The sequence below is a fragment of the Felis catus genome, chromosome F1, assembly GCF_018350175.1.
Source record: "Felis catus isolate Fca126 chromosome F1, F.catus_Fca126_mat1.0, whole genome shotgun sequence".
Lineage (NCBI taxonomy): Eukaryota > Metazoa > Chordata > Mammalia > Carnivora > Felidae > Felis > Felis catus.
This window is the reverse complement of record NC_058384.1, coordinates 61,669,510-61,813,688: the sequence shown is the minus strand read 5'-3', so window position 1 is coordinate 61,813,688 and position 144,179 is coordinate 61,669,510. Positions and strand designations below refer to the sequence as shown.

Genomic DNA, 144,179 nt, shown 5'->3' with positions numbered 1-144,179 from the left:
GCCTAAAGACTGAATTTCCAACCTCAGCACACGGAGATGGTCACGGCGAGACCCCAGGCCTCCTTTGTAGTCTTCTCTTCTGCTTCTGCACACGGTGTGCTAGTCTCTGGCCACGCCCCACACAAGGCAAGCGCTCGACTAGGACTGTTGTGCGTGCCTCACCCTCCATCGAGAACGCGGAATCTTTCTTCCCTACTTGGTAGACGCCCACTCATCCTTCCCATCATGGCGCCCAGGCCCAACCGCCACTGGCTTCCCTGATGTCTAGCATCCCGCCGCTATCAGTCCCCTGGGGACTCTGCTTCTCTCGATTCGACCACACTCAGCGCATCCCCCCCACCCCCGGGATCCTGCTGCTCTCTTTCCCCCGTGGACCCTGAACTCTAAAGGAAGCAAAGGCCACCTTTGAGAATTCCCAGTACTTGGCACACAATGGGTGCTCCCGGAATGTTTGTTGAATTATTAAAAAATGTTTTTTTGTTTTGTCTTTAAATTTTTTTAAAAAATGCATGCACTGCCTAGTGGGGAAAATTCAAACACAGAATGTACAAACTAAAAAGTAAAAAGTTTCCCGTGATCCCCATGCATTTACGTATGTGCACGTATATGTAAGGAGGGGTATATACACGCACGCCAATATTTGTTGTTGCTGGTTATAGAAGGGCTCAGAAAATGCATACTATTTTTATCCGCTTAAGTCATCAGTATATCAGGGACATCCTTCCATGTCCATATTTATAGCTGTGCGTCATTCTTACTAGGTTTATAGTATTTATTTTAATATCAGTAAGGGTCAAAGGATAGATACACTGTGCTTAAAGAGCCAGAGGTCACCATGGGTGGAGAAGAAGAAGAAGGCTCAGTAAAGGAAGCAGACTCCCGTTTGGCCCCGAAGGATGGGCAAGATTTGGATAGTAGAGCGGAGCAGGGAGGGTGTGGGCGCCCTGGTTTGCCTAATGACCACGACGAGGGAAAGGCGTAGGTAGTGTCTCTGAGGGTTGCAAAGAGAGAGGCGGGCTGTGTTCCTTGGTGCTGGGCATCAGTGAGACATTAGAGGCGGGGGAGGGCGCAGAATGCCTGCGGAGGCCCTGGATGGACCCCGCAGAAGACAGGGGAGGAATCGTGATCCAGGATGTCGTCTGGTGGCATTCGGTGTGCGGTGTGGACTAGAGAAGACGAGAGTAGAGACAGGGAAGTGTTACCAGTGGGGAGTGGGAGGGGAAGGAGCAGGCGATTAATGTTTGTTGAGCACCGTCTCTGCCCCCTACACTGCTAGGGACGCCACCTGCGCTCTGTCACCTGCTCTTCCCACCCACACAGGCTGTGATGAGCCACACGGCGAGGCTCGGATCACTACACACGTGGTCCGAAAGCCGTGCGTAGTTCGGACTCCGAATCCACATCCGATTTGCTTGGTAGCTGCTTCCGGCAAGGGGATCTGCATTGGAACGAAGACGGCAAAGGAGAGGCGAGGGGAAGGAGGGCCGCGAAGACAGCGCCCAGGGAATAAGGGGCTGTCACCAGGGCTCACAAAAGGGCGCAGGGTGGCTCGTGGGTTCGTGAGGGGACCCAGCGCGGGTTGGGGGGGGGGGGCACGCTGTCAATTTTGAAGACAAGGCCTTCTGGAAGAGGTTGATTGAGAGAGGCAAGGTCTAATTCCCCAGGACACGGGCTGCAAAATACGTATTTTATGACCCTCGCCCCCTCCCACCCACCGCCAGACGCAGGGACTGTTGCTCTTCCTGCCATCCTTCGTGAGATTTCTCCTGCCACACGCGGACCCTGACATGGGCTCCAACAACACGCCCCGTGTGACTGTCAGAGCGTCTCCTTGCGGCAGTGCCTGGCCACACGTCGGGCTTCCGAGGAAAGTGCGAGGACGGCAGGCTCTCGGGCGCCCATCCGGCAGCGGGAAATGGCTGGGACTGGCCTCGCCACTCCCTTCACCTAGACGCGAAAATCCGAAGCCCAAGGGCCCCCCACCACCGGCGCGGGTTTCCTGCGAACTTCTTTTGTTCAAGTTCGCGGGCATGGCGCACTCCCACCTCTAGAGGGCACTGTTCGCCTGGAAATGAAGTTGGGTTAAGTTTCCATTCCCCTTTCCCTCTGGGGTCTATTGTTTTTGCCAGACAGCACTTGGTTTTCCTCCAGAGCGGGTTTTCTTTGCCTTTTGTGCCTGCGCGTTTGTGTGAGCGCGTGTTTCTCCTTTAACCGTGAATTTAGCACGTGCGAACGTGGCAGATAATTGCTCTGACCAAAGCCTGTCATTGTCTAGGCAGGTCTTTTGAAAGCTCTCCACCATCCCACCGCCCCCCCCCCCCACTCCCTCCCCCCTCATCCCGGCCCTGTATTCTTCCAGTGCCCCTCAGTCTGACCCCCCGTGCACCTCCCCCCAACCCCAATTATTTCAGTCTGGGGGTCACCGTCACAGCTCTGCCAATGCGTCTCAATCCTGCCTCACAGCTGCCGGGCTGATGCAGCCAGGGCTCCCCACTCAGGGCAACTGAGCCTTGATTTATTGCATCCTTTTACTCCGGCCTGGTCTCTCCTCGGGCGAGACTGCTGATCACGCCACATTTTCAAATTGGTTCTGCACTGCAAACCAACGTCTGCAAGGGACGGTAATTTGGCCCCCGAGCCCATTTCGACTGTGACCTCCCTCACTCTTGTGTTGACCTCTGTTCTGTGGACACGAAGGGCACCTGGGTGCCCCCTTCATGTTGAGAAGGTAGGTGGATAAATACTGCTTCCCCTTGCCTCTGCCTGAGATACACACACACACACACACGCACAGGCACACATGCCCTCGGCCATTACGACTGTGTAGGCACAGACTCAGGATGTCTGAGCACAGCCCGGTGCCCGGCCGGTGGGGGCATCCTGATTCGCTCTCCATTCTGTCCCGGGGGCCTGGCATTTCTCATGCTACACACACACACACACACACACATACACACACACGCACGTGGGAGGAAGCCTGGGTCTCAGGCAGGGAAATTCCTGTCTGTGCATCTTGGGAAGGGAGGGACCCAGGAACTACGGAGCTAGATGGGTGAGGGGGTTCTGGGTAACAGGACTGGCCATTCTGTGGGGGAGGCAGAGGGCACCTGTGCGGCGTCTTGAGGAGGGGCTGGGGGTTACCCTTTCCTGATGCTCACCCTCTGAGGGGGCATCTTGGGACCACAGCTTTGTGGAAGGGGCAGACTTGGTCTCCGTGGCTCTTCTCTGTGTTCCCCTGGTTCTTCCTTTCCTCCACACCCTCTCCTCTCTGTTCCTCCAGCCCATTTTGCCAAGAGGACACCCTGTGATCACAGGATGCCGATCTGAAGAACTGAGAGATGGCTTTGTTTTACTATCCCCACTTTGTAGCGGAGGAACCGGGGTTCCTCCTCCCTGAGGGTACAATGACAATAATTACAGTTACCATTTATCTACGTTTTTTTTTATGCACTGGGCACCATTTTATAAACACGTCAATGCATTTGATCCTTAAGTAATATTGGTAATATTAAGTAACCTTGGTAATATTATGGTACCGTTTTATAAACGTGAAACCAAGCTACCTTCTCTGAGGTAACACAGGGAGTGAGTGGCAGGGTCCAGCCTAAGCTGTCGGACTCTAGACTTGACCACTGTTTGCTGACTGTGTACTATGCATTGTCTAAAATCTCTGCCTTAACTGTGCTGTATAGATGACCCTCCTATTATATAGGTAAGGAGTTTAATTCCCAGAACGATAAAATGACGCTATGAGCCACCGAGCCCGTACAAACGTGGTCACGCTGGGATTTGAACTGGGTGTGTCAGGTTCCAAAGCTTGGGACGGTTCCATTTGTTACTTGATCCCCTCAAGTGACTTCCAGTAACTCTACCCCAGGGGGGATTTGCCTCTTCGAAGCAAGCCAGGAGCAAAAGACTGCACTTAACCAGGAACTCACGCTTGGTTGGGGGAGTTGCAGAGATCAGCCAGAGAGGAGTAAGGGAACACGACCCATCCAGTCCTCTGCAAAACATTCGACCTTCTCCTCAGACAAGTGTCCCTCAGCTCTGCTTCGTGAAGGCAGCACAGAGTATTGGAGAGCATCTGAGATGAAGAAGCAGAGAAGCCCGGTTCAAGACGGGGCTCCTCGCCTACTGGTTCTGGGCCACTGTGTGAGTCACTTAGTAACCCCTGCCATCCTGAGCCTCCTCGACTGTAACACGGACAGGACAGCACCAGCTATCCCCCCGCACCCCCTCCCCCCCACATGTTGTAAATCACAGAACGAATACACTTTGTTTATTGTTATTTCTTGTGATTTGGGGGTTGAGCCCCTTATCCCATAAGAGGGTAGTACTCTCTCAATCTGACGTGGTGGCCAGGGTGAGAGTGAGGGGAGTGGGAGAACCCTTTGTAGACACCCATGGGGAGTCAATGGGCTCAGTCTTTACAGGTGAGCTAGTTGATATGAACACCTACTGCCATGCAATCATACCCCCCTCTTTTTTTTTTAAGTTTATTTATTTGAGAGAGAGAGAGAGAGAGCATGAGTAGGCGAGGGGCAGAGAGAGAAGGAGAGAGAGAATCCCAAGTAGGCTCTGCACTGTCAGCTCAGAGCCCAGTGCGGGTTCGAACTCACAAACTGTGAGATCATGAACCAAAGTCAAGAGTCCGGACTGAGCCCCCCAGGCATCCCAAACCACGCCCCTCTTGATTCAGGACAGAAGGGGCAGGGATTGTTGCTTTGAAGTCCATTTTGTCTCCGGACAAGGACGAATGAGGAGGCAATGGCCCATTTGGGGTGATGATAGAAGACTTTGGTTGGGATGCCCTCCACCTTCTCAAAAATAGAACATATTCCTCAGAGAGGAGATGTATCAAAGGTTGCTCTATGTATTGTAACACCCAAGTAGCAATTTTTATTCTGTAAGGGTCCAAAAAGTACATTTTTTTTCCCAATCAAGCTATAAGTAAAACCAACAAAAGTCTCTTCATTGCAATTCAGCGGATGAAGATACGCTCATTGGGTCATTGCCGCACTGCTGTATTATTTGTAAATGAATAACCCGCTGAAAAAAGTTAATCTGAAGTTTTTCATAAAGCTCGTTGCTTGCTTGTGGAAGGGTCTCTAACACACCCCTGGAGGGGGTATCCCGCTGGCAAGTGCTCGCTCATGATACACCTGTGTGGCGCGGGCCAGGTAATGAAGCTGGAACTAAGCTGAATACATACGGGGGCAAATACAGGGATACGTGTGGACGTGCTCTGAAAATTGTAAATCCCTAGTAATGCTATTAAAACCCAGAAACTACTGGATTTGGGGTAAGGCTGGTAGACCCAAACCTTTGCCTAACTGTGAGTCTGTTCCATCAAGGGATGTTTTGGTGCCCTGTGTCCCTATCCATGGCCACCACATTGTGGAGCCCAGCATGGTGTCCATTATCTAGGAGGCTATTAAAGTTTGCAAAACGCATGTACTCTTGGAAAGTTTCTTCTCACCTTTTTCTTAAATACAACACAGAAAAAGGAGCCTTCTCTTCCCTGTACCATTTACAGTGACATCAGGAAATAATAACTAAGAAAAGTGGTTTCACTCAGCCATTACACATTCCGTGTGTGTGTGTGTGTGTGTGTGTGTGTGTGTAGATAAGGCAGACATATTCCCTGGCCCTAAGCCAATCTCTATCTTGGATTTGTGCTGTGTCTTTGGCAACACTTAAAGGTGTTTCCATCTTTAGAAAGAACAGAGATCACATCTCTTGATTTTTTTTTTTATTAACTAGACTTGAATTTGAAGAGGGACATTGAATATGAGTACCTCTTATCATGACTAGTTAGATTTAGTCTCAGATCTTTCCCTAGCAAATCTGTCTCTTTTTTTAAAAATTTTTAAATGTTTATTTATTTTTGAGAGAGAGAGAGAGAGGGAGAGAGAGAGAGAGAGACAGAGCACAAGCAGGGGAAGGGGAGAAAGAGGGAGACCCAGAATCTGAAGCAGGCTCCAGGCTCTGGGCTGTCAGCACACAGCCCGATGCGGGGCTCCAACTCATGAACCGTGAGATCATGACCTGAGCTGAAGTTGGACGCTTAACCGACTGAGCCACCCAGGCGCCCCAACAAACCTGTCTCTCTTGATCCTTATAAGGATGAAAAAGCAAAACAAAGCAAAAAAAAAAAATGATGCACGCGATGGAGGACTGAAGATTCCACAGAGGACAACCAGAGACTCCCTACGTTTCCTCACCTAAACGCTTTTGCTCACCTGCCAGGGATTCCCTCGTTCTTTAAGTGAAATCGTCTTGTACGTTACCTTTGGCAAGTAATTGACTGGACTCGACAGCTCTTCTTCTCCCTAAACTCTTGCTGCATTCAGTTGTGCCTTTTTCAATGAAGTTTAGTGTTTGTGTTCTCCTGGCAGATTGTAATTTTCTTGGGGGGAACTAAACACACTGCCCCAAATAGAAAACATTTTGTTTTTCTCTACCCTCATTTTGTACTTCACACGCTGGAGCTGCTCAAATAACCCCCGTTGAGTAAATAAATCAGCAAAAGAGTAAGGATGCGAAATCAGGTGGCGTATACACACCAGCAGTCTTCTTTCTGATCAGTGAAGTCAAGATTGCACGCTTAGCTGAGCCCCAGGCAGAGTGGAAGCTGGATGCTATCTCCAGCTACTTAGTAGAAGAGGTGGAATTTCCACGGGGACGGTACCCAGCTTGCTACTGAAGGACATCGCTCCGTCAGTTCTCCCCTTTCTCTGCCACATCATCAAACCTTCCTGTTTACCATCGGAGGAGTCTCATTCACGTGTCTACATGCTGTAATTTCCCCATTTTTTTTTTTTTTAAAGAAAACCAAAAATGTCTCCAGATCCCACATCCTTGTCCAGTTATGGTCTCACATCTCTGTTGCCCATTATAATAAAACTTCTTGGAATTTGTGTTCCTCCCCCGCCCCGGTCACCAATATCCACGTTCCTTGGGGACCTACTCCGGTCAGCCTTCCCCTCCACTTCTCTACCAGGCTGCTCTGAGATCACTCATGTCCCCCCTGCTCTGAGGTCCTTCTCTGTCTTTCCTGCCAGCAGCATGTGACATCAGTGAGCACTCCTGAGTTGACTTGGCTTCCAGATGCCACATGCTCCTGGTTCACTTCCTGATTCATTGGCGTTTCCTTGTCTCATCCTTTTCGCTTCTTCTTCCTCACGGTCCTCTAAACTCTAAATATATATATATATATATATATATATTTTAAATTTTTATTGTTTATTTATTATTGAGAGACAGAGTGTGAGCAAGGGAGGGGCAGAGAGAAGGGGAGACACAGAATCTGAACCAGGCTGCAGGCTCCGAGCTGTCAGCACAGAGCCCGACACAGGGCTCGAACTCACAGACCGCGAGATCGTGACCTGAGCCGAAGCTGGACGCTCAACCGACTGAGCCACCCAGGCGCCCCACGGTCCTTTAAACTCTAGAGTAACCCACAGCATAATGCTCAAACCTCTCCTCTTTTCTATCTCTGTTCACTTCTTACATGAAGCCATCCAGCCTCATCGCTTTTAACACACTCCGTAACTATGGATTACCAACTATATAACTGTAGTCCTGACCTTGCTGCTGTGTCTGGCTCCCCATCCAGCACTTAATCGTGGACATCGGCAGGGCATCCCAAACTTGACATGTTTCAAACCTCATGCCTGGTCATCCCTTTACACTTGTTCCCCGACTTCACTTCTTCTCACCTTGGCAAACAGCAATTCCACTCTTATATTTCCTCAGACAAGAACCTTGGTGTTTCTTCTTCTTCCTTTTTTTTTTTTTTCATAATCCATAACCAACTCACCTTCCCATCCTATCTGCTCTACTGGTAAAGCACACCCACCTACCAACCCGTGCTTACCATCTCTTCCAGTCTGAGACGGCCATCACCTATGGCTTCCCTGTTCTCGCTTTGTCTCCCATACTCTAGACTCAAGCTGTCCACCAGAAGAGTCCTTTCATTTTATTTCATTTATCTAAAAAATTTTTTAAAAATCTTTTATTTATTTTTGAGAGACAGAGCATGAGCAGGGGAAGAACAGAGAGAGAGAGGGAGACACAGATATCGAAGCAGGCTCCAGGCTTCGAGCTGTCAGCACAGATCCCGACACGGAGCTCGAATGCACGAACCGCGAGACCGTGACCTGAGCTGAAGTTGAACGCTTAACTGACTGAGCCACCCGAGCGCCCCATTTTAATTTTTAATTTTAGAGAAAGAGTGTGAGTTGGGAGAGGGGCAGCGGGAGAGAGAGAGAGAATCCCAGGCAAAGCTCCACGCTCAGCACAGAACCCAACGTGGGGCTCCATCCCACGACCCTGGGCTCGTGGCCTAAGCTGAAATCAAGAGTCAGATGCTCAACTGACTGAGCCACCCAGGCGCCCCACAAAAATCCTTTTAATAGTACCAATCAGATCATGTGACTCCTTTGTCAATGGCTTTCATCTCAGAATCAAAGTCAAAGTTCTTAAAATAGTGTAGCATGCGGCCAGCCACGCTGGCCCTTCTTATGGTTTCTCCAGAAGGCCAGTGTGGTCTTGCCTCAGGACCTTTGTACGTGCTGTTCCTTCTGCCTGGAATGTCCTTCCTCTGGCTTTCCATGTGGAAAATTCTCTCTTCAAATGTCATTTTATTAAGAATGCTATTCCTATTTAAAAGCATTTCCTCTTCCCCACCTCCTGATTCTTTTTCTCCACCAACATACGTCGCCATCCGACATACTATATATTTGATACATCCAGTGTTTATTGTGTGTTTGCCTATCCCTAGAATTTAAAACTCGTAAGGGTGAAATTGTGTGCTTTTTTTTCACTGCTGAATCCTTAGTGCCTGGATTCAGCATCTGCCACAAGGACAGCACTCAGTAAATAGTTATTGTTGTTCAATAAATAAAACAACAATATTAAGTGATGGCTGTAACCTTTAAGACTCTGATCTTCTTTAGGGGTGTGAGTGGCAGTGGTGATGAAGGGAAAGTGGTTTTTAAAAGCCGAAAATGACCTGGGACAAAGGTGACATAAGTAAAATTCCAAAAAAGAACCAGCAGGCATGGTATTCAAGTAATATAACGCGTTCTTTTTTCTCGACTTGGTATCTCGCTGCTCACGGGTTCCCTGTACGCTCAATATTCCTCATCCTGGGGACCCGTCTTTGCCCTCAAAATGATACAGTTCAGCCAGCGTATGGGATTTGGGAATGAGTGGGGACCAACTTGTTTTCGTAAGAGAAGACGATACGTACAATTAGACATTAAAACAAATACTATTTATTTGTACGTTATGTTAACAAATCTTGAGCTTTTATGGGGGTATCTTGCTTGGCACTCCAGTTCATGGTGTGTTGGGCACAGAAAATACAGATCCTGTCCTGTCTCTCTCTCGGCCTGGGCTAATCTGAGTGAAGGGCAGTGGGAGGAGGTAGCCTCAGGTACATGGGCTTTGGGTTGTGGCTGAGGTAAAAACACGCACGAGGGTGCGGAGAACAACGCTTGTAAGAGAGAAGCTTACAGAAATCCCTTACCTTCCAGGGCCTACGGGGTTTTGCCAAAATTTGGTTTCGTAGGGAGGTAGGCAGCTTCAAACCTAGAGAGACATGTGGTTGAAATTAGAGAAAAAAGACAGAACTGTGAGGAAGGCTACTGGGTGGAAGGCTGGAATGATTTTTGTGGGGAGTGGGGAGCCGCCGTGTACCCACATCCGTGCTGGTTCTCATTTATCAGAGTGAATACTCGCATGGCCACATGGCTAGAATGTTCTAACAAACTCTGCCAGATGTAACCAATAAACGAGAGCCCTTCTTTTTACATACGAGCGTTGGCGCAATATTCTCTACGTTCCCAGCTCTTGTGGAGGCATTGTTGACAGTTTGATGGACGAAGGACTCACTGTGGGCTTGATTGTGTTTCAATCACGAAAACCCCAAACTAAAAGGTAAATAGAGCATTGATAAGCGTTAACTATCTGTCTCGACTGAAAAATGTCATATTGGCACCTCAGGTAAGACATCCCGAGAAAAATGGCTTCATGTACGAAAGGTCCCAGAGGCAGATGCATAAAGCCCCGCTGCTTGGCTGCCTGTCTTGCTTCAGGTTCAGAGGATATGAGATAAAGACCACATTTTCCCTATTGCAGACTGAACCATGAGGGAAGGAGGACAGGCAGGACGGAGGGGTAAGACAATGATGGCTACCTGTGTGGGACTACGGACCGGACCATCTCCAAGAACCCCTGTCACTTGTAAATATGAACTGCCCTTGTGATACTACTGACAGGATAATAATAACCATTTATTTAGAACTCCTCTTTGCTAGGCGCTCTATCAGGCATATAGCGTATACTCCCGAGTACACGTTGATAATTTTTTCAGAGCCTATGAGACAGCTGTCAGTGACGCCTCCATTTTCCCTGCAGCATTCCTGGTTTCCTCTCTCAGTTCCCCTTCCTTCTTTTTTCCCTCTTCAGATATTTTATCTTATTTTTTAATGTTTGTTTATTTCTTTTGAGAGAGAGAGAGAGAGAGAGAGAGCACGTGAGCAGCGGGGGAGGAGCAGAGAGAATCCCAAGCAGGCTCCGGAATGTCAGCGCAGAGCCTGACGTGGGGCTCGAACCCACGAACCGTGAGATCCCGCCCTGAACTGAAATCACGAGTCAGCCCCCCAACGGACTGAGCCGCCGAGACGCCGTGACCCTTCAGCTATTTTAAGCACCCATCCTACAAGGTCATCACTTCTGAGCTCTCGAGGTCAGATCTAGGGGGCCATCGTTTCCGACCTCATCCCGAAGGGTGGCACTTAGGGACTTGCAACCGTTGGATTCTTCTCTGGAGGATGGAGGTTGGGACTTCACAGTCCTCAGAATGGAGCGCTTGCAAAACCCGAACCAAGAGGCCAAAACAAACGCCAAAACAGAAATTGTGTTCCTCCTGCTCCTTTTCAAAAGTTTGCGTCACTCCACTTTGTTTTTACAGAAGACCTACGTGAGTAGCTGTTGTCAGTAACCGAGAGATACAGGAAGAGGCCTTTTGCTTTTTAATGCCGGGAGTGAAAACAGGGTTCGGCCACAAGGCCTTCACCCCCAGCAGTGAGCGGGGCCGCCCGCCTCCTTCCCTGGGACTCCAGCCCAGCAGCTCAGCCAGAGTTTCCAAGTGTGTCTGTGACCACCTGTGCTTGGTCTCCATTTATTTTGTGCGTCCCTTAGCGAGGTGTATCCTGAGGTGTCGGAAAAGCTTAAGGATTTTGGAACGCTCAAAAACGTTTTAACATCTAAATTAATGCCAATTGCCTCTTTGCTTTCTGCCATTTCGGCCTCCAAAAGTCTCCCTAGGAAGGTTCTCCCTTCGGAAAGAGGGACCCGTGTCGGAACCTCTGATGGCATCACTCGCTACTCGAGGGGAGAGGGGAGAAGGAATGAAGGGGGTGGGATGATACGCCTTGCCTCGAGCACGTTAGTTTCTTCATGTTATGAATGAAGAAACTAAGCCTCCGACTAGTTGCACCGGGGGCCCAACTGGGAAGTGGGGGGAAATGAGGTTTGCGTTTGGATCTACTGGACTTAAAGGTTCAGAGATTGTATGCCATGTGGCTTCTCTGTCTAGTTTTCAGTTCGTAGGTCTTTTAAACATTCTGTCTACGCGGACCAGCTCTGACCCTTTTACTACCAGTGTCTCTGCAAGTCCCAGATGCCCAAGTTATTGCTGCGTGGACGTCAGGGGAGGGGACGGGCAGCTCGTGTGTGGCCAGGAGAACCCTTACAGCCCTGGGAGCCACCGGTCGCTCTGGAAAGAAAACCGAGACCTAGAAACTGAGAACGTGGTTGGGTTTTCCAAGCAGAGACCTCACCTTCCGGTTCCTGATATGCAGCGCCACACTGTGTCCCCTTCTTTGCTCTTGGGATGGCTGGGCGCCTGTCACTGTGGTAGTAACCTTCTCACCCCCACCTTGACTCCCTCCCTGACTCTGCCCTTCCCCTCCTCCGAAGTCTCTCTGCCCTGGGGTGGCCATGGAGGAGGGACTCCAAGCTTCTGGGCAAGGAGAGCCATTCCACTCTTCTCCTGCCCCAGCACACCGCCCCCCACCCCCCCAATGTGACCCGCAGGAGGTGGCCTGCCTGTGCCTTGCCACTCTCTAAACCCGAGGAGAATTGTAGGGCGATTTGGAGAGGACGTTGGAAGCCCCAGGTAAAACAGCCTTGAGCCTAAGGGCAAATGTGCAACAATCGTTTTCTTTTCATGGGGACCATATCGTCACCTGTCCTCCCGTGTTTCCTCTTAAATGGCCTTTACTAAGTGAAATTGCCATGACAAGGATACGGGGTGGATTGGATACTTGTAGGCCAGCTACTTGGACAGCGGACGTCCACGCAGAGGCGCGATGCGTCAGTTCCGAGGCGAGATGACCAGAGGATCCAAACAAAGATCCAGAGCAAACCAAGAGGCTTGAGGATTGTCAGGAGGCAGAGGAAGAGGGGGAGCCTGCGTTCCTGTAGCGAAAAAAGAAACGACTCACACACTCCAGTGAGAAGTTCGAGTCCAGCTCGTGGCGTGGGGTAACATGCGGGGCCGCTCTGGATTCACGGTCTTTTATAACCAACTCCATGTGGACGAATGTTACGGGCTACAGTCGATTGTGCTGATCTGGGTGGTGGGTCAAAGGAAGAATTTTTTAAAGCCTGGAGGTTACATTTCTTTACCTCATAAAACACTGAATTGGGGTGGGGGGGGAAGCAGCGAAGAAAATAGAATTAGTAAGGGAGGGCTGGAATATTTGGGAAGAAATTTGAGAGAAAAACATTAGAGGGTGGGTAATAATGGCAGAATAGGTTGCGCTGGAACAGCATGCTGGGAACATGGAAGGACAAAGATAAGCTAAGAGAAGCTTCAGGATGCTGGTTGATAAGCGTCCAGTGTAACTGTCCCTTTGGGGCTTCTTTACGAGCCTTAAGATCATGGCTCTTCAAGATTCTTTTACATTTTTTTTTTTTTTTAGCATTTATTCATCTTTGAGAGACAGAGAGAGACAGAGAATGAGCGGGGAAGGGGCAGATAAAGGGAGACACAGAATCCGAAGCAGACTCGAGGCTCCGAGCAGTCAGCACAGTGCCCGACGCACAAACCTCAAGGTCATGACCTGAGCCGAAGTCGGATGCTCAACCGACTGAGCCACCCGGGCACCCCAAGGTCCTTTTAACAATATTATCATTACTCTCATTGCGTGGCACTGTGTTAGGACTGGTAGGAGGTGGCGATCTTTATTTGGTTTTCTGCACTGAAATAAATCATTTCCCTCGGTTCAAAACCACAAATCTCTGGTTTCATTACCACGTATCTATTTTTTTTCTAGGAAAAAAATCAAATGTATATATTTCAAACTCCTTGTTTCAAAGTCTTCTTTTTAAGTCCTCACAATAGCGATTTTATTAAATTAGTTGCTTTATAAAACATTGCAGATGTCATAATTGTTAACATAACAATTCACCAAACTATTGTTAACTGGTCCAGTTTGCTGAGCACGTTCTTTAAGGGAAAGGAAATGCCAAAACCCTGGTCAAGTCATCCCATCAGAGCGCGGGGAACAAAGGGGATTTTGTTTTCCAGAAACTTCAATCGGGCAAATGAAAGAGATACAGACTTTCTCTACCCCGTCTTAAAGCGTCCATCAGTAAAAGAAGCAAGAAGGCCCCAAATGGAGTCAGTCATTTGCCCCCGAGGACAGTGTCAACGTCTCCCAGAAGTGTGACCCTCTATCAGGCCATCTGAAAAGTCCCATCAGCACAGGTGAGGGCATCCACATCATTAGAACCCTCCAGGTCCCTTCCCCCAAAGGAAGATGCGCCGACACCCCTCTCTCTTCCTTGCTAATAACTTCCTTGCCCCACCCCCCCTGGGAGCCCCCTCTCCCTGCTGCTTGCTTCATGAATCCTATAACAAAGCCAGTTAGATCTTCGAATTTACTCAGTTGAATTTTGTTTTGTTTTAACAAAAAACTAGACAGTCAAGACCCAGTGACGGGAAGAATCTACAATTTGTAATGCAATCCCGGGTGACCTAGTTCAACCTCAAAGTTGGCGGGTTTGGGTTATTTAGTGTTTAAGGATCAAACTAGTGGCTTTTCGAGAGCAGTGTCTCCGCTCTAGAACAAGCACTGTTCTTTATCATGTGTGTGTGTGTGTGTGTGTGTGTGTGTGTGTTTAAATGCTTAAGCTCACTTTTAACATTATGTACACACTGCTTCTCTTGACAAGTTATGAAGCAGTTCAAGGAGGCGTGGTTAAGCCCAGTGGTGGCTCGGCAGGCACTACCCCATCTTTGGTCAGATGGCAACCTTTGTTTCCAATGGAGTGGCACCTGCTGTTATGGAATGGGATGGCAACCATGACAGCCATCATTAGGATTTTATTTCTTTTTTGTACTATGATTTAGTAGCAACTGAGCTTCCAGATCCTAACTCCTTGGTGGCTAGATCCAATTCCCCCCTTCCTCCACTGGCAAGGGGTTAAATAACCAGCATTTCCGATCACAGCATTTGGCACGGCTGCAAGAAATCAGGACGAGGACTGAAGGGACTGTGCACCACACAGAGGGGAGAGGCCAGAGGAAGAGGAAAAGAAATCATGTGAGGTCATCACAAGGTGCTGCATGTATTCTCCGTCGTACCGTCACCCTGGGACCCAGCAGTCTGTCCTGGTGGCCTTTAGTCCTGCCCCGGGAACCTCACCTTTCTTCTGCTTGCCTCTCTCGCCGCAAAGCACAGTCAATGAAGCGGTAATCTTTTTCAAGACATCGATTTCCAAAGAGAAGCACGCATCTCAATCCAGCGATTCCCCAAACTTGCACAATAGGGTGACTTTTCATATTGTGTCTATTGTATCTTTTGCTAACTTTTCAAAATCCATGAAGTCATGTCTTGAAAATGGATTCAGAGCTTTGAGCCCATGAGCTCTGTTATTAACACCAAACATTTCTTTGGCTAATTTGAAATCTGACTCTGGCTGTAATTTCTTTAGCCCCTCATTGGCTTGTCTGGTAATTGTTCTCTGGCATTAGCACTTTATTATTTTTTTTATTTTTTTTAAGTTTATTTATTTTGAGAGACAGGGAGAGAGAGAGAGGGAGGGAGAGAGAGAGAGAGAGGGAGCAGGGAAAGGTGCAGAGAGAGAGAGAAAGAGACACAGAGAGAGAAAATCCCAAGCAGGCTCCGTGCTGTCAGCACAGAAACCAACATGGGGCTTGAACTCACAAACAGTGAGATCACGACCTGAGACAAAACCAAGATCCAGAAGCTTAACCGACCGAGCCAGCCACGCCCCTCTGGTGCTAGCACTTTAGGTTTTAACTCTTTGTTTTTCCCTGTTTTTCTTTTTCTTGGTTTTCTCCTTTTTCTTTTCTGAAACCTTTACTTCTGGGTTTACATCTCTTTCCGCTCGTAGCATCGTCATCCCAATTATTCTTTGTGTATGTGTATAGAGCGTGTGAGCGGGGGAGGGGCAGAGAGAGAGGGAGAGAGAGAATCCCAAGCAGGCTCCACCCTCAGTGCAGAGCCTGATGCGAGGCTCGATCCCACGACTCTGGGATCAGGACGTTAGCTGAAATCAAGAGTCTGATGGTCGACTGACTGAGCCACCCACGCATCCCTCCTTATTCTTGATCGCCACACCCCTTGCCTTCCCAGCTGTCCCTACCAGTGTTCTGTAGGCCTCGCCGGCCACCCAGACAGGGCTCCCCAAAGCTCTGCATCCAAAGTGCTCATTCCAACGACCTCCTTTAGCCCGGGATGCATCACAAGTGCAAGTTGTACCCTGTATTTCTAGTGGACCAGCTATAAATCAGAGGTTCCTATGGCTCCCTCCTTGGGTTTGACTGATTGGCTAGAGAGGCTCACAGGACTGAGGGAACCCCATTATGTACCAGAGTGCCAGGTGATTCCAAAGGATATTAAAAGGATCGGAACCAACAGCCAGATGAAGAAAGACATAGGGTGAAGTACAAAACAAAAGAACTTATGTTCCTGTAGAGTTTGGGGCCTCACACGATGGCACGTGGGAGCGTTCTGGTTCCCTAACCCGGAAGCTCTCCAAACCCGGCCCTTTTGGGTTTTTATGGAGGCCTCCTTACACAGGCGTGATTGATTAAATCATTGGCCGGCAGCGACTGAACCCCATCTTCAACCCCCCCTCTCTCTTTGGCAAAGAGAGAGGACTGGTAAATAGTCTGCTCTCCTACTTGGAAGATCTGTGGGTTCCTGAAGCTAAGAGGGAATGAAAAATGTACAGTAGACTACAGAGCCATTCATCCCAAGCTGTGGGGAGTGCCGCTCTGGGCAAAAACGTGGAGAAAGAAGTCCCATTGAAAAGGAAGTCCCCGGCCAACGCGTCTCCAGTGCGAGGCTGACGGGAAGCATGAACCAGATGGTCTTCTGGTGAGATCCCTACAAGGAGGTGGGTTTGCAGACAGCCGATAGGGGTGAGGGCTGGGAGATGGGGTGGGCAGAAATGGCTGTGACCCGGACCCCAATTTAGAGGCGTTCAGGTCAATGATTGGTGGCTGTGACCAGAAACTTCTTGAAAAGGAAAAGGAGTATCTGTGGGACGTAGGACCCCAAATATGTATGGCCCAGATTTCTTTGTGTGGCTGATATCTGAGTGGATATTTATTCTTCTAGATTACACATTCTGACTCCGAGGAACAAAGGACTGGCAGGAGCTGCTCTCTGGTGCTTAATAATTTGAAGGAATTTACATTTCAATGCAGTCTGGTGCTCCATTTCTCACATAGTCCACACACCTCCCCCAATTTCTTCTGATAGAAAGAACGGACCTGCCCTCTCAGTCTGGGAAAGGAGGTGGGGAGAAGGGAAGAAGGGGAAAAATCATAGAGACCTGATCGGAGGGAGGAGATTTATTGATATTCCACTTAGAATTTATTCCCTCAGAATCCTATTTATTTTATTTATGTTTATAAATCATACATTACCAAGTACAATGAAATCTCCTAAAAACCCAGAAGGTTACTTGGTGTTCTCTGTGATTTGACAGAGGAAACAGAGGAAGAAAACGAATTAGAGGTGAAGGTAGGAAAGGGGGGAGGTTGGAACGGGTAGCTCTGGAGAAAACATTTCCCAAGTAAGAGCCCACGTCTGTTTGGCTTGCTCTGTGAGGGGGTGCGATCCAAAGAATCCTCTCTGTCCTTCTCCCGCTGTTCCTCAGCTTTCCCTCAGGAGAGGGGATTCATTGTCAGGTAATTAACCGGCATCGTTACAGAAAGAATGTCACCAGACAGAAGTGTGAAAACACATTTGCACCTCATGTAAATGGGACAGGAGATTTTCCCCGTTTGAGTGACACCCAAGGAGCCATAAAGTGACAAAGATAAAGTCACTCGTGGTTGGGATTCCAAGATCCTGAGAGCTTGCGTTCTGCTTCCCTTCACGTAGCTGCCACAGAATGTATAGTGACCAGAAGAGCACAGGGGGCCAGGGGTATAACTCAGTGGACGGGGTAGTCCAGCTGAGACCCTACATTAGTAAGTTAAGGGTTTTCTTCCACCAGGGTTAGTGTGGTTCTTGGAGAAACTTGAAAACACACATAACCTGCGCCATGAGATACTGTTTGTGCCCTCGGGATACTGATATACGAGTACACAACTCTACAGCCGCCTCTGCAAGAGGCAGTCCCGGATCGCTTCATGGAGGAAGTAACATGAGCCAAGGTCTAGTGCACGAGGAGAAGCTGGTTAGGTGAAGACCCAGAAGGCTGAGGGTAGTTTTGGTTTGCACAGGGCATGGTTTGGTTGGGTAGAGAGTTGGTAGACGAGGTTAGTTTCGTCAGTAGGACGGGTTTGTGGACGTACCACAAAAATAACTTGGGTTTTATTCAGTAAACGATAAGAGACTTTTATAGGTATAAAGAGAAAGTGCCAATCGATGGATGGAGTAGGTAAGAGGGAAGAAGGGAGGGAAAGGAAAAAGACCTTCGCTCTACACTCACCAGGATGAACGTATGGAGAGCTGGACAAAACCCTCTTTAGCCACAGGATCAGCTGAAGGAGGAGGAGGGACCTACGTGGCTATAACTTTTATACCCATCCAGATATTCTGGTCAGTTATTGTTATCTGCAACCAGAACCTTCTCAGTGAAGGGGAAAGGGCATCTGCAGAACTGGAGGCGGAGCCCTGAGGAGACGCCGTTGTGATGTTTCACATCAGTTGTTACCAGCAAAGCACACCTTCGTATGGGACTGCCTCTCCTTGGACTCCAGATTAATCTCACTTAAATCCTCACGACGGAAGAAGTGATTCACACTTTATACAAGTCTGAGGGGCATTATGAGGTCTGTCCTATCTTTTATAAGTTAGAGCTCTAATTCCAACAAGCTTTGGGCGTCCACAAAAAGATGAGATTCCCCTTTAAAAAAAATTCTCTCTGTCCCTCTCTCTCTGCCCCTCCCCCACTCTGTCTCTCTCTCAAAAATAAAGAAAGAAAAACTTAAAAAAAGGGGGGGGGCACCTGGGCAGCTCCGTAGGTCAAGCGCCTGACCCTTGGTTTCGGCTCAGGTCACGATCTCACAGTTAGTGAGTTCGAGCCCCGCATCGGGCTCTGCACTGACAGTTCAGAGCCTGCTTGGGACTCTCTCTCTGTCCCAGTCTCTCTGCCCCTCCCCCCCTCTGTCTCTCAAAAATAAATAAATTAAAACTTAAAAAAAAGTTGAGATTCCCAGGGTGTATGGGACGGGGCGGGGGGTGGGGGGTCTTGTCCGGGGCCAGAGAACAACGATGTGGGCTCTTTACTAAATGTTATTTGATGTCACAGAATTGGGATATACGCCCTTGTTTTTGGTCTATGCTTTTCCATCGATTACGGAGAAAGAAGTGTTACAGAGGGTCTATTGTAATCGGAGATTTGGGTCCCTGCTCCTCGTTCATGCAGTTAGTTTTTGCTAAGGAGACACAGAACAGGCTTCCTGCGACCTGTTCATGAGAAAGGTTCGGGTGGGGGGTTTGCAAACCATGAGACCATCGCTGTTTCACTGCTAGTGTCGCGTCCTTATTTTGGGTCCAGGAAAGGACACAGGAAGTTCTTCAGTCCAGGCGGCAGGCACTCCTTCTCAATTTTCTTTCTTTAATGTTTGTTTACATTTGAGAGAGCGCATGTGCGTGCAAGCCGGGGAGGGGCAGAGAGAGAGAGAGAGAGAGGACAGAAGATCCGAAGTGAGCTCTGTCCTAACAGCAGAGAGCCAGAAGTGGGGCTCGAACTCGTGAACCACAAGATCATGACCTGAGTCGAAGTCAGATGCTTCACTGACTGAGCCACCCAGGCGCCCCTCCACTTCTGATTTACCTAATTATGGGTCTCCTCACTCAAGAGAAAGGCTATGCTTGGTTAATGAGTTCGTCACCAGTTTAGCAACATGAACCTATAGTTAAAAGTAAAACCAATTTATTTATTTAATGTTTTCGGGGTAGATGAGGTTGACCCCCGTGATTGCCAAACACGTTTTATAAAGATGGAGGATGAAATTGAAGATTCTTGCTTTCCTGTTTGTACGTGAATGTTTTTCATCTTTAAGGGCGTTTTTTTCCCCCAGAGAAAAGATGTGTCTGTGAGTGTGTGTATACACACACATATACATATATGTTATATATAAATATGTTATTTATATTATATATGATATATATACATGCACAGATCCATAAATGATTAGATTCATAATACGTGTGACTTTCTTTGTCTTTCTTTACTCAATTTTCTGTCTTCCTGGGGTTAAACTGTCCTTGCTACTAGAAAAACAATGGTTTCATTCCAAACACTTTTGGGGTTACCTTCCCATGCAAACGTTTAGGTAGTCTTCTCAGCTTGCTGAAACTTCACAAACTGGAGAGGCTTCCGGGGTGAAGGAGAATTAGCAGAGCCTGAGTACTGAGGGGCCACGTTGAGCCCTATATCCCGTCACTAATCCATTACCATGGAACTCGACAAAGGAGGTGGTCATACTGTTTGCAGTTCTTAGATTCATGTCAAATATGACTTATTTCTCAAGTCATTCTTTTAGATTCCCTTATGCATTCATTCACGTAAACAAATGTTTCCTGCCATCTTGCTATGTGTCTGGCGTGTGCTAACCCAAGGTGCTCAGAGCGTGCTTCCGGCCCTGCAGTGTTCGCGTCGCTTGGGAACTTGTTCGAAAGAACATTTCGGGGCCTCACCCTGGACCTATGGAATCAGAGCCCCTGGGGGTGGGGCCAGCCTTCTGTTTTCACCAGCCTTCCCGGTGATTCTGATGCAGCTCTGGCTTGTGGAGTAGAGTCGGTGATGAGTGAGATACAATCTACAGCTCTTGGGTCCAAAGAGCTCAGAATTTATTATGTGAAATGAGGAATCTCAAGTTCCTGTAGATGAAATACCTGACTTGCCCACGATGTCACCAGTAGTTAGGAGAGTCAAGACAGTCTTCCGAAGGCCGATCCAGGGGTCTTTATAGAACACTACATCATTAGCCATCTCTTGGCCTCTTTTTACCCTAGCGCCTAACTTAAAAAAAATTGTCTCTACTGGGTCGATGTAGAATTGACTTCAAGGAACGGACTCTGGGCAACCCATAGGAAGCAAAGGCACCTGGTGGTTCCAAGGACTTGTAAAGAATCCTTTCCTTCCTCTCCCAAGGCACTTGGACGGTCGGGAAGTCAGTCCGGCAGCGTTTGTCACTACCACGTGCACTCTCTCTCCCTCTGTCCACGTGCCCAGTGCATGAGGAGGAAACAGTTCCTGCCCTTGAAAAATTCACACACACACACACACACGTACACACACTCATTTTTGAAAACACAGAGAAGCAAGTCTGCTGTATCACAATACCAAGGGCAAGAGAATATGTAGAGATAAATTGAGCATTGCTGGGGGATTTCAAAACCTAATGTCAGAGCTGAGAGGGTGAGTTCATCACCCCCACTAACTCACTGGGCAATTTCTGCCTCATTTCGTTAGACAGAGGAGATTGTTACCAGAAAGCCAGAAAGGAAGCGCCATCTGGGACCGTTGCACTTCCAGACAGATGGCTGACTCTTCCAGTCCTGTTTTATTTCTGGCTGTGGATCACACACCCCACAGCTATCCTGTAAAAATGGGATGTGACGGGACACGGGATGTTGTCAGGGTGTGTTTTTCTTTTTCTCGTTTTTTTTTTCTCCTGGAAACTTGTAGTAAAAATAAGACTTAATGGCAATCTTTCTGTTTTTATTGTTGTCTTTGCATTAAGCCCTTGGTTGGCAAAGTGAAGGGCCGATGGACCCCCAGCCTTGGAGAAGATGTGTAGGGATGTGGCAGAAAGCCAAACTAACCTTGAGGCTTCTGCTCATGGAAACCCTTTGTTAGAGTCTGTGTGTGTATCATCAACCGTGGGATGGCTGAGAACAGTGACACATTTTGAAAGCACAAAGCAGTCCAGCCAGACTCGGATGCTGTACTCTCTTCCACGTTCCTCCCTGCCTCCCACACCCCCGGCTGCCCGCCTGCCACCGACCCCCTCCTTGCAAGAAAGAGGATAGAGGCCGCCATGAGCAGAGCAGTCCTGGCCAGTCTGCCTCTCGCCTGCTCGGGGCCCTGGGTCGTCAAGTCTGGGATTGGAGGGGTTGGCTGGGAGGTTCATAAAAACGAGAGTCTCCACTGCCTGGCGTTGGGGGAATAAGAACAATTTCTCCATCTGGTTCCGTAGTGTAAGGTTTTAGCTTGCTCAGTAAATATTTTTTGAGTGACTTTTTAAAAAAATTTTTCTAATGTTTATTTACTTTCGAGAGAGACAGAGACAGAATGCGAGTGGGTTGGGGCAGAGAGAGAGGGAGGCACAGAATCTGAAGCGGGCTCCAGGCTCCGAGCTGTCAAAACAGAGCCTGACGCGGGGCTCGAACTCACAAGCTGTGAGATCGTGACCTGAGCCGAAGTCGGACGCTCAACCGACTGAGCCACCCTGGCGCCCCGTTGAGGACTATTAATATACCATGTGGCAGGGATGCAAAGAAGTAAAAGATGAGCCCTAAAGCCAATCAAATGTCCCAGAAGGAGCGCTGGCTGACACCAACTTCTGACTTACCGGCTTTGGGACAGGTGACTTAACTCATCTGGTGGCCAAGTCTTCATCTATAAAAGCATTCAACGTGACTCTCCCTCCTCCTCCACCCTCTCCAAACCTTGTCTCCCATCTATAACCCTTCGGGGATCCTCAGACTTTGGGAGGTACATACCAATCACCTGGGAGGTGTGTTAAAATGTACATTTTTGGACTCAGAAAATGAAATGCAGCCCATGTGGGGTAGGATCCAGGAACCCGCACTTTTAGCAGCTGTCCTGAGACAATTCTGAAACAGGTCTTTTGTGGGCTATACTCTGATAAACTCTGCTTTCACCCTTTTCCAGATTTCTGCACCCACATTTAGTCGGTATTTTTAAGTCTATCTCTGGGCTCCCATGGCGTTTTATATAAGCCTCTAAACAGGACTTCTTTTGGACTCGTTGGCTTTAAGTTAGGGATCAGAAGAAAGGATCAAGACTTCACAACCATCTATTAACTTGTTTATGCAACATCTATTTTTGAAACTATGTGCAGTCAGTGATCAAAACAGCATCATTGTGGACTTTACATTCCAGTGGACTGAGAGAGAGCATTTTTTCTTTTAAAGCTAAAATAATAAGTAAACCATATGCTAGAAAGTGGTAAGAGCCTTGGAAAAAGGAAGCACAAAGCAAAAAAGCGGAGCAGGGTAAGATCAGGAATGCCGAGGTGGGGGGGCGGGTTGCAGGATTAAAGACAATTTAAATATTAATTGTTTTATTTGTCCTGAGCAAGCCTCTTAACCACTTAAAATATCAGTTTCCCATCTGCAAACTGAGAATAAAAAAATCCCAACCGGCAGAATGGTGAGGCTTACAGAGGATGTAATACCAGGCTTTATAATGCAACTAAGAAAAACATTTTGCTTCTCTGTCTCCTCTCTCAGCCTGTAAGTCACTTGAGGGCATATTCGCTTTTGTGCCTCAAGCTCTTAACAGTACCAGGCACCGGCTGGACCCTCAGCAAATAGCAACGGTTGAGTCAACCGAGTATCGGATACTGAGGAAGGAATATACTTGAGGGGCAGCTTACTCTTCAAGTCTCCGAGGTTCAGAGCATGGGTCTTTACGAATACGGTTCCCTCTCTGCAAGGTTAGATATTAGTCCAGTCGTCATCACATTGTGGTTTTGAACTATGGTCAGAGTCAGACCTAAATGGGAAATTCCCATGAGGCCATCAGGTGGCTAGGGAGCTTTCCAGGACGTCTCCACTCTTTCCCTCCACTTCCTCACAGCACGATGTCTAAATACTCAGGCCTACCTGACAAAAGGCCAGCTGTGGGCTTGGCTTTCCTAAACCAGACTGGCACTCGGTCCACAGAGCAGGGCTGAAAAGCCATATTGTCTACCGCAATACCTTATCTTCTGGATTCTACACGTTTCATCAATTCTAGGATGTGTGTCCCATCAATAGAGGATTTCCCTCCTGAGGGGAAAAAAAAAAATGCTTCTCTATTAGACATAGACTTTTGTGGAAAATGCGTCTTGATTTCAGAAACGGTAGGCTGGAGAAAAGATGGGCGGCTTAGAATGAAGAGACTTGAGTGCTAGGAGCCATTTATCCTGAGTCCTTGGGTTCTTGTCGTGCTGGAAGCACGGCGGTGCTCCACTCCTCCCTCCCTGCCCAGCCCTATCCCTCCCGCCTTCCCCCCTGCAGTGTCTCCGCCCTTCGTTTTTGCAGTAGGGCCTGGAATCCCTTCTCAGAGAGAAGGAGTTGAGCGATGCAAAAGGGGCCGGCCGCTGCTTTGATACTTTCAAAATGTCTAAGAAGTCATCATAATGATCGTGGTCACAGTTACTGAGCTCCCGTGAGGCAGGAGCTTTACGTGCATAATATTCCAGTCCCACGAGGTGGGCTATCACTCTCCTGATGGGGAAGTTGGAAAGGTGAAATAACCTACATAAATACAGCTGACAAGTGGGGCTGGAAGTGCCCATGTCTACCTGAATCCAAAGCCCGGGGTGAATTCACTGACCTATGCCGCTACTCTCTAAACTCTCTTCTTTAGAGTAGTTTGAGTAACATCACGCAGCTGATGTGAACAGAGCTGAGTTCTCTCTGAGGGAAATGACCCCCGTGACATTATAGAAAGGTGGAAGAAGCAGGTACGCCCCTCCTCTTAGCCTTCCAAGTGCGGGGCAGGTGGCGTCTTGAGGTTTCCTCATTCAAGGCCACCGAGCTGGCATCTGCTCCCCAGGTGTTGCCCTTGGGATGTGGTCAGTGGCCTTAATAGGCTAACGCAGGGCTGGCATCTAGGACCCTATGATTTCCGTGTCCTTTGATGAGGGTCCACCTACTGATACGGCAAGCTGGAGGGAATCAGAAAACTCAGTCGGGGAAAGATCAAGGCCTGCATTAAGGAGGAAAGAAATGTCAGTCACTCTGATAGGGAAATAGATTTTCGTGTTTCATTGCACAAGCACGCACATATGCACTCAAAGCCTGCCACGTTTCAAAGCAGCCTTCAATGCCCTGGTGTTCGCTCAGAGGGAGAGAGATCTGAAGCCTCTCAAAGGCTGCAGGTACAGAACAATTCACACAGGACACAGCCGGCAGCCCTCCCCCCCTCCCCCCCTCCTCTCTGTGGCTCCCTCCCTCCCTCCCCACCGCCCGTGTTCAGTGGTGGTGCCGAGGAGGTGTGTGTGAGTGTGCATGTGTGCACATTTAAATCCAAACTTAAAAGGAAGGGAAGAAAGAAAGAAAGAAAGAAAAAAAAAAAAAGTGACAGCTTTGGACCAAAGCAGCAGCTATTCATAACGAATGGAGGAGGTCTCATGAAAGAGCCGGGGCACTTTGAGAAAAACAAACCTCCCGGAGGAAGACAGCTCTGTGGATGCTGTTGAGGATGGCAGCTTAAAGGGCCCTTCATTTCAGAGCCAGCGAGAGGGGAAGCAAGGATTTGATCTACAACACAAGCTTTTTTCTCTTTCCTTCCCCACCACCCCCCTTCCCCTTCCCCTTCTTCTTCTTCCTCTGAATCCCATTTTGGCTGAGCCATGGCAAAACTAAATTAGAAAAACCTGCAGAGCATTGAGAGTCCCAATGAAGCACACAGCCAATTTATCACAACAGAGCCCAGTTAGCTAATAAGCCCCGTGTGTAATAAATGTGCTAAGTGCCCACCTTTAACTTCAGCACACACAGCAGCGGCCAATGGCGGGAGAAGGCGGCGTCCCTGACGAGGGGGTGATGTCAGACTCAGCCCGAAGCTCTCGGCATCTGGCTTACATCACTGGCTCTTCGGGGTGCTGAGCCAACGTGGATGATGGCGAGGCCTCCAAAGGCAAGGCAAGCCATCGCCAAATGTGTAGAATGGGAACAGAGAGCCTGAGCAACTAGCCTTCATGAAGCAACTAGACTTCATGAGTATACCAATGTATGTTTCCTAACCAGAGGGGGACATGGGGCCGCTTAGCCATCGTGTGCCCGGTATTAGACTAGTTTTGTGTCTGGCCAATTAGTGGAGGGAAAAGATCTCATTGGATAATGACGAAGAGATGGAGACATAGGAAACGCTATTCTTTGCCCTCAGGCAACCTTGGGACAACAGGGTTACAGACTGGAAATGACCGAAGCGGGGGAGTCTAAACAGGAGAGTCAGGTTGTAGGCCCAGCTCTTGGTCTAGAAGGATAGCTGGGTCTATACGCCTGTCTCTCCAGCCTTCTCGATAACTGAACGATCGTGGTGGGACTCAGCAGGATCTATTTGCAGATCTTTAGGTGACAGCGGATTTGAAACATAGAGGGTAGCTGGTAGTTCCCATAGAACTGTGGTTCTCAGCTACGTCATGTAGGGTTTAGAGTCACCTGGGAAGCTTTCAGAAATATTGATAATTGTGTTCAGTCCTAAGGGATATTTGTTTTTTAAGATAGTGGCTTAATTGTTTGGGGGTAAGCCCCAGGGTTTGGATGTTTAAACCCCCAGAGATGATTCCAACATGCAGCCAAGCTTGAAAACCACACTGGCAGGATCAAAATTAGCTCAGAGTGAACAGAATCAAGACATCCTTGAAATCCCAAAGGCTTTGAAATTAATTCATGGAAAGTGGAAACTGGGCTAAAACACATTGCCATTTTTGTAGGCCTAAAATGGAAGGATTTGGGCAATCTCATACGATTCAAACCAATAGATAAATGTTGTGAGACCCTTCAGTCTAACAAGGTCCCTGAAAGCTGGCACTTGGTTCCCAGTCCTGCCCAATTGCTTTTCCTTATTTCTTTTTATCTAATGTCTGATTTATAGTCTGTCCAAACCCCGAATGGATTTCAGGTAGCTTACAATAAAACACATACATACACTTACACACGTGTGTGTAGACGGTAGCTAAAAGAAATAATAGGAAATGGTCAGAAAAACGTATGGAAAAAGGAAATTCTATTTAAAATTGATAACTAGGGGTAAGATATTGATAAACTGAACACTTCATATAATTTTGAGCTTCTGGAAATCCAAGGCAAGAGTGGAATGTAAGCTCACTGTCTTTAGAGACAATGAATATTCATTTTTAGAGACAGCACCGAATTCTGGATAGAATCTATTGTGTAGATTCTAATACCAAGAGCCTTGAGTGCAAAGTAGATAAATGTTGTTTTTGTGGAAGATGCCGTGATGATTTCGAGGCTATTATATGGAGTCATGGTTCAGTGAAATAATTTTTATGCCAAATAGCCTCCCAGAATTCAGCCACGCCTGCACGCCAGGGAAAAACAGTGGAAGGTGTAGCCCCCGGGAAGTGTGTGCACCTTGAAGTACTAAACCACAAATCAGCATGGTCTCTTTCCTGCCCGTATGGAACTGCTTCTCTGTTAATATTTCATGAGTAGTTCTTGTGTCTCCAATTACTTTTTTTTGGGTGAGAATGGGTTTATGATCGTCTTTGCTTTGCTTTGCTTTGCTTTTTTTTTTTTTTTCAATCAACTGCGTGCATTTGTGAAACTAATTGGTAGGGTTTCGGTGCACTTTGGGTCCTGGAAAGACCTTTTGCCTCCAGTTTGATTGGAATCAATTGGTTCGAATTGATTTATTCATTCGCTCAACTTTTCAACAACAGGTTTCACGCCCCTCACTCTGCTAATCACTGACATCTCAGTCCTTGCCAGCCTGGAACTCAGAACGGTTAGTAGAGACAACAGAAATGTCAACAGATGAGTGGCAATACCCTGTGAGGAATGTAATGGAAGTGTGCAGAAGCAGAGACAAGGCAGAAAGAGAAGTAAACTCCCCAGCAACCTACCTGGACCCCATGGTACCAGGGCAGGGTCTGCAAAGACGAGCCCAGTTTCGCAGATCCACGATGGGGAAAGGCATGTGGACGAAGGCACTGAGTGAGTGATGCGTGGTGGCTTTGGGGAGTAACAGGCAGAAGCATGAAGTGCCCGGGATGGGTGGAAAAGAGAAGGGGGCATAGATCTCCAAGGGCCAGAAAAACACACGAGATGTGCTCTAGTGCCATTTTGCATATCGTCTTTATTCATTCCACAAAAATTTGAATGCCAAGTGTGTGTCAAGCCTGGGGCAAGGGAACAACTCTAGCCTTGCGTCTATTTTTATAAGCTTTACACATTTGCAATGCCGTTGTCATTTTTTTCCACCCTGAGCTAAGTTTAACTCCGTGTCATTCTGCCGGCTGTTTCAAGCAGAGCCGAAATGGAGGGAGGCTGCTCTCTGCCATCAGAAATCCTCTCCACCCCCATGAGTTGTTATGAACCACCAGAAAGATCAAGAACGGGAAGGCGGCGTTGACTCTTTTCGGTTAAGTTCTGGGTCTGATTTTTCTTTTGGGGGCCTCCCAGGGCTGTGCTAATTTGTATGGTTTGTATGTTGTGTTGGGGTCAGTTAAATCCCTGCAAATCTAGGTACTGTTCAAATCGGTGAAGACCATGGTTTGTCACTCAAATTCTGGCAGGATGATAGGAAAAGGGAAGAGGGAAGGAGACAGATAGGCCTGGCATCACATTCACACTGCAAGAACTGAATGTAGACCCAAAGGAAGCTCTGGAGCAGAAGCTGTTGGTAACCGCTGGTCCTGCCCCAGCTGGTGCCCCAGTCCTCCCACTGTGGCTGACGTACCACCTCACCGGGGCTCGGCCTGACATCCGCTGTGAGGCTGGGATCATCCCCTGCACCCCGTGGGGACGGGTTCCTACTGCCTGTTGCCTACCCTTCTCTCTCCACAACTCCCCGAGTAGATGGCATTGTAATCATGGTCAAAAGCGTTATTAATGAAAGCAGCTATGACAAGGAACCGAGGCCAGGTCTCTGGCTTTGATGTCAACAAGAGAAAAGGAAGGTTTTCATTTGTTTCAAATGGAAACAGATGCATACGGGCAGAGCCAGCCAGACGTGGAACAGTGGGGATGGTGGTTTTAGTTTCTGGGGTTCCCTCACTCTCTGCAAATTTTCTGTGAGACCAGCCTTCCCCCAGTTATTCTCCCATAGGATGAGCAGGGAGCCTGCTCTCCACTGTAGGTCTCTCCCTCCTCACCGCCCAGGCTCTTCTTGCTTTTATTTGAGAATGGCTTTGTCTATGCGAGAATGTTGAGGGAGGGTGTCACATGAGTTTTGAAACCTGCCCTCTTAGACGTGTCTGTGTCTTTGTCCAAACCAAAGGTGATTTTAGAAGGGAGAGAATCTGCTCACTCCCTCACCAACGTCTCTCTACCTTCGACTAGAAACTTCCAGCAAGAGAATCGCCAATCCATTCCGCTTCAACCCATTTTGATGCCAAATGCTGAGTGTCCGTGGTGGGTGTGCCAAGCATTGTTGGATCGGCCATTTTGCATCCAGCCGAGGGGGCACTAATTACATACACGGTGCAGTTTCCTTTCTGCCCGGCTTGGGTCTTGAAAAATGTGGTATATGTGAAGGATTCAAGATGAACTAGAAACAGTTGTTGCTTTTAAGAAGTCTGTCAAGGGGCAGAGGTTGTGAATGAGGTGGTGGCTGCCCGAGTGGGACAGGAGGGTGACTAGAAGCGCCACCCACCCCAGGCTCACCTGTCTCCTCTGCCTCCTGTTCTGCTTCTCGGCTGGCCTCCCTGAGCTTTGTCTTGGCCAGCTCCACTGGCTCTCATTCCCCCCAGGGATGCTTCTTTCAGTTCTCAGTGCCTCGGCCTTTCCTCTTTCCCAGGTTTTCCCCATTGCAGCTGTGCCCCTCCCTACTCGTTCCTCCCTACTCTTGTGTTTTTAGATTAGAGTATGGATCTACAGATTGGAGCGTCTCAACGTATGGCATCCGGCCCCCACCTCTTCTGTCCCCATCTCTCCTCCTTGATCGCTTTTGAGAATGGCGAACCTTCCCAGGTGAGAGGTCCACATTCTTCCATTTTTGTGCTCTTACTAACTCTGGTTGTTCTTACAATGGCTACTTTTGGTTTTTTTTAGATCTGATTCCTGAGTCACTCGACTAAATTATATCTGCGTTGCTTTTCTAGGGGTCTCATTCCCTCTGGGCTCTGGAGTCAGGCTGCCTGGGTTGAATCCAGCATGACTTGGGACAAGATCTTTTATCTTTGTGCCCTGATTTCTTCTTTACAATAGAGGGGCGCCTGGGTGGCTCAGTCGGTTGAGCGTTGACACTTGCTTTCGGCTCACATCATGATCTCAGGGGTGTGGGATTGAGCACTGATTCTTAAGTGCTGCAGATTCTTAAGAATTCTTTAAGATTGTTTCATTCTGTCCTTCTCCCCTGCTCACACGCTGTCTCTCTAAAAAGAAATTTTCTTTAATTAAAATAGAATAATAGCACCCACTGTAGAGTGTCCTCACGAGGATTCAATGAGATAATATGTATGAAGCACTTGAACAATGTTGGCCACAAACACTCTTGCTCATTGTTATTATTCACTGCCCCTGTGGGAGATATTGGTAAGCCAGGAGAGATGCTAGGACCCTGTGGGTCTCATGGCTCCAGATCTTAGTCCCTGTGTCTGTGATGAAGATCATAAAAATTGAGGTGATAAATGCAGTGTTGGCCTCCTGTGGTTTCAGACTTTTTTCCTGGAGGTTTATGGCCATGCCAGAGCTGGTTGGGGAGATATTAGAGAACTCTATTGTCACTTATCGTTTATCACTTCTATGTAAATTCTTGTGAGATAAAAAATGCTTGGAAATTATACTTGGTTGGTTTGAGAGAACAATTTTCCTCATAACAAGGTAATACCCCGGCCCTGAAGAAAGAAGTTACTAGACGTTTACCCTCAGAAATGGTGACCAATTTTATCTACACAGGCAGTAACAGATTAAAGTATTAAAGGCCATACGGATCGAGAGATAGAAGGTTCTGTGTTTAAAATATTATTTAAACTTGGGGCACTTGGGTGGCTCAGTCGGTTAAGCGGCCGACTTCGGCTCAGATCATGATCTCGCGGTCCATGAGTTTGAGCCCCGGATCCGGCTCTGTGCCGACAGCTCAGAGACTGGAGCCTGTTTCAGATTCTGTGTCTCCCTCTCTCTGACCCTCCCCCGTTCATGCTCTGTCTCTCTCTGTCTCAAAAATAAATAAACAAAAAAAAATATTATTTAAACTTAATGTTGTGTTTATGCATTTAATTCATTTTTATTAGCTGCTGAGATATTTAACAGAAAATAATTAGTATCTTAAGATGGAAGTCAATGGCCACAGTTTGAATTAAACCACCTGGCAGGGAATGAGGCCGCATGATGAGAGGCAGCCCGGGGTAGTAGTGAGACTCCAGGATGGGACTGGAGGTACTGCCACCAACCTGTGGGTCCTCGGGGAAGTCACTGTCTCCACAGGCCAACACCAAGGACTTCATCAGTAAACAGAGGTGGTTGACAACCCTCTCCTACTTAAAAAAAAAAAAAGCATAACATAGGGGCACCTGGGTGGCTCATTTGGTTGAGAGTCTGCCTCTTGATTTCGGCTCAGGTCGTGATCTCACTGTTGGTGAGATCGAGCCCTGCATCGGGCTCTGCACTGAGCATAGAGCCTGCTTGGGATTCTCTATCTCTCCCCTTCTCTCTGCCCCTTCTCTGCTCTTTCTCTCTCTCAAAATAAATTAATTAATTTAAAAAAAAGTAATAGAATTCCTCTGTTTTTTTATTTTTCCTCTAAAGGAAATCTTATAAAGAATCTTAGTATAGAAAAGACAGTAAAATTAGCCTTTGCCTACTCCCTCTCCTCTGTACAGCCAAACCCCTCGCTGGCCACCCCCAAGCCCCACTTAAGCCCCAAGGTACCACAGAACACAGAATTCCACAGAACATACTGTAAAAATGCCTAGGGACTCCCCATGTGTCTTTCCAGCTATAAAATTCCATGATTCTGATGGTAATACGTCCCTACCCTACACTTCAAAATCTAGTGCCCCTTTTGTATTTTATTCAAGGATATTAAAAAATACCCATGGGGATGGACTTAGTGAACAGAAGAAAAGAGAACAAGAAAGACGCTGGGTACCTGAATCGAGAGCCTCCCGCACCCCATCCCTCCTCTCTCGTTTCATTTTTGCTTTCGATGTTCAAAGCTCTGCATGGGACTTGTGACCCCAGACTTCTCTGAGGCCACTATTCATTATTCTGAGTTTGACAAAATTGACAAAACTCTTCTTCCTTTACTGCCCTACTCAAACTCTGCCTCCCACTCTAGATTTCCCATCCTTGGTGAACAGCCTGGAAGTTCCTAGGTGACCCAGACCCTGCTTCCTGTAGGCAATTGGTCAAGGCTCCAGAAGCAGGGGAATGTGATAACTTCTTTCCTGTATCCCTGAATGCTGGGCCTGGCCAAGATCTAACATTGGCATTACATGTTGAAGAATCATCAATGATCATTTAATGAGATTGCAAATAGGTGACGTAGTATATGAGGAGGACTTAGCATGCTACTTTCCCATAGTAGATAATCAGGAATGCTCTCTTTCCCTCCTTTTCCACATTTTTCCTCTTTCTGGGTCTCTCCAAGGTAACTATAACCATAGATAGGGCCTATAGGATGTCAGTCAATGGGTTGGGTGGCTGGACTCCATTTTAAGACTATGTTTAGCTGCTGGCTAAACCCATATGATAACCTCTGTAAATCCTTTTTTTTTTAAGTTCATTTATTTATTTTGAGAGAGAGAGAGAGAGAGAGAGAGAGAGAGAGAGAGAGCACAAGCAGGGGAGGAGAGAGAGAGAGAGAGAGAGAAAGAAAGAATCCCAAGCAGACTTTACACTGCCAGCACGGAGCCCTAAGTGGGGCTTGAACCCACAAGCCATGAGATCATGACCTGAGCTGCAAGCAAGAGTTGGACACTTACCGAACTGAGCTACCCAGGTGCCCCTGTAAATCCCTTTTAAGAGCAAGATGAGATGTACTCATCACAGGTATTCATGCAATAAGATTTGCCAAATGCTTAAATATACCCAACCGGTTTTCTTTCTTAATTGTCATGTTCTCCAGTTAATGTCAAATCTGCTCTTTTTAAAAAACCATCTTTTAAGGTGATAATTCCTTCTTCAGTTCATATAAAGGAGGGAACGTTCTTAGTGGCAAATAATAGAATTGTTGCTTCACAATTGTATCCCATTATAAACTCTTATTTCAATTGCCTTTAACAATCTGCAAATTTGCCCCCTGGGACTGCTTAACTACTGTGCTCAATTGCCCAAAGGTGGATTTGGCAGAGGAAGAGATGGGGCTTTGAGATGCACACATGAAAATATTCTCATGCCTGCATTCAGCAGCATTTAAATATTAAGAATGTTGATAGAAAGCCATGTCTGCATTGTAAAATATCTAATCTTAAAATAGAGCTATTCCCTCGTTCACATTGTGCTGGCCTGAGCAGTGCTATTAGGTAATGGGAAAAAGTGCCTCTTCCTGGGGGAAGTTCTACCCATGACCAGACATGAGATGTGGCAAATGGAGACGGGACAGGATTTCAGCTCCCACACACTCGGCTGGAGGCTCTTGTGCAGTGTGCAATTCATACACCCAAACATGTATTCTGGCTCTTGGGCGAGACTGTTCTGATCAAGAGTCCAAAGAAGGGAGGAGGTGACAACCGACCGAAGCCTTCAGGGTTGAATGGTTTCAGCTTTCCTGTTGTGTCCAAAGCGGCTGCTCTACCCCGTCCCCTCAGTGACCAGGATGTTTCAGCCATTCTAGGGTGGTCAGGCGCCTTTTGTGGCTGCTGTCTCTTGACCTCAGCTTTGCACTTTTTGCTGCGTTCCCCTGGGTCTCTTCCTTTGTGTTGTCCCAGGTTCTTCCTCTTGGTCTGTCTCATGGTATTAAAAACATTTCTGGGGATGCCTGGCTGGCTCTGTCGGTTGAGTGACCACCTCTTGACTTTGGCTCAGGTCACGATCCCACAGTTGTGGGATCGAGCCTGGGTGTGGAGCCTACTTGAGATTCTCCTTCTCCCTCTCCCTCTCTCTCTCTCTCTCTCTCTCTCTCTCTCTCTGTCCCTCTGCCCTTCTCCTGCACTCTCTCTTTCTCCAAAAAAATAATAAAATAATTAAAAAACCACATTTCTGGATAGTTGTTTATTTGTTTTCATTTTTCGATAAGCAATACGTAGCAATTGCAGAAAATACATATTATAAACACAAAGAAGGTACCAGTCACCTATAATCTTTCTAATAGGAGATAACCTATCAATGTGAATATTTTGGTGTCTTCCTTCCTAGACCTTCTTATATTCATATCTGTGTATAGGAATCATCCTGTAAATATGTTTTCAACAGAAACGTGTGTCATCTTTTTTACTCAGCTTCCCCTCAGAAGGATTTCTTTCAAATGAAAAGGGACTACAGAATAGTTTTCGACTATGGAACATTGTAAAAGAACAACTCATTCTTTTTCATAGTTTTGGCGAATCTTACTGTATTTCCAAACCCGTGATCTATATCCACCATACTGAATCCAAAGTATGGCCCATGATTGAAAAAAACAGCACAGTAATTCCTACAACTTTTTGAACCGGGATCTGTTGTCCCCAAGCTGGACCGGATCCCTGGGGCCAGGGGTACAAATAGGGAAGCATAACCCAGGCATGCAAATAAAAATAGGACCCTTGTTATGTTTCCTTCAGGTGTGTTTTGGCCACAGGTGCACTCATTGACTTTTATTTCACGTCAGCAAGATCAATACCCAGCTTTTGCCTGCATCATATTAATTGAGTCTTATGATTAGAATCCTACCATATTGATTTCAAGAGCGGCTTCCGTGAAAATTTTGGAAGCACTTAGTTAAGGCTGAAAAATAAGAAAGAAGGACATTGCATCATTGAAGTGGCTTCATTTCCAGTGTTTTATGTTTTAATAGTTACATACATTCAGTCTGCTTCCATGATCAGTAGTTCCTAAAAAGGTCATGCCAGGAATGCGTATCCATTGGATTACTGGAGTGCCTTTGGATAGTAGCCTCAGAATGCTTCATATTAGGGACTTTATCTTAACAACTGCGACACGGTTTTCTCGCTCAAATTTTTAACTAAATACATTGTGTGAAAAACAAAACCCCCAAATACCAGTTGATTCAAGAACATACATTTTTTATTATGCTTCAATAATTCTTATTAAAGCCCGCTGCTAAATTAAGAATATACATACGTGTGCGCATGCACGTTTACAGAATGGTTTTCTAGAGAATTAAAGACAGGGGCACCTGGGTGGCTCAGTCAGTTGAGTTTCCGACCTGGGCTCAGGTCATGATCTCGCGGGTTGTGAGTTTGAGCCCCGCATCGGGCTCTGTACTGACATGACAGTTCACAGCCTGGAGCCTGCTTCAGATTCTGTGTCTCCCTCTCTCTCTGCCCCTCCCCTGTTCACACTCGATCTCTCTCAAAATAAATAAATAAACATTTAGAAATATTTAAAAAAGAATTAAAGACAGAACGAGGGAGGGGGGAAGACAGAGAAGAAAGGAGATAGAAGAAAAAAACGAGCCATCATGATGATTTAAGTTTACAAGGATTGTTTTTTTTTTTTAATTGCAAATCAGTTTCTTCGGCCACGCGATTACATTAGACAAATATATTTTGTCAACTGTCTTTACAGTTTCCAGAGAAGACCGTGTGTGTGTGTGCATGCACGTGAGTGTGATGAAGAAATGGGAGAATGTCGGTCTTCCCAACCCAATTAAAATGTAACACTTGTCTCTTTTTTATCTGACATCCTCATTTTAGGGGAAAGAGTAAGGAAAGACAAAGTGCAGATGCTCCCTACGAAATAAAGATATCTCTTTCCTTCTCTAACTTGGGTTTGTTGCGGCTACAAATAGTTCACACAAAAGCACTTGGGATGCACTTTTAGGCGGCAGTGTTCTGAAATCCCCAGGAAAAACCTCCTTACCCATTTATTTATATTTATTTATTTATTTTTTCTAAGAATATGTTCCCCATGCTGGCAAATTGGTCTGCTTCTTAGGATTCATGTCGGTGCCTCTCTGATGGCCTCTATTATCCAATTTAAATACACAATAGTAAGAAGGCTTGAGCTCACTATGTTAATCCAGCATCAGAGACCTCTGCTTGGCTGTTTGTTAAAAGAAAATTGTACCTGTGATGAACTGGAAGGGGGTTACACGGTTGCTGTTAACTGCTTTGCCAAAGGGATTCTGACTCACTCGTTTCAAAATGAAAATTGAAACGCTTTTGCCTTTTTCTTTCTCCCTTCCTTCCTTCCTTTCTTTCTTTCTTTCTTTTTTTTTTTTTTTGGTGCGAATTTGCTTTACTTAGCACTAAGTGGGTATCATTTCTTGTGATTACAGAAAAATGCATCATAACTTTTGATTATACTGCTATTAAGGATGCACAGTGGCAATTGCTAACACTCGTAAAGGACTGCGGGTAGGTTCTTTGTGACTCATTTTTGTTTGGAACGCCACTGTCTTTGGGTGGAGGGGGAAGGTATGGATGAGGTCACTTGAAACTTGACTTGCATAATGAACTCAGTCACCTGGGAACAGAAGCAACTAGAGGGGGAGAGGTTCTCTCAATGGATATTCTCTCCCTTTCAACCCCAGCCCTGGCTGCCACCCAATTATACACAAAACCCAAGTTAAACTCTCAGCCATTCCCACATGCATTCATCTCTTTAATAAATAGGGAAAGACCTACGACGGACAATATGCTGGCTAGAGGTGGTAGGGTCAAAATGAAGGCATTTGCATTTCGGGAATACCCATTTTGATGGAGTTTATAATGCAGTATAAAAGACATCTACATCATGATTTCTGCACCTAAGTTTACAGCAGAAGTTAAAGATGAATTGGATTCAAGCTGGAAAAGATGAAGGAAGCCTGGATCCCCGGAGAGTTAGCTTCTGTCCTCCACCGGGTCATGGACATCATGAGAGCAGGTGTCTTGTCTCTCTTGTTTCCTGTGGTATCTAGATCGCACAACCTAGACTATAGTAAACACTTATTTAATAGCCACTCAGGAAAGGAACAGCACATGGCAATGTGTTGGCACCAGCCCACCGGGGCCCGCAAGAGGCGATTGTGTGCATCTCTTTTCAAGTTTTTGTTTATTGGCATCATGTTGGCAGCTTGAAATTGGCCGTGGTGGGATATGTACACGGCAGAAATCGGCAAACACAGTAAATGCTTTCCCCTCCAATGGCTGGTTGTTCAGCTCTGACCAGGGCACCAAAACCGCAGAGCCTCTCTTCTTCACACACATCTTGAGAGAGAGAGAGAGAGAGAGAGACAGAGAGATAGCGAGAGAGAATGAAACAGACTTAAATGCATATTTGTTCTTACCAATGAGGCTTTTGTCCCAATGCAAGTAGAAACGCCTTGTGAGCTGGGCTGGCCACTAGAGAGCCTCGTTTGATCATGGCTCAAGGCCAGCTGAAACAGCTCATCTTTTGTCCTAGACCTGCAATGCTAACCTCTTCAGTGGAAGCCAGCAAACCTATAAAATTGTTCTCTGAAGAGGAGTAAGCTGGACCGTATCTCTCTATCCTATGCCTGCCTATCCTGTGTGTCTCATGTCATTCCAGGAGACAGCCTCTGGATGCTTCCAGTCCTACTGTGAGAGAATAAAACCTAACAGAAAGGGGAGGGGTCTCAGTGGGCCGAGTGTTGGAATATGGTGACTTACCACAGTGAGTTTCTTGACTTCAGCCTGGTGGCTTAATAAAAAGCCTTTGCCCTCAACCCTAAAGTAACCATCACACGGGAAGCGGTTAAAAAAGGCAAAGAAAGAAAAAGAGAAAAAGCACAGCCTGGACAGAGGACAGGGCGTCAGCAGTGGCACAGGGTGGAAAGTGCTTAACCTGGATCCTCTAATTTCTACAGAAAATTAGGAGATCAATCATGAGAAACACTGGGATGGAAACATGAGGGCAGTTTTGAAATAGTTTGTGAAGAACACGGGAGAGATGGCTATCCAAGAACATATGGAAAGCTTTCTAGGAACCAGTGGAAGCTGGAACAAAGAATCCTTGGAACCATTATGAGTGACTGGCAATTTCTTTACTAGGGCTTGAAGATCTAGTTTTAGGGTCAGGGAAGGCAAACAAAGTTGACCCTTGAACAGCACAGGAGTTAGGGACACTGATCCTTGCATGGTCAAAAATCTGCCTATCAACTTTGATTCCCCTAAACTTGACTGCTAAGAGCCTACTGTGGATGGGAAGCCTTACTGAGTACATAAACAGTCAATGAGCACATATTTTGTGTGTTATATGTATTATATATTGTACTCTTCCAATAGAGTAAGCTAGAAGAAAGGAAATGTTTAGAAGAGAAAATGCATCGACAACTCTGTACTGTATTTACTGTAACAAACCCACGTCTCAGTGGACCCAAGCAGTTCAACCCCGTGTTGTTCAAGGGTCAGCTGTGGTTGGATTGATTTAGCGCGGGCTGATTGAGCATAGAGGCAAGACAAGAGGGGAGCTTATTGAAGGTGTTAACAAGGGAGAGTTTGATGATGTAGATTGTTTTATGGGCCGGCTAAGTAAAAAAATAAATAAAATCAAGAGGAGGCAAATGCATTGGGGAGACGACTGGGAGAAGTGGTTCTGTGGATGAAATCTGAACATGGGTATTGTACATGTTGGGCATGGAGGAGCCAGCAGATGAAGAGGCTGTGACTGGTGTAAGTGTGGCGTGCCAGAGTTCTTGAAGAGGCACCGAGTAGAGCAGTTCCTGTGATAACAAGGTTCAGGGTGTGACCACTCATGTGAATGATTCCAAGGAGTTAACAACGGTTGGAAATGGGATGCCTGGGTGGCTCAGTCAGTTGAGCATCCAACTCCTGATTTCAGCTCAGGTCACGATCTCACAGTTTGTGGGATTGAGTCCTTCATCGGGCTCCATGCTGACACCATGGAGCCTGCTTGGGATTCTCTCTCTGCCCCTCCCACACCGCTCTCTCTCTCCCTCAAAATAAAGAAATAAGTTTAAAAAAAAATGGCTGGAATTGAAGAGGGAAGAACGGAGACGAAATTGGTGGATCGTTTTCTTTACAGGGAAACTGAAGCCACCCCGGGTAACAATGAAATCTAGATTAGAGCAGTTGACTCAACCAAATTCCAAAGGCTTCAGTCAATATGAGAAGCTGACTGGGAGGCAGGCTGGTGATAGATAATGAGGTGCAGAGCAAAAGAATTAGCCAGATGTTTTCAGTCTCTACTGAGAAGAAATTTACACAAGAGTAGGAAGAAAATGTCTGGAAAAGGACTGAAATAGAAGGGGAGGAGAGAACGAGAAAGAGAAAATACATAGGAATTTGAAATGAGTATGATCCATGTTAGACTTGTTGTCAAGGGGTTTTAGGGCCAAAAGGACATGAAGGGTTCCCTGGTCAAAGTTTTTGTTTCAAATGGAGAGCAGAGACTCAGAGAGGGCCAGCGGTTCTCAAACTCACACCACTACTTAGCAGAATCTGGACTGATTCATCTACTCAATATCAGCTATTAAGACATCAAATATTCATTGTGCAACTAGTGTCAAGATCTAGGGATATCGAGGTGAATAAATCTCAGAACACATCTTCAGGGAACTCACAGCACTTTAGGGGAGGGGAGCAAAGTCCCCCAAGTAATTATAATATAGTGTTATGAAGGGTAGGACAGGGCGTTGCAAAGGATGGGAGTATGGGAATGAGCCTCATACCGGGGGCGGGAGTAGGGTTGGGTGATTGTGGTATGGGTCTGGTGGAATGGGAGCAACGTAGTTAGCACGTACTATGGAACCGAGCAAGTAGACAAAGGTGTTTCAGGCCAGTGGAACACCCAGACAAAATACAGGGCTTGATAAATTGGTTCTAACCTAGATTTCCTCCAGCTCTACACTTCACAATTGTGAGAGCAGTCCTGGGCAAGGGGTGGGGGTGAAAGGGAGAATGTCAGGAGCAGGGAAGCCTGACCTAAGGAGGTGGGTAACATTTGCACCAATCTCTGCCTCCAAGTCCAAAGCTCCATCTGACTTTTCTTTTTGTCTTTTCACTTTCTTATTTATTTATTTATTTATTTATTTATTTATTTATTTATTTATTTATTTAAAATTTACATTGAAATCAGTTAGCATATAGTGCAACAATGATTTCAGGAGTAGATTCCTTAGTGCCCCTTACCCATTTAGCCCATCCTCCCTCCCACAATCCCTCCCGTAACCCTCAGTTTGTTCTCCAGATTTGTGAGTCTCTTCTGTTTTGTCCCCCCTCCTGTTTTTATATTATTTTATATTTATATTTATATTTTATATTATATATAAATATATATTATATATTTTACATTATATAATATATATATTATTTTATATTATTTTATATAATATATTATATTATTTTTGTTTCCCTTCCCTTATGTTCATCTGTTTTGTCTCTTAAAGTCCTCATATGAGTGAAGTCATATGATTTTTGTCCTTCTCTGACTGACTAATTTCACTTAGCATAATACCCTCCAGTTCCATCCACGTAGTTGCAAATGGCAAGATTTCATTCTTTTTGATTGCACAGTAATACTCCATTGTATACATATATACCACTTCTTCTTCATTCATCCACTGATGGACATTTGGGCTCTTTCCATACTTTGGCTATCGTTGGTAGTGCTGCTATAAACATGGGGGTGCATGTGTCCCTTCGAAGCAGCACACCTGTATCCTGTGGATAAACGCCTACTAGTGCAATTGCTGGTGGTAGGGTAGTTCTATTTTTAGTTTTTTGAGGAAGCTCCATACTGTTTTCCAGAATGGCTACACCAGCTTGCATTCCCACCAACAGTGCAAAAGAGATCCTCTTTCTCCACATCCTTGCTAACATCTGTTGTTGCCTGAGTTGTTAATGTTAGCCATTATGACAGGTGTCAGGTGGTATCTCATTGTGGTTTTGATTTATATTTCCCTGATGATGAGTAATGTTGAGCATTTTTTCATGTGTCGGTTGGCCATCTGGATGTCTTCTTTGGAGAAGTGTCTATTCATGTCTTTCACCCACTTCTTCACTGGATTATTTGTTTTTTGGGTGTTGAGTTTGGTAAGTTCTTTATAGATTTTGGATACTAACCCTTTATCTGATGTGTCATTTGCAAATATCTTCTCCCATTCTGTCGGTTGCCTTTTAGTTTTGCTGAATGTTTCCTTCGCTGTGCAGAAGATTTTTATTTTGATGAGGTCCCAGTAGATCATTTTTGCTTTTGTTTCCCTTGCCTCCGGAGATGTGTTGAGTAAGAAGTTGCTGCAGCCAAGATCAAAGAGGTTTTTGCCTGCTGTCTCCTCCAGGATTTTGATGGCCTCCTGTCTTACATTTAGGTCTTTCATCCATTTTGAGTTTATTTTTTTGTCTGGTGTAAGAAAGTGGTCCAGGTTCATTCTGCTGCATGTCGCTGTCCAGTTTTCCCAGCACCACTTGCTGAAGAGACTGTCTTTATTCCATTGGATATTCTTTTCCTGCTTTGTCAAAGATTAGTTGGCCATACGTTTGTGGGTCCATTTCTGGGTTCTCTATTCTGTTCCATTGATCTGAGTGTCTGTTCTTGTGCCAGTACCATACTGTCTTGATGATTACAACTTTGTAGTATAGCTTGAAGTCTGGGATTGTGATGCCTCCTGCTTTGGTTTTCTTTTTCAAGATCGCTTTGGCTATTCAGGGTGTTTTCTGATCCATACAAATTTTAGGATTATTTGTTCTAGCTCTGTGAAGAATGCTGGTGTTACTTTGATAGGGATTGCATTGAATACGTAGATTGCTTTGGGTAGTATCAACATTTTAACAATATTTGTTCTTTCTATTCAGGAGCATGGAATCTTTTTCCCTTTTGTGTGTGTGTGTGTGTGTGTGTGTGTGTGTGTGTGTGTGTCTTCTTCAATTTCTTTCATAAGCTTTCTATAGTTTTCAGTGTATAGATTTTTCACCTCTTTGGTTAGATTTATTCTTAGGTATTTTATTGTTTTTGGTGTAACTGTAAATGGGATCAATTCCTTGATTTCTTTCTGTTGCTTCCTTGTTGGTGTATAGGAATGCAACTTATTTCTGTGTGTTGATTTTATATCCTGAAATTTTGGTGAATTCATGAATCAATTCTAGCAGTTTTTTTTGTGGAATCTTTTGGGTTTTCCATATAGAGTATCATGTCATCTGCAAAGAGTGAAAGTTTGACCTCCTTCTGGCCAGTTTGGGTGCCTTTTATTTCTTATGTTGTCTGATTGCAGAGGCTAAGACTTCCAATACTATGTTGAATAATAGTGGCGAGAGTGGACATCTCCGTCTTGTTCCTGACCTTAGGGGGAAAGCTGTCAGGTTTTTCGCGTTGAGGATATTAGCGTTGGATCGTTCATATATGGCTTTTATGATCTCAAGGTATGCTCCTTCTATCTCTACTTTCTTGAGGGTTTTTATCAAGAAAGGATGCTGTATTTTGTCCAATGCTTTCTCTGCATCTATTGAGAGGATCATATGGTTCTTGTCCTTTCTTTTATTAATGTGTTGAATCAGTTAATTGTTTTGCAGATATTGAACCAGCCCTGCATCCCAGGTATAAATCCCACTTGGTCGTGGTGCATACTTTTTTTAATGTATTGTTGGATCCGGTTGGCTAATATCTTGTTGACGATTTTTGCATCCATGGTCATCAGGGAAATTGGTCTATAGTTCTCCTTTTTAGTGTGGTCTCTGTCTGGTTTTGGAATCAAGGTAATGCTGCCTTCATAGAAAGAGTTTGGAAGTTTTCCTTCCATTTCTATTTTTTGGAACAGCTTCATGAGAATAGGTGTTAACTCTTCCTTAAATGTTTGGTAGAATTCCCCTGGGAAGCCATATGGCCCTGGATTCCTTTTTTTTGGCAGATTTTTGATTACTAATTCGATTTCCTTACTGGTTATGGGTCTGTTCAAACTTTCTATTTCTTCCTGTTTCAGTTTTGGTAGTGTATATGTTTCTAGGAATAGTGTATATGTTTCTAGGAATTTGTCCACTTCTTCCAGATTGCCCATTTTATTGGCATATAATTGCTCATAATATTCTCCTATTATTGTTTTTATTTCTGCTGTGTTGGTTGTGATCTCTCCTCTTTCATTCTTGATTTTATTTATTTGGGTCCTTTCCTTTCTCCTTTTGATCAAACTGGCTAGTGGTTTATCAATTTTGTTAATTCTTTCAAAGAACCAGCTTCTGGTTTCATTGATCTGTTCTACTGGGTTTTTTTGGTTTTGATAGCATTAATTTCTGCTCTAACCTTTATTATTTCCGGTCTTCTGCTGGTTTTGGGTTTTATTTGCTGTTCTTTTTCCAGTTCCTTAAGGCGTAAGGTTAAGTTGTGTATCTGAGATCTTTCTTCTTTCTTTAGGAAGGCCTGGATTGCTGTAAACTTTCTTCTTATGACCGCCTTTGCTGTGTCCCAGGGCTTTGGGTTGTGGTGTTATCATTTTCATTGGCTTCTATATACTCTTTAATTTCCCCTTTAACTGCTTGGTTAGCCATTCATTCTTTAGTAGGATGTTCTTCAGTCTCCAAGTATTTGTTACCTTTCCAAATTTTTTCTTGTGGTTGATTTTGAGTTTCATAGCATTGTGGTCTGAAAATATGCACGGTATGATCTTGATCTTTTTGTACTTACTTAGGGCTGATTTGTGTCCCAGTATATGGTCTATTCTGGAGAATGTTCCATGTGCACTGGGAAGAATGTATATTCTGCTGCTTTAGGATGAAATGTTCGAATATATCTGTTAAGTCCATCTGGTCCAGTATGTCATTCAAAGCCATTGTTTCCTTGTTGATTTTTTGATTAGATGGTCTATCCATTTCTGTGAGTGGGATGGTGAAGTCTCCTACTATTATGGTATTACTATTGATGAGTTTCTTTATGTTTGTGATTAATTGATTTATATATTTGGGTGTTCCACATTTGGCGCATAAATGTTTACAATTGTTAGGACTTCTTGGTGGATAGACTCCTTGATTATGATATAATGCCCTTCTGCATCTCTTGATAGAGTCTTTATTTTAAAGTCTAGATTGTCTGATATAAGTATGGCTACTCCAGCTTTCTTTTGTTGACCATTAGCACGATAGATTGTTCTTCATTCCCTTATTTTCAGTCTGAAGGTGTCTTTAGGTCTAAAGTGGGTTTCTTGTAAACAGCATATAGATGGATCTTGTTTTCTTATCCATTCTGTTACTCTATGTCTTTTGATTGGAGCATTGAGTCCATTGATGTTTAGAGTGAGTACTGAGAGATATGAATTTATTGCCGTTGTGATGTTTGTAGAGTTGGAGTTTCTGGTGGTGTTCTCCGGTCCTTTCTAATTTTTGTTGCATATATATATATATATATATATATATATGCATATATATATATATATATATATATATATATATATATATTCATCTTTTCTCCCCTCAGAGAGTCCCCCTTAAAATTTCTTGCAGGGCTGGTTTAGTGGTCACAAACTCTTTTAGTTTTTGTTGGTTTGGGAAACTTTTTATCTCTCCTTCTATTTTGAATGACAGCCTTTCTGGATAGAGAATTCTTGGCTGCATATTTTTCTGATTCAGCACACTGAATATATCCTGTCACTCCTTTCTGGCCTGCCAAATTTCTGTGGATGGGTCTGCTGCAGACCTGATCTGTCTTCCCTTGTAGGTTAGGGACTTTTTTTCCCTTGCTGCTTTCATGATTCTCTCCTTGCCTGAGTATTTTGTGAATTTGACTATGACATGCCTTGTTGATGGTCGGTTTTTGTTGAATCTAATGGGGGTCCTCTGTGCTTCCTGGATTTTGATGTCTGTGTCTTTCCCCAGGTTAGGAAAGTTTTCTGTTATGCTTTGCTCACATAATCCTTCTACCCCTATTTCTCTCTTCCTCTTCTGGGATCCTTATGATTCTGATGTTCCTTTTTAATGAGTCACTGATTTCTCTAATTCTTAAATCGTGTTCTTTTGCATAATATCCCTCTTTTTTCTGCTTCATTATTCTCTGTAAGTTTGTCCTCTATATCGCTGATTCTCTGTTCTGCCTCATCCATCCATCCTTGCCACGGCTGCATCCATCCATGATTGCAGCTCAGTTATAGCATTTTTAATTTCATTCTGGCTGTTTTTTACTTCTTTTATCTCTGCAGAAAGGGATTCTAATCTATTTTCGACTCCAGCTAGTATTTTTATTATCATGATTCTGATTCAGACCAGAATCTGTGTTGCTTGTATCTGCGTTGGTTAAATCCCTGGCTGTTGTTTCTTCGTGCTTTCTTTTGGGGTGAATTCCTTCTTTTTGTCATTTTGAAGGGAGAAAAGGAATTAATGAAGTAGAAAAATTGAAATTAAAAAATTAAAATTAAAAAAATATTAAAGTTAAAAATTAAACACACACACACACACACACACATCGAATAGATGATGCTAGATCCTAGGTGTGTTTTGGTCTGGGTGTTGAAAGCGGTTTGATAGATTAGAGAAAAAAAAAGGCGGGGAATAAAAAAAGAGAAAAGAAAAAGGAAATCGTTTGAGAATTTGAAAAAATGAATACACTGAAGTAGACTAAAGTGAGATAATGGGAGTAAAATAGAATTTGAAAAAAATTTACACAAAAGTAAAGAATATAGTAGAAAAATTAAAGAAAAGTATTTTTAAGAAAAATTAAAAATAAAAATGAATTTTTCTCTTTCTGTATTCAAGAAAAAGAAAAGAAACGAAAAAAAGGGAAAAGAGAAAAAAAGAGATTGAAAATTTGAAAAAGTGAATACACTCTAGTAGACTAAAAGAAAATGATGGAAGTAAAATAGAATTTGAAAAAATTTATACAAAAGAAAAAATATAGTAGAAAAATTGAAGAAAATATTTTTAATAGAAATTGAAAGTAAAAATGAAGTTTTTCTCTTTCTGCATTCAAGAAAAAGAAAAGAAATGAAAAAGAGAAAAAAGAAAAAAAAGGAAATCGTTTGAAAATTTGAAAACATGAGTACAGTGAGGTAGACTAAAATAAAATGATGGAAGTAGGATGGAGTTTAAAAAAATTTACACAAAAGTAAAAAATATGGTAAAAAAATTAACGAAAAATATTTTAATAAAACTTGAAAATAAAAATGATTTTTTCTCCTTCTGTATTCAAGAAAAAGAAAAGTAGTGTAAAAGAGAGAAAAAAAAGAAAATTGAATAGATGGACCTGCTAACAGACTGAAATACGACTGAAATTACTTCGTTTTCCCCTAGAAGTCAGATCATGAAGCTCTTTATAGTCCATAAACTAAGCCGGCGGTAAGATTTGTGTCCTTGAAGAGTGAGGTTGACCTGGTTGGGCGGGGCTCAGTGTAATGGCTCCTGTCTCCACTAGATGGCGCTGCTAGCCTACTGGGGCGGAGTGTTGCGGTGCTAATAGGTGCGTATGCGCCTGCGCGGGAATGGTAAAAATGGCGTCACCTGGCTACCTGGTCTCTTCTCCCAAATCGGCAGTCGCGCACCCGCCCTCCGTCTTCAGCTCTCGTCCACTCCCCGCTTCTTCACTCACCGTGACCAGGTCCCAGGCAGCAGCTCTCTCCCGAGTTTTGTCTCAGACGCGGCTGTTTTCCCCGGCCCCTTACTTCTGAAGGACTGCGGCCTTGACCCGCTCCGCCCCTCCGCGGGAGGGTCTCACCAGCAATGGCCGAATGTCGGCTGCACCCAGGGACGCCCCTGGACCCTGCTGCTGCTGGTGCCCGAGACTGCGCCGAGGTGCCAGCCCGGCCCAGAAAAACTTCGCGAGCTAGTGCAGCAGCAGCGTTTCAGGGATGATGGGAAATCACAACACATCTGGCACCTGGGCCCACCCCCAACGACCCTGTTCCAGCACCAGCGAATGTGGCTGTTCTCTAGGGTCTGCCGGGACCAGGTGGCTTCAACAGTCACCACCGAATGTCCTTCCGGCAGTGGAACCGCCTTTCCCCGTGTGGCCCGAGGACCTCCCGGCCTCCACTCTGCTCCTGGGGATTCGCCCTTCCCACCAGAGCACCACCAGGTAGGGAGCTGCGGAGTTGCAGCCTTTGCGCTCCCCTTGTTACAGTCTTAGTGGAATTGAAACCCTCTCCTTTCTCCCTTTTTAGTTTAGTCCCTGCGGCCGTTTGCAATTTTCCACTTTCTCTCCAGCTGCTTTTGGGGAGCGGTGCTTTTCCCATATTCTCCCCCCCTCCCCAGTCTCCGTCCTCTCTCCACCCGCAAAAGCGGTTCCCTATCCCCAGCGGCTTCTCGCTCCCCAAATTCACCTCTCTGCGCCGCGTACCCGCTGAATGCAGTGGTTCAGGTTGTGCAGATTTTTGTCTTCATCCTCCGATCAGTTGTCTAGGTGTCTAGGATGGTTTCGTGTCGGTCTGGCCGCATTTCACGGACGCGAGACACACAAAAAACTTCCGTGCTGTTCTGCCATCTTGGCTTCTCCTCCTCCATCTGACTTCAGATGTTCGAGGGAGCTAAGCAGCCTCTTCCTACAAAGGAGGAGACTGGCCATCTTTTGAGAGTCAGGCCGTTAGCCAGTGTAGGAGAATTGGAAATGAACCATTGTGGAAGACCCTAGAAACAGCCCCCTCGGAGTGGTGAAATGAGACGACCAAGGATGGAATGTACCGTTATTACATTTACATCAGAAGCGATGTTTAGTCTTTCAGTTCGTTGAGCCTGTGGTAGAGTCCCAGGCCGCTCCTTCACAGCCTACAGGAAGGTGGAGGCCCCGGTGACTGTACATTGTAAAGTGGTTTAGTGCCAAAGAAGACTTACTTTTCCTGGATGTGTAGGTATGGCTACAGAGTAGTTTTCCTTAAAGGAAAAAAAAAAAAAAATATATATATATATATATATATACGCACACACACACACTCACACATACATATATACACACACACACATACATATATATATATGTATATACATATACATACATACATATATATGTATATACATATACATACATACATATACATATATGTATATGTATTTTTTTCCTTAAAGGAAAAAAAATATATATATATACACACACACACACACAAATATATATATATATACACACACACATACATATATATATATGTATATACATATACATACATACATATATATGTATATACATATACATACATATATATGTATATGTATACATATACACACATACATATACATATATGTATATGTATTTTTTTCCTTAAAGGAAAAAAAAATATATATATATACACACACACACACAAATATATATATATATATATACACACACACATACATATATATATGTATATACATATACATACATACATATATATGTATATACATATACATACATATATATGTATATGTATACATATACATACATACATATACATATATGTATATGTATTTTTTTCCTTAAAGGAAAAAAAAATATATATATATACGCACACACACACACTCACACATACATATATACACACACACACATACATATATATATATGTATATACATATACATACATACATATATATGTATATACATATACATACATATATATGTATATGTATACATATACATACATATATATACATATATATGTATATATATGTATGTATATATATGTATACATATATACGTATGTATATATATCATGGGACATGAGAGGAAAGTGTTTACTGGCCAAAGCAGAGCCAAATTAGAGGCAAGGTATCCGTGAGAATAGGTTGGGTAATGTTCAAAATCTTTAGCCCTACACGGCAGAGCCATTACCATCAATCGCCATTCTGTTTTTTCCAGTGACCTGGGATGCCTTTCTTTACTCCCCACCACTGCTCACCTCCCCTCACCCCCATCTTCATCATTAGGTTTTCATTGATTTTTCCAACATTAGTTTAAAGGTCACCATCCTTACAAAACAAAGCGTTTTTCAATTCTTGCAGTCGGCATCAGGGCGTTGTCAGTGTTTCCCAAGCAGCGTTGCGTATGTGGCTGCTCTACAGGATGGAAGTTTACACCCATGCCTCTTCCCCGTCAGATAATAGGTTCTTTGGGGATGGAAACAATATCTTCTCCATTGTGATGTGCTTCCCTTCCTGCCTCTGTCAAAGTGCTTAATGCGTGGCAGGTATTCGTTCATTGAAGACTCTCATGTTGCCCTCCTTGATTTGATCTGATTGAAACTTAATCTGCCTCTCCTTCTAGATCCTTTGCTTGTCGTCCCCAAGGACCTTCATGGTTAAAGTAGAGGTTCCCTGCTTACGCTCACTGTTAACACCCTGGGTCAAATAGTTTATATTCAGCACCAAATTAGTGTTAACTGTTGTGGGAAAAAAAATGGTGTTCTAAATATTGATAGGAAATGTAATTGTTTGGGAAGTTTTTTTAGGTAAGAGGGAGAAGGAAAAAGAGATAAAACTGTATATTCTTTTTAAAGAAAATCAGAATGATAGCTATCCTCAGATTACTTTTTATAGATAATTGCAATTTAAATGTTGCTTTCCTCACTAGACTGTGGTTATTTGGAGAAGATGGGGCTCATTTAGCCTTCTCTTCTATGTACAATACACACACCGTGCTCAATACAACTGAGTTTCTTGCCCCTTCTCTCTGAAGTCATGGGTTTTCTCTGGTTATGTGTGTAGGTTATGTGGACACGGGGCTAAATCAAGACCATCATTTGATCCTATGAGAGGTGCCAGAGAGCTAAGAGATGGTCTGGCGGACTCTTTTTATTTTAGATGAAGAAAGTGCAATGCAGAGAGAAGTGACTATTTCCTTCCAAGCATGCTATCTGGGCCTACATGGGCCCACCAGTCTTTTCCTCCTCGAACGCCTAAAATGCAAAATGATAATGCTGACTAATGATTGGGTTCATTAATGGGATCAGACTAATTAATTTCATGAGTTGGCGAGCAGATATTGTCAGCTACCTTGTAAACCACTAGGAATTCAAAGAAAAAGCACACCAGTTCCTCTGTACAATAGCTCTGAGTCTACTCAGAACGTATGGTCCCTTGCAGGTGCTGAGTGGGAGGGCTGTGTGCCACCCAGGGCTGCAGAGCAATGTTTTATATGAACTTATTCACTAATGTTGGTGAAGTACTTTTTAGTTGTGTATTTGATTCGATTCGATCATTATTTTTTAAATGTTTATTTTTGAGAGAGCAAGAGACAGAGTACAAGTGGGGGAGGGGCAGAGAGAGAGGGGGACACAGAATCTGAAGGAAGCAGGCTCCAGACTCTGAGCTGTCAGCACAGAGCCCAAAGTGGGGCTCGAACCCGCGAGATCATGACCTGGGGTGAAGTCGGACGCTTAACCAACTGAGCCACCCAGGTGCCCCTTTAGTTTTGTACTTTAAAGTTATGTTTATTCACAGAATTTTCTAGTTGTTGGTTTAAGTGCTTCAAGATATATTAGTTTTTCAAGATTAACGAGGGAGCCCGATGATGACAAAATGTGTAAGTAGACTGGACCTTCGTCTTAACTGTAATTTCAAGACCGAATGAACTTACCATGGGGACCCAGGCTGAGACCAGGTGCTTCTGACCGACGATCTCTGCTTTCTGGGTTGGAAAGTGTAGGCTGGGGAACACACAACTATTGGTGAACTGCAGGGTAGAAGAAGCCGCGTCAGAAATAACAACAATAACATCAACAAGACCTCAGAAAATTTAAAACAACCTCCCGAAAGAGTCCTCTACTAACCTATGTGTTTTCTATTGGACGTGAAGAGAGGAAGAGCTGTATCATGATTAGTATATTCATTTAGAATCCGAGAGGGACAGAGGACCAAGAAAACACTCAGAGGAATCTCATGTCAGCACTGATCTCAATCCCAGAGAAAATGCAAATGTGAGTCTCAGGGTTATGTTCCACAGAGAGCGAAGGGGGGTTGCTGCTCAGAGGGAGAGGTGATGGAGGCAAAACCATGAGATGGCGGGACTACTCGGGAAATTAAAACTTTAATTAGGCTCCAGCGGGTTGTGTTTCTGTCCCTGTGCAATAACAGAATGTGAACAAAAGGGTCAGAGGGCAAAGGCTGAAGTTCAGCTTAGAAAATGAGGGCTGTCATGGGGCTTCAGGCTGTGCATATGGCAGGTGGAACCAGGCTGACAAATTAGACAGCTCAGGACAACCTTCACGGTTGAAAATCGGGTCTCTTCCCTTTGCTACAAAAGACTGAGTCTAGCATCCGTAGGAAAAATAGTACCATTTCACAAAGGTTTTCAAATGGGCAATATGCTGGCTCAGCTTGGAGGAGGGCAGAACAGGAGAAGGAACTAGGAGAGCGGGTGTTTGGTGTGAGATTCGGAGCACGGAAGGCAAAAAAGAGAAGGTGAGAGCAAGAGAGGGATGAGAGAGAGAGAAAGAAAATGTGAGGAGTAGACATAAAAACGAGAGCCCAGGTGAGCAAGACGGGCTGTGGGAGGAGAAACGAAAGAGGAAGAAAAACGTGTTGGGAGGAGAGCCACCAACAGAGAGTGAGGGTCGCAGGAAAGAAGACAGGGGAAAACCCAAAAGGAAAATAACCTCAGACATGCCACAGTCAGGTCAGGCCAGTTTCCGTGAGTAGTTGCAGGGAGGTGCGGGGGCTCTGGTGCGGCCAGTGCCAGGGCACTGGCGGCGATGGAGGGACAGCCAGGCAGAGGTGAACGTGGGCTTCCGGCCAACAGGTAGCTCTGGGTGACTTACGATGACACAGGCAGAGCTGTCTCCTCTCCTCGTCTACTGCATGCTAAAACTCGAAGGTTGCTCTTTATTTTTTACTTACAACCTGTCTTTGCTTCACATGCTCTCTGAAGCCATTTAAATGCTTGTCGCAAAGCTTTGTCATTGCTATGTGTACAGGTCATAATATTCAGGCCGTGGGGTTATTATAAGGAAGGGAGATAACAGGTTTTCCCAAGTGGAGATTTAAGTAATACCTAACAGTGTGGGCCATCTGGTGAATTCCATGGAAAACAAATTGCCTTTCATAAGCATTTTTACTATCTCTACCCCATGCTAATTTCAGTGGACAAACTATTCCTTAAGGGGTTTTGTGCAGACAAAGAACAGAGGACAGCTTCTCTGTCCTTTCTCTCATTTCTCAAGGCTCCAAAGTGTCTTGGTTTTCTAGCCTGTCAGAGCCACATGGTTAGAATCATTTGTTTGCTGTGTCTTCTCAAAGGTCCGGGTAACATCCACTAATAGACTGAAAGGTGTTGGCTAAGCACGTACTATGTGATTAGATCAGGTCTTAGATGTCACGAGAGGCACAGAATTATAAGAAATTGTCTTATGGACTGTTGGTGAGTATAAATTTATGCCCATGAACGTATTACATCTTTATAAGAGTTTGGCATACACATAGGTGCATGCATTTGTCAAAAGCAGCAAATGTACGCTTAAGATTGCGTGTTTTATTGTATTCAAGTTTCACTTCGTAAGAAAAATAATTGTAAATAAGTACCAAAACCTATTTACTACTATGCATATTTGCATACTGGAATATTTAGGGTGAACACTGGAATATTTACATCTGCAATTTACTTAGAGATACATAAGAGATAAGATGGATGGATGAATGGAGAGGGGTGGATCGATGAACAGATAGATGTATGAAAAGGTGAGAGCAGTAAATATTAAAATCTATGTGGTAGTATAGAGGTAGTCACTGTAAAATTCAATTTGGCTGTGTTTGAAATATTTATATTTATTTCATGAAATAATCAGCAAACAATTAGAAACTATTGATGTAGCACCAATTTTAGTAGTTAAGAGAGTGATGGAGTGAAGAAAGGAGGGGGTGTGGACAGAAGGAAGATAATCAAGTATAGTTGTAGCAATCAGTTACTGCTGTGTGACAACCCACATCAAAACGTACTGGTTTAAAATATCATACATTTACTATTTCAGTGTTTCTGTGTCAGGAATCCAGGAATGGTTTAGTTGGGTGGTTCTGGGTGTTTCACGAGTTTGCAGTCAGGGCGTGTTCAGGGATCCAGTCATCGAAAGCCTTGCTTAGGACTGGAAAAACCGCTTCCAGAATGGCTCACTCACAGGGCGATTGGCGGGAAGCCTCAGTTCCTCACCAAGAAGACCTCGCCATTAGTTGCTTGAGTGTCCTCACCACATGGCAGCTGGCTTCCCCCAGAGTGAGTGATCCGAGACAGATGACAGGAAGGAGACGCCTTGCCTTTTGTAACCCAGTCACACACCATCACTTCTGCCATATTCTGTTCATTACGAGCAAGTCACCAAGTCCAGTCCACACGTAGGAAGAAGGGAATTAGGGCCTACCTTTTGTGGAGTGGAATGTCAAAAACTTTGTGGACATGTTTGAAAACCACCATAAAAATCTTAGGTGGGATTTTCGTAGAATTGCTTGATTTCATAAACTGATGGTTGAGGTGCCCTCAGTCTCAAGGTTGCTGAGACCCATGACTGAGGGATAAGGCAACACAGAACAAGTCAAAACAACAGCAAAGGCATTTGACTTGACTTCTATGAAGCCATGTAAAAAGTCGAGGTTGAAAAATCCTTATTCTGGCAAAACCTCAACAAGATGGCTGTAGAATTCCTACTGGGGCCTGTTGAGTCTGGGCTGGGTGAGATTGTGAACAATGCTGGTTTTGATCTTTTTTTTTTTTTAATGAGCTGAAATTCACATAACATAAAATTCACCATTTTAACCATTTGAAAGCATACAGTTCAGTGATTTTTAGTATATTAGCAGTGTTGGGAGGCTATCACCACGATCTCATTCCAGACAGTCACCCCAAAGGAAACCCTGTACCCAGTAAGCATTCATTGCCAATTTTCTGCCTTCCTGCTGGCAGCCACTAATTCTATTTTCTGTCAGGATTTGCCAGGACTCTAAGGTTTTGAATCAAGAATCGAAGGGAACCAAGGCCGGACTACATGCAGAGGACAGTCTGACATGGGGAGGCAGGTGGGGATTGACAAGTTCAAGAGAGCTAGCTGGAAAGAAATGATAGAAGCCAAAGTAACAGAGAAGAGAATATTATGGATCCTCTTTCATAAGTAGTTTGGGGCATCTTATGAACTTGAACACAGTAAATCTGAATGATCATTTGCATGAGTGTTACTCGAAAAGTAAAGGTGGTTCTAGAACTTCGTCGGACTCTACTTTAAAGTTTACCCTAAAAGAACATCCACACATCGTCTTTGGCACATGATGGTAGATATGGTCATTCAATATCCCAAATTGGCTGCGTTCCAACGAGAAATATCATCTAGATGTTTTAGAAGCATAGATAAGAATCTGGTGATAAACACTGACTAGTGAGATTGAGAATGAAAATCTAGATGTAATTTTAAGGGACAGTTTAGGGAGTCAGCGCAACATATTGGTCAAGCCACACCTTTAGGCCTGGACATCCTAGCTTTGAATTCCAGCTCTGGGACCTTGGGCAGGTGCCTGAACCTCCCTGCCTTAGTTTCCCCTTTTGTAACATAGGAAACTAAGTAAAAGTAAAGTAAATTAATGCCCATGACTTTTCAGGAAATGTTAAGTGGACTAAAGAGGTTAACACATTCCAGAATTGCCAACAGTACCCAACACACAGTGAGGACTCACGGACGTTCACCCTGATAACCTTACCGTTAAAGGAAGCACACTCTTTAGGGGAAACTAAAAGATGTGGTGTTTCTTTCATCCAATTACTTTACCATATAAAATCCTACATATTTATACTGGGTCCCCAGGCAGATGGAGCTTTAACTGTTCACAGAGTAAGACAGTGTGAAAAGCACGACCGCAAATTCAGTCACAGCGTCAATCCGCTGACAGGAACTGTTTCCCTTTGACATTTCTCAAAACCAGGGCACCATCTTGGATGCTTCAAGTGTGAGAAAGAACTCCTCAAAGAGACTCTAAGCTTTAAAAATATTAATCTGCATCTGGAATCACTCCTGGGCACTTCACATCTTATGATACAAATATCTCCTGGGATCTCTGCCTCATCAACTCTTTTTAAAATAATGGAACTGTATAATGGAGAAAACATTGCTCTGTAAAACATAGAGCTTCACCGTCAAGAAAGGGGAGGAGAAAAGAAAATTGGTGCAATATTTAATAACTGTGGATCCTATGTCTAGAAAAAGATATTCAGCTTTTGAGGGATATTTATACTCGATTTAAGTGGGTTGGCAAGAAGACTGCCAACAGGTCACGTGACCATAGGTAAGCTGCGCTATCAAACTGGATAGAAAATATGTGGGAGAGTAAGCTCCTTTATGCCTAGCTCTGGAATACTGTAGCGTTCAGCCGAAAGCTGCCAACATTCACTGTATGTGGTAGAGAGCACAGTCATTAGTTACAAACAACATTAAAATCATTTTTTAAAAAGTACCGTGAGAACCAAAGATACTCATTTGATAGGACCACCTGCCAACCAGGTTGGACCTAAAGTCAGTCTGTCTCTCAACTGACTGCCAGTCCCCAGGATATGTAAGTTTTAACCAAGCCTACTATTCTGGTCTTCTTGCACTAGACATGATTGCTGATTTATTGACCAAATGTGTGAAGGATTGTTGAATTAATAAAGGAGGTGGAGAGACAGAGAGAGAGAGAGATAATATGAATGTATTCTCAAAACCCCAAGTCTTCCTTTATGACTTGTTCCCAGAATCAGATTGGTGGGTGTAGGTGATGCTTGATGACCTTATAGATGAGTTCTGTGTATGTATGTTGTGATACCTTTGTAGATAGGTGTCAGAATCTCAATACAACTGTCCAAAATTTGATGCTGTTAGGCATTGGCCATCCTACTTCTGGTCTTTCAACAAGGCTGCACCATCACAAACCTGTTGATTAGTAATGGTAAGCTGCATTTGTCAGCCAGGAATCGGTTTTTGCTCAGGCCACCTGATTGCTATCCTACCACTGCTTATGTTTGACCGCACATACTCTGAAGCCATCTCTGAAAAACTCTCAACTTCTGATCTTCTGATGTATGACCCCCTCTTCTCTTGATAATATATCATCTATTTTCATTCCTGTTTCTCTGGGCATAGGGTTCATGTGCAATTTTTCTGACATTTGGACTTCAGTGTTTTTCTTTAGATTTTAGCTGAGTTAATTCATTGGCTTTTACTTGTCCCTGTAATTAAATATGGCGATCTCTGCCCTGCCCCAGCCCACTAAATTCCAGTGTCTGATGGGTGGGTAGGCCAGTCTTGACCTCTTTGGGGAGAAATTAAAAAATGGGCCGCTATTCAGACAGACGTCTAGAAAGTCTGCTCTGTCTTGTACAAGTACAAGTAATGCTAAATTGGACTTTGGTAGAGTTTTAGAGACAAAGGCAAGAATATAAATAGTCTTTGCAGTGGTATCCTTTCTGTGATATGAGGGTTTAGGTACCCATTTATTTGATTGTCTAGCTTACTGACCGAATTGAAGTAATTGCAATCAGAAATAATAGGACTTTTATCACAGCTTAATGATGTAGGGGCAGAGAGATTTATTCTGAGTAGGGTTAATAGAGAACAGAAGCATGAAATATCTACTGAAGTTACTGAGAATTAACCATAGATGTAATATAGCCCCCTTGAATCAGGTTGAATAGACAAACTGACATCTGCAAACAAAATTTAAATACTATGTTGGAAAGGCTGGGATTTGAACTCCGTTTGATCCTGATGCTTAGCAAGGCTGTAGGTGAGGGCCATGGACATTCAGGGCCATGCCATGGAAAAGGGCCACGGACACTATATGTGGTAGTGTCTAAAGAAGCCATACTGCTTTTTGGAACCCTTACTGAGTACATTAAAAATGAGGTTTACTAATGAGAAGTGACTCTGCTCTGTGGTTAATCATGTTGAAGAAATGTTCCACATAATCACTGTGAAATTGAATGTTGGTAAATAAGCTGCTTAATATATATTTAAATAATTCTGTAATGAAGAGGAATAAGAAATAAAACACTGGGTCACGATATAGAGCTTTGCCTCAAGAAGCCGTGCACTTCAAAGGGTTAGTGTCTAATTGCAGATGTACCAGGAGCTGTTCTAAATTCAAGGTATGATTTTGGTTATCTAGATCTTATTATGAATTTGATGTAGATAAATCGGGGCATGCATTTCATGTATAAACGCTATTAATTTTTGCTGGACAGTTTAAAGGGAAGATCAGAGTTCAGACATTTGCATCCTCTTGGACATGTGTCTGCAGAGTCTGTGGCCCATACGGAGCACAGCATTCTGGAAGGTGGGGCATTGCCTGCCCTCTTTCCTTTAAAGTCATCCCCTTGACTTTTGGAGAGGAATCAGAAGCACCACACACCTTACTCTGTCTAGAAATCAAAGGTTTAGATGATGACTTTGAAGGCACTAGTTAAGGGGAATTTTGTCTATCACCTGATCATGAGCTAGGAATTGTGCAACCCAGTACCAACTGGGAAACGTCTCCTGGCCGGGGGTCTGTGTAAACAACTAAAATTTTGAGGATGACCTATCCCACTATCACTTTTTATCAGTTGGAAAGCATCGATGATAAATATAAATAACACATATTATAATTTCTTGAATATGTATGCTTTGTAGAGATCTGTAATGGAAATGTGTTATAAACATTCATTCCATGGTGGAAAATGTATTATATATGAGAAAGCCCAATGTACATAAGCATGAAATTGCCAAGAGAGTTTTGACTACTGTTATTCAAAATGTAATATTTAAGGAGTAGCCACAGATAGAAGGCCCATAGATTTATAAACAGTCTTTGAAAACAATGGAGACTGCAAGTGCTTCTTTTCTAGGCAAAAAGGCATTAAAAAGCAGTAAAGATGAGGTCATCATATTTGCAGTTGATTGGGGGACTAGAATGTGACTGTAGCTTTATTGCTATTATCTTAATACTTGAAATTACCCTGCAAAGAGGTTCTTATTTCATATCATACATGAGGAAACTAAGAATCAGGAAGGTTAGGTGATTTGTCTGAGTTTACAGAACAAGTAAATGGCAGAGCTGGGATTTACACCCAGGTCCATCTGACTCACAGCCCATAATCTTTCTAGTGTGCAAAAGAAAATGATATTGGTTAGGTAAGTGAATAGTGCTGGTCGTGTTTCCTCCTGCTAACATGTGTGAACAGGGGATTTCTAAGGATACTCAGGAGATGGCCGAGTTGCGTCGGCCTCTTGCATTAAGTGGGTGTGCTGGGCCTGAGTGTAATTAGAAATACAACCATTCATCACAAGTTTTGAGGCCTTTCCATGTTCATAATATTCTGTGAAGTTCTGACAGGTGATGCAAGGATGCTTCCATCTGTAATTCAAACAGTGCATGCAGGACTAATCATTAAAATGTAAAAATGACCCAAGAAAGTAACGGTAAAGACCCAGGAAAGATGGGTCACGTTCATAGTGAGTCTGAAAATACAAAGACTGGGAGAGGCATAGGGGCACCAAATTAGGACTCTTTAGTTTTATAATCCTGAGTAAAGAGTTTAAAACATTTGAGAGTAATGTCTACTTTGCCTGTCTTACATCATTTTTTTTTAAATATTTTTTTAATGTTTATTTATTTTTGTGAGACAGAGACAGAGAATGAGTGGAGGAGGGGCAGAGAGAGAGAGGGAGACACAGAATCTGAAACAGGCTCCAGGCTCCGAGCCGTCAGCACAGAGCCCGATATGGGGCTCGAACTCTTGAACCGCGAGATCATGACCTGAGCTGAAGTTGGATGCTTAACCGACTGAGCCACCCAGGCACCCCATCTTACATCATTTTTTTTTAAAGGACTGATTTGAGGAATTCAAAGTGTTTTAAGTTCTAAACAATGAAAGGCATCATTCACTTTATGAAATTAGAAGTAGTCTCTGCGGACCTGCATATCTGATTGAGATGATAATGGAAGTACACAAATGTATCCTATGACCCGACAGCCCTTAATCATCATGGGGCCATGGTGGTTCCGGTGGGAACTCATACCCAGCTGGAAACGGAGGGCGATCATTTGCTTAGAATTAACTATAACTATACTCTCTAAAACCCAAAGGCTTGGTAGTGTGTCACGCATAGGTAAGTGTTCATGAGATTTGAAATGTCTGTAGAGTGATAATAGCATTGTAGGTTCATGACTGATGCCGAATCATTTCATCTGGATATAAAGTGGCAAATGTACTATAGGGTTTGTGAAAAAGAAAGCCAGGTTTAAATGATTACTTGATTGAGCCTTTCTTCCGTTCTTTTTTTGTTATCGGCAAGCAAAAGCCTTGGGAAGTGAAAGTGACCAGTTGTTTTAGGAAGGAGGTGGTACATAGTAAAGGAATATCAGTGCTGCCTTTGACATTTAACCCCTAAAGAGACAACAGATGGATGTACACTCTGATTACTTTCTTTTCTCTACTTTCTGGAGGCTATTTATCTAGCAGTGTCTACTATAAGGTACCCTCTACTACCCAGAACCCTATTAACTGGACATTCTCTGTTGACAAACGCTTTTCACTCACAGAGATGAGTCCATGTTAACTGATGCTCAGAAAGATGATGCGTCAGCTTCGTTATATGATTCCAAAGCCACTCCTGCATCATTAAAGTATGATGAATTATGTTCAGAATACATTTCATGCCAAAAGTTTTTTGTTGTTGTTGTTGTTATGTTCTATATATCTCATCACAGGTAGTTTATATTATTTCAGTTGGGAGTTTCTAATTATGAGAACTTCTGATTAATGATAATACCTTCTTTATCTGTGCTGAATAAAGGAAGTGACTATATTACGGACCTAAAGATATCATAGATTGGTGGAAATTCAGATTGGATCACATTACTGAGATCAATTTTCAGTTTTACAAATTTGATTACAAATTTTCAAATGTAAATGCCGTCCACAAGAGGAGACTCAGGATATGAAGGAAAAAGAGAGATGATTCAAAGAGTTGGAATAGATAACGGGCAGTTCATATTCACGCATGTACTATTATGCATACAGCTTCATTGTTAAGCATCCTGAGGACTCAGTTACACACTGGAGGGCGAAGAATCTAGGCTCGTAACATATAGGGCCGAGAGCAGGGGAATAAACTTGGCTGGGGGGCTTGTCTCTTGGGGATGGTCATTAGTCCAAATTTCAATACCCAAGTGGCCATGGCAATGCTCCATAAGGAAGTCCAATTACTGCAGCAATGGTAGCAGAAATCTCGGTAGAGTTTTTTTGGGGGTGGGAAATAGCATTGTGGTTCTATGGAGAAGAGCAATAGGCAGAATTTGTGGCATAGAGATCAAAGCCAGGCAGAGGTTCAGAGCCCTTAGGAAGATGCCCGGGAGTTCAGAGTGTCGGTCTCTAAGGGCAACGGTCGTACATCAGTGGACCTAAACTCTAAAGATGGGTCTAGATTGGAGAAGGTAGGAGGGAAAGCTGCAGCTTAAAAAGCATGATGGGGTCCAGGCCATCTCTGGCATACTAGACAACAATTTTGAGGCAGAAATGTCGATTTTATGTACCTCAAAGTATCAGATTTAGCCCTACATTTGGGGGCTGGCGTGTGCAGCCTGAAGACCTTTGTACCTGCAGGCAAGTGGAGCTTTGGTTTTCAGGATGACGCTGACATTTCTCCAGAGCTATTCTGCTGTCTACCGACTCTGTTCTGACAAAGTTCTCTCAGAGAAAAAGGACGTGAGGTGGGCAGGCATTCAAGGCGCTGCCACATTTTGGGTTCTTTAAAAGAACTTGTCCTAACTCTGTTTTAGCTGAACCCCACCATTCTGAATCTTAAGGGATGTTACAGAGGGGATGGATGGGTTAGAGCAGCTCTGGTAGGCTTTTGTTGTTGAGTGTAAACATAGCATACATGTGGTCAAATTAGGTCCCTAAGATAAAAAAGAAATGAGTGCCTCCTACCTACACATATATATGTGTGTGTGTGTGTATATATATATATATATATATATATATATATATATATATTTTTTTTTTTTTTTTTTTTTTTTTTTTGCTTCTCTTTTACAACTAATATTTTCAGCCTATTCCGATTGTAGGCTGACTTTTTCCATTTCCATCTAGGAACTTGGACGGATAGAGATTTAATTTGAACATTGGTCTTTTGCAAGATGAGCAGTTTAAAAGCTTTTCAAGTCTGTCGTGTCTTTTTAGAACCACGAGGTGTTTATCTCCTCCCCTTGAACCTGGCCTGTTTTACTGGGGGACTTTGTGACTGCCTCCAGCAGCATGTGGCAGAAGTGATACCACCTGACTTGTGAGGCTTGGTTGGAAAGGGCTATGCATATCCTGCTGGTTCTTTTGGGAAATTCTCTCCAAGAGCCTGTGGCTGCCATGGAAGAAGCCCAGCCATGGAGACACCAGTGGGCGAGAGAGCGCATGGAAAGACCACGCATAAGGGGAGATAAACAAAGGGTCGTAACTGGCCCGGTCACACAGTTTTGAGTCTTTCCTGTGCAAGTGGTTCATGTGTGAGTAAAGAAGCCTGCGGGTCAACCGAAGCCGCTGCTTTGTTGCAACCTCTGTAGAGAATGTGGACAAGAACTGCCTCACTGCCTGAGCCCATTTGAGCCACCTTAACAAAAATGCCATAAACAGGGTGGCCATAAACGACAAACATTTCTGTCTTATGATTCTGGAGGCTGGGAGATCTGCGATCATGGCACCAGCAGGCTCAGTGTCTGGTGAGAGCCTGCTTCCACATGGAAGGCTGTCTTCCCACCATGACCTCATGGGATAGAGGGACAAGGTGGGGGCTTTCTTGGGCCTCTTTTATATGGGTACTGATTCCACTCATGGGGGCTCTGCCCCTATAACCTAATCACCCACTCCCAAAAGCCCCACCTCCCAGTACCATCATATTGGGGGTTAAGCTTCCAACATATGAATTTGGGGGTTGGGAGACACCAACATTCATTCTAGAACACTGACGGAGTGTGGTGAACTCCCAGATTCATTTGCAAAATTAGTAGTTGCGTTGTTTCCAGTAACTCTTCTGGAGAAGTCATAGCTGGAACACAGTTTAGTAACCATTTCTGTGGACTCTCTGCTTTCTGTTGGAAGGCAGGGATTGGTGGCAGCGTGGTGGGAGGTATGGTGACTGTATTTGATAGCATGGCTAAACAGGAGAAGGCAGGAGTTGAGCAATGTTTTCTCTCTTCCTAGCACTAATTTCATACTGTCCCTCTACCTCACCCTTCCCTCCCTCTCCTGCTTCTATGACAAAAAAAAAAAAGTTTTCTGTGTTCACTGCATGTCTTTTCAGAGCACGTACATGACTCCTAGAAGATTCTCAGCCAGGGTGCAGTTAGGTCGAGGCAGAGGGACTGAGCCCTGGGCAGTGGAATGTCAGCAGAAAAGATGGAAGCCTCTGCCACATCAAGCCCTAGAAACTTCCTATATCATACCTGGTTGCTTGCTTTTTCCTTTAGCAGTGACTTTGGGAGCCATACGTTCCAGAAGGTGTGGGAGGGCAGCCTGTCCCATGTGGGCTGTGACACGAATGACAAACTTCTATTCTGTTAAGCCACGGACATGTTGAGTACTGAGGGTATTTGTTCAGTGGCCAGTGAGCATCACCCAGACTTCCATGGCACCCTCGGGCCCGACTTGCTTGTTGCTGGCATGGATAGCACACAGGAGAGGCCTCCAGGGAGATCTGTGGGAGCTGCTCAAAGAGTCAGAACCCCTGTTGGGACTTTAAGCCCGACTCCCTTTGTTAGATCCACCTCAATCATATAAAAGCACACATTTCTAACCTGTGCGAAAAGAACTTAACGGTCAAGGCTTCCCTGCCGTTGGGGCCAATGACTTAACATGGTTAGAGCTCAAACTACTGGACAATATTGCATAGCTGCATTTTCTCTCCCAGAGAAATCCCACTAATCAACTTCCAAAGCAGAGGGCGTCAGAGCCGGAGGAAGCATAGAGAAAACTATCAGGATCTCCCGAATAAGACTGATCCTTCTCAAAGATAAAGCCTTCTGTGAGTCAAATCAGAATATACTTTCCACAGACCAGCCAACTTTCGAAATTGAAGGCCAATTCAAGGGAGAGTGAGCCAGGCCAGAAAATAAAAGAGTGGGGTGTGAAAGTTAAGCTCTAATCCGGTTTCTCCGCCGGAGCGTTCTCAAGAGAGTTGCGTATTTTCTAACTCTGCCCCTTCTTGCCAGTGGAAAGCGAAAAATATCAAATCCCCTCCAACAGGCCCTTCTAATTCTCCTAGTCGTTATCTCTTTCCCTCCTGCTTTTTATTTCTCTCTCCCACATCCAAACACGGGCACATTACGGCGTCTAATGGTCCCCGGCACGCACGATAGTGACCACCTTGGCCCTCGGAAGGAGCTGGAAGGTGGGGCAGGGGGTGGGGACGGCCACCCTCTGCCCCAGGAAGAGGCTCCTCTGGCCTGGAGGTAATAGCCCAACAGTGCCCCACGGGTCATCCGACCCCACAGTTAAGAAAAAACGCGGGCACCGGAGAGAAAAGGGATATAATGAAAATGTAAACGAAAAACTTTATACCAGGCCTGGCCTGACAGAGGGAAGATTGATACCCCATGATGCTTTGTCTTGATGAGACAATGAAAAATAACCACCACAGCAGCTGTGTCAATATCAGACTTGGTAATGCACCACTGGCTGTGGGTTTTTATTTAATCCGCTTTGCTTTAAGATGATAACGGTTGTTACTTTTCAGTGCCTGTCTGTCAGCGCCCAGCATTGCAATATTCCTCCGCAGCTCTGCGAGCGGGTTTCATTTATTTTAAAATACCATTTCACACACTGCTGACTTTTAACAGTGTTCTGTGTGAGTTTGTGAGATTGAATAGTGACAGAAACAACACTTTTTATGAGAATACAGAATATTAAAAACGGGGCACAATATACAGATGGCAGTTTTCACTACAGCTTGTTTTTTTCCCCCTTGCTTCTGCTACTGAGCCTTTCCCGCTGAATGCATTTGTAGTAACACCATAAATGTCACTTTCGCTGACTGCCTTTTGGCATTTTATTTAAATGGAATTCAACTCTGGCTTCCTGCCGCCACCACCGAGGTGCTTCGGGGTGGCTCCGTGGTGCAGAAGCAGCCCCCTGGCCCCCTCGTGGCCCCACGTGGGGAACTCGGTGGAAAGGGTTCGAACCCTGATGGCAGAGAGTCCAGACCCGAGGGCTCTCGAGGAAGGACGTCGCCGGGGAGCTCCCTGTAGCCACGGGCGCTTGGCCTCTGCAGCCACGACTCAGTGGGAGACACTGCTGAACGCTGGGGACTCTTTCCCCGGGACCTAGGTTGCTTCAACGCGCACACACTGTCTTCGGCAGATCGCCACAGGAAAACACTCTCGGAGACAGGCCTCTGAGTGACTTATCTAGGCCTTGCGTCTATTATTACTGACTAGAAATACTTTGGCTGGGACGCTTTCCCTGGGCCCTGGCTTCTCTCCATCGATCCTTATCTTGGCAGGTACATGCTTAGGCTGCTGGGCCTCGAGACATAGAGGAGGGTGGCATTTCGCTGCCAACACGATGTTGACACGTGCAAATTCCCTTCCTCTCCTTTTGCTCCCGCACGACACATCCGTTGCTCCATCCATTCTGGAGACAAAACAGAACAGACAGGGGGCGGCGAAGCCTTTTCCTGGGAGAACCTGCAGTTTGGGGGAAAGCTAGCTTCTCGTCGAGGCCAAAGGAGGCTAGAAATGACCGGCTTAATCCAGCCTTGGAAATGTGTTCGCATCTCACAGGCTCCGGCCAGAATCAGAGGGCCTAAGAGATTTCCAGCGGAAAGCTCGAATTTTCAGGAAATTGGGAGTCTTTAGAGAAAAATAAATAAGTAAACAGAAAATAACAAATCAGAGCCTCAGCTCTGGCCTCTAGACTGTGGCGGCCACGGGCCCCTTGCCCATCACCCCTTAGAAACAAATAAAAATGGGAGTCTTTGTATAGAGCTGACTAGTTTCTGAAGGCATTTGAAAGTCTTGTCTCAAGCTCTTTATATCGTTTTAATGGAAGAGTGGGAAGAGGTAAGTGGTGGAGGTGCCAAAGAGAGACCCACAATTGGGGCAGCCTGGGTGGCTCAGCCGGTTAAGCGTTCAACTCACGGTGTTGGCTCAGGTCGTGATCTCGGGAGTTCGAGCCCCGAGCTGGGTGGGCTCTGTGCTGATAGCAAGGAACCCACTTGGGATTCTCTGTCTCTCCCTCTCTTCCCCTCGCTCACTCGCTCTCTCGCTCTCTCTCAAAATAAATAAATCATACATTAAAGAGAGAGAGAGAGAGAGAGAGAGAGAGGCCCCCATCACTTCTACACTCCTTTGCTCACTGGCAGTATCTCTTGTTTGAGTTGGCCTGTACCTGCTGTCCTGTTTCTCTCTTCTCGTACGCACACATTTTCTCCTGTCTTAGAATGTAGGGCGTCCCGTTTACGCATTTTGGTATCCTCAATATACCTGGTTGGCTCTTGGCCCAGTGCCCTCCCCCCAATAAATGACCAGTAAATATACACAGGTTTTGCTGAAAACTTGTGCACGTCTAGAATGAGCACAGTGCCTGATCTGGTTACACTGAGAGTCATTTTAATACGTAAGGGCCTAGTAATGATGCTGTCCATTGTGTGGCGGTCACCAGGATGACCTTCAGCCAAGCTTGTGAGTGGAAGAAATCCCCTGTATGAGGACAGACATCCCAGGGTTTGCCTAGAGCCAAATTTCTGAATCTCTAGTTATATCAGATTTGCTAAGAATCTTAAGTCTCTTAGGCTAACATTCTTTGCTTTTTCTCAAGATGTTATAGGTGACTGGAGACTTCCTGTCCTTTTATCATCTTCAAAGAGTACTTTGGTGTCTGGCTAAAGCCTTCTTGGTAACCCCCCAAAACAGCTAAAATACTAGGGAGATTCAGTGTCCTTGCTGACATCGCATACAGTGCCCCTAAATCACAATTCTATCACGGCCCTTCCAGGGCCCCTGGGTATCAATTTTCTATCCTAATCTTTGACCTTATACAGGTTTTTCTGTTACTTACGCTGCAGGTCTATGCTCTGCTCTCATTGTGATCTCCAATTTCTTTTTTTTTTTTTTAATTAATTTATTTATTTTGTCAGAGAGAGAGACAGAGCGCAAGAGGGAGAGGGGCAGAGAAAGAAGAAGAGAGAATCCTGAACAGTCTCCATACGGGGCTCAAAGTCACTAACCATGAGATAATAACCTGAGCCGAGATCAAGAGTTGGCCGCTTAACCGACAGAACCACCCAGATTGCCCTGTGACCTCCAATTTCTTGACTCCTCTTGTTGTCCGAGTCTGTCAGGACCCCCACTCATGGCTGGCCTCTCTTCATTCACGATCCAAGATAGTCATCATCGTAGTACATCATAGCATCTTTTGGTTGGGACACTGAACCTCCTCGTTTCCTTGTTCTCTTGCCCCCTTCTCTCAGTGCTGCTCAGAGACCGTGTCACACGTGGCTTGTTCAATCCTTTCTCATTTTCCAAAGTGGCTCTTTTAAGCTTTCACTCCTCCCTGCAATTCCTGCCTCTGCAGCCAACCTTCCTTCCCATGGGGAAATAGAAGGGCATTAGGCTTCTAACTCTGGTCCACTGCTCGGTGCCCATACTCGTGTGAATGTAAATACCAAGGGCTCTGAAATCTGTACTTCCATCTCCAGCTTGCCCCCTTCATTGATATTGAAGCCCACAGATCTAATTGCCTGATGAGAATTTTCTTTTGCTCATTTGCCTTAAAAATCAACATGCCCCTAACTGAGCTTATGATATGGCTACTTCTTAAATCTGAGGTGGAATATAAGCTTCATCTTGTATTAATATTATTCCGACTTATGTCTGAAAGAGAGTAAATAAATGATTTGGGGACTCTTGAGAAATAGGGTCAATAGGGCTATCGGCCAATTGGACATTCAGGAAAATTGACAAGTTTTTGACAATCTCTAGCTTCAGTTTGGTGACTTGGTGTATGTGGTTTCCCAATAAGAGAGAGAATACAAGAGGAAGAATACATCTGGGAGTTTAAAAAATGAGGTAAATTCTGGACAAGCATCATTTGAAAGTCTTTGATATCCAGAAGGTAGGCAGGGAAGTGAGTATTGAGTTCAGGTGAAAGAACTGAAGATATAAGGCCTATTTTGAAGTTCTCAACATAGAGGCAGTAGAAGCTGTTGGACTGAAAAATCTTACACAGGAAGTTTATTCCGTAAGAAAAGACAGAGCGAAAGCCCAAAGAATTATTTAAAGGTAAGTTGGAAAAGGAACCTGAACATGAAACTAAGGAGAATGTTGATAGCATACGAGTAAGTTGTTTAGGTAGTTTGAGGAATGAGATGTGTTTCAGATGCTAAAAAGGAGCCAACGAGGGTAAGAACTATTCAGTGGTCATTGGACTTGGAAATTGGTGGGTTATTACTGACTTTAGGAAAAAATCGTTTTGGTGGAGAGGTTCAGGTGCAAGACAGATTTCTGTGGGTTAAGGAGGGGAGTAAATTCAAATGGTTGAGAGACACTCACCATCATCTGTGGTGAAAACAGACTTGTGGAGAGCTGTAATAGGGTCTGGGTGGTGGGCAGTGGGAGGTGCAGGGAGGAAGCATTCCCTAACGAATGGGGAGACTGGGAAAGGTTTCATTTAAAAGGTAGCATTCAAAGTGGGATTTAAAGGATAAGAAGGATTTGGGGCATCTGGGTAGCTCAGTCTGTTAAGTGACTTCAGCTCAGGTCATGATCTCACGGTTCGTGGGTTCGAGCCCCGAGTTGAGCTCTGTGCCGACAGCCCGGAGCCTGGAGCTGCTTCGGATTCTGTGTCTCCCTCTCTCTCTGCCCCTCCTCTGCTCACACTCTGTCTGTCTCTCTCTCAAAAGTAATAAACATTTAAAAAAAATTTTTTTAAAAAGGGTAAGAAGGATTTTTAATGAACATTTTGAAGTCTAATTTACATGTTATAAAATGTACCCATTTTAAGTGTCCAAGTCAAGGACTTTGAGTATATATTCCCATGTAACTACCGCCCCGGTCTATATAATGTTTCCATCCTCCCAGAATATTCTGTCATGCCCCTTTTCAGTTGATATTTACTCTCCTCCTTCCCCCAGGCAACTGCTGCATTGTTTTTAGTCACTATAGTTTTTCCTGGTGTTTAATTCCATAAAAATAAGATCACAGATGGGCACTTTTAATATTGGCATACTTTTCTCTTTTTTTCTATTCACCTATGTGGTTGCGTATTTATTTAAAAAAATTTTTTTTAACATTTATTTATTTTTGAGAGACAGAGAGAGACAGAGCATGAACCGGGGAGGGGTAGAGAAAGAGAAGGAGACACAGAATCTGAAGCAGGGTGCAGGCTCTGAAGCAGGGTGCACAGAGTCAGCACAGAGCCTGATGCGGGGCTCAAACCCACAAACTGTAAGATCATGACCTGAGCCGAAATCAGATGCTCAACCGACTGAGCCACCCAGGCACCCCGAGTGGTTGCATATTTAAACAGTCATTTAATGCTGAGTAGTATTCCATTGTATACAACAATATGTTTATCCATTCCCCTGTTGATGGACATTTGGGTTGTTTCCAGTTCATAGATACTGAATAAAATTGCTTATAAACATTAATGCATAAGTCTTTCTGTGGACATGTTGTATGTATGTATGTATGTATGTATGTATGTATGTATGTATTTATTTATTTATTTATTTATGTTTATGTTTTATTTATTTATTTATTTTGAGAAAGAGGGAGAGACAGAGAGAGCCAGGGAGGGGCAGGGAGGAAGGGAGAGAGAATCTCAAGCAGGTTCCATGCTGTCAGTGCAGAGCCTGATGTGAGGCTAGATCTAATGAACTGAGATCATGACCTGAGCTGAAATCAAGAGTTCGATGCTTAGCCAACTCAGGCAACCAGACACCCCTGTGGGCATATATTTTTACTTTTCTTGGCTACACACCTACAGAGGAACTTCTGTGTCATATGGTAAGTGTAACTTAACTTCACAAGAAACTGATGAACTGCTTTCCAAAGCTTTACATCCCAATCAGTGGTATATAAGAGTTCTAGTTGCTCCACATTCTCATCAACACCTGATATTGTCAGATTTTTAAATTTAGCCATTTTAGTGTGTGTGTATCATTATGTTGGGTAAATGCTTTTTCTGAAGACTGAGAGAACTGTGTGGGTTTTTTTTGTTTGTTTGTTTGTTTGTTTTAGTTTGTTTTATTGCGGTGTCTCTTTGGTATCAGCTTAATGTTGGCCTCATGCAGTGGGTTGGGAACTATATCCTCTTCTCCATTTTCTGAAAGTGTTTGCATAGGTTTGGCAATATTTCTTTCTTAATTGTTTGATAGAACTCAGAGTGAAGCCATCTGGACCTGGAGATAGGTCTTTAGGGAGATAGAGCTTTAGGGAGATAGAGCTTTGTTTTAATAACAAATTTAATTTCTTTAATACATTCAAGGCTATTCAGGTTTGTATGTAAGTAAATTTTGTTAATTTTTTCAAGGAATTTGTGTGTTTTATATAAACTGTCAAGTTTATAGGCATGGAGATGTTTTTCATATTCTTTTATAAGTATATTTGGTAAAAATTTCATTTGCAAATATTTTCAAATTTTCAAATTTACAAAAACATTGTTAAGAGCTAAAATCATTCAAGGAAAACTCACATGCCCTTTGCTCAGATTTACCTATAGTTAGCATTTACTCCACTTGCATAATCATTTGCTCTATTATCTCTTTGCTCTCTCTCTCTAATGATTTTTCTGGATCGTTTGAGGGTAAGTTACATACATCATGACCTTTTACCACTACATACGTCATGAGTTTCTAAAAATGTGAATATTCCTTTACATGACAGTTATCAACCTCATGTATTCCCATTGACTTGGTGTTTTTAGCCAACCTACCGTCTGTATATTCCAATCTTGCCTGTTGATTTTGTATTGTCCTTTATAGCAAGCTTTTTCTCTCTCTGTTAGAGGACTCAGTCTATATCGGGCATTGCATTTAGCTGTCATGTCTCTTTAGCCTGATTAATCTGGAACACTTCTGTAGCCATTCTTTGGCTTTTATGATAATTTTAAAAGAATACAGCCCCCCTTTTTAACTAGACTATTCCCACTTTTATGTTTATCTTATGTTTCCTTGCAGATTGAAGTAACATATTCTCGGCAGGAATATTATGTGGGTGATGCTGTGTCCTCCTCAGGGTATCACACAATATTCTGGAAGTGCACAATATTCATCTATCCCTCAGAGGTGCTATTATTTTAATCGCCTGGTCATGGTGCTGAGTTTTTCCCTTTGCATAATTACTGTTTTGTAATCTTCTGCAATGTAAAGCAGTTTATGGACATTTTAAGACTATGTAAATATTCTATTCTTCATCACAAATATCTCTTAGATTTAGCATCCATCGATGATTCTTGCTGAATCCAGTATTTACCATGATGGTTGGAAAATGATAGTTTACCAACTCCAGTACTCCCTGTATATTTACCTGCTAGCCCTTAGCATTCTGCTCTAAATAAGAGACCCCTGTTCCCATCCCATATCTCCCTCTCTCTTTCTTATCTATCTCTGTATGTATGTATGTATTTATGTATGTATGTATCTATCTACCACCTTTCTCACTGTCTTTCACTTTCTCTCTCTCCATCTCTCATTGGTATGGACTCTTTAATTCTTATTTTTTAATGACTTCTAATTTGATATTTTATTGTTTTGTGCTAAAATGTCCCAGATTTGGCCAGGTGACTAGATAAAGTTTGTCTTGTACTAGATTTCCTCAGGAAGGGCACATGTATATGGTATACGTGCATATACCATATGAGTTCAAGCCTATGCAGAACTGTTTTTCTATAACCTTAAATCCTGAAGGACAGATTGGCTATAATATCCCTGGTTCGTACTTTCTTTCCTTGTTTCTTGAAAATGCTGCTTCACTGTTACCATGTTTTTCTATGTTGCTTTTGAGCAGTCTATCTATTTCTCTTGCCTCTGCAATTTATTTCATCTTTTTTTCTTCCAGAGTCCTTGCATATTTTTATTTTATGTCTCAGAGTATATATCGTTCTAGGTTGGTTTTCTCTAGTAACTCCTGAGCCCTTTCAATGGATGGATTCTTTTATTTCTGGAAAGTCTAAAAGTCTCTCTCTCTCTTTCTCTCTTTTGTGTTATAGTTTAAACTTTAGGTCTCTTACATTGTTTTGATATTTTTCTTCAGTGACACCAGTCATCTGTGTTCCAGTTACCCATTTTAATCACTTTACCAGCTTTCTTTAAAAAAAAAAAAAGTTTATTTTTGTGAGAGAGAGAGAGAGAGAGAGAGAGTGCAGGGGAGCATGAGCGGGGGAGGGGTTGGGGACAGAGGATCCAAAGCAGGCTCTGTAATGACAGATGCAAGGCTCAGACTCTCAATGGTGAGATCATGACCTGGAGTCGGATGCTTAACCCGCTGAGCCACCCAGGCGCCCCTCACTTTACCAGCTTTCATTTATTCTTTTATTTCATTTTTATTCCCTTTGTTGCTTTCCTGATTTTCTTCAATTCTATTTACGTTTGCATTCAAATCTAATCTCACTTGGACACCCAGTGACTTAGCTTCTTTTTTGATATGATCCTGTCTTTTTCTTCTATTTCTTTCAGCAGGAAAATTTATTTTGTTTCTACCCTGTTTGGGGTACATTTCTTTGTTTTAGCTTTCATATTTCTGATTCAAGGTGCTTATAAGTATTCTCCTGGGCTTGCTTAAAATGCTGTGTTGCTGTTTTCTTCAGCTTTGCTTTTATTTATTTTTTCAGAGATGTATCAGAAAATCTTCTGTTCACAGCTTCTGACATTTGCAACAGTTTTGCATGGATGTGGTCTTTTTCTATCCATACTCTTTTCATGGGTCTGGTTCCAAGTTTGATAATGCCCTTTTACCAGCATTTTTGCTCTCTCCCACTCACAGGCTGTGTTTCTTTACACCTGGTATGTAGCAGTTTGATTGTGATGTCGCTGGTGTGATTTTCCATATGTTGACTCAGCTTGGAGTTTATTGAGATTCATGGATAAATGAATGATGACCATCATCAGATTAGAAAAATTTCAGTCATGATTTTTTCAAATAGTTTTGTTTTTCTACTCTTTTCTGGGACCAGAATTTGTTATTTTCCCATAAGACACTGAGTCTTTTTGTTTTTTAGTCTTTTTTCCTTCTGTGTTTTAGTTTGGATATTTTCTGTTACTATGTCATCAAGTTCACTGACCTTTTCTTCTTCAATGTCTAATCTGTTTTAAAACCCATCCATGTAATTTTCAGTTCAGATCTTTCATCTCTGGAAACTCTACTCTGTTTTGTTAAGCACCTTTTATTTCTTTCCCCATTTGGTTCGTGTGTGTGTTTAACCCTTAAACATATTTGTAATATTTAAAATACTGTTTTTAAGTCTTGCTAATTTAATTTTTCTTTTTCTTTATGGATAGATTTCTACTGACAGGTTCCTTCTTTATCCCTCCCATCCTCCACCCGAACCCTTGATTATAGACCACATTTCTTTCTATTTCACATTAGTGTTTTTTAAATTTAATGCTGGACATTTTGAATATTCCATAATTCTTTGCTGGATTCTATTGTATTCTTTAAAAAAAAAATTAAGTTTATTTATTTATTTTGAGAGATGGAGTCAGCAGGGAAGGGGCAGAGAGAGAGAGAATCTCAAGGGCTCCTCAATGTCAGCATGGAGCCCAACACAGGGCTTGAATTCATGAACTTTTAGATCATGATCTGAGCCAAAACCAAGAGTCAGAAGCTTAACTGCTGAGTCACCCAGGCACCCCTCTGTTGTATTCTTTTACACAGTGTTGAAATTTATTCTTTCAGGCAATATAATTACTCGTGGATCAAGTGATTCTTTTGAGGCATGGTTTTAAACTTAGGGCAGGAGTAGAGTAGCCTTTGCTCTTCACCCTAATAATGTGTGACCCTTCTAGTGTTCTAGTGAGTGTCCTATGTGTTAGATAGCCTCTCCTCTCTGGATGGTAAGGGCCTAAAGGATTTCCAACCCTGTGTGAAGTTCTGGGAATTGTTCAACTTAAGGTTCTTTAGTACTTGCTCTTTCCCTGGCATTGATTGTGGAATTTCCTAATGGATACATAGATTGGTAGTCGGCCAGAGACCTTAGGCACCCATGCAGATTTCTGAAACGATTTCTCTGTATGAGTTCCTTCTCTCTGGGACTCTGCCCTGCAAATTCTAGTCATGTTGGCATCTCTGAACTCCACACCCCATCTCCCCAAGTCTGTGAGACTGCCAGTTTTTGTTTGGATTCCTCCTTCTTGAATTATGTAGTCCAGAAATGTATTGCCAGTGGAAATGCAGCGTATTCATAGAGTTCACTATATTTATTTCCCTTCTCTCAAGAATCATAACTGCTTTTCATTTATTGCCTGAAAAAGAGTTGTTTCCTATATATTGTCCAGTTTTCTAGTCATTTATGGTGGAAAAGAATGCCCTAAAAAATTGTCCTTTTATTAGTAGAAGTTAAGCAGGATTTCTCATAGTGGAAATGGGGTGAATGAGCAACTCAGGAAAAGAGAAAATAATAAGCAAAGACAGGTGGCAAAATTCTGTGTTCAAAGGATGACGGACATTTGGGTCACTGGAGAGAACCAGTTGAAGAGGAGGGAACGGATAGCAGATATGGCCTAAAGAGGCTGACTCCTTGCAGGCTTCAGATATTTCTCTAGGTACCATTATGATTGATTTTTCAGATGTGATTGTAATCTCCGATCAGTTGACCATAAAATATAGAGATTGTCAAGATGGGCCTGACCTAATCACATGAACCCCTTCAAGTCAAACAGTTGTCCCTGAGTGGGTGTAGAAGAAGAAATCAGAGAGATAGAAAATATGAGAGGGATTTTTCATGAAGGAAGTTGTGTGTTGCCGATTTTATGGGGGGGTGGATGTGGGAAAGGAACAGCTCTTAGAGCTGAGATCTGTCCCTGGTTGACAGCAGCATGTTCGTGGGGATTTCAGTTCTATAACCACAGGGAGTTGATTTCTTCCAATAATAAGAAGGGTTGGGAGAGAGTCTTCAGCTCCAGATGAGAACGCAGCCTCCGGACATCTTGACTTCAACCTCAGCAGAGGACCCAGGCATGCTCTATCAAGCTTCTGAGCAAAAGAACTATGAGCTAATAAGTGAGTGTGCTTTTAACCTGTTAGATTTGTAGTAACTTTTTATATACCGACAGAAAACTGATACAAAGGCCATTACAATGTTTTATAATATAGTTTATCAAAGTTAATTATAGAAACCTAGATTTTGACATTAAGAGGCTATTAAGGATTTAATTGTATGACTTTAAACTTACTTGCTGGAGATTTTTTTATGTTGAATATTTGCTCACAAGGAGATTTTTGGTTAAAAAAGCTGGAACAATTGGTTAAAAAAAATGGAACAATTTTCATCCTACCTATTGACCTCTTAGGAATGTTTATTAATATACATAGGATCAGGTGTGTGATTTTCTGGGATTTGGGCCAGGAGCTACATGTATACCTGGCTCTTGTCCTTTAAATCAGCATATCCCACATTTACAACAAGATGTCCTTATAGTCACCTAGATTTTTACCACAACTGGGGTTCAAGGTATTAACCTTGCCGTACTCCATACCTTGATAATGTTTATCCAGTTTTTAATCTATGAGTTCTTAATTCTTTCACCCAACCTTGGTCTTTGCCCCCTAATTCCTCAGTTGTGGGATCTGAATGTGTTCTACCTTGTAAATATATCTTTCTTTTCTTTTCTTTTTAATGTTTGTTTACTTTTGAGAGAGAGACAGAGAGACAGAGCATGAGTGGGGGAGGGGCAGAGAGAGAGGAAGACGTGGAATCTGAAGCAGGCTCCAGGCTCTGAGCTGTCAGCACAGAGCCTGACATGGGGCTCGAATTCATGACTTGTGAGATCATGACCTGAGCCGAAGTCAGACAGTTAACCTACCGTCACCCAGGCGCCCCTATCTTGCTTTCCTTTTATAGATCTGGATTTAGTCACTCATCCATTTCCTTGATTTCACCATTTCTTATAATTTGGAATCTTAACCCCAGTCCCATCCTCACAGTGGACATAGCTATTACCACTCAGGCCTGCCAGGTCTCTCTGGTAATGGTGGGAATTATTCTACATAAAATCTTGAGTTCTAGGCATCCTTTTCGATCTAGGAAATAGGAATGGAATTACTAGTAAGCATTTGGGGAAGAACTCCATATACAGGTGATCGTGATGGAGATACAATGAAGACATGAGAAGACAATGTCTGGACAATAAATATGACAACAGCTTTCACTTATGGCTCTAGATCTTGCTATTGCTCTATTGAAAACGGATTGCAATCCATCCTGCAAAGTGGGTACTCGTTGCTTCATATGCTCACATGCTGATCTTCATGCTGTTGCTGAAGTGTCCCTTCCTCTCTTTGGTAACTGCAGGAATCCTGCTGATCCTTCACTAATGTGTCTCTACCAGACAGTAGGTTCATTGGAGTTAGCTGTGATTGTGTCTGGGTCATACATGAATCTTTGACTTCTAGCTGTGGGAAAGACCAACATGGGGAATTTAATATGGGAAGGGACACCTTCCCAACAGCCTAGAGAATGGAGTCAAATCTGCTAACCGGTATTGACCTATGTCCTGCCAGAGCCTACTCATGGTGCTCTGAATTTCAGATGTGCAGAGGAAGATCAAGGATTTCTATAAGGGTAGGATAATTGAGACAGAGAAAGGTGGGGTGTGGGTGTACAAGGGAGACTTGGCTTGGAGCTGGATCGCAGAAAAAGCACCCTTCTTAACACTTGGATTAAGTAATTATGAGAGTAGCTTTGGTAGCCACTGATGGACACCATAAGGTAGAGAAGATATAAAGCTTTTAGTAGACCTGAGATACCCTAAGTGGATACTACTGGAATGATTTTAATAGAGCTGAAAAGTAGAAACCTTGATTGATTTCATCCCATGTGGCTGAATGTGCTTGCCTGGGCACTTCCTGTAAGCTACTGGGATCAACAAACAGTCTTCCTTGTGCAAAAATTAGGCTTGAAGGCCTAAGTGATCTTATGTGATTCAGAACATAGCGGGGAGCAGGACTGCAGGAATAGTCATACCTTATATAATTGACCATAGCTTATGTCCTAGATTCTAAGAATGAGGGACATGAAAATCTACTTCCCATTTGAAATCGAGGGATGTCTCAGAGTCAAGGAAGAGCGGGCATACCATTTTTTTTAAATGAACTTAAGGAAACATTAATGCAAGGAGGATTGTGCACAAATACGTGAAGGCAGAGTTTGGTTCTGAACACAGACTTTCCTATCCAAGTTATGCCTGGGTCAAATCCCTCTGGGGAATAGGCACTATGCATTATACAGTCTATTTTGCCTAATCTCATAACTTAAAAGCTGCTGAGCAAACGCAGTTAAATAAAACCTCTCCCTCTTAAAACATTGCCAAAGCTGTATAGTAGCAGCATATAAAGGGAATTTCAATCTAAAATGAAGTTTATATTCTTTTCATTTGTCTAAAAGTTCTTAAGAAAATGAGGGTAAAATGTATATATTAAGTGAATATCACTATAATATACATATTTAACATTCCTCTGAGAAACAAAAAAATTATAAGATCTTGGGGGACTATGCTATTACACAGTTGAAGGTGCCTACATGTAAGAGGGCAGAGGATGGTCAAAAAGGAAACCTTATGGGGCGCCTGGGTGGTGCAGTTGTTAAGCATCCAACTTTGGCTCAGGTTATGATTTTGTGGTTCGTGAGTTCAAGCCCTGCCTCCAGCTCTGTGCTGTCAGCTCAGAGCCTGGAGCCTGCTTCAGATCCTGTGTCTTCCTTTATCTCTGCCCCTCCCTCACTTGTGCTCTGTCTCTCTTTCTCAAAAATAAATAAACATTAAAAAAAAAAAAAGGAAACCTTAAAGACTTGGCTATCAAGGGAGGCGTCTGACATTAATTCAGAGCAAGTCTAGTGGAGACATCATTTTTTTTCTGAGTGGGGAAAAGTTTTCAGTTTCAGACCCATTCGGAAAATTGCTCTCTTCACCCAAACCTGGCAAGGCTAAATTCCTTTCCACTAGCACATCACAGGCAGATCGCAGAGTTTCTGGGAGACAGAAGAGAGAGCCAGAGGGTTGGACAAACAAGGTGAAGCCATTACCAGGGTGAACCAGGCAACAGGCATTGCCAACACTACAAGTGGAGGGAAACTGCTCAAGTTCTGTGCAGTAAGATCTAAAATTGTGGCCACTATAAAACAGCAGTAAATGAAATTCAGTACTCACGTCTCGAATTCTGAGCAATTTCAGAGAACAAGTATTCTCTGATGGTCGTCCAAATGCTCCAATGGAAGGAAACAGGGTCTACACTGCAGACCAGTGTGGAGTGGAGCACAAGCCCCCTATTTTCTTGATGTCTTCTCTCTGAACCTGTTCTTCCACTGCCTGTAAGCCACCCTGTCTCAGGATCACAGCCTGAGTCTTGCCATCACCAGAAACCGTCTGTTTCAGACACTTCACTCTCTAACCCAGCATCTTCTATGTTCTTCAAAAATTTTCCTCTAGGGGTATCCTAGCATTTGAAACTTACTGCCTTATTTTTGCAGAAATTAAATCATATTATGTATATTATTCTTCCACTCTTTGTTTTTCATCGGGTAACATATTATCGGGGCACCTGAGGGCTCAGTCAGTTAGCATTTGACTCTTGGTTTTGGCTCACGTCATGATCTCACAGTTCGTGAGTTCGAGCCCCACGTCGGGCTCTGTGCTGGCAGCACAGAGCCTGCTTGGAATCCTCTCCCTCCCTCTCTCTGTCCCTACCTTCTCCTGCTCTCTCCCTCTTTCTCTCAAAATAAATAAATAAAATTTTAAAAACTCAATATATTATCAATACTGTTCTGCGTCAGAATCTGCCTTACCTAAATCTTAAAATGAAATTCTGATTTTCATTACAAGCAAATAAATTAGTACTAAAAGGCAGCCACCTCTAAATTTTTTTTGTCTATTCTTATTTGTTTATTTATTTACTTAAATTTACATCCAAGTTAATTAGCATATAGTGCTATAATTATTTCAGAAGTAGATTCCAGTGATTCATCCCCTATGTATAACACCCAGTGCTCATCCCAACAAGTGTCCTCCTTAATGCCCCTTACCCATTTAGCCCACTCACAACCCCTCCAGCAGCCTTCAGTTTGTTCTATGTATTTAAGAGTCTCTTATGTTTTGTCCCCCTCCTTGATTTTATATTACATTTGCTTCCCTTCCCTTATGTTCATCTGTTTTGTATCTTAAATTCCTCAGTCATATGATATTTGTCTTTCTCTGGCTAATTTCACTTAGTCTAATACCCTCTAGTTCCATCCACATAGTTGCAAATGGCAAGATTTCATTCTTTTTAATTGTTTTGGCTATTTATTCTTAACATTCTATATCTTGACTTACAAATATTATTCATTGAATTTAATTCTTCCTCATGCTTTTTATATGATTGTTATTTTCCTTTGCAATATTTTAATTTTCCTTTGGTTATCTTCTAATCTTTCTGTAAATTAACAATTTTTGCTGCAGATTTTCATTTCCAAAAGCTTTCTTGTTCTCTAATTGTTCCTTTTTCATGGCATACAGTTCTTTTTTACTGGATGCAAAATATTCTATTAATCCTTGAAGACTTCAATCCTACTTTTTATGAGGTTTTGTTCTGAGCTTTATATGGCTGGCAGTTTTCTAAGTGGACTCCCAAGTCCTACCCAATGGTGTACATGCACCTGATCTCAGTTTTTCAATCGAATAGTAATCTGGGTGCTGCTGCTGTGGCTGGATTTTGAGATGTAACTAAAGTTTCAAATAAGCTGACTTTAAAGAAAGATTATCCTGGGTGAGCTTGACCTAATTAGGTGAGTCTTTAAATGGGATTGAGCTCTTCTTGGTGAAAGAGATTTGAAGAGTGAATGAGGGTTGATTCAAGGAAGATTCTCCATTGCTGGCTTTGAAGATGGAAGGAGGCCAGGTGGCAGAGACCCCAGTGAGAGTGGCCTCGAGGAGCTAATAGCAATCCCTGGCAGATAGCTGGAAAGAAAACAGCAGCTTCGGTCCAAAACTGCAATCACTGAATTCTGCCAACAATCCAAATGATCCTGGAAGTAGATCCTTTCCCCAAACCCCAGACGGGAACTCAGGGAGGACAACACCTTGATCTCAGCCTTGTGGAGCACTAAGCAGAGAAGCCAGCCCAGCCACACCTGGACTTCTGATCTATAAAGCTGCAAGTTGATAAATGAGAGTGATTTTAAGCCTGTTTGTGCTAATTTCTTACGCAGCAATAGAAAGTGAATATATTCTCCATTATTTCTTTCTTCCACATTATTTTGTTTTGACTTCCATATTTGATGTTGCATGTTTTCTTTACTTATCTCATAATCCGTGATGGCATATCTGTATGAAAGCTCAAGGGGCTGGAAAGCTGTCCAAAGGATCTGCACACATGCATATGGCGGACTTCAATGTCTACACACAGCAACTGAGTATTTTCTAGGAAGCCTGGTAGGGCATCCCTTGTTCACAGATGTCTCCTCTTTCATTTTCTTTGTTCTCATGTGTCTGTTATCTTTGAAAATACTTGTACTGTCATTTAAATGGCCTCAGTAGATGGGGCACCTGGGGGGCTCAGTTGGTAAAGCTTCTGACTTCGGCTCAGGTCGTGATCTTGTGGTTCACAAGTTCGAGCCTTGTGTCAGACTCTGTGCTGACAGCTCAGAGCCTAGAGCCTGCCCCTTCCTTGCTCATGCTCTGTTTGTCTCGCTCTCTCTCTTAAGAATAAACAAACATTAAAAAAAAAATTAAAGGAGGGAGACTGGGTGGCTCTGTTTGTTAAGCATCTGACTTCAGCTCAGGTCATGATCTCACTGCTTGTGAGTTCAAGCCCTGTATCAGGCTCTGTGCTGACAACTCAGAGCTTGGAGCCTGCTTCAGATTCTATCTCCGTCTCTCTGCCCCTCCCCTGCTCATGCTCATGCTCTGTCTCTCTCTGTCAAATATAAAATAAAACATAAAAAAAAATTTTAAACAAATTAAAGGACCTCAATAGAAAGAACACACTAACGAATTGCACTCAGTCTTGTTTAAATAGAAATTCTTTTCATTTAATTTTTTTTTCCCATTTTGGCAATAAAAAGGAATTGGAGTATCCCAGTGAACCCAAGAGTGAGAAAGACAGGCCTTTTAGGGAATGTGACTAAGGACCAAAGATCCTCAGAAACCAGAGTAAGCCAGTATTTTTTGTACCTCTTTCCCTGTCATTTATTGGAGCCTCCTGGTCTTTCTCTGATGCTCTTTGCCTTGTTATTGGTCTATGCTCTACGGAAACACAATTGATTGTTATTTTTGTCCTTGTATTGAGTGATCTCACTAAACTATCTTCCTTAATCTAAGAGTTTAGATTTTTTTTTTTTTTGGCCTATCTACATAGTCTGGTTCCCTGTGGATAGGGAAGTTTTATTTCCGGTTTTCCAATCCTTATACCTTTTACTTACATTTTTTTATTTCCGGTTTTCCAATGCTTATACCTTTTACTTATTTTTATTATCTTATTGCACCGTCTACCACCTTCTGAATAATGTTGAGCAGAAGGTGATGGTAAGTACCCTTGTCTCATTATCTATTTTAGGAAGAAAGCTTTTCAATATTTTACTACTACATATATTTGCTGAAGGATTTAGATGTCAAGTAAAGCAGTGTGTCCCTAGTCCCGGTTTTCTAAGGGTGTTTTTCAGAATGCTTCCTTGATTGAATTTTGTTAAGTTTTTTTTTTTTTCTGCATACCTTGAGATGATCATGATTTTCTCATTTGTTCATTAGAATGGTGAATTACATTCATTTTCAAAAACAAGCCTTGTGTTCTTGAAATACACTCAAACCAGGGTATGTGCTATGTATACAAAATAAATAATATATGTAATCACTTATATATATATATTATATGTATAAGATCACTTATGTATATAAAATCATTAATAAATATATATTAGTGATATATATAAAAATCACAAATTCCTTGCTCATCACACCCTAGTGGCACAATCTTCTGGGACCACTCTGTAAAAATCAAGGCGAATTTATTAAGGCCCCTCATAGCACATCTTTGTTCCATTTGTATTTGAACTCAGGCAGTCTCTTTCAGGAACCTCTACTCTTCATGACTGGGCTGAACCGCTCACCACTCAATAAACTGTACACAGTTCTTATCTCATGATACTAGCTCATTTGTTTTCAAATCATTATATGTGTGGATTGCCAAATTAAAGCACCATTCTACATGTTCAATTTAACTCTATGGAACAGTCGAATACCAGATGATAACCTCAGCCATATTTCCAGTGCCTACAAGTCAAAGACCAGGATCTCTGGGGCACCTGGGTGGCTCAGTCGGTTAAGCATCTGACTTCGGCTGAGGTGATCTCGTGGTCTGTGAGTTCAAGCCCCGCGTCAGGCTCTGTGCTGGCAGCTTGGAGCCTGGAGCCTGCTTCGGATTCTGTGTCTCCCTCTCTCTCAGCCCCTCCCCCACTTTCTCTCTCTCTCTCTCTCTCTCTCTCTCTCTCTCTGTCTCTCTCTCAAAAATAGATAAAAACATTAAAAAAATTTTTTTAAAAAGACCGGGACCTCATTCAGAATATAGCTGTATGCTATTGTTGTAAGCACCGCGTATTTGCTTTCTAGAGTTTGACTTCACATTCGACACTGAAGAGTCCACTAATGTTTACTCTTCATTATCAAGCTTATTCCTGGCCCTCTAGTTCAAGTGGTCACTGGGCCTGCGTACTAGGAAGAAATACAGCATTTAATTTGCAATTAAATGCGGTCACTTAAGCCAAGATGTCAGAGGATTGCCTTATTAAGGAACTCAAGGCACAGAAAGTAGGTCTGTTGTTGTAACATAAAAGAAGCTTAAAAACTGGGGGGTGGAGTAGAAGATACACATAGGAATAGAACTTTTTATTGGTACGGTTTTAACTTTTAAATATGGTCTTAAACTGCTATGTTGTCTCATTTTCAGTAGTTATGGATGACATTATTGCTATTTGCAACTCATGATGGCTAACCGGCCTGTGCAGGATCATATATCTAGTGGAGAAGTCAAGTTAGAACAAAGGTCTGGGCACCCAGTCGGGCATTAAAAACAACAGCGAAAGCCTTCGATTTGCTTCGGAGACAACAAACTCCCAATGAAGCGTGTTCACTTCTTTTCCTTCCATCTTCCTTGTGGATCTTCTCATTCTAGCATTTCTGTAGGAAACCAGAGGCCCAGAAAGCAGGCATGCATATAAAGAATTCTAGCACGTCTGTTCTCTCCTTGGAGTCAGGCACTTCCCAGAGCGAAGGGAAGAGCTGCGTGTTTCCTATCCCAAGCAACCGGGCTCTGTTTTTGGGAAGGGTGCAAATATGGCATTGGTACAAGAGGCTCTGGGCCCCCGGAGTCCCGCGGTGGGTCCCAGGGCCCTTTGCATTTTGTCAGAGTGCTTGCCATCAGCGCCTCCTCTCCTCTGCAGAGCAGGGGGGGATGACGGTGATGGGGGAGCCAATTATGGCAGCTTCCCGCTGAAGTGCACAGAGTGGCCGGGTTGTCATTCATTACCGCCTAATGTTGAGCTGCAGTATGCCAGCCACCGGGGCCGGGAGGAATCACAGCTGAGAACGCCTGACAGAGGCAATAAAGCACCTTCTTCTTCAAGAGGGGCCACTGCAGGGCCATCGCATTTGCATGCTGCTCTTGTTGCTCTGGAACTCGGGTTATTAATTATTACCCAAATCACCCCCCTCGTCACCTCCAAGCTCTCATTATGGCTGCAAATACGGGTACGTTCAACTCCCGCCCCACTGCCCCCATATATTATGCCACCACTTTGTTATATAACTACTGAGAGCGGGCGCCCATCAGAGGGACTTTAAACAAAATCAAAGCTCTACAGAGAAGCGCTTTCTTCTTTGTTTGGCACGAAGGGGCCAGTGGTAACATAAGACGCCTTCACACCGAAACCCAACATCCGTACTCATCAAGTGGACTGAGATTTGGAGATTATCTTCTGTCATTTTGTCACCACGCATTCGCTTTGTGAAGGGCAGGATCCTCGGGGGCAGAGGGGTGGGGGGGATGCTGTTAGCCACGTTCATAGTCTGGTCCTACCGCAAATGGAAAGCCAGGAGCATCTCGGAAGCAAGAGGTTAACTGATCATTGTTGTTTATTGAGGCCCATATAGTACCTTTCACAAACCGCCGAAGCTTTATGGAATTCAGACTGACCCCATAATTCTGCCTGCTGGTGAAACATGGCTGCCCCAGCTGCAGAACTCATCTGTTTTGTAAAATCACCAGCAATCCAACAATAAATGATTTGCTTTGGAAGAGCGGGCTCTCTCCTTGCCCTCACGACCTCTCTTCCTCCCTCCGGCATCCAAGAAAAGTCTCCACCTTGTTGGCCTATCTATTCCCCGACTTCAGAGGATGTGCCAGGAAATCCAAACTGCTCGCGTACCCTTTGGAAGGTGACGTCTGTTACTTGCGAATTGATACGTCTCTCTAATCTGTGTTTGTACCTACGAGACTTCATTCTTGAAAATGTGGCTAGAGGTTACTAACTTTTGGACTAAACAAAGCAAATATGATAATGTGGCTATAGCATTTAGTACAGTGCTTAGTAGCTCCATAAACAGTACGATTTTATTTCAATTAGTTTTAATAAGTATATCCAGTTGCTGACAGAATTTCTCCAATGAAGGCTGTTACCATGGGAAACTATGCTTCTGTATATTTTTTCATTATTATTCCCACTGTCTCAAACCAGGGTTTCCAGACTGGGTGTGTATTCATTTCTCTGTCTCTGTGTAGTGTGTGTGTGTGTGTGTGTGTGTGTGTGTGTGTGTGTGTGTAAGAATATATTGTATGAAATAAAATTTCAGTTCAGTAAATACTCGTATAGTTTGCTCTGGATTCTGTTATCGTGCCAGCTCAGCCTGGATGCCCCACCAATCGGGCAGCAAAGTAGTAAACAAAACTCCATTTTATCAGGCATTGGGCTAGTAGGACAGTCCCAACAGAGTCACCACTTACGAATATTTGAATTTTACAAAATTATATCTTATCCATGCAATTTATTTGCCTCATGAGCACTCAGAATTAACTCTTCTCTTCCCGTGTGCAGTGACACTTGGAAGCAGCAAATTAAGAATGTTTTAACAAGGACGTGATCCTTTTTTGAATGGCTCTAAAATATCCACCTCAAGGCTGGCTGCAAGCAAGGGCTTCCAAGCGTCTTAGGCTTTGCCCGCCGACATAGTGAAAGTGGAAGAAGTCTTTCGTCCACAGTGGCCCACTCACCTGGCACGATAGCCCTCGCAACAATTTCCAGGAAGATATTATTCGCTTATTAAAGCAGAGGAACAGCAAATGAAAAATGGCCATGAGATGTTTCCACGTTGACAGAGCGAGTGGTAGAGTGTCGCGTTAGCCCTGGATCTGACCAACAAAGGCTGTGTTCGGGTCCCGACACCATGTTTCTCTGGTGGGTGCTGTGCTTCAAAATGATTCTGCCGTTGCTCAAACATCTTTGTAAACTCCTCTTTGGGAATATCCTTAACAGCTATTTCCCCCGTTACAGAAAACATCACTATCATTGCAACACTGTCACATCTGGTTTTTGACTCTAAGACCCATTACTCACCTTAATTGTCAGACTTAGTTCCAAATACCTTTTGCCTGCTTTTAGAAATTAAAATCACCATGAAAGCATGGGAGTTTGCTCCCTTGAAGGCATTTAGTTCCCACATAAAACAAAAACCCTTCGAAAAAGAGAACACTACAAACGTTTCAAAGAAAGGCAGCATCTCTGGAAACAATACACGACTCATTTGCGTGGCTGGACACCTGCCTCTTATGCCCGCCTTGCTCTTATGATTGGTCATATATCCATCCTGTCTCCTCTTGGTCCAACTTCCTTCCGGAGAGAGCGTGGGCTTGGGTGTGTACACAGAGGAACCGCGTGGCCGTGGGGTCCCCCAGAAAGAACAGGGTCTGGCCAGCCCTAACCCCAGGTCTGAGAGGTGAAATAAAGGGATTGGCAACACAGGGGTCTCCTGCCCTTCTCCTCATGCCCTAGTAGCCCTGTCGTATTTCAGATTGCTGAGGTGGACCCAGGACCCTTTCACTGTGTCAGGTCAAGTAGTAAATCCGGTTTATTGACTGTTAGAGCTTAGAGTCAGCTCTGCTTGGGAAGTAAAAAGAGGAAGGGCTCAAACCTTGGAGTGTGGAAGTGAGGGGAGACCATAGTGGTCTGGAGAAGCATCTTGAAAAAGCCGAGAGGAGCTGTTCTCAGTGGTGAGGAGTGACAACAGGATTAAGCAGACTCTCCTTGAAATCCCCGCGGCTTGAGAAAGGCACTGGGCTTCTGGAGGTCAGTGGGAACAGGGGCTTGAGTGATGAGCTTTAGGATATCACAGATGAATTGTGACTCGGCAGGCAGGAGAATATGAGGACACCTGACTTTTGTAGGAAAATGGACAACAAATTCTATCATGTCGATGTAAAAATGTTAAAAATTAGCATTTTATGTTCGCACGTGTGACACTAAGGCTTGGTCCATTAACCTTGACATACAGGGGATGATGCTTGTAAGAGTTCTCAGCACACTGATTGATACCTAATAAGCCTTTAATATCTGGCAACTTTTAATGCAACGTGTGATCTTTGCAGAATCATGGCAGATCAGAGAGATGCCAGAAGTCTAAATGGGCAAGTGCTATTTTGATTCTCAAACAGGAGAAGATGAATTTCATAGATCCTGACAAGGCTGGCATGGATCCTTGGGTGCTATGGTTTGCGGCCATTTAGAAGTGGTAGTGATCATGATTAATAAGAGGCCAGGCTCACGGTGCCTGGGTGCCTCAGTCGGTTAAGTGTCTGGCTTCAGCTCACGTCATGATCTCACGGTTCGTGAGTTCGAGCCCTGTCCGGCTCTCTACTGTCAGCGCAGAGCCTGCTTCGGATCTTCTGTCCACCCCCTCTCTGCCCCTCCCCAGCTCACGTGCTTGCTCTCTCAAAAATAAACAAACATTTTTTTAAAAGTAAGAATTCAGGCTCTATTGAGTTCACAAAGAACAAGCCATGCCAGATTAGCCCCATTTATTTTTTTGCTACTATTATTAGATGGTGATATTAGGGAAATGGGACAGACCCAGTAGAGCTGGGTTTCGGCAACTTGTGTGTGACAGACTGAAACCTTGCGTCTCCCTCCAAAATTCCATATGTGGGAATCCTGACCGCCAACGGGAGGTATTTGGAAGAGAGGCCTTCGATTGTGATGACAGTGGCACCTTCCATGAGTGGGATCAGTGCCCTTACGAAGGGAACACCAGAGAGGTGTTCCTGCCACCATGTGAGGACCCGGTGAGAAGATGGCCATTTATGAACCAGAAGATGGACTCTCACCAGAGGCTGAATCTGCCAACACCTTGATCTTGAACCTCCAGAACTGTGAGACATCAGCTTCTGTTGTCCCTAAGCAGCCTGAATGGACCAAGGCAGGGTGTGACGAACTCTTTCTGGTGCTCTGCGGACAAGGAGAAATAGGAACTGGGAACAAAGTCAGCAGATGAGAAACTTGATGAATGACCCCAAAGGCGATGCCTGATGAATTGGCACAATTTCAAACGGATTACTAGTGGCACCTAGTAGGGTACTGTCCCGATCAAAGTTTTTATCAATCATCAAATTTAAAGATATATTTCTTGACACGTTTCCAACAATTGCTCTATTTCCAGGATATTTTTAACCCATGTAGCTGGATATATAGTCCTATATCTGGCTCCTTTTCTTTCCTCCTCTGTTTTCCCTCCTCACGTTCCGGGAGGGATAACAAAAGTAATTGTGACAGAATCCACATCCAAAAAGATAACGTGCTACCCAATTTCTGGTCCTGCTGTATACGTAAGGGATGGTTTCACATATGGGAAACTCCTTCTGGGCATATTCCAGCCCTCACAAGCCCCAAAATAACACTGTAGAGAAATAAAGGACGCGGTAATTCATAATTGCCAAATGATGATGCATAGATAAGGCTCTACTAAGACATGTGAAAATCCATGGAAGGCCAGTGAATTTGGCCCCACCTTCAACTGATATTTAAACTGCTTACCTATTTGTTCAGTGTTTATTTTTTTTTAACGTTTATTTATTATTGAGAGACAGAACGTGAACAGGGGAGGGGCAGAGAGAGAGGGAGACACAGAATCGGAAGCAGGCTCCAGGCTCTGAGCTGTCAGCACAGAGCCCGACACGGGGCTCGAACTCACAAACCGCGAGATCATGACCTGAGCCAAAGTTGGACGCTTAACCGACTGAGCCACCCAGGCGCCCCTGTTCAGTGTTTATTTAGCACTGAATTCTGCACAGAAGAGTGAAGAGTCAGCTATCCTTCACACTTCCTTCTATTCCCCTGATCTGTTCAAACTGGCTAACCTATGTGTAGGGTGAAGGCCCTCCATTTACCTGAGGTTACTGTCCTGAGAAAGCAATACTGATACCATCTGTGACCTCTCTAGATCCTAACTGGTGCCTGGAACTAGTCCTATTGCCCTATTGCCATGTAGACACTTTCCCTCAAAAGTGATACTGGTAAGAATCTTCCCAGCAATGTGCTAGGGCCCTCATTGATTAGGGAACTGCCAGCTGACGATTCAGTGCTGTGTCTTAGTCCCTCATTACCAAGTGACCCTATAATTGATTATCCACAGTGGGACACCTTTGAGAATGGAAGGTGGACCTGTCATAGAGCTTCTGGAATGCTGGGGCAGCCTTGGTTTGTGGGATGGCCCCAGGCCAAGCAGGATATAAGGTCACATGACTCATAGGGACCCCAGCGATGCAGAAATAAGGAGAGAGTGCAAGTTAGGGAGAATCCCCAGTCTCCTTAATTCAAATCCACTTTCAAACAAACCCAGAGTGTTTCTCTTCTAGGGGGTCCAACACCTAAGACTCAAAAAGCTTACGTTTCTGCCCAGCTCTTGGGGGAAGAACATCTCAATCTGGAGGCAGTCACCTCCTTTACTCTGCCCTCGGGCCATGGCTGAACATGGCTTCCTGTCTTCAGTCTTTCCCTGGAACGGGATTCCAGTCCCTGAGTTCCTCAGCCTCCAGGGAGCACAAATCAAGGCGTCAGGTGGTTCTCTGGCAGCCTCGTTGTCTGACTTGACGTGAGGGGAATATCTCCATCCTTTCGTGTCCGCTGGAGGTGTGTGCTCAGCTAATATGAGGAGGACCAGTTAATTCCTGTAGCAAATCCTATACAGAATGCCCCTAATCTCACCTGACGAATACAGGTGTGCTTTCACCCTTGGCCCTCAGGACCAGTGCTGAAGAAATGTTCCTCCCCACACCCCCAACTTTAACATTCTGATGTGCCTTTGTAGAGAGCCATCAATTGAAAATGAAGGTTCTTAGAAATTAGACCTTGAAATTTCTTTTACAAACATCTTCGGTGACTTTTTTTTTTTTTTTTTTTTTTGTATCTCAAACGCTGTTCTTTTGGGAGACACCACTAATTACCTATCCAGTCACTATCCAGCCTCTCCCTCTTTGGTGACAAAAGTCTGATTTTATTTGGAACTGTAGTCAGCGTGGTGAAGAAAGATTCATCTTCGTCAGACTTCCTTGAAAATGGAGATTCACACGCGGCCCTGTTCTGTTCGGCGAGATGTAAGCGGCAGTTGCTGGGTGGGCTTTCTGGGAAGGTTTTTCAAAGGACAGAGTTAGTCACACATCTTTTTGCTCTTTTCCCCGTCTCTTGGTCTGGGGCGCACACGCGGTGGTTGGTGCAGCCGCTGTCTTGTGACCATAAAGCTGAAGCCACGCGGTCAGGATGGCAAAGCCCGAAGACAGAGGAGGGGACTGCGTCACTGAACCATCACCGAGCCGCTAACCAGCCCTATGCTGCCCACACCTGAACTTCTTGTTCCGTGCAGCTGCTAAATCCTTCCTTTGTCCAAGCCGCCCTCCGAGGGATTCTCTGTTACTGGCAACCGAATGTCCTGTTACTGACTGACAGTCCTCCGAGAACCCAGCGCCTTTCTACCTGGAACAAGGAGGAGATCAATACACAAAATACGCACGGGCACCTTCACTGTGTTGAGGACAACAGGACGTTCCCTCAATTATTCTCCAGCTCTCCTAAGACTTGCCTGGGAGGAAACAGCGATAGAGGGTAAAAATAAAATGTTTCACTAGCATCTCCCTGATGTGCTAATATCATGGGGCTGCCCTGTTGAGTAGCCTAAGTCATAAGATGGGCCATTACGTACCTCCTCCTGGAGCTGTGGTTGGAGGAGGTAAGGATAAGAAATGGGTGCATCAGACAGAGCAATCGCTCATTCACATATTCGCTGCCGCACCTCCTACTTCTGTGCCGAGGACAGCTGGAAGGGGGAAGCAGGGGAGGGCGCCATGCTGGGTGGCCCCCTGGGTCTGGTGGCGGTTTGATGCTCTCGGCATGTGTCACTAGCTTTTGCAATCAGTGAACCTATGGGAAGGGGTAATTGCAAGAAAACAAAAACAACAAAAACTACCCAAAACCAAAAAAAAACCTTTTTAGGGTCCCGGCAAGAAACAAATGTGTGTGAAATGTGAAGTGACAGATGTGAGGCAGAGTCTGTCAAACTAAAGAAGGTGAGCTGGCCTAAGGGATGAAGCCAACGTTGAAAAAAATACTTTGTAGCCCATAAGCATGTGTGTAGGGCCGTCCAAAGACAGATAAAAAGTTTGTCTTCCTGGCTTTACTGGGGACAGCAGACAAAGGGCACAGCAATGGGGTAAACAGGAGTGAAAGAATATGGGGGATATCTCGTGATATCTCCTGTCCACTGAGGGAACTGTTTCATCAGCCCTCAAGACACCACCCAAGAACCCTGCGATTTAATTGGGAAGGAAGGGGTGGATGCCAAGTCAAATGAAGTGATTCTGTTATTACAATTACATCCTTAGTTTTATCCCCAGCCTGGGAGAGTCTGGGCGTTGCTTGTTTCTATGAATAGTTTCACAGTTAGGTTGGTGGGAGATAAAGTACATTGGTTTCAGGTGACACGGTTTCACTCATCTTTGACCACACCCAGCACCCAGCACACGATCAATGCAAGGTAAATTCCTAAAGGGGATTTCAATCAACTCTGGTAGTGATAATGATGATAATGGCTGTGATAGCAATGATAGTGATGATTTTTGAGTGATGACTGTGTAAGATGCTATCGTAGATGATCCCTGCTTTGTAAGTGAGAAAACAGGTGTGTGTAGGAGTTATAAAAATTGGCAAAGCCAGACAGTTACAACTGTAGAGCCTGGAATCAAAGCAAAGCTAGTCTGTGTTAGGAGCAGGGGCTTCCTACCTCTTGGCTGTTCTGCTTAGGTCGAGTTCAAGGGCTTTTATATAAGGAATTCCTGTATTTCCACAAGAGTCACTGGTCCTTCCAGTGAAGCTAAGCAGCTAACTCCGCCCACGCCGGCACAGAATAGCTGCTTCTCAGTTTGTCCGGCCAACCCAGGGACGTGCTGAGTGAAGGGTTGATCAAGGCTTCCCGGGAGGCTGTTTGCCTTGAAAGGTGGCCCCCAAGGGGAGGAGGGTGCTGCCCCGTGTGCTGGCTCTGGTGCGGGTCTCAGAAGGGGGGAGTGGGCGAATAACACACGAGTAGTTGCCTTCGGTGCGGGCCGGCTACCGGGAACAGAAGAGGATTCCAGAAGGAAGCTGCACCCCCTTCCTCACGGCCCCACCCCCAGCACACATCTTCGGTAACCCCCCTTGGATTCCAGGGGAGGCTGAACTGTTTGAGTGCGGGCAGCGGCCAACTTCTAGGAATATAAACATTGCCTGGTTCCCCTGGGAACACAGCCTTTACTCCACGCAGCTGCATTGTAATTTATTAATCGCAATTATTTCAAGAGGAAAATGTGAGCTTGCTATTTGGCCACACACACGTGTTACACATAAAAGGCTTCAAAATATCAAAAGAGCCATTTCCTGAGGGGAAATGGAGCACAGAGGCTACGGCTTTAGATGCTGAAGCTGGGGCCACAGGGCCTGATTACAAGCGCCAGGCTGTGGCTCCTTTTGTGTGTTTGGGTTTTTCCGTTATTCCCATGGCCAAGCCTCCGTCATGTGTCACACAAGCTTCCTGTGTGGCTCGTTTGACACGATGAAAAATGTCTGCAGTACTGAAAGAAGGCGTCAGTGAGTGCCTTCATCACCATCCTTGGCAACATCCATCAGGAAAGACTTTTTACTTCCTCCAAAGCGGCCCTGCGGCTGCCCAGACACCGCCTTGCATCCCTGCCCTCCAGAAGGTTCTAAGGCGGATACCAGAAGGCAAGTGTGCTGACGGCTCGCTGCGGAGTCAAATTAAACATCCAAAGGAAATCGAGGGGCGCCTGGGTGGCTCAGTCGGTTAGGCATCTGACTCTTGATTTCGGCTGGGGTCATGATCTCACAGTTGGTGAGTTCGAGCCCTGCATCAGGCTCCATACTGATAGCCTGGAGCCTGCTTGGGATTCTCTCTCTTCCCCCCCCCTCTCTCTGCCTCTCGTCCACTCATGTTCTCTCTCTTTCAAAATAAAGAGATAAAAACTTAAAAAAATAAAAAGGAAATGGAAATGAACATTACGATGGTTCTATGTTTATTGATAAGCCAAAAATAAGATTTTTTTTAAGCTTTTATGATTAAGTCATCTCTACACCCAACATTGTGCTGGAACTCACAAGCCCTGAGATCAAGAGTCACACCCTCTACGGCCTGAGCCAGCCAGGCGCCCCAAGTTTGGTGGTGAAGCTGGAGAAAGAAAAGGACCGCTGAATGCATCCATGGACACATCCAGCCAGCAGCAAATGACAGTGACGCATGTGCTCGGTGCCAGCAACTAAACTAGGACCTGGAAGCAGGAGTCCCTGGGCGTGGAGTGGAGACGAAACCAGGAGAGTCTGCTCTGTGGACCTCATGCAGCAAAGGGCGCCGGGATTGTCCACAGAACTGATCAGGGACGTTTTTGTGGAGAAGGCTGGGCTTCAGGAATGAATGATAAGGGTAGGGGGTGGGGAAGAGGGGGCAGAGGTGAGAGGTTGGTCCCCCCACCCTGCTGGTCTGTGAAAGCTGATTAGATGCTCTGCTTCCTTTGCTCTAGGAACAGAGACAATGCTCCCAGGGGCTAAGAAAAAATGACAAGTGTGTGGATGGCCTGCATTTCCGGGACAGAGACTGACACACCCTAGCCTCTCTCTCTCTCTGTTTTGTTTTTCCGGATCCCACTGAATGCACATTCAAGGAGATCTGGGAAATTAAAGGCGGGGGGGGGGGGGGGGGCGTCCCCAAAGAGGAGGAGCTAGATCCCACCAGGGAATGAGGCCTTGCGGGGCATTTCTGCGGTGGCCAGGGAGGCCCAGCCCTCCAGCACCCTCAGCAGGACACGCACGCCGAGCGGATCACCGGGAGAGGGAGGCAGGGGCTCTGCTGGGGGGTGCGCCCTGCCCGTGCTCCGGGCTCTCCCCTCCGACATCACCGCGATGTTTATTAAGAGATGACAAGTCTATCAGGCCTCATGAGCAGTCGTTCACAGGGAGGAGATGTTCCCGTACACCCAGGGAGCGTCATCAATCTTGTGGCGGCTCGGGGCTCGGAGCAGCGGAGTGAGCAAGGCCCTTCTGCGCCCCGCCCCGCGCTCTAACCGCGCCCCCCGGGTGCGCCGGCCGCCTCTCCGCGCCGCGCGGCTCAGCGGGCGGTGGCAGCAGGCCGCTGTTTGCATAAAGTGTTTCCTGTAAAGGGGTGGAAACGGAAGGACAGAATAAAAAGGGCCCTCTGCTCCCTTGTTACTGGCCTTATGGAACACATTGCGTCCTGGGAACCGCAGTGGATTGGAGTGAGACTAGAAATGACGGCACCCCTGCGGCCAGCATCATGTAGCAACGTCTTACAGTATACAAATGATTTGTGAATTTCATAGTGTATGTGTGAATATTACACCCCTCTCAGAGAGAATATCTAGAATAATCTATATCTAAAATATCCAGTTTGGATCTTCCACTGCGTGTGAATACGCACTGTGTTGTCTTTCCTAGATGCACGCTTTTTTTTTTCTTTTTCTTCTCTCTCTCTCTCTCTCTCTCTCTCTCTCTCTCTCTCTCTCTCTCTTAATTTCTTTCTGGAAAGAAGATTTAACGCAACTATCAGCATTTGGTACTGGAGGAACAGACTCCGTGGCTCTGTGCAGGACGCAGAATTCATACTACTCACAATTGTCAGTGGACCTCATTGAATATATGTTTTTTGAGTATTGTATATATCCCTGCATTTGTAAGTCAAATGTGCTATGCATTTATTTTTCATTAGAATACCCCTAATCTGGGCCATGCAGCTTCAAGTCCTGAAAGACACTGTCAGATGGGACAATATCATTTTTTAAATTTCATGAAATTTATTGCGGCTTACAAGCCATTTTTTGGCACTGGTTCAATATTTAAACATTCCAATCTAACACATCATAAGGTTGTGTGTTTTTTTTTTTTTTTATTTGGGGTTGGGGGAGAGAGAGGAAATTATTTTTCAGTATCATGACTGCTTCCAAACATTTTTGGGGGAATCTCGCTCTTTAACGCATGCCTTTCGAAGACTTGACACTGGGCTTTGTTCAGAGAAACGAAAAAGGTCATGAAAAATGGCTCTTTTATCCTTTGCGCGGCATCTCTGTGGCTCCAGCAGAATCACATAGGAGTGAAAGATTGGGCTGGCTTCATTTGTGGAAGGCGTACGTAACACTTAGCTGCTGGGACAATGCTTAGATTCTGGGATTTGTTTCAGTGACCTATATTGGTCCAGAAATGCTGTTTTTAGGAAGATAGTAACAGTCAAAAACTGAACGATTGCATATGCCAGCCGAGCCAGGCTCTGCCTCGGTATTGCAGATGAGGTTCCCCGTGCCGATCCACGTCACGGCCTAATGCACGAGAGGTTTGTGCACATGCACACACGTGAGTGTGTGTGGGTGTGGGTGCGCGCCCATGCGTGCATGTGTGTGTAGGGCAGGGATGGCTCAGATCATTAAAGGGGCAATCTAGTACCAACATAAGTGACTCGATGGGGGGGTCTAGTTCTGCTGTGGAAATCAAAGAGAATCTTGTTACACTTAAATGGGAAATTGTATTCTTTTCCTGTTTTGATGAACACCACGAAGACCAGAAGAGACTACTCTCCTATGGGAAAATTCAATAGGGCAGAAAAAACTTCCCCAAGTTCCAAATTAGTTTACGAAAAAGATTTTTTGTTTCGAGAAGATGAGCTTCCAATGTTGGATTGAAATTTTTACTTCTGACATTTTTTGCTAAGATGGGAAGAAGCTTTGGTTTGTATAGGGGGGAGATGGGGACCACTCCTCCCTCAGCATTTCAGACAGGGTTTATTGAGATGTAAATAGCATACATACACTTCGCCCATTGAAAGGACACAATTCAGTGGCTTTTTATATAGTTATAGAGTTGGACAACCAACATCACAATCAATTTGAGAACATTGAGGACCCCCAAAAGAAACCCTGTCTCCCTTGGCCATTACCTCCCACCCCAGCCCCTCCTCCAGCCTTAGGCATAGCATCTGTTTTCTGTTCATTTAATTTGCCTATTCTGAATATTTTATGTCAATGGTCACGCGATATGTGGCTTTCTGACTGGCTTCTTTCACTTTGCATAATGTTTTCAAGGTTCAGCCAAGTAGCCACCCCCACACTGGTGCTCATTCTTTTCTTTGCTGGATAATATTCCATTGTAAGGAGCAGTTGGACGGGCATCTGGGGTGGTTTCCACTTCTCGGCTGCATGAATAATGCTTCTGTGAGCACTCACGTACAAGTTTCTGTGTGGACGTATGTTCACTTCTCTTAGGTGTATATCCAGCAATGGCATTGCTCAGCGACGAGTCTAGGTTTAACCTTGTGACAGATTACCAGACCACTTTGCAAAGCAGCTGCACCATTTTATATTTCCATTAATAGTGCATGAGGGTTCCAGCTTCTCCACATCTTTGCCAATACTTGTTATTAACTGCCTTTTTGATTATAGCCATCCTAGCGCGCGTGAAGTGGTGTCTCATTACGAGTTTGATTTGCATTTCCCTGATGGCTGAGCATTTTTTTCTTTTCTTTTCTTCTCTTTTCTTTTCTTTTCTTTTCTTTTTTTTTTTTGGTCCTTTTGTATATCTTCTTTGGAGAAATGTCTACCCAAATCTTTCACCCATTTTTGGAATTGTACTATTTGTCTTTTTATTACTGAGTTGTAGAAGGCCTTTACATGTTCTGGGTGCACATCTCTCTTTTTTTTTGAAAACCTTGTTTTTTAAAATTTGTATTCATTTTTATTGTTTTAGAGAGAGGAAGGGAGGGGCAGAGGGAGAGAAAGAGAATCTTAAGCAGGCTCTATGTTGTTCAGCACGGAGCCTGATGTGGGGCTCCATCCTGTGACCGGAACCGAAACCGAGAGCAGGACGTTCAACCAACTGAGCCACCCAGGTGCCCCTGGGTACCCATCTCTTATCAGATACGTTATTTGCAGAAGTTTTCCCCCATTCTATTCTTTTATTAATTGTGTCCCTCAAGCACAGGGTTTTAATTTTTGATGATGTACAACTTTTTTTTCTTTTGTCTTTCTTTTTTCTCTTTCTTTCTTGCTTGCTTGCTTGCTTGCTTGTGGTTTTGGTGTCATGATCTGCTTTATTTTTACATGACTCTTTAAAGGAACTCCTAAGCTTTTGGATTGGCCTGTGAGAGGAGTATTGAGGGTGAGTAGTATTGGAGCTGACGTCATTAAAGATAGATACTAGTGAATTCAGAAAACCGCATTACTGCTTCAGGCATCATAACATGCCAAAATGTTACCATATATTGGTTAGAAAACTACGTTGTAACAAATTTATTGTCTAAATCCTTCCAAGTATGGGTAAAATATGAAACATACATAATGTCTATGTAAACATATGTGTAAGATATGAATGTTTATATATGAAACGTGTGTAATATATGAACGTTTATGTTCTTATATATAATATATATGAAACATATATGGAATATATGAATGTTTAGTACTTCATATTCATCACCTCCAAAATATTATACAGTATGCTGCCACCAGGTGGTGGTAACAGCAGCCTGGAATGAGCAGTCTCGTTGTTTGAACTTTGAGAAACATGGTTTATCTGAAATCCAGGTTGTCTAGCCTATTACATTCATAAGAATAACTTTACAAGACGTAAAAATTGAACTTTCTAATGAAATCAGATTCTAAATGGTAATCTTATTAAATGCGTTTAATAAGAAGATAAAGAGAAGAAAAGAGGAAGAATAAACATTTACTGAGCACTTACTATATGAGTCTAGAGCCACTATTTTATTTCACCTTCGTGATACTATTTCAGTTAGTGTCCCCAGTTTAAAGATGTTTAACTTCTTTGTCCAGGGTCACACAACAATCGCACATCAGCGTTTGTGAAGCCTGTACATCTGCTACTGTGCCTATATTTTGCGGTTTCCTATCGATAAATAAAACATACATTCACGTTTGACTGGTATTTAACAAGCATCCACGGTACCGGGCACTACACTAGGGTAGTTATCATAAATGTGGGTATCGTTAAGATTTTAGTCCTAATTATTACCTGACATTGCTTAAAATAAAGTTGACCTCTCCTAGATTTGATAAGGGTTCTCTTCCTCTCTCTCAGTCTCTCTCCGCCTCTCTTCTTCACCCTTCCCTTAAAACCAGAATCCCTCATAGGCACGTGTGTGCTTTGGGGGTTTTCAACTCAGGACATTGTATCAAAAAACCCACGTTCTCCAGAAACAAGTCCACAGCTTTCGGTAGTTTGCAGATTTTGTGTTTCAGCCTCAGAAGCGCTGTTCCTTGGCTTAGTGTGACAGACGCTACTTGGGTGGTGGCCTTGCCCACACAAGTCCCCGGAGCTTCCCGAGGGCGGAAATTCTGTCTGCTTGCCTTCCGCTTTGTCTTTAGTTCCTCAAAGCTTGGCGGCCGCTCCCTACAGGGCCGGGGCCCTAACTCAGGTTATTCTAGTTGCTGGCGCTCCTGGGGCCTGTAGGCGTTTCCTTCCATTTTTGAACTACTTAAGTATTCTCACGATATACCTCCTCTTTCACTTAACTTAGGTGGGGTTACTTAACCAACATGCTTAAGCTGCCAGATTTAACGGACTCCCTCCCTCTCTCCTCCCTTTTCCCCTTCCTTCCTCCCTCCCTCCCTCCCTCCCTTCCTTCCTCCCTCCCTCCCTCCCTCCCTTCCTTCCTCTCTCCCTTCCTCCCTCCCTCCCTTCCTCCCTTCTTCCCTCCCTCCCTTCCTCCCTCCCTCCATCTCTCCTTCCCTCCCTCCCTTCCTCCCTCCCTCCATCTCTCTCTCCCTCCCTCCCTCCCTTCCTCCCTCCCTCCATCTCTCTCTCCCTCCCTCCCTCCCTTCCTCCCTCCATCCCTTCCTTCTTCCCTCCCTCCCTCCCTCCCTTCCTCCCTCCCTCCCTCCCTTCCTTCCTCCATCCCTCCCTCTCTCCCTCCCTCCCTCCCTCCCTTCCTCCCTCCATCCCTTCCTTCTTCCCTCCCTCCCTCCCTCCCTCCCTTCCTCCATCCCTTCCTTCCCTTCCTCCCTTCTTCCCTTCCTCCCTTCCTCCATCCCTCCCTCTCTCCCTCCCTCCCTCCCTTCCTTCCTCCATCCCTTCCTTCCCTTCCTCCCTTCTTCCCTCCCTTCCTTCCTCCCTCCCTCCCTCCTCCTTTCTCCCTTCCTTCCTCTCTCCCTCCCTTTCTCCTTTCCTCTCTCCCTTCTTTCCTCCCTCCCTCCCTCCTTCCCTTCCTCCCTTTCCTCCTCCTCCTCTTAGCCCTCCTTCTTCATGGAGATAGACTCTTTCTCTTCCTTCTCTTTTACCTACACAGTAACTTTAGAGCTTCTTTATTTCCTAAAATGAAAATCTCCAAGGTTCTTCTTGTCCCTTTTCGGGTTAAGTGTTAGGTTCCTTTAAAGACAGGGGTATGTTCTACTGCTTCCATATGCTTCCAGGGGGATCACCTTTGCTCAGAGCTTTTTGACTCTTACATGCATTTCTTCTCTTTACTGTGGCAATTATTATTAGGTTCCAATATTTATAACCTGTCTCTACAAGAGAGATCTTCAAAATCAGTTTTTAAAACCATGAGCATATGCACTAAGGATAAGATTTTTTTCTAACCAAAATTATAAATAGTGTTCTGAACAATAAAGTGGTTTCCTCCAGATTTGGAAAGGCGAAACACACATATGTACCGTATCTGCTGGCCTGAGAGTTAGGAGAGCAATGTTTTTCATGAAATAAGATACAGGAGGGTAGAGTTGGAGGTGATTGGGTTTCAGGACTGATATTTCTCCAGAGTCGTGAAGAAGGTACAGGTGTGACACTGGGGAAGGCTGTGTCTGAGTCATGTTCCTCACGAAACCGCACGCAAAAATCACCACAACTGGCTTTCACCTCTCGAGGTAATATCTATGCATGCAAATATCTTAGCTGTTTTGCCTCCAAGTGCATCGACAACTGATTACAAACAGTAAATGGGTAACTAAAAGCTAGTCATTTCCAACAAGTTGGCCATGGACGGGAAAAAAGAAATCTAGTGTACTTCCTCCTGACTTTTATTACCTTCCCTCCTCCCGTTTGCAAGGTTAAGTTTGTAGTAACAATAAGGAGACAATCCAGGAGAGTCTTTAAAGCTTTTGGGATCCCAGAGCATTTTACGTGGGAGTCGGTGACGATGTGGGGTCGTGACAAGCCGCGAGCCCCATGCTCTTTCCAGATATGCATCAGAAATTTGGATCCCTGATCACGAGAACTGAGTGAAGTCCACAAGTAGGGCCAGTCTGGAGGCAGAGGGGGAGCTCCAAGCAGGGGAGTGACATCAGGAGTGATGGGTAGGGAGAGACACCAGGGCCTGGGCAGCCCTTCTGTGCCCTGAGTCATTCCCAGAAGTTTTCAACAGCCTTGCGAGAGAGGTACAGCCTCCTGGGTTTTCCCCAGGACAGGAAAGGCGTGGAAGGGAAGTTGAGGCATCCAGGAGGGCATCTGTTTAATGATGTGAACTCAGAAGCTCCTGATAAGTTAACTCTGAAAAGCGAACACATCTCTGTTAGGGGACTTTTACCAGCCCCCAAGTGTACTCTCCACTCCTTTAAAATCTGTCTTTAGCAGGAGCGCCTGGGTGGCTCAGTCAGTTGGGCCTCTGACTTTGGCTCAGGTCATGATCTCTCTGTTCGCAGGTTCGAGCCTGCATCAGGTTCTGTGCTGACAGCTCAGAGCCTGGAGCCTGCTTTGGATTCTGGGTCTCCCCCTATCTCTGCCCGCCACCCCCCCCCACACTCTCTCTTTCTTTCTCAAAAATAAATAAGAACATTAAAAAAATTTTTTAATCTATCTATCTCTACCAAAAGGAGGGAAGAATGATCTCTCTCTGCCCCTCCCCTGCTCATGCTCTCTCTCTCTCTCTCAAAAATAAATAAAAACATTAAAAAAATTTAAAAAAATGTATCCCTACCAAAAGGAGGGAAGAATAATCACCTTTCAAAACCTGGCAGAAACTCCCTGTCCCTACCTCTTCTTTAGGCAGAGCAATTACTGTTGTTGTGTGTTCTCAAAGCCCTTTACACAACTTCGCTGTACAGCTACTCATTGTTAAAGTTCCTTCCTCCCTCCCTCCCTCCTCTCCTTCTTCCTTCCTTCCTTCTTCCTTCCTTCCTTCCTTCCTTCCTTCCTTCCTCCCTCCCTCCCTCCCTCCCTCCCTCCCTCCTCCTCCCTTCCTTCCTCTTCCTTCCTTCCTTCCTTTATTCCTCCCTCCTTTCCTCCTTCCTTCTTCCTTTTTTCCTTCCTTCGTCCTTCCTTCCTTCCCCTTCCTTCCTTCCTCCCTCCCTCCTTCCCTCCCTCCCTCCCTCCTCCCTTCCTTCCTTCCCCTTCCTTCCTTCCCCTTCCTTCCTTCCCCTTCCTTCCTTCCCCTTCCTTCCTTCCTTCCTTTATTCCTCCCTCCCTCCCTTCCTCCTTCCTTCTTCCTTTTTTCCTTCCTCCTTCCTTCCTTCCTTCCTTCCTTCCTTCCTTCCTTCCTTCCTTCCCCTTCCTTCCTCCCTCCCTCCTTCCCTCCCTCCCTCCCTCCCTCCTCCCTTCCTTCCTTCCCCTTCCTTCCCCTTCCTTCCTTCCCCTTCCTTCCTTCCTTCCTTCCTTCCTTCCTTCCTTCCTTCCTTCCTCCCTCCCTCCCTCCCTCCCTCCCTCCCTTCCTCCTTCCTTCCTTCTTCCTTCTTCCTTCCTTCCTTCCTCCCTCCCTCCCTCCCTCCTTCCCTCCTTCCCTCCTCCCTTCCTTCCTTCCCCTTCCTTCCTTCCTTCCTTCCTTCCTTCCTTCCTTCCTTCCTCCCTCCCTTCCTCCTTCCTTCCTTCTTCCTTCCTCCCTTCCTTCCTTCCTCCCTTCCTTCCTTCCTTTCTCCCTCCCTCACTCCTCCCTCCTCCCTCCTCTCTCCCTCCTTCCCTCCTCCCTTCTTCCCTCCCTCCTCTCTCTCCCTCCCTCCCTCCCTCCTTTGCTTCCTTCCTTCCTTCCTTCCTTCCTTCCTTCCTTCCTTCCTTCCTTCCTTCCTCCTGTCCACGCTTTCTCTCATTCTCCCTCATTATCTTTCATGTATGTGTCTTGCAGGACGATGGGACCCACGGAGGGCAGATACACAGACCACTAGGAGACAACGGCTCACAGCCTCAGGAAGCAAACGCAAGTTACTGGGGCTGCTGGACGAGGCTCTGGGAGCACAGAGAGGAGGAGGGAGTTTCCTGAGAGGACTGCAGAGGGAGCCGGCTGTGAAGGCTGGAGGCAAGCTGTTAAGTGTGCAAAGGCCACAGAGAGAGACTGAGCCAAAAGGAATCAAGGCTCTGAGGTGAGTGTGCCCCCTTTGTGCGGCAGGAGGTTTCCCCAGCTCATCCGGGCTGGAGCGTTCTGGAAGCACAGGAGGGCGGATTACCAGCTTTTCACATGCTTTGTTAGGAAAAGCCTGTTCTGAGGACAGGACGGTAAACTGAGGCAGACCAGTCAGGAGAATCCTGCGAGGTCCCCAGGGAGAGAAGATGAAGGCCCACAAAGAGAAAGTAGCAAGGGCCCGGGGCAGGGCCTTTTGGGGAGGGGCAGGACTTCAGGGATTTGCCCCACTAGGCTTACTGGAGGGTCTCTGGGGTTTGGGAATCTGAGAGCAGGTCTGGATTTACCTGGGTCCTCTATCCCCAGGATCCTGTTCTGTTCCGGGGGTGGGAGAAGGCAGATGGGCCTCACCCAGCAGCTCACGACCTCCCTGGAAAGACCTTGCTCACTCAGTTCGTCTTGGGAATGGGTTTTAATGGAAACAGAGAGTGAGATTCGTGGCACGTACGTTAGTCTGTGGCTACACAGTGAGGGGTAAGAATGGCCCCTGAGTGGCTGTGCCACTCTGTCCTCTGACTAGCAGCGTCTCCTTACCCTGAAAGGCTGTAATACTGTCCCCTGTGAGCTTAACTTTGGAGATATTTGGCTGACCGTCCACACGCTCCTCCTTCTGACCTGCCCTCTGTCTCCTCAGCAGCTCACCCCCGCCCGTCAGCACAGGACCACCAGTCAAGCTGACCACCTGGCCCCAGAGTTCGAAGACCACACTGACTAGTGAAATGCTCCCAAGGACATTTTTCATGAAGGCTAACAGCACGTACAAAGTGCTCATTAAATGGCAGCTCGGGTTCCTTCCCCCCATGACTTGAACTAGCTCGTTCCCTCAGGTATCCAAGAGGTCTGCTTGACAGGGGAAACGAGAAATCCTTCCTGTGCATAAATGAGGTTAGCCTTCTTGAGTACGTCTTTGCATTTTCAATGGGGTCTTTCAGGAAACAGAATGACTTAAACCAAGGACTGGTTCCAGCGCTGGAGCTCCCAGCCACTGAGGAGGAGCCGTAGGAAGCCATGTGGGTTCCAGGGCTATTTGTGCTGAGCCCTCAGAGAGGCTCCCCACCCAGCTTATGAAGCCTGGCCCCCAAAGATCATATCGCTTTGGTTTCTGTCTCTTTGTAATGACCATCCAGAATGGCTTCAATGTGTTTTCCATGTGTAGAAGTGGCTGTAACTTTCGAAAGATGTCTTGGTGGGGGATGGTTTAGAGAAAGGGAGGGATGGGGGTGTGAAGCAATATGGCTGAACTTGGCTCACAGAACCAAACGCAGGGAAGAGGGGACAGAGGCCACAACAAAGCACACTTCTCTGTGCCATTCTCGCTCCTCGTCTTGCTCAGAGCTGCTCTTAGGCTCCCAATGTGTTTAAGGGACTCCGTAACCACATGTAGAACCGAGCACATTTCTCTGCATCTTTTTGCCCCTCTCTCTCCCTCTCCTTCACATGACTTTTCCTCGTGGGCACTTTCTAGGCCCTGCAGAATCATTGCAGAATCAGTCTTAGTTGCAGACATTGCATTGTCTTGCAGGACGATGGGACCCACGGAGGGCAGATACACAGACCACTAGACAGACATTGCGGAATCAGTCTTAGTTGCAGACATTGCATTGTCTTGCAGGACGATGGGACCCACGGAGGGCAGATACACAGACCACTAGACAGACATTGCGGAATCAGTCTTAGTTGCAGACATTGCGCTGTCTTGCAGGACGATGGGACCCACGGAGGGCAGATACACAGACCACTAGACAGACATTGCGGAATCAGTCTTAGTTGCAGACATTGCATTGTCTTGCAGGACGATGGGACCCACGGAGGGCAGATACACAGACCACTAGACAGACATTGCGGAATCAGTCTTAGTTGCAGACATTGCGCTGTCTTGCAGGACGATGGGACCCACGGAGGGCAGATACACAGACCACTAGACAGACATTGCGGAATCAGTCTTAGTTGCAGACATTGCGCTGTCTTGCAGGACGATGGGACCCACGGAGGGCAGATACACAGACCACTAGACAGACATTGCGGAATCAGTCTTAGTTGCAGACATTGCGCTGTCTTGCAGGACGATGGGACCCACGGAGGGCAGATACACAGACCACTAGACAGACATTGCGGAATCAGTCTTAGTTGCAGACATTGCGCTGTCTTGCAGGACGATGGGACCCACGGAGGGCAGATACACAGACCACTAGACAGACATTGCGGAATCAGTCTTAGTTGCAGACATTGCGCTGTCTTGCAGGACGATGGGACCCACGGAGGGCAGATACACAGACCACTAGACAGACATTGCGGAATCAGTCTTAGTTGCAGACATTGCATTGTCTTGCAGGACGATGGGACCCACGGAGGGCAGATACACAGACCACTAGACAGACATTGCGGAATCAGTCTTAGTTGCAGACATTGCGCTGTCTTGCAGGACGATGGGACCCACGGAGGGCAGATACACAGACCACTAGACAGACATTGCGGAATCAGTCTTAGTTGCAGACATTGCGCTGTCTTGCAGGACGATGGGACCCACGGAGGGCAGATACACAGACCACTAGACAGACATTGCGGAATCAGTCTTAGTTGCAGACATTGCGCTGTCTTGCAGGACGATGGGACCCACGGAGGGCAGATACACAGACCACTAGACAGACATTGCGGAATCAGTCTTAGTTGAGGAGCTCGTTGCCTGGTCGGAAAAGAGAGGAGGAAATAGACCACAATCATGATAATCACCACAAACACTGAAATTCCTCTTTCTGTGCACAGGCACTGGGAGAGGTTTACATTTCTTAGGATTTTTCTCACATTTTTTCACTCCGTCAATACTTCCAACGCTGTGAAGCGGATACTCTTTTCATTATCCTATTTTGTCAAGACCCTTATTTTCTTTAATGTTTATTTATTTTTTGAGAAAGAGACAGAGCATGAGCAGCAGAGGGGCAGAGAGAGAGGGAGACACAGAATCCGAAGCAGGCTCCCGGCTCTGAGCCGTCAGCACAGAGCCCGACGCGGGGCTCGAACTCATGAACCGTGAGATGATGACTGGAGCCGAAGTCAGACGCTCACCTGACTGAGCCACCCACGTGCCTCTAGTTTCTTGAAGATAGTTTGATGCGGGGCTCGAACTCATGAACCGTGAGATCATGACTTGAGCCTAAGTTGGATGCTCTACCGACATCACCCTATTTAGAAAATGGGGGGAACCGAGGTGCCGAACAATTAAGTAACTTGCGCAAGGTCACGTACCTAGTCAAAGGCCAGGCTGACTCAGTCCCAGGCCACTTAACTGCACCACACAACACCTCCTCTGCCCGTGACGTTGGTGTTTTACAGCCCCGACTGGCACCTCTGGGAAGCTTCCTGGAGGAGATGTCTGAATCGTGAAAAATGAATACAAGTTTCTCCGGCAAAGGAGGAAGCAGGCTGCGGGGTGAGAGGAGTATTCTAGCCTAAGGCGATGTCAAAGTCTGGAAGCTGGGAAACATGGACTCAATTCTGAAAGCCAGGCGGAGCCTCTAAAAGTCTCAAGGATGACCAGACTTTGCTCTAGACACTCCTGCTCTCATTTCTGGGTGTTTCTGAAAGCCACAGTGTGAAGGATAGAGGCTCTGCAGAGAACAGCCAAGCGTCCCTTACTGTCTCTCTCTCTCTCTCTCCCTACCACGTACCTACCCTCCACATCCACTAGGACCTTTGCTCATTCATTTGTTCACTGATGCAACATTATTCAACAGCTGTTGATGAAGTGCCTCTTCTGTGTCAGGAACTGCACCAGGTACCAACGTGACAAACATGGACGAGGCACAGGTGATGCCCTGAGAAGGACAGGGCTGCCGGGGGACACAGGCATATACTCACGTGAGTTCAGAAGCAACAACGTGCAAAATGCTAGATCGTGGACACGTTCAAAGTGCGAAAGCTGAACAGTAGAGGAGGCGATAGGTCTTCACGGTTAAGAACACAGACCCTGGAGTCACATCGCTCTGGGTTCAAATCTCAGCTCGGCCGCATGGCGGCTGTGTGACCTTGGGTCACTTATTCCATTTCTCTGAATCTTAGTTTCCTCATGAGCAAATGTAGATCAGAGAGTTGTTACAAAGATCGAAGGAGTTAACGGTTTTTTAAAGTTATTTAGTACAATACAAACGTAGAAGCCCCGAAGTGACAATATTCCCCAGTAGATGTCACTGCTACATAGGGAGTTGGGTGAGATGTCTGAGTTCAAGTCTACCACTTGAGGATCCCTTCAGGAAACTGGTACACAAAAGGCTTTCTTTTCAAAATACAAAAATACAGCAGAGCGTGAGTAGGCTGTGAAATGTACAGGGGTCAGGGCTCACGATCACCTTTCCTAAGTCTTTAGACGTACTTGGAAGTTTTAAATATTTTCCAGAGTGGCTCTCTGATGGAAGCAATTTTCTTTCTGTTTCCTAGAAATCCTAGATTTGATTTCTTTGGCTTAGGTTTTGTCAGGGAGCACCTATTAATTTCCAAGTGTTTCAAACCATTTCTGAGAAGGCAGGTGACTAATGGTTGCCAGAAGCCACCAAGATCTAACTTTAAGAGGAACTCAAGACGGGGACCTGGGGACCTTGTGGCACAGGAAACACCTTCAGGCAGCAAGAGGCAGCATCACTGGGGCTGGCTTTATGGCAACTAAGTTTGAACCTATAGCCCTATTTTCGGTGGACTGGGAAAGGTCGAAGCTCAGCGACTCAGGTTTTGCTCCATGATCTCCATAGATCTCAGCTCAGACATGGCATAGTGGGTGAGTGATTTTCTTTCTGGCTCTTGATGCTGACATGACCGGCCCTTGGGGTGAAATAGGTAGGCAGACACCACAGGGGTCATCGTGCACTCATCTTCTTATCGGATCTCGTACAGAAAACTTCCTTTGGACCAGACTTAGTGTAAGGGATACAGACGTGAATAAGGCATGGTCCTTTTCCTCAAACAGTTCCCAGTCTAGACGTGAGTGGGAGGAATAGACCTGCGACTGTATAGGTATAATACGCTCTTTTAAATATATTTTTTAAGAAGTGTCAATAAAGTCTGTAAAGAAGGGGAATTTGGACCTTTGCGTTGAAGGATGAATGGGAGTTTTTCATGGGGAGAAGTGAGAGGAGAACATTCCAGATAGAAGAAGCAATGCCCATCCAAGTACAACGCCTCAAAGGCAAAACTAATAGCAACTGCTCTGAATTGAGGGTCTGGGGATTTGGGTGGAAAGATGAGGTGCCCCTCTCAAAGTAAAGGAGGCTGTGTGCGGGTGCTACAAAGGCCCAAAGATCCTATAAAAGGAGTCCTAAATGCTTCCATGTTGGAACCATGCTTTTCCCCTATATCGTTCATTCTGTGACTTCTATTTCCTTGCTAGGCAATCAGCGCCCACTTCATTTCACAGGGGCCAGGCTACCAGGGTAATTTTGGGCACGCAATACAATTTGCCTCGGCCCTTGTAAAGGAAGGCCCTGGTAAAATAACAACCAGCCTTAAGGTACACTAGCTAATAGTGATAAGGGTGGATGTTAGTGATGGTTCATCCTGTTGAGTTCTGTCTAGCCCTGTATTAAATGATGCGTGTGTGTTATCTCATCTAATCCTCATACCCACCTTACGAAGGAGAAGGCAGAAGAGTGTCAGGTTCGCGGCAAAGCCTGGGCTGTGGGCATCTGGGGCCAGACTGGCTGGGTTCGTATCTTGATAGTATTCCTTATGAGCTAGGTGACCTCGGGAAATGGCTCCATGCTTCTGCGTGCCCCAGTGTCTCCATCTATAAAATGGGGATAATCACAGTACCTACCTTTTGCATATGAATTCACTTTAGGGGACGGCACCGGAAGAGCTATCCTGGGCTGCAGATCGCCAAGAGTGGTTTTAAGAACCTACTTTGTATCCAGCTGCCAGCACCTCACTCACGGTGAATGAATCTGAGAAACTCAACAGGTACAAGCAATCACCGGAAAGCTATTTGTTGTGATTGGAAAACACTCAAAGAAATGGAGTGGTTCATAGATGATTTAATATTTCAGAGGTGGCACGTGTGAATGAGTAAGCTCAGGGTATATGAGCGAGTTTACATTCCACATCAAGGTTTTACTTAAATTTTACATTTTGTTTAAATGAGAAGTGAGATCAATGTAATATGGCTTAAACCTTTCTCAGAAATTTATGGCTTCTTTTAATAAACCTCATAAAAGACACTTTTAAACATATGCAGCGTTCTTAATGTAATGGTTCCATTCCTGAAATATATAGTATTTAGGTAGCATCTAAAATGCTGTAAAAGTATCACAAAGGCTGTAAAAATATTGTTAACGGGAAGAAATCTTTTAGAGGGATAAATATTTTCTTGGAAAAGGAAAACGCTGTGAACCTTTTAAGCAGGGGAATGGCTTGGTTTTGAAAAATAACAATTTGCCTTTTTTATGTCCTTTCTGTGGTTCTACTTCAGCCAATTATTAGATTAAAGCAAGCTGTTGCTACGTGCCCTAGAAACTCAGACGGATTTGATGGTGCGCCCTAAGTTTGTGAGGACAAGTTCCATTTAAAGCTTTAATGAGGTCAAGGGAACAAAGAAGGAGCCTGGCTGAGTCCTTTGTGTTATTTCAGGACTGTATCTTAGAATTACGAGGCTTGCATAATGCCAGGGAAAGAACACAGGATTTAGAGCTAAAAGCCCTCAGTTTGAGACCTGGCTCTGCCATTTACTGGCTCTGTGACCTTGGCATAGTCACTTAAACCCTCTGAGGCTCGATTTCTTGGGTCTAGAAAACGGAATTGAGATAGCTGCTGCAGCCACTTTGTGAGGCTATTGTAGAGTCAAACGATTGAATGTAGAATGAAGTGCTTTGTAAGCTGGGAAGGCGTAAAGTGCTCGTAGACTTCATTTACTTGACAAACATTTGTTGAGCACTTATTATGTGCAGACACAGAGCAGAGCCTCCTGTAAACCATTCTACATGGATGAGAGGCTATTCCACCCTTAAAGATACATAGGTACATTCTTCTTCGGTGACCTTTTTCCCCATCTATTAATCGCCACCTTTAGAAAGTTTTCCACTGCATACAACATAAGACACGGATAACTGTTAGTAATGAATAGAGAAGCACTCCGTGCTATGATTGGAAAGAACATTGAGTCCAAACTCTTTCCCACACAGATGATGAAGCAAAGGTCCAGAGGGGGAGATGGTGTGCCCAGCCAGATTCAGTTTTCATCCGCTACAAGCCACAATGCCATATATAAACATCAGTAGAATAAGAAAAAGAATATGTCTCCTGCCTACTGCCCAGACTTACCCTGCGTGAGCGGGGCAGTTCTGGAGGATGAAGAGAGGGAGGCTAAGGCCAATTCAGGAGGGATTTTGCATATATGTCAAGGCATTTAGACATTATCCAGCAAATGTGGGACTCCAGTAAAATATTTTAAGCAAGACAGTTATAGAATTAGATACATGTTTCAGAAAGAAGACCCCGGGACAGTGTAGAAAATGAGTTTGTTCTTGTTCATGACAGGGGAGAGGGGACATGTTGGAAGGCAGCTCCTTAGACTTACTGGGAAGTGATGTAGGTTTGAATGGTGGACTGTCTGTGGGGATGGGACGTATGAGTCCACTGAGCATGGTGGTGACTGGAAGAGACCTCCTCCCTCCCCAGCTTGGGAAACTGGGTGGGTGATAGTTTTCACTGAGAAGGAAAGAGGAGGAGGAGGAGGAGGAGGAGGAGGAGGAGGAAGAGAAGCAAGAATTAATTGGTGGGGGGAGGTGGAAAGATCTTGAGATCAGGTTGACATTTAGGGGCCGATGTAAAAAACTATATAGTTGAAAAGAACCTAGAACTTTGAAAGAAACTCTGTGCTGAAGACATTTATTTGCTATTTCTAACTCCTGTGATGAACACAGTTTAGATTCCAGTGTAGACTGTTAGAAAGAAAACAAGATCTGGTGTAGAAAATAATAACAATAGTGAAAAGAACTAATGTTTATTTAGCCCTTATGTGCCAGGCACTGTGTTAATTCTTTTAACAAGTTATTTCCCATATTGAGCCACTGGGGAAAGAATGAAACCCATGGCACGCTGTGGAATAAAACGTCAGAGGGGTTACAATAAAATTCAAAATCATACTAGGCCTTCTGATCAAGGACTCAGAGGGGATCTGTCTGCCTTCTGAGGATTCGGGGCTTTTCTCAAGTACAAAAAGTGATCAGATATTAATTCTTTAAATGTACATTTCACTATGCCCTCTCTACTCTTCTTCTGGGGTCTAGAGCCCATCAGTGTATCCTCCTTTTAATTTCTCTTTCATTTTTATTTTTATTTTAAAAAATGTTTATTTATTTATTTTGGGAGGTGGGGAGGGCCAAGAGAGGGAGAGAGAGGATCCCAAGCAGGCTCCATGCCATCAGCACAGAGCCCAACATGGGGCTCAAACCCACAGACCAGGAGATCATGACCTGAGTCAAAATGAAGAATCTGACCCTTAATCAACTGAGCCACCCAAGCTCCCCTTAACTTCTCTTTCGTTTTTAAATAATGCAACCTCCATTTTAGTAGGACTTGGCTACTAAGCGAAATATATAATCCGCTGTCAATTCCATTCAATTAATTTCCATTTTATATATTGTAAATTTGTGTCTGAAAGGCCAATCTATGTCTTTGTAAAAACCATATTCCACATCTTAACTTACGGTTTCAATCTCTCTTCTAGTTTTTTGAAATTACAAAAACATTTTAAATATTCTTGTAATGACTTGTACACTAATTATATCATCTGTGTCATTTCTGGTCAGTTGCAGTCGATTTCTTTATCTACATTATGGGTCACATTTCCTGATTTTTTTTACGTCAGGGAACTTTTGACTGAATGCTGGACTCTGTGGTTGTTACTTTCTGCGTGATAGTTTTTGTACTCCTGAAAGTATCTTCTTGAACTTTGTTTTGCAAAGCAGTTTTATTATTCAGAAATAGTTTAAACCTTTTGGATCTTGCATTTAAGCTTTCTTAGGGTGGATGGAAACATGTCTAGTCTAGCCTGATTTTTCCCCATAGCAGAGACAGACTCTTCTGAGTACTACACTTGATGGCCCATCAATTAGGAGATTTTCTACTCTGGCTGGTGGGAACAGGCAATATTCTTGGCTCTGTTTGAGGATAAGTAATTGGTCCTTCTAATCCTTCAGGTCGATCTTTCCCTGGGTTTTGCTACTTTCCATAAACATAGCTGTTGATCAGTAGTGAGTTAAAGACTTAAGAGGACTCTGCAGATTTCCATGTTCCGTCCCCACATAGTTCTCTTTTCTTTGAGATTCTTCCCTGAAAACTCTAGCTGCCTTAGCCTAACTATACTTCTAGCTTCACTTCTTCACCCTAGAGACTGTCAGTCCAGGCTCCCTCTCCCTATGCTGTAGCCCAGGTACTGTATCCAGGCAGCAATCTGGGGAAATCGTAGGACTTAGTTCATTTGCTTCATGTTTCCAAGGTTTCCTACTCCTCTGTTGTCTCACAGCTAACATCTTGAATTACGTTGTCTCATGTATTTCATGGTATTTCATTTGTTTCTAGAGGAGAGTAAATCAGTCCTTGTTAATCCAACTTGTCCAGAAGAGTAGTTTTCACAACGCTATCTTGACCGGAAGTCAGCGAGGTATGGAATATGCTGAAAACTACTGAGTCACAACATAAAGACTGAACCAGGTGTTAACGGGAGATCATAGAGCTAAAGAAAGGTACTGCTCTGTGGAAGAAGAGTAAGAGCCAAAGAGCTGTATATTCTCTTCCTACTTTCAAATGTGGTCCCTGGTGACAGTGGAGGAAAATGAGCCAATTATAGAACCATTTAATCCAACCATCAAGGCCAACTGTTGGCCAAGTCAAAGCTTTTTGTTTGCAAGATTGTGGTGCTCCTCTTGCTGTCTTACAAAACTCTGACAACCCACTAACCGTAGCTCCACATCCTTCTGTATGGCTCTGGAACACTAGAAAACCACTAGAAGAACCAAACAACACAGACCAGTCTGGGGCGCTCAGAGATAGCTTTAAAAACCCTCGGGCAAAACTAATTTAGCTCCAGGCACTGAAACCCCAAATTTGTACTGTTTTCCCAAGGCTGCTGTAATTAACTACCACAAACTTGGTAAATACCACAAACAGAAACTTATTCCCCTGTAAGAAGAGCCTAGAAGTCTGAAATCAAGGTGTCAGGAAGACCATGCTCTCTCTGAATGCCCCAGGAAAGAGTTCTTCCTTGTCTCTTCTAGCTACTGGTGGGTCCCAGAATTCCTTGGTTTGTGGCTGCATAACTCCAGTCTCTGCCTCTGTCAGTAAGGTTTCTTGAGTGTGTGGCAGATGGTGGGGGTTGGCAGAGCTGAGAAAGATGTGGGAGAGGATGGGGCAAAATCTTCAAGGCTGCAGCAATGTGAAGAAGTCACAAAGTTCATAACAACAGCTCCCAGGGAGGAAGGCCGCGTGGAAACAGAGGCAGAGACTAAGACCTTATACACAAGGTACTCACAGCAGTGCTAGGCACATAGTGTCGTATATGCGTGTTAATCACTGTTATCGGAAAAGGTCACCGGGATTCCTTGCCGACTGACTGGGACGGCCACAGGGACTTATTCAGATTGCTTCCTATTTCTGAGATTGCCCTGTCCTTTGTTGCTTGATATACAATGTTTTCAAAATTGTTGTTTCATATATTGTGTATGTATTTGTTTCGGCGGAGAGGGTAAGTCTAGTCTCTGTAAGTTTTCTGGAAATAGAAGTGTCAGAATGCTGTCTTAACTAAACCTCAGGAAAGAAAGTCAATCCTTCTAAAGAGCCCGATATCAGCAGTATACAGAAATATAAGGTTAAACAGAACAGGGTTCCAAACTTCTGAACATTTCTTTGTGAACCTGCCTCGACTCAATTTTTAATTTGTTTTCAGCCAAAGCCCCGATGAATTATGGCAACGGCATGACCCCTCTTCCAGGATGCATATAGATATTGGAGCTCACATCTCATAAACTCTCTCTTCATGCTGATCTGACATCACACCAGGGGAACAATGAAAAATATTTTCCCAAACACTCTTTTCTCTGTAGGTACCATCACATTATTCATTCATCCACTCACTCTGGAATCAAGTCATTACAAAGAAGGTAGTGGGAAGTGACTGAGTCCTGGATATATTTTGGAAATACTTGTTTTTGACATTACATGCTGACGAATTAAACGTGGGGCATGAAGGAAAAACAGCAACCAAGGATAACAGCTGGGTTTTGTGTTTAACAACTGAGTGGATGATGCTGTTGTTACTAAGGTGAGGAAGGCTAAGGCGGGTAGGACAATAAGATCTGTGTTGTGGCTGTGTCCCGTTCGAGGTACCATCAGACATCTAAGGGGGGCGGGGTTGCCGAATGAACGCTTACATTTACAAACTCAGTAGACAAGTCCAGCCTGGAGACATGTTTTTGGAAGTTCTGAAAAAAATATATATTTGCACACACACCTATATATGCGTATAGGTATATGTATATACATATATATGAAAGCATAACGATTATATGTTATTAATATGTATTAAAAAATATATATATTATTTATAGCACCCAGGAACATCATCTGAGGAGAAACGTAGAGCAAGGCACAGGGCACATTCTTCAGGTTCTGTGAGCACTATCACATTTAAGGCTGTTGCAGAGAAAAGAGATGTCAGTGAAGGGATTGAGAAGGCAGTGAAGTCAGAGGAAGATGGGGTGAAGGTGATATTCTAAAGCATCATGGAAGAAGGTATTAAAAGAAGGAGGGTGTGGCCAACTGAGTCAAATGCTGGGCCGAATTTGAATAAGGTGCACATAGCAATCTGACTTGCAACATGCAAGTTATTGTTGACCTTGAAACGCCCTGAAGGGCTTGGAGATGTGGGCCAATGCCCAAGGAATGACTTGAGGAGGGGAGGAGATGTGAGGACGGAGATCCCGTGGGCACATGCAGCTCTTTTGAGGCATTTGACTACCAACGGGAGTGAAGGAATGCGATGGAAGCTGCTGGAAATCAGGGTTGAGGGGACTTGGCTTGTTTCCTTTCTGAGACAGATGATATTAAAGCATGATGTTAAGGTTTGTATGCTGATGGTCATGATCCAGTGGAGAGGAAGGAATGGATGGTGGAAGAGCCAAAGGGGGTATTTGCGGGAGTGGGGGAGTACTAGAGTGAGGAAGAATGGACTCCAAGTTGTGGAGAAGGAGCAAGTGAATTCGCCTGGGCGCTAGCTGAATTGTCTTCAGGGTAGGATGGCCACAACAACGACCCCCAAATAAAAGGAAAGCACTTGTGTGCGTGTGCGTGCGTGTGCGTGTGTTTCCCATCAGCGGCATTCAGCTTCTTAGGTGCAGATGTAGTGGGAGTGGATGGCTGCGTTTCACAGGACTGAGATTTCACTGGGCAGATATGATGGCGAAAGACTTAAGGTTGATTGGCGACCCAACATAAAACCATGCTGGTAAGTTGTGAAACAGGTACAGAAGGAGGAGGGAGTGACCCATTTATGAGGATGGCCCAGGGAACTGCTCTGGCCCCACTGCTCTGGGGGAATCCAAGGAGACAGTTCTGCTACATGGTGGCCCCTCTGGGACAGAGGGCTTGCCCCCAGCTGTGTGTTCCTGGAAACTGGTGAGTCAGGTGCTGTGCCCGAGACCAAGGGAGGGAGGTTTAAACATTAAAATGATCCTTTTCTTGTCCTTGAGGGTCTAAGTTTTATTCCTAAGAATACCCGATTCCCTGGATTGCTCCTTATGTGTCCGTCCTTTTCTGCTGTGCCCCTACTTTTGCTCCTGGTAAGGGAGACATCACTCAGGGGCTGACGTATCCCTCCAGCTCGTGCCAGTGACACCAGACCCCTGTGATGACCGGGTCAGGGGACTCTCAAAGGGAGGAGGTGTGAAGCGAAGTCTTGAGTGAGCAAAACACAAGCCTGGAAGTTAGAGGACGTGACCTTCGGTCCTGAATGTGCCCTTTCTGGTTGCTTGCCACATCTGATTGATGCTTAGCCCCCATGCCTGGAACCTAACTGGAACATGAGCTCTCACTGTGACTACCCAGAGACTCCCCCCTTGAAACTACGGAGGGGAGCTTAGAGATTTTACAACTTACCCATAATTGTGAGGCAGCTAAGGTCCCGAGGAGAGAGCCTGGGGCCAAGCTCGTTTACCTCTGGAGCCCCAGAGCCAGGTCTGGGGTACACACAGCTCAGACTCCTAGTCTGGTGCCTTCTACAGATTTGTTTTTCTTTCACAAATAGCCATGTGCCTCCCCTCCCCACTTTTGCTAATGCCATAATTGTCTCACCCATTCACAGCTCTGTGTCAGGCATGCCAGTTCTGTGTTCATTTAAGTGGACAAAGGAGTAAACAAATTAATTTTGGTCCTACAAATGCAGTGGGTGACAGTTTCTAGTTTTGGGGTAAAAATAATATCATCTCTGATTTGGGGGGAATAAAGTCACTGTCATCCAGAAAGGCCTTTTTCATGATAAACATAATGGCCATGATGTTTACTCCTGCTAAGGATGGGTCTAGGACCTCTGGGAAAGCACCCCCCCCCCATTCCCCTTCCCCCATCCCCCACTGCCTCTAAGTCTCAGTCAAGGTGTAGGGCTGCACAGGCTCTTGGAACTTTCTACTCTTCCGGGGGCACTGCTTCCCTTTCCTCTTTCCCTCCTCTCTCTCTCTCTCTCTCTCACTCCCTCTCTCTTTCTCTCTCAGCCCCAGGAAGTGGCTCTGTATTACATGCTGGGGCCAGATACCAAGGAGCACCCAGCAATAAAGCCCCTGAAAAATCTATGATCAATACTAGTGAGGAAAGGAAGAAAACAGATGAGGTGTTTGGATGCTCACTAACATACATATGCAAATACAGCATCAATGGATTCCCAGAACTGAGTGGCTCCAAAGGACTCAGGAAGACAATAGTCCCAATTTACCACCAGCCTGGATACAAGGAGGCAGGAGGCTGCTGATTTTCTGAACAAAAGAAGGGTCAAATCTCAAGCTCAAACAGCTCTAAATAGGATAAACACACAGGAGAGAACTGGGAAGTAGGGGTGGGACGGTGGGGAGGAGATGCTTAAGGGAGCCACTCAGGGAGTCCTAATGGGAACTGCTGAAAGATAAACTGAGGCACATTAGAAATTCTAAGAGCTTATTTGAGCGAAAATGGATTTGAATCGGGCAGCACCCAGTCCCGCAGAGAGAAAGGAGCTCCGAGGTTCTGTACTCGTAGGCAGCCGGGAACAGAATCAAGGAAGTTGGACGGGACCAAAGCGTGGGCTGGTTCTGGCGGGTCACTTTCCTTCAGGGGATGGCAGGAGTCAATCGGGCTGATGCTCTACGTAAGTAGCATTGATCAGTCATTCCTGATCGGCAGGGTTAGGATTCCATTTCCGGGAGAGACAGTCATATCTCCGTGGGGTGACATGGGGTAAGCGACTCTCTGCTTGGAGCCCGTTGTCTTGTTTTCAACAGAAGCCACTGGCAGAGACAAAGGCAGGTGACCAGCATCCACAGGGAAGGGGGAAAGGGAACTGGTTTTGGACAACTGGAATCTGGCTTCCTGACGTTGCTGGTGCTTTATGAAGAGTAGCTTCAGACAGAAGTCCACACTTCCTCTGCCTCCCCGGTATCCCCCCCACCCCCAACACACACACACCCGGCTCCCTGGACACACAGACTTGGAGAGTTCAAGTATCCACATCAATAGGTCTTAAACTCATACAGCTTTGGAGTAGGAAGGGCCACATGACTGATTTGACCTCTCTCGTTTTCTACGTGGGGGCTCTGAGTCCTACAGAGATTGTGTACCCTGCCTAACTTTAGTTTTAAGGCGAGATGGGCTTTCGGGATCATGAGAACTTTGAATTGGCTATTACAAGCCCCCTGCTTTCAGCGACCTTCTCTCTGGGCCCAAGAAGTCCTCCCCCGATGCTTCCTGTGTGAGACATGGAACAGTCTGGGTTGGGTCTGTGTCTCTCCCAGCCGTTTAGGACACTCAGATGAGGCTCCAGGTTCATGAGAGGGGATTCAGTGCTCATGACCAGGCAGCTACTTACTGGGTGGTGCTTGGTGCTTTTCCCCACCTGTCTGTGTCCTATGTACCCTCAAGGGGCAGATTGAGTTCATGTGCCCAGGACGCGTATTCCAACCACCACAGCCTCATGGCCTCTTCCACTGACCTGGTTTTTGGACCAAAACACCAATATTAAGACTTTCTAAATACCAGGCTCCATACCTACTGCAACAGAATCCCTTGGGAGGAGCCTTTCTCAAAATACCAATTCATAGGCCCCACTTCTAGAGATTCTGTCTTCGTAGGACAGACCTGGAATAGAGCTCATTGCTTTGTGTTTTTCTAAAACTCCTACAGGTAATACTGGTGGGAGCCAAGTTCTAGAAACCATCGCTTCCTACCATTAATGAAAATATAAATGAACTTTTTTGTCTGTTTACTTAGTGCCAGCCACTCTATGAAATCCCCCCTAATTATCCCAAGAGGAGGGTGCCATTCTCTTTTGGCCAGGAACTCTCACAAGGTCACAAAGGTTTTGAGTGGCGGGACTGGGCTGGCATCCTCCCCATTACCTTCATTATTTGACCTTGAGCAAAAAAGCAAATCTCTTTATTTACTTATTTTTTTAACGTGTGTATTTATTTTGAGAGAGGCAGAGATAGTGCGAGCAGGGGAGGGGCAGGGAGAGAGACAGGGAGAGAGAGAATCCCAAGCAGGCTCCACACTGCCAGTGGCAGAGCCCTATGTGGGGCTTGAACCCATGAAGCTGTGAGATCATGACTTGAGCCAGAACTAAGAGTCGGTTGTTTGACTGAGCCACCCTGGCAGGTCAAAAGCAAATGTCCTAAAGGCTTGTGTGTTTCCTCTGGTAAATGAAGAAAGAAATGGCCATTTCATGGGGGATTTGTACAGAATGAATCAGTGCTTAGGACATCGTGAAACATAGGTGGGGTGCCTGGGTGGCTCAGTTGGTTGAGTGTCAGACTCCTGATCACAGCTTAGGTCACGATCTCATGGTTCATGGGATCACTGCATCGGGCTCTGTGTGGACAGCGTGGAGCCTGCTTGGGACTCTCTCTCTCTCTCTCTCTCTCTCTCTCTCTCTCTCTCTCTCCCACTCTCTGCCCCTCCCCTGCTCATTCTCTCTCTTAAAATAAATAAATAAACTTTTTCAAAAAGGACATTGTGAAACATACAGAAGGCACTCACAGTTTGTGTGTGGTATTGTTTTAGGTCACATGGGAACATAGTTACCTCCCTGAATATGGTTTAAAAAACAAGTTTATGGTGTAAACTATGACAAAGTGTATGTTGTCTGGACTCCAAAGGAGTCCTCTGCTCTGGAAGTGTTACTGTTTACAGTGACAAAAGACTTTCGCTTGTCACTTGTCATTTGCTCTTCAGGACCCTCAGGAGTTATTACTTTTTAATGCATTTGCAAAAAAATAAATAAATAAAAATAGCAGTCAGGGAACTCAAATGAACTGCCTTAAGTTTGTATTTTTATTAGGTCCATTCTGATTTATCAGAGGTTCTAACCTTATACGCCCATGAATATTTTTGTTGACTCAAAACCCCAAGATATTATTTATCTTTACCCTAAAGCAAAACAATTTATCCCCTACCCTGCCTCTCTGATCCTCCCCCACCCCCCTGTCCCTCCCCAACCTCATCTAGAAAACACTCAGGAATGGGCCAGGGTGCATTACGAGAACCCCCTTGGGAAAAGAGCTCCTGTTTGACTGTTTTGAGTAAGTTTGGAATTTTTCATTTTATCCTAAGGTCAATTTACCCACCCTAGAAATGACACATCTTTGATGAAATGTCCTGGCGTAAGATAGATCGTTGGTGCGGTGAGACAGGAATGAGACACTAAACAGGGAACATATAGTACAAAACACATCATTTCATTCACCCAGCCCTGACAGTGGACCCCCAAGTGATCTGTCCCCTCTGGGCCACTTCGTCCCTTTCCTTGGGAAAGCCCTCGAAACACCGTAGTTTCTCCTGGTCTGTCATTTCTCTGTTCGCCTAGGAGTTCTCTTTCTGAATTTCATCCCTGCTCTCTCTACGTTTTGTTCCATTTCTCTTTTCCCAGACTAATTTAAGGACATTACGCTTCACATTTGGCAGTCTTTCATTAATCTTCCATAAATGTTGATATATTTCTCCTTTAATTCCTGCTAAACTTTATAGATCTTGCAGAAATGTGGCCCATGTAGCTTTTAGTGCCTCCGTGGTAAAACATCCTCTTTAGCAAAATGTATTTCAGTCAGTTGCATTTGACAGTAAGAAATGTTTCCTGAATGGTAAAGCCAGAAGCTAGATCAGTATAGGTTACGCTCCATCGCTGGGGCCACTGACTCAGGACTTCGCTTTTCAGGGTGCGCAGTTTGTGGGGCTCCTTGCAGACACAGAGAAAGCTCTTTCTTTGAGGTTGGGAGGCTGGGGAGGGGAAGGAAGGAAAGGAGAATGTGGGGAGCCTCACGGTACTCTTTGTCCACAGACAAGGAACATCCCTTCCAGATCTGAGAATCTATCAAACCAATAAATTAGTATTAAAAGAATCAGAACCATGGCACCATTTTAATAAAGCTTAATTTCTATGGATGTCTGGTTTAATTTAGTCAGTTCCTTTCTTCTCTTGGTCCCTCTCTGCACCTCCCCCTTGCCTCCCTTTGTCTGCTTGGTCCTTGGGTTTATTTCCACTGGCTGTGGGTTAACCCACACGCCTGGACTGGTGTTCAGGCCAGCTGTTCCTTTCCCCCCCGCAGACCGGGCTTCCAGGGTTCTTGTTCCAAGGCCAGTGCTGGATGCCTGAGTCCTGTGGAGGACGTCCCAGCGTGTTCCCAGCGTCCACACACAGATCCACAAAGGATTCCATCCTGTGGCTTCATTGCTCACGAGATTCTCACTCCAGTGGAAATTTGTATTTCCTCTCTGAAGCCAATATGGTTGTTTCTCTTCTTTTCTTTTTATTTCAAGATTTAGGCTCTTCTAAAATTGCATTTCACTTCTGTGCCTGGCTGCCCAGTCTGTGTAGCGGGGTTCTTTTCCAGCAGTTGTATTTTCTGTGCATTTCCTCTGAGCTTATTCCTTACCCTGAATTACTATGCCTTGATATGCAATCCACAGGGCTTTTCTTTTGAGACTTCTAAAATATTTCCAACATGGGATTTCCATGATATTAAAAATTTTTTATTATGAAATACATCATCCACGGGGAAGAGGATATATACCATATATTTAGAATTTAAAGAAAAATATTGAAATGAGCTCATATGTACCCATCAGCCCACATACCAAAGAGAACAACGTTGGGACCTCTTCACATTCCGTGTGTCCTTCACAGATCACGCCCCCTCTCTCCCTGCTTGCGCTAACCACAGTCTGGATTGGGTGTAAATCATTCTTGTTGTCGCTTTCACACATGTATGTCTCCCTAAATAATATATTATTTACTTGCTTTCCGTGTTTGATTCTCATATAAATGAAGTCATACTGCCTATGTTCTCCGATTTTGAATGTTTTACTCAATACTATATCTTTGAGATGCATCTAAATTTTTACATAGAGCTATATTCACTCATTTTTACCATATAGTAGTGCCTGTTTTTTTCACAACAATTTTACACAACAATTTGTTGATCCTTTTTTTTTTTTTTTTCTCCTGGGCATTTGTGCCGGTTTTAGTTTCTTTGCTATTGTAAAAGCATTACTTCTGAACATTCTTTTATGTCTGCTGGAGTAGAATTGCTAGCTGGTAGGCTCTATACATCTTCAAGTTTCCTAGGTAGTTTTTTTCTGAATTATTTTCCAATCAGTGGAGTCAATTTATCCTCCAGTTAGCAGAGGATAAAACTTTTCACTGCACATTCTTGCCAGCTTCTGGTGTTGTCCAACACTTACATTTTTGCTAATCTGTTGGTTGTGTAGTTGCGTATCACTGGGATTTTAACTTGCATTTCACTGATTACTAATCAAATGAGTACCTTTCATATGTTTATTGACCATTGGTGTTTTCTCTTCTGGAAAACGCATGTCTATGACTTTTGCCAATTTTTGATTGGCATTTTGTCTTTTTCTTTTTAAATTGTAGTGTTTTTTTTTTTTTCTGAACACAAATATTTTATTGTGGTGTGTTTTGCAAAAAAAATATTTTTCTTAATCTCTGGCTTGCGTTTCACTTTCTTTATAGTGTCTTTTGTTCAAAGTATGTTCTATTTTTTTTAAAATTTTTTTAAACGTTTATTTATTTTTGAGCCAGAGAGAGACACAGCACGAACAGGGGAGGGTCAGAGAGAGAGGGAGACACAGAATCTGAAACAGGCTCCAGGCTCTGAGGGGTCAGCACAGAGCCCGACGCACGGCTCGAACTCACGGACCGCGAGGTCATGACCTGAGCTGAAGTCGGACACGAAACCGACTGAGCCACCCAGGTGCCCCAAAGTATGTTCTATTTTTAATAGAGTTGAATCCTTAAGTTTCTTTATTTATGATTTTTGCTTTTTTTTTTTTTTAATATTTATTTATTTTGAGAGAGACAGAGACAGCATGAGGGAAGGGACAGAGAGAGAGAGGGAGACAGAGAATCCCAAGCAGGCTCCATGCTGCCAGCACAGAGCCTGGTGAATGGCTGGAACTCACAAAACCGTGAGATCACGACCTGAGCTGAAACTAAGAGTCAGACTCTTAACACCCAGGCGCTCTTATGATTTTTGCTTTTTGAGTCTGGTTTAAGAAATCTTTTTCTACCTTGAAGTCATGAAGATCTCCTCTGATACTTTATTTTAAAAATTTTAAGTTTTGGTGCACCTGGGGGCCTTGGGATTCTCTCTCTCCTTCTCTCTCTGCCCCTCCCCTGCTCATGCTCTCTTTCTGTCTCTCTCAAGATAAGTAAACATCAAAAAAAATTAAAAAAAAATTTTAAGGTTTGTCTTTCATGTTTAACTGATAATTCTAGCTGCAACTGATCTTTGCAAATAGTGGAAAATAGGTATTCAATGTTATTTTTTCCACAGGGCTAACTAATTTTCTCCTCATTACTTATTGAGTAGAGTCTACTTTATTGACTTTTTTCACAAAGTCAATTCTGTCACCTATTCAGTTTCTGGAATCTCCATTTGATTGCAGTTGTCTATGTATCTTACCCTGGCCCAAATGACACAGCTTTTTACCAGACTTTTTAATAATCCTTGATTATAAATTCACAATCTTGGGGCACCTGGGTGGCTCAGTTGGTTAAGCATCCAACTTCAGCTCAGGTCATGATCTTGTAGTTCATGAATTCGAGGCCCTCGTCGGGCTCTATGCTGACAGCTCAGAGCCTAGAGCCTGCTTTGGATTCTGTGTCTTCCTCTCTGCCCCTCCCCTGCTCATGCTCTGTCTCTCTCTCAAAAACAAATAAACATTAAAAAAATTTAAAAAAAGTAAATTCCAATCTTATCCTTCTTCTGTATTAGCATTTTGGCTATTCTTAAACTTTGCTTCTTAGCTATAAGTGTTAAAATCTGCTCAGAAAAAAACAGAATCTTCTTTGGAATTGAATTGAGTGCAAAAATGTTTTGGGGAGAATTGACACCCATGAATGAGTAAGACGTATCTCTCAATTTATTTAAGCTTTCTTTAATGTATTTCAATGACGTCATTTTTGCCCTAAACCTTTTGTCTTCACATCTTTGGATACATTTGTCCCTTGTACATTTTATCATCATAAACACACACACATATGCAAAATGTTTTATAATGCTTTCATAGGCTTTATAGCCATGCAATTAGCTTTTGCAGATTAATCTCATTCCTGGAAACACTGCTAAATTATTTTATTAATTCTAATAATTGATCTCTGTTTTGTTTTGTTTTTCTATGTAGACAATCATTTGAAAATAATGACAGTTTAATTTTCTTTTTTCCAATCCTTATACTTATTATATATTTTTTTGTAATCAGATCGAGCTGTAATCAGATCTAGGCTCCAATGCAATGTTGACTAGAAGTGATGACAGTGGGCCTTTTAAATCTTATTCCCAATTTGAAAAAGAATGCTTTTAATATTTGCCATGAAATATGGAGTTGCTATAGTTGTTGGCATATACTTTTTACCAGATGAGGGAAATCACATCTATTCCAAGTTTTCTAAGATTCTATTTTTAGAAGTCCTGAATATCAGCTGAATTTTATCAAAGTACTCTTCTGTATTCATTGAGATGACCATATATATTTTTTAGTCTTTTTATATATGGTAAGTCACACAAATGCATTTCCTCATACTGAACGTATGTTGGAATAAGTCTAATTTGCTAACGATGTATCATCTTTTTATACATTGCTAAATTTGATTTTCTGAGAGTGTGCTCAATAATTTTTTATCTAAATTTATGAATGAAATTGGTCCATAATTTTTATATAGTTATAATTTTCTTGTCTCATTTGAATTTGCAGCTAGATTATTCCTATAGAATGCATTAGCAATATTCCCTCTTTTTATAGTCTTTCAAAGGGTGTGTGAAAAATTGTGTGAACTTGCCAATTTTTTAAATGTTTGGTGGAACTCATCTATAAAACCATCTGGAACTGGTATGTTTTTGATGAGTAGATTATTAACTGGTTATTCATTTTAATGAATGGTTTTAGGTAGAATGTTTTACTAGTGATTTGGATCAGGTACTGGGCTAGTCAGGGTAGATATCAATCAACAGTCCTGGAAGGATCTGGAAGCCTACTGTCCCCAGAATTAACCATTAGTTGGTGGATTATAGAGAGGTTTATGGGATCCTTGAGGAAGGGTCAAATGTGGTCCAGGTGGCACTTGGGGATCAAGGTAGGGCCTCTTAGATGCTAATGTGTAGATGTTTTGATATTTAATAACTTATATGACCTGTATTACATTAACACAATGTGCCCTGGCTGAATACAAGATTTTTCTAAATTGGCTTAAAAAATTTCTATTTTTCTAATACATTTCTAATAATCAGCTCACTTTACTCGTATAAAATTGTTATAATATTTATTTACTATCTATTTAATCTTTGGTGCATCGGTGACTCTGTTCTTTTATTCCTAATATTGTGTTTTGAGGCCTCCTCTTTCTGTCCTTGTCTTTCTCTGTGATCGGTTTTGCAAAAGGTTTTTATTAGACTTTACAAGGAACCTACTTTTGGGTTTGCTGATGCTTTCCATTGTATGTTTGCTTCCTGTTTCATCTGTCTCAGCTCTTACCTTTTTTTTTTCTTTTGATTAATTAAAAGAATCAGCATTAATTTAAATTTCCCTCCAATCCAGCTTTTCCAGCATTTTCCAGATTTCACATACGCCGTTTTCATTGTCATTGTCATTCAGTCCAAAGGTGTTCTGAGCTGAAAGGGTTTCTCCAGCTGTTCCAGCTACCATTTTGCTGGAATTCAAGGGATCACTGGTCCTCTTTAACATCTCTGTGAGGACTAGGAAAGAAATGATTATTTAATTTTCTCATTAGAAATTGGTGTAACTGAAGTTTTAAATCAAAAAGAATCCTTTGTTTCTCATTATGCTTGCCAAAATGCCAGAAATGAAATAATTAAATAAAGGCATGGCTCCTTTTGACAATCTGTTAAAAATAAACAGGACAATTAATTTTTCTCTCTTGCTTGCTTGCATGCCCACCCCATGTATTTGTTCCAGCTTTATTGAAATATTATTGACACATAACATATGTAAGATAAAGATGTACAATGAGATGATTTGATGTGTGTGTAGATTGCAGAGTGATTACGACGATAAGGTTAGTTAACACCTCCATCCTGTCACATAATTACCTTTTCTGTGTGTGGTGATAACATGTAAGATCTACCCTCTTAACGACTTTCAAGGATGTAGTACAGTATTGCTAATTATAATCACCATGCTGCACATTAGACGCCCAGAACTTATTCATTTTATATCTGGAAGTTTGTACCCTTTGACCAACATCCCCTTTTCCCCCTCACTTTCCTGCCCCTGGGAACAACCAATCTACTCTCTATTTCTGTGCGTTAGGCTTTTTTAGGTTCCACATGTGAGAACATACAGTATTTGTCTTTCTCTGTCTCATTTATTTCATTGAACATAATGTCCTCAAAGTCCATCCATGTTGGGCAAAAAGTAGGTTTTCTTTTTTGAAAAAATATGGCCAAGTAATGTTCCATTGTGTGCAACTATATACACCGAGTAAGAGAAAGAGGGATATTGACTCATTGAGAAATAAAGACAGAGACCTTGAGGCAGCCCTTATGAACACAGAGACCCCAGATGTGCACACACACATAAACACACACATACATTCACACACACGGGGGGCCTGGCGAAGAGAGAATAGACAGAAAGGGAAAGGAGAGAGAAGAAAGAGGACAAAGCAGATTCACACAGAGAAGGAAAAGCAGAATAAGAAATACCCAAAGGGAGATGCAAGTTTAAAAATACAGAAATAAGGGTGCCTGGGTGGCTCAGGTGGGTAAGCGTCCAACTCCAGCTCAGGCTATGATCTCGTGGTTCACGAGTCTGAGCCCTGCATCGGGCTCTGTGCTGACGGCTCAGAGCCTGGAGCCTGCTTCAGATTCTGGGTCTCCCTCTCTCGCTGCCCCTCCCCTGCTCATGCTCTGTCTCTCTCTGTCTCAAAAATAAATAAAAACATTAAAAAAAATTTGGAAATACAGAAATAGGCCAAAGGATACAAAAACACACAAACATGCAAACACACACACAGACACACACACACACACGAAGAGAGAGTGTGAACCATTGTGAATGGATGTGAAATTCAGGAAGAGTCAGGGGCTCAGAGAGAATGAGAGCTAGAGCCGCACACGGAGGCAGAGAGGGACAGAGACAGCCATACGGAGGGAGAAAGACGAACTAGGACAGACACGGACAGAGGGATAGAGGGCCGGGGTTGGGCAGGTGCAAGACAGGAGGAGAGAATAACAAGACGGAAAGATGGGGAGAGTCTGTGAGAGATATCTACAGACAGGGAGCTGGAGAGAGGCCGGAGCCAGCAGCCCCCAGAATGAAGTAGTAAATAAATAAAAAGAATAAAGAAACCAGACAGCACCAGTTAGCGAGGTCAGGTATCATCCTATCTCTTCCTTTCAGCTCTTCCCTGTGCTGGAGGACAAAACACGGAGAGACAAACGCAGGCAGAATAAGGAATTGGGTCAACCTCACACAATGACTTTTTCAATATGGTGCGAAATGTCCAGAGAACATACTTTTTTAGTTTTCCTCTAGATGTTGGCATTGGACACTAGTGGTTCCAGTCAGCACAACATCTGGAAATGAAAGTTATATAGACGCCCCGGGGACCTGGATTAATCACCTTCCCTGCTGCTTCCTCCAATGAATCAGCAGCAACTTCGAACAATAAAACAGCCCTGAACTGGTGATTTCTCAAGGGTTTGTTAATGATGTGGTTCTCAAAAAATATATCAATTAAAAAGTACCTATTGAATGGCATAATTTATCACCCCGTTGCTGTGTGCTGTAGGGAAATTGTAAAAACCAAAAAATATACTTCCAGCATGTAAGGAATTCATAATTTAGTTATCGAAGATTAGACAAATAGATTACTATCTCAGAAGAAAAATAAGCCATGAAATGTTGAGATTCTGTGTATTTATTCTACTTATATAAATGTATAACGTTGACTAGAAAATAAGTTCTATGAGGACATTGAGTTTTATTTGTTTTGTTCATAAGATCCCCAGACCCTAGAATAGTACTTGGCATATAGTAGACACTCAATTTCTCATTGAAGGCATCTAAATGGCATTGGGGGTCAGACAGATTTATCTTTTACTATTTATCAGTTGTGTGGTCTTGGGCATGCTAGTTAGCTCACCTCAGTTTTACCATCTGTAAAATTGGATGACAACCTCACCACTGCCATAAGTCATCATGAAGACTAAATCGGGTAAGATATACAAACACTCAGTCCAGCACAGGAACAGTGGCAAACAGTTCAGAATGGCATATGTTATTCTGATTTATTACTGTCCAATTATTAACATAGCTTCTACCTCAAAACATGTTGCTGCTGGGTGGAAATCACTATAGCACTCCAAAAATTAAAATTGTATCTGGTTCAAAAAATATCTTATCATTCCAATTTTGGGGAATTAAGAGGACTCTTTCCTCAACCAAAATGAGTGAGTGCATTAGAATGATATTGTAGGAAATATGATACGTCGTCTTTAAATTCATAGACTTCTTATTTCGCTTACAAAACTGTATCGTATTAATGGCATCATTCGCTGCCGTATCACCAGCGACCATATTTGTATATGCACAAAAGAATTCTAGTTGTCTCTGTATTTGTCTGGTGTGATTCTGTGTGGAGGTAAAGGGTCAGGTCCCAGAAATGCAGATGTAAGAGCTAACTCGAACATCCCAGGGAACAGTGACCGATATTTCCAGTCACGTCCAATTGTGCTGCGGGCATAGAAACACACGGAGTGATGATGCTAAAAAAAGTCAGCACATTTTCAATTCAGATTGACACAATTCAAGAGATAGACATAACTGACATTTGTTCAATAATGTTCAAGGATGTCAAAGAATCTGTGAAAGAAAGTTTGATATCTCTAGTCAGCTTAAAGTCAAGTACTACACTGGGAAAATATGTTTCAGGCAGATGCAGATGTTCTCAGATGAAATGTTCCTTTAAAAACTTGAGGATGGGGGCACCTGGGTGGCTCAGTCAGTTGGGCGTCCGACTTCAGCTCAGGTCATGATCTCATGAATGTGAGTTTGAGCCCCGTGTCGGGCTCTGTGCTGGCAGCTCGGAGCCTGGAGCCTGCTTCGGATTCTGTGTCTCCCTCTCTCTCTGTTCCTCCACCACTTGCATTCTGTCTCTCTCATTCTCAAAACTAAAGAAAGATTTAAAAAAATTAAAAAACAAACAAACAAAACTTGAGAATGGCGTTCAGCCTTGGCACACCCAGAGCATCACTTAGGCTGGCCTCTTGGTAATCAGTCAATCAAACATCTCTTGCCCATGGCTGTGTGTGTGTGTGTGTGTGTGTGTGTGTGTGTGTGTGTGTATGTGTGCCTTAATTGTTTGGTTGGAATTTGGTCACAGACAGTGTACCGACAGAAATGAGATCTCTGTTGATATAGTTGAGACCCCAAGAATCACGAACTTAACCTTTTCTGGCTGCACTAGCCATTTGCCACCATTCACACACCTGATACACAGCCAGCTAGGAACTTTGGTCGTGTTTCGGGACATCACCATGCTTTTCCTTTTGTGTGCTAATTCTCAGGAGATTTCCACCACATCAAATATTCTCCTATTTTCTTATTTGCTTGTTCACATCCTACCTGTTCATTGAAATCCGTCTCAAATGACACCTTTATAGCCTTCCTCATTCTACCATGAGGTATAATTTCTCCCTTACATGAAATGCTCTCAGGCTTACTACTAAATTGTAAGGTTCTACATGGCAAAACCTCTTTCCACTTACGTTTGTATTTCCTGTAGAAAGAGACTCAAGACGTTCCAATAAAAGGTGCTCACATTAGTGACCCCAGCTGCTCCTTCCAACAGATATCCATAACTTTGCATGTAAGCTGACAGGGCCCTCCTGCTGCGGGCAGGCCATAATTCTCCACACCTTAGTGTGGGCATGCATTTGGCTGTGGCCAATGGCATGTTGGTACACGTTATGGGAGAAGAGACTGGCAAAGTGCTTGTGTGCCTGGCCTCCATGTTCTTGCTCTTCTGACATGACATGAGGAAGCCATTCGCAGGATGAGGATGAGAATACGGGACATACTGAGCAGAGTGGCTCCAGGTAAGATGCTCCAGTCAAGACCTGGAGAGCCCCTTGGCCTTCCAACAGGCATATAGGCAAACTCAGTCAAGATCAGCTGAGATGAAAAGGCAGACATGTAGCAAATAAATATCTATTGTTCCAGGCCACTGAGTTTTGTTTTTTTTTAATCTTTTTTTTGGGGGGGGGGGAGATCGAGTCATTTATTGATCATATTTGGAAAAAGAGTCAAGCTGCAAACAGAAGTCCAAGAAATTTATCCATTGTGGATATTAACTGGAGGTTGAAAATGTACTTAAATTTACAAGCAAAACAATTTATCTCACTTTAAAAATGTCACATACTTCAAATACGTTTATATTGTATATATAATACTCACTAACCGCACTTTAACAAAAACATTACATTTAAGCTTATATTATGTGCAAGGTACTGCACTAACTGCTTTATGTATTCGGCAAGGTAGGGGCACCTGGGTGGCTCAGTCGGTTAAGCATCCGACTTCGGCTCCGGTCATGATCTCGCGGTTCGTCGGTTTGAGCCCCACGCCAGGCTCTGTGCTGACAGCTCAGAGCCTAGAGCCTGCTTCAGATTCTGTGTCTGTCTCTCTCTCTTCCCCTCCCCTGCTCATGCTCTGTCTCGCTCTGTCTCTCTCAGTCTCTCAAAAATAAATAAATGTTAAAAAAATTATATTTGGCAAGGTATCAGGCCACTGAGTTTTGTAGTGACTTGCTGCACAGCAATTTTGTAACACCAGCCAATGGTCAGGTACCCAATAAATGTCTTCAAATAAACTGTAATACAATTATTTTCTAGATTCTCAAATTAAATATTTAAGGATTAATTTACTCACACTTAAAATGAGGAACAGTGAACTCTCGGAGACATTATGGATTCATTAAGTGCACGTTATAACGAGACTAAGCGCACAAGCTACAGGGATGTTGTGGTTCTGGGAAGTGTAAATTTCAGAGATGATGACCTGTGGAAAATGTGGAGACTTATAAGTGAATGGCAGTTGCTTTGTTGGATTTAGAACTGGCCAATGGACATGTCCCCAAAGGAGTGGAGTGGCAAACGTCAGTAGGGAAGATGATTTTTAAGCGAGCGCCCGTCTCCAGCATCACCCATACCTGATCGATTCGTGGCTATTCAGTGTTCTTTCTGAAGCATGAAGCCCAGTGACAAGCTCTGCATATGGGGGCCCTACACCAAGTGTAAGGACTACAGAAATATCAGGGGTGCTGGTGATGGTGATGGTGATGATGGTGACCCGTGAGGTTCTGGTCATCCCTGGCTTTCTCAGATTTTATTTCACGACACAATCTGAACTTTAAAATCCCTGTTCTGCCTTTTTACGAAAGTCATATTAAGGTGGGGATTTTTTTGACATGAATACCATAGGAATAAAATAAAATGACTGTAAATGTCAGGCAAGAGAACAGACCATTTGTCTTTACTTTGAACCCTAAAGCTCAGTTCTCTCAAAGCCCTAATAATAGGCTTATATTTATAAAAAGTATGTTCACTATTGACATCTTTTCTCATCCCCAATCCAGCCTTGCGAGACAAATAAAGGTATGTATAAACATTCCCTCTCCCCCCCCCACCCATTCAACAGATGGTATAGTTACAACCCAGACAGACCAAGGTATTTTCCCCAAGGTTATACCAGAAACGAACGGTAGAGCCGGGATCAGAATTCGGGTCAGCTGCCCCAGGGCATATATTGCTTGATGATATTGTCTCTCACAAATATATGTGGCCAGCTTCTTCCAAAAATGTAGTGCAAATGGAAGAAAAGCTTCCAGTCACCACGCCTACCGTAACCTTCATGCAAGTTGTCATATAGATAGCTGAGGTGCCGAGAGTCAAGTGAACAGAGTTGGCCGACGTGTGTGATTTGAGTGGTGAAAAGCTTTGACTGCTGAGCTCAGGTGTCTCTGGGTTGTGAGGCTGCATCTCCTGGACAGAAATGGAGGCAGAACGAAGTGTGCATCTAAATTACTGTCACTTGTTATTGATTTACTGATGGCTTCTAAAAATGTCGCATTTGAACTGTCAGTGAATTTGCCTACTGTTGGCACGAGTGATGAAAGCAAGTGTGAACCATAATTGATTAGGCCTCATTTGCTTATCTATATTATGCTAATTAGATCTGCAATCTTTCCCTTTGTACCATCACCCAGTGACAGAGTAAATCAGGGTGATTGGGATGCAGATAGGATTAGAGGCAAGAATGTAAGATTGAACAGCCCCCATCTTATCAGAGAGGAAGTTTGTTTCTTGACGATACTTGTCCTTAGAAATAGAGCTTTATGTGACTCCCTTTCCTGGTGTTTTCTTTGGGATGGCTTTGCTGAAATTAATTTTAACTTTCTGGGACCCAGACCTTGAACGCTTTTGGGGAAACCCTGTCCTCTGGCTAGTGATGATGTGATCAGAGTGAGAGATCTTTTGGCAAGAGACTAGGACCGCATTAGAGACTCTCCCAGGCAACTTCTGATAGTCCCGGGGGAACCTCAGTTTATTCTCCCTGACCTTCCACCTGCCCACAGGAAGTGAAGATTTTCTTCCATTTTGCAAGAGGTTAACTGGACTTCAAAGGCCGAAGTGTCCCGGAGTCTAAACTTTTAAGAGTTTGCTTTAAAAAAAAAAAAAATGTAATGTTTATTTATTTTTGAGAGAGAGAGAGAGTGAGCAGGGGAGGACAGAGAGAGAGAGAGAGACAGAGTCACAGAATCTGAACAGGCCTCAGGCTCTGAGCTGTCAGCACAGAGCCCCGCGCAGGGCTTGAACTCACGAGTGGTGAGATCATGACCTGAGCCGAAGTCGGACGTTCAACCAACTGAGCCACCCAGGTGCCCCTGGAGTCTAAACTTTTAAATAAACTTTTTAGTGGCGATACTTATATAACTTCAACGCAGCACATAGACCTAAGGAGCGTCCGATGCTGGCTTAGGGGAATCCACTAACCTCCAAGCGTGTGTTGAACACTCACTTATCGGCCAAAGTATGGTTATTGGGCAATCTGTGTGACAATCTCGTAATGTGCTTGTTAACGTAGAGACTTGTGAAGCCCACCCCAGCAATTTCTGAATCAATCTCTGGCATTGGCATCTGAGTAGCCACACTTTTAGCAAATTCTCTGGATAATTCCTATTCGTATCAAAGCGTGAAAACTATGGTCTTAGTGGGATTTGATCACACGGAGCATAAGAAGGAGATTCTGGCCATAATTAGCTTCAAATCTAGATAGGATGATGATGATGATGGTGATGGTGATGATAACATAACAAAATTAATAAACAAGATTATTTTAAAACCTCAGGAAAGGAACATTAAAAAAATGACTAGACATCTAGTCTAGTCTAGTACTTGTCAAATGAATTTTATGTCTCAAATCCCATAAGGAACCCAACACATAAACTGTTACTGTTGAAAGGGCACGGGACCTGATGCCCTGTCATCTTGGTCACTCTCTTTTTTTCTCACCGTGGCCTCCAGGAATATGAGGGACTTTGTGTTTCCCCTGGGAAAATCATGATTGTGGAGAACAAGTTGAAGCAACCAACAAACAGTAGAAAAGATGCTCCAGCTCATTAGCCATCAGAAGGATGCAAATTAAAACAACTCTATACCCCTCACATTGGCAAAAATGTAAATGAGTTGGCTAGACTAGCAGGCGTGGAGTGCTCTTAAACGTTGCTGGTGAAATTAAATGCTTACAGTATTTTTGAAAGTTCTGACAATATACTTTTTCTTTGATGCGGCAATCCTGTTCCTGGGGATTTATCCCACAGAAATGAGAGGACAAGAACACACGAGGATGTTTATTGCAGCGTTTTCTGTTGCTAAACACCGAGAACGAATAAAGGCTCATTGATAGGAAAATGGAATTGTAGCCTACCCATATGATGACAGGTTATGCGGTCATTAAGATGATTAACGTAGTCCTGTGCCAGGAAGCTTAGAGAAATTATCAGCATGTATTTTTACTTGAGAACAAGTATATTTTAGCAACACCAAATTTCGTAATATCAGGCAAGTCCTCCATATAGATATATTTTATCGTAGATGCATGTTTTTATATGAGCATGATGAAAGTTGGAGGGTTGTTCATGTTGTTAGTGTTGAGCATTGGAGCAGAGAGGAAAGGAAGATAAAGGGGAAAACACTGTGTAAAGAATACGGTCTGTGAGGGGCGCCTGGGTGGCTCAGTCGGTTAAGCGTCAACTTCAGCTCAGGTCGTGATCTCGTGGTTTGTGAGTTCGAGCCCCGTGTTGGGCTCTGTGCTGACAGCTCAGAGCCTGGAGCCTGCTTCAGATTCTTTGTCTCCCTATTTCTCCGCACACACCCCACCTCACGTTCTCTTTCTCTCAATCTTTCAAAAATAAATAAACATTAAAAACTTTTTTTAAATAAAAAAATTAGGGTCTGTGGTATAAACACAAGCTACGTCCCATTTATGTGTAACTGTGCATCTGTCATGTACATGCAAAATGTGAGATAGAAAGATAGTCGCCAAAATTATTAATAGTGGTGGGATTTCAGTTAACTTTTATCTCCCTCAGCCCCTCGCCCCGCCCCTGCCCCCAGCAAAGACACGTTGTGAAAAATAAAAGCAAAACTGATTTTGTTCAAAACTCATTTTGTAAATAAGAAATCTAAAAGTCCGGGAAATGTGGGTGAGGTGATTTACCTCTGGTCAAATAATAAGTGAATGACAGAGTATGGATCAGAACCTTGCTCCCCACCAGCACTAACGATCAGCAGTCTTTGCTGATGTAGCTTAGAGAGATTATCAGTACACAGTAGACAGACCCTTGTAGATGGTAGGACATAAATGAGTCTAGGGACGGAAAAATAGCCCATAAATACCATTTCAAAAAGTACCCTTGAAGAAACGGTAAAATGAATTTGTATATGTTTCGTATGTATTCATACATACTGATTTGGAAGTGGAACACTTGACCTTATTCTGTTTGTCATCCAAACTACTTCTACAAGATTCAAGAACTGTGAGATTATGGTAGAGTCCATTAACAGGGCAAGCCACTTCTGTCCTAAGACACAGAGATTTTGAGTGTTAGTCTGACCTCGTTTTTCAAGAAAAGCTCTACATTCTAAATGTTGTTTACAATTTTTTCTTTTTTTACTATATTCCACCGTTTCATTGGAGTATAGTTACAAAAGTCACAAGGTGTATTTTAAGCTGGGAATATTTTCTAATGCTGCCAATCTTTCTCACCTGAGGAAACAATGTTATGGAATAAAAAGATACTCAAAGAAGTTCTCAAAACAATATTATCAGTTCTATTCAAAGCCATTGTGTGTTTTTTTTTTTTTAATTACGGCTTACTGGTTTTATGGCAGTAAGTATTATTAATATACAAAGAAATTAACCAAGTGATTAAACGTTGGACTGGGGGCGCCTCGGTGGCTCAGTTGGTTAAGTGTCTGACTCTTGATTTTGGCTCAGGTCATGATCTCACAATTGGTCATGAGATCGAGCTGGGCGCGGAGCCTGCTTGGGATTCTCTCCCTCTCTCTGCCCTTTCCCCACTCCTGCTGCTCTCGCGCGCTCTCTCTCTCTCTCTCTCTCTCTCAAAAAAATAAATTAATTAAAAAAATGGCGGGCCAGGTTAATTATTATGGTCCTGAAAATGAGAGCACATAGCACGATCAGGGTTCAAACCCTGGGCAGTCAGCTTCCAAAACTCGTACTCCCCCTCACTGATTCCATTATGTGATAACCCTGGCCACTGCTAATGTCTACTAGTTCAAACCTTATTAAGCATGAGACGGAATTGGCTGTGTGGTGGTCCAGTTGACCTCTTTGGTGATTCCAATCCATGAGGCATTTGTACAGGTTTTCCAGCCAGACACCCACTGACAGGCCTGATCGTTGGAAGGTGTTATGAATGGTGTCTGACACATTTAAAGTGTTTAACAAATGCTAACTATTATAATTAAGTGCATAACTTAGCTCCCAGCCCCTGCGTGTGGCTGATGAGTTTTCTCATGGACAAAGTCCATCTTGTCAGCTACCAACAACCAATACTACCGCCCACGACAGTATCCAAAAATGGGAACCGTCACGGGTAAAGCAGAGCGAAGTTCCATTGCTCTCAGCTGAAAGGCCTCAAGGGTCTTGGTCTTGCCGTGATTCAGTGTGGCCTGTGGGCAGGGCCGACTAGTCCCCATGGCCTTTCAGGCACATTAGACACACCTTCCCCCATCACGGAACACTGATTGTGTTGGATCCAGAAAGCTGCCACAACAAACACACAGATCTGCAGTGTCTCTTATGTGAACTCTTCCTCCCGAGATGTTGTGCTGTATGTGGAGGTTTCACTAATCCGCATGACTCCTCTGAGAGCCTCGGGTTTTTACGGATTGTTCAGCAATGTTTAGATATCATGGTGTAACACATCCACTAGATCTTTGAGGTAGAGACTCACGTAAACCCGCTTCTCCTAACGAGATTATATCACAGGACATATGTTGGGAGAACAACAGGAGTTATGTTATAGGCTTTTTAACTTAATCATGAAGAAAACTGCTTCCTTTGAATTATATTCTTCTATGCCTAATTTACCAAGTATAACCAAACCTATGGGAAAGTGATATCCTAATTAGAAAGAAGCCGTTATGCTTATTTAACATTCCCTTCTAATGGTTATTACTTACAGATAATGCTGGCTCCTGATAATGTTAAAGCTTTATGAAAACTCTGTCCACACAAAAAGTTAACGATTATAACCTGCTAAAACTGTCCAGCCTGAACCTGCTTCTGATCCAGGCACGCGTCCCATGGTCTAGCTGAAGATGCCTGTTGCTCACAGAATCAGTCCTGCCTGGCCTACTCCTGCCAGATACAAACACTTCTCCAGTTGTGCGTTCAACCCTTGGAGCCATCAATATCATTCATTGCTCTTTATTTCAGTTCAGTTCTCTCCTTGCCTCATTCTTTGAATTGGATATATGCTGTTCTCTCTCCCCCCGACCCCACTCTCTTTCTCTCTCTCTCTCTCTCTCTCTCTCTCTCTCTCTCTCTCTCTCACGCAATTCTCTTTATATGACAAAGATCTTAGCTGCCCTTGATGACCAGCCTTTTCCTTTCCAGATTTACTACCGTGTCCCCTTAATGACTTCCTCATTGAATTGACCCCCAAATATCTTTCCACATTAGCTCTATTCTATTGGATTGTAAGCTACCTGGGGGTAGAGCTTGCGTCACATTGATATCATGTCTCCAGACCTTATCGTGTTCAGCAAATAAATTTCTTAAATGTTATTACATGAAATTAGAATGACTTAGGAGGTTGTAGCAATAGTCTAGATCAGAGAAACCAAAGCATCAAGTGTGAAATAGCTCAGTGCTTACGAGGCAGAAAGTATGTAAGATGTGCAGCCAACAAAATAGGATTGGGTGACAGACTATAGGTTCCTGTCTGAATGACTGAGAATATGCTTGGGAGAATGGCAATGACCTTGAGGGGTGTTGTGAAAGGGAACACATTTTCAATTCCCTCAGTTATACCCATGAGATTATTAGGCTAGGATGGATCTAGACCTTGCTGGTAGGCATGAGCTCACTCCTGAAGATCGATGAACTATGGGAAAGTTTAGAAATGGAAACCACAATGCTAGTCTAAGTATATACTCCACAAAAGGGAGTGGTACTGACCCAATGGATGGAAATCAAGAAACCAGAAAATTCAGAGATAAGTTAGCAGAAAATCTTGTGAGGGTGAGGGTACAGGGTTCAGTGTTGTCGATTGTCAACTCCTTTGAGCCTCTCTTTATCAGGGTCCTGAGGACCCAAGGCAAGTTTCTGTCCTCAGAGCGGGGGTGGGGGGGCGGTCAGTGGAGATGATCCTATTGTATTATGGAAATTAATGGTTCTTCTTAATGTATGGGGTGTCCTCACAATTTACTCATGCGAACCAGAGCAGCTTCAAGCATTATTTTTCAATCCCTTTTATTAGATGTGCTGGGTCTGACTCAGCAGACTTCAGGGACTGGCTGGCCTCTGGACCTGGCTGATGCGGATAACTGCATTTATTAAGTTGATAGGCACAGTGGGGCCGTGTCCCCATCCCAAACCCCATCTGTTTTGAATCTTACCCAGTCACTACAAGCACATGGCTTAAAATCTGATGAAACAGGTTGGAGGAGGTGGTGATTTTAAAGAGGTTCTGAAAATAAAAGCATTGTGAAGGTAACTGATATATTTTTCCACTCGTGTCATTTCCTTCCTTAGAGAAGACAGGGTGAATTATTTGGGATTGGGGAGAGGCAGCAGTTCAATAGAGCAGAGCAGGGTCCAGGTTTGAAGCCAATGGTCTGTGTTCGAGTCTCGATCCCAGTATAAGGCTTTATGTACAAACCATCTGTGTAACCAACTTATAGAGCTGATTTGACCCATTGCCGGTATACACATCAAACTATTTTTATATTTTTATAGTGTTATGTCCTTATTATTTCAGGGGGAACCTGTTGGCTTTTGATCTCTTCCAGGATTTTCTTTTTTAAGTTTTTTGGAGTCAGTTTTAAAGCTTCTATTTCATAGTAATTTAAAGGGCAACTGTATTCTTTTTAATTTTTTTTTAACGTTTATTTACTTTTGAGACAGAGAGAGACAGAGCATGAACAGGGGAGGAGCAGACAGAGAGGGAGACACAGAATCCGAAACAGGCTCCAGGCTCTGAGCTGTCAGCACAGAGCCCGACACGGGGCTTGAACTCACGGACCGTGAGATCATGACCTGAGCCGAAGTTGGACGATCAACCGACCAAGGCACCCAGGCACCCCAAGGGCAACTGTATTCTTATTAAACCTCTTTATTGGTTGTCACTGATCCCCCTAGATGACAAATGGACAGAAGTGGAGTCTCTGTGTAGCACGTGTGGGACCCATGGAGAAGAACCTCCTCTGCAGAGTTCCCTGAGGTGAGGGAACTTTCTTGGTTCTGGCTTCTTCCAACCCCTCAGCCCTCATGCACAGGGATATACTTCACAGCTCTGGGCTGCTGTCCACCGGTGGCCAGTAGGGTGTTGGCAAGGGAACTCCAGCAAGTTCTTTCTTTGGGTCCACTTGGTCAGGGGGAAGCTAAACATGGCTGCTCCCTGGTTTCTTCTCTCCTCATTTTTTCGTCCCTCCGTTCAAGTAGGTGCAGGTCACATGTTGCAAATCCAATGCCCGTGCAACCATCCATCCAGACACTGAGATGTCTCATGCCCTTTCTTGTCGACATGGCTATATTTGGAGTTTGCTTCACTTGGCTTTTGGTAGGCAAAAATACCCCTTCCTACCCTTCTTTAATGACAAGGCAGAAAAAAAGCCAGACTGACACATTTCGATTGAGTTGATTGTTGGCTCTTAAGAAGCCCTGTGAGTACTGTTTAGATCAGTTATTGACAGATTTCTTTAGAATATAGGTTAGGGTGCCTGGGTGGCTCAGTTGGTTAATTGTCTGACTCTTGATTTCGGCTCATGTCATGGTCACACGGTTTGTGGGATGGAACCTTGCATCAGGCTCTGCACTGATCGTGTGCAGAGGCTGCTTGGGATTTTCCCTCTCCCTCTCTCTCTGCCCCTCCCTTGCTCTCTCCCTCTCTCTCTCAAAATAAATAAATAAACTTAAAAAAAGAACATGGGTTATTTATCATCTCTTTGCCCCCCCCCCCCGCAGTTTGAAGCCGATTCCCTAATTCCAGAGCCAAAGAAAATATCCCACTTACTATTATTTTACATTTAATTTCCATGTGCTCAGAATTTTTTTTTTTTTAAGTTCTCTGGGGGAAGAAAAGTGTTTTCTCTGAGGGCTGGGAAGAACTGTAACTAAAGCCATTAAAACGTCATTGTCACTTCTGGGATTGTCTCCCTGGGATATCACTCCAGGGAAGGCGCTAGGTGTCTTTTTGATAGCCTGGACCCTCTCGCACAGTCCCTTTATCCTCGTGGCTTCTGAGTTGGTCCCTGACCTCCAAAGATTACCCAATTGGTGCAGAATCCTAAACCTACCAATCTTTGTTATATGCCATTACGTCCTTTCTTCAGAAGGAATTTCGTTGGAGTTCACTGTTAGGCACTAGATCAAGAGAAGTTATTAGTTAATTTTGTTTGTTTGTTTGTTTCCTCACACGATGACATTAACACTAAGACTATATGCTTCATGATGTTTGCAACATTTGAGAATTAAGACCATACATGGAAAGAAGACCAGTTGTGCATATAAAGTGTTATTAACGGTGATTAATTAGGGCACAAAGCCAGTAATAAATACTAAGTGTCAAATAATAGGCTCCAATTTATTTTTACCTTGGGCATTCCAGGTGTCTGCATACATTTTTACTGAGTTGCAAAGATGCATGATCTAGTGTAGGCTGTGTTCTGATCTTCACGGAGTGTTCCTTTCCTTGGGAAGAAAATGCAGTTATGCCCACCACCAAAGCTAATTTTAACTCAACTTTCTGAACAACTTGAGTTCATACTCCATTGTCAGAAAGGGTAATTAATGAACCATCAAGAAACAAAGGTTGGATAGCTTCCTCTTCCTTTTTCACATGCCAAGCCATTTTTCTTAATGGCAGAGTTCAGAGCTGAGTACACACACAGGCTAAAAGGAGCTTATAGGAGGTGGATGTTTTTATCTTTCCTGTTGGTTGCTGTGTTGAACTTTCTGGGCTTTGTGTGTTGACTCAATTTTCATTTCCTAGTCAGTTCTACTCCACACCTGCTCTTCAAAGGCATTCCCTGCTTTCAGAGATGAGCAAACTCCAAGGCTGCCTTGTCCCATTACAGGACGAAGGGGACTGGTTAATTCTCAAGCATGTTTATTAGCACCTTAGGGGCTGTGGAGCCTGCTCCCACTTCTGCGTTTGCTCTGGGCCTTGCCCATGAAAGAAGAAAATTAAAACAGTGCCACCAGTTTTTCACCTGTGAGGTGGTTTTTTGGGGTGTGTGTGTGTGTGTGTGTGTGTGTGTGTGTTTCTTTGTGGGGGGGGTGGTGAAAGGGCCATGGGCAAATGGAACATCTATGAACATAAAGATGTAATAGCAGGACTTACCCCTTATTTGTCAAAGGGGCCCTGTTTTGAAGGCATCCCCAAATCTGGTGGAAGTTGTTATTCAGTGAAGTCAGAGAGTAGACATGATGGACACGTTTCAAGAAGAAGAAATACCATATGATGTGGTGGGAACAAAACGCAGAACCACAGGGTAGGAACCGTTTCCTTCTCCCCTTCAAAGTGGAAATAATTGCATTTTTTGAAGGGTACAAAAGTAATTCATGGCCATTGTGAACATATTAGAAAATACAGAGAAAATTTTTCAAAAAGGAGAATAAACATAATCTTAGCGCACATGTTTGAACAAATAGCTACCAATTCCTTGTGCTCCAGCTTTATTCTTTGGAATCACCTGTTTAGGCATGCCTTAGTGCTCCCCAATTCAATGAAATTTCCTGACTTGGGGGCTCAGGACCATGATGCTTTTCTTCACGGACTTGCTGGCAATCATAAATGACTCAATTGTGCATTTGCTATAGGACAGACCTTATTCTGGGGACCCAACAAGTATGAGCTTATTTAATTCTGACGCCACCACCGTGGGGTGCACTTTAATATCATGTCTGTTTACAGATGAGAAAACTAGGGCTCAAAGAAGTCAAGTAACCGACACCACTCACAGTTATTCAGCAATGGAGGTAGGAGTGTGAATCCATGACCTTCAGCGCCCATGAGCCATGAGCCTAACCTTCACACTTTACTGCCTTTCTCTTGTAGGAATGCAAGGAGAATCCTCAGTGATAATCTGGCTCTGTAGATATATGAAGGCAGATAAATGGGACTACGAACAAAATTTTCTTTTCCCTAGAGGACTACACAGGTCAGTCTCTTACCTCTGGTCTAAGATCTACTCAAATTCTTTCCTTTCCCCAGGTTAAGAGACCACTGTGTCCACAGGGAGGTGTGGTTAAAGTTCAGGTGCCTTGGGCATGCAGAGGACACAGGATTCAGCCTTGCATGTTGGTTACTTTGCAAACAGTATTGTATTGATTTTGGCCCTAGCAATGGGAACACGAGCAGCCACACATTTATGTGCCCTTTTTGCTCAAGTGAGAGCAAAGTCTTAATCAGGCCCAGACATTTAGAATCCTATATTAAAGAGAGATATATAGATATGAATCCAATAGATGGTTGCTTCTGTCATTTTACTTTAATTGTAACTTTGCAACTTCAACAACAGAAGATCCATTAGGCTTTCCCCCTCAATCAATACACAATATATTATCAGTCTAGACGACCAAAAACGACTTGTATAAAATATCAGCGCGTCACATTTTCATTATGTAAATGGAACTCTGCAGGAGAATTAATTGATTATTCAGTTACTATGGATCAGTCTCAGATGTCTTAGTGAGATAAGAGAGAAACTTATCAAGCCTCTCCAGTGACTATAACTTAAAAAGGAACAAGGTAAAAAAAAAAAAAAAAGAGAGAGACAGAAACACAGAGCACATTTCGCTTTCATTGGCAGCCTGGGCGACACCTATGAAATGTTGAGAGAGAGAAGAAATCCATTACCAAGTTTATCAGCGATGGAACGTCGAGAGGTATTAGGGCTGGCTACCGTTTGATATCAACGTTTTCAAACCACACAAACAAAACCGTGATACAGGCAGCTAGCGGCTCCCCAGACTGTCTGGGCCCCGAGTAATTCACACCTGGACTGTCTATAATTATAGCAGGGTTGTTTAAGTAATATATGGACCCATTTCTTTTTTCTTGCAGGGGTGGAGGCTGGGGAACGAGGGAGAGTTTTATCTTTAGCTTCATGACGGAATGAAGAAGAGATATGAGAAGGCGAGTAGGTTCTTCTTTTTCCCTCCCCTTTTAAGTATTGAAGAAAAACAAATGTTCCCATTGCTACTACAGAAATATATGGGTTTGGTTGTAAATGGATGTGCTTTGTTTTTAGGAAACATGCAACAGCTATATGCGTTAGGGTCTCCTGGTAATAGTCTGTGCCACCCATGTTCCGATACTAGCCTTGCTCAGAGATGTTTTGAGACCTTTTTTTTGGGAGGGGGGAATTGACTCCAGGACATTCACAGCACCTTGTCTGGAGTGGTCTGAGTGGTCAGTCTGGTGAAGACTGTGTTTAGGTTTCACAGAATAGTCAAAATGCTTTACATACTGAGGGAGGTGAATAAGAAGGCTGTTAAGATTGAGTAAGATTTCTCTGTTTCACAATGAGGTTTTAAAAAGCAGCAAAACTGCCTGGCTATAAAACATAACCATTTCTTTTAAATTTTGTTTTGTTTTGTTTTGTTTTGTTTTGCAATGCTCTGAAGGCAGGTTACAAAACATTGGAAACAAGGACAGCATTGGGGAGGACTATATCATGATTCCTAAAGTGACCATTTTGAGAAGCATTTGGCTATTTCAGATATGACATTTAATACCAACCGAGCCAAATCAAGTCAAATGACCTTATGACTTTATATTTACTTGGTGTGTTTAAGCCAGGCAGAACTGGTAAGAGCCAGGGATGCTTGGCCAATAGAGATATAAAGTCCTGCCTGAACTGAGCGACTCCTATTCAGCTTAACCACCTTGTTGCCAGGTAGGAAATTAGTGCCAATACGGCTGAATGTTCTGATTTTTTTAAAGAAGCAGGAACCATAGGGGCGCCTGGGTGGCTCAGTTGGTTGAGTTTCTGACTTCGGCTCAGGTCGTGATCTCAGGGTTCAGGGGTTCGAGCCCTGCGTTGGGCTCTGTGCTGACAGCTCAGAGCCCGGAGCCTGCTTCGGATCCTCTGTCCTCCTCCCTCTCTGCCCCTCCCCTACTCACGCTGTCTCAAAAATAAACATTAAAAAAAATAATAAAGCAAAAAGCCGGATACCTAAACCGAATGTGAAATCCCCTGTATTTAAATATTGACAACTTATTCACAAGTTTAAAAACCATAATGCAGGCCTGACGAAACAATTTTGAGGAATTAGTTTTGCCCTGGGCCACCTGACAGCTTCTGGGTTTGTTGCTGATTTTAATCTCGAGAGTCCTTAAAGGAAAGGGGATGGTAATGTTTCTGAATGTAAGAGAGACAGGAGGCAAGGTGGGTAAGGGCACTTTTTACTTTTTTGCTTCCGGCTCAGTGTTTTCCCTCTGCTCTCAGGAGGCTCTCCTGCTCAATGAACACAGTTACTGAGGGCATGCTGTATTTCTTTCTTTCTTTCTTTCTTTCTTTCTTTCTTTCTTTCTTTCTTTCTTTCTTTCTTTCTTTCTTTCTTTCTTTCTTTTAAAGTTTATTTATTTTTGACACAGAGAGAGAGTGAGCATGAGCTGGGGGTGGGGTGCAGAGAGAGAGGGAGATCCAGAATCCGAAGCAGGCTCCAGGCTCCCAGCTGTCAGCACAGAGCCTGACACGGGGCTCGAACTCACAAAACGTGAGACCATGACCTGGGCTGAAGTTGGACGCTTAACCGACTGAGCCACCCAGGCGCCCCAAGCATGCTGTATTGGTGAGCAGCACAGCTGACCAAGATAGAGTCCTTCCTCTCAAGAAACCCACAACCTGATTACGGAGACAGAATAGAAACTGAAGGAAATATGCAGAAGAAAGCCTTTACTTCCATAGTGAATACATATTCAAATACTATATGTAAGTCCCGGGAGCTCTGAAGGGAATACATTGTCAGGTGGGGAAGGGGGTGGTGGGGGAGAGCTGAGGGGGCCCAAGGATGCTACACAGGAGATGATTTATGCTCTAGGCCTTCAAAGAATACATCAGACTTGGATAAGTGGAAATGGTCAGGCATATGCTCTCTCTTAGAAATTTCCCAATAGCCATTAAAAATTGATCACGCCTTTCCCGTCTAAATATACAAAACCAAAATAGTATCTCTTTTGATCAAACTTTTCTATTCAATTTTGCCTATTCTTCTTCCTCCTCTTGAAAACCAGACTTCTCCAAAGAGGTGTTACGCTGTGTCCACGGCATCTTTTTTTTTTTTTTTTTAGCTCCTTCTTTACCCCATCCAGTTGAGCTTTTTTCCCCATGTCTTTACCAACATGGCTCTCAGCAAATTTACCTCTGATCCTTGCTTAAAGATTTGTCTCTCAGAGAAGCCATGCCATGTCCAGACGAGCTGGTTCTGTGCGTGCGTAAGAACTTTGCCTGCACTATCTTCATTGGTTGCTCTTTGTCACATCACAGCACGTTGAGTTAACTTTTGCCCGGCGGCAGTACTTAGTAAGTGCCAGATGAACAAATGCATGCACATCTTTTGCTGTGTAAAATCCTTCCCACTGTTCATCCACTGATGTGGCCCGTACCCAGAGCTGTTGCCTAAAGTGTTTAATTTTTTTTTTTTAATTTCAGAAGGTAAAAAATAGTGATGATGAAGTCATCTGGGGGGGTAGAGGAGGCTATATATTGAAATGCTAACTCAAGGTGTGGACTTATGTAATTGACTGTATATCATCCTGACTGACACCTTCTTGGACCAATTGAGACAATTCTATGCCTTGTGAAATTGGCCGAGGCAGTAAGCTTGATTGATCCAGTACAGTCAGAAGTTTTACTGGAAGCAACAACCCACTGCATTGTTGGTACCGTGCTGGTGCAGCATAATGTATGGCTATGATCTTCCGGGTGGCACATAGCTGTGTTTTCCACCTCCCCCCCCATCACTCAGATTAAGAAACACAATTGCTGTTGCAACACACACACTTGTACACACATAATGGAAGGTAGAATGCCATCAAGCGATATTTACCCTTCTTATACCAGATACACTAGGGTATTTTCTATCGTACTCTATTTTGCTCTTAAAAATACTCAATGTGAACCACTGATAGGATTTCATAACCCATTAGTGGGTCTCGACCTGCAGGTTGCAAGATACTAGCATCTACAAAGTCCGTTTAAAACATTTGCCAAATAGTCACCTGTGAAGCCTCAGGAGAGAAACGAGGTGGGACTGATACTCTCGCCTCCTTACATGTAGGTCCTGAAACACTGGTAAGAAAGTCTTCCCACCTCTGTTAGTAATCTTTTCATTTTTCACTTTCCTGCCTTCAATCCGGCCTTTCTGATGCTTTCAACCTTCTTTCCCTCCACATATACCCTATTGGCTCATTAGTTCTTGATAAGAGGAAAGAAAAAGAAATCTTGGATTCTTGTCCTGACTGTGTTGCACGTCTCCTTCTTCATTCACTAAATGAACAAAGATCAAATGTGATTATGAGTGTAAAAAGCTTTATAAGCTACAAGAAAGCGAGATTCTTAGTATTTTAGCTGTTGGAGCGGACGTCTGATAGACTCAGGGGCATCAGAAATGGGTTCGAGACAAACAAGCATCAGAATCTGAATGTCAAGGACCGAGGCAACACAAGTGAAATGCAAATATGGGCTGTGGAATAAGCCAAGCTTTCATGAATTCACATCCAGCTCTGTCACTTATTATTAAATATAACTGAGACTGAGAAATTTATGCACATTTTCTGAGCCTCTTTTTGAATTGTAGAAGGAGGAGAACACCTATTTTATATATAGTTGTTGTGAGAATTACGTGGAATAATGTATTCAGGATACTCAGTCTGTTAAATAATGCAAGTTAAAAATAAGATTCAGAAATCCAGAGAAGCTTTGTCTAGAGCAACAGTGTCCAGTGGAAACAATTAATCTCAACAATATTTTATTTAACCCCCTGTGTCCAAAATACTATTATTTCAACACGTAATGCACATAATTATTAATGAGATATTTTACTTTTGTTTATATAAACTCTTTGGATTCCTGTGCATACTTTACTATAGAACATCTCATTTCCAATGCTAAGTTTTTAGCAGTAATATTTGAGCTTTATTTACATTTCCTAAAATT

General features: G+C 44.0%; 1 protein-coding gene across 1 annotated transcript; it reads left to right on the top strand.

The window, feature by feature from the left end:
- The first annotated feature begins 45,881 nt into the window (after positions 1–45,881).
- On the top strand, positions 45,882–140,923 carry LOC123382742. Its single transcript, XM_045048632.1, has 5 exons — positions 45,882–46,490; positions 100,180–100,414; positions 106,277–106,395; positions 139,073–139,175; positions 140,081–140,923. Exons 1-2 carry the CDS (start codon positions 45,882–45,884, stop codon positions 100,312–100,314), a joined length of 744 nt encoding a protein of 247 aa, XP_044904567.1. The 3' UTR covers positions 100,315–100,414; positions 106,277–106,395; positions 139,073–139,175; positions 140,081–140,923.
- The last annotated feature ends 3,256 nt before the right edge of the window (positions 140,924–144,179 follow it).

Coding starts and splice junctions, on each gene's coding strand:
- LOC123382742 (XM_045048632.1), top strand. CDS start 45,882: ATGCGCCTGCGCGGGAATGGTAAAAATGGCGTCACCTGGCTACCTGGT. Junction 46,491..100,179: donor TCCCACCAGAGCACCACCAG/GTAGGGAGCTGC, acceptor TGTGTCTTGCAG/GACGATGGGACCCACGGAGG.